The sequence below is a fragment of the Ascaphus truei genome, chromosome 1 (genome assembly GCF_040206685.1).
Source record: "Ascaphus truei isolate aAscTru1 chromosome 1, aAscTru1.hap1, whole genome shotgun sequence".
Taxonomy (NCBI): Eukaryota; Metazoa; Chordata; class Amphibia; order Anura; family Ascaphidae; genus Ascaphus; species Ascaphus truei.
Window position 1 is genome coordinate 382,978,200 of NC_134483.1, and position 144,179 is coordinate 383,122,378.

General features: G+C 41.3%; 1 protein-coding gene across 2 annotated transcripts; it reads left to right on the forward strand.

Moving 5' to 3' along the window:
- The first annotated feature begins 13,297 nt into the window (after positions 1–13,297).
- Positions 13,298–103,970, forward strand: HPGD (15-hydroxyprostaglandin dehydrogenase). Of its 2 annotated transcripts, XM_075611166.1 has the most exons (7): positions 13,306–13,988; positions 17,861–17,984; positions 18,436–18,542; positions 51,726–51,822; positions 91,508–91,584; positions 94,161–94,324; positions 102,565–103,970. In XM_075611166.1, the coding sequence occupies exons 1-7, from the start codon at positions 13,896–13,898 to the stop codon at positions 102,695–102,697; spliced, it is 795 nt and encodes a 264-aa protein (XP_075467281.1). In that variant the 5' UTR covers positions 13,306–13,895; the 3' UTR covers positions 102,698–103,970. The 2 variants fall into 2 exon arrangements, with proteins under 2 accessions (XP_075467290.1, XP_075467281.1); XM_075611175.1 differs by lacking the exons at positions 94,161–94,324; positions 102,565–103,970 and adding an exon at positions 70,138–70,235 and having other exon boundaries at positions 13,298–13,988.
- The last annotated feature ends 40,209 nt before the right edge of the window (positions 103,971–144,179 follow it).

Here is a 144,179-nt window from a genome sequence, read left to right on the forward strand (position 1 = left end):
AAATGTAGGGTTCAGTTGGAAAATCAATGTCTTACTTCATTTTTGTCACAGAGCAGCCATACAATTACATCCTGACAAAAACCCCATTAAAAGAACAATAGCATTATGCAAGAGCGGATTGGTATTACTACTACTTTCTAACACAGTAATATATAATTTAGTCATCTCTATGTCATAAACTCTTTCTTGCTCATTTTTCAGAATGTACAGCTGCAGCGGCCGTTAGTCAAACACTTCACGCGTTGTGTATATCGGAAAACCGATGTCAGGCCGCGGGATGTCTTCCAACCTTACCGCCTTAAGACGCGAGTGCAGAAAATGGCATTTTAGTGTTCTGGTTTTTAAACACCTTAAATTGACACAGTAGCACAGTACTGTACACATTACAATTCATTCATTTTATTGCACCCAAAGAAACAGAATCCATGAAATTCAACAAAGCATTCGCGATAAGCGCGGGTGTCTGAGGCGATTGGCCGCGTTCATGCTGCGTGGGGTACAGCAGAGCACACGAAATTGGTGCCGTGATTTGTTTGAATAACGTCCGCTGCAGCTGTACAAGGTATGTAAATAGAGTTGAATTACCCAAATAATGTGTAAATGATTTGCTCTGATTTTACATTAGGACTATTTCTTTGAAATGTCAGGGTATTTATCATAAATATTGTTTACACAGTAGTGGAAGTGTGATGATACTTAGGGGAAGGTAATACCACTATTCTTAGTTCCACAGACAAAAGGGGACTTTTTTTTAGAAGGTCTCTCCCCTTGCTATTTTTTATTACATAGATATTCCTGAAATCTTTCTAATATGCAGTCGAAAGAGGATTGCTCCAATGTGTAATAAATGTCAATTTGTTTTTAAAATCAGACATTACAGTTACTAGTAATAAGCAGCTTTGACCACTGTGTTTTTCATTACTCACAACACATTGATATTGCTTTTATTACATCGCAGTTTCACATCCCAAAAAGCAGATTATCACAAAGTACAGGATTTTTTAAAAATAAATATGTTATATTTGTGTTTTCCTTTTCTTACTGTATGTTCCTCAGGCTCTTGCATGTATTGGAAATTATGGTGTGCGGATAAATACAGTCTGCCCGGCATTTGCTGATACACCACTTCTTGAATCCATTGAAAAAGAAGAAAATCTGGGAGAATTTTATAAATATAAGGATAACATAAAAGACATGATGAAATCATATGGTGTGCTCCAGTAAGTACATATATCGATACTTAATTTTACAGTTCCTTTTCCTTCGTTTATTTTTTAAAATATTTGTATCAGTTTTTGCGACATACTCCTGTAAATTGGCAAACTCTTTTATTGCTACAAAAGCGGTGCTTGAGCAAAATATATCAGCGTAACTCTTTCCTCATTCAGTTGCTCTTCAAAAAAGTTCCTCATTGTACTGTAGATAATTAAATTATGTCGGGCTGTAACAGTACTGTGCTTACCCTACAATTGGTCTTTGAAAACAGTGTATAACAAAAACGTCTCTGCTGAATGAGGAATATAACAGACGATGAATGTGAGGAGTTGTAGTCAATGCATGTGTAACACAGTTTTCCCTCCTCTGGAGATCCACTCTTTTGTTACCGTGTGGTGCTGAGGCATACCTGTTGGCGCCAGATCATCTGAGCTGTCTGCGTTGTTGTGGAGACAAAGACAGGCTTTTGGATATCATCTTAGTTCTTTCTCGGTGCTTGTGCCTCCAGCAGTAGTGGGCTCCAAGGAGTTCAGAGGTCAGCCCCCATTATTGCACTCTTTCTCCCCCTGCCTAAGGACTGTTACTCAGACAGGGTCTATTCTGAACAGGGTCTTTATTGGGTGGCATACACTGCAGATCTTCTCACAGCGATGCAAGGTCTCAGTGGCTCCATGCCTCTGGATGGATCCCTCCATCTCTCAGAGCCACTGGGACTGGTCAGTCCCTCCACAGCTTCGGTCGGCATATTCGACAGTGCTCGAAACACCACAGAAGACTGTCTGCTACTGGCATGGGAGGATGGTAGGGACATATCCGCGGGGGAGAGACACCGGATCATTTCCGCATCAGCGGCAATCAAAATTATTCAACAGAGTTGCTGCAACTACTTCTTCCCACGTGAGTTTGTAATTACCACTCAGCCCACACCCTGTCTATCCTGGCCTTATGCTGTTCACGAGCATGAGAATGAGGTTCATTCATAAAGGCTGAAGAACAGCATGTGCTGTGCTAAAAATGGGCAATAACAAGTCCTGTGTAACTGGAAGGGAAGATTACCATGGTGAATTGACAGCATGGGTAACTGCAGCAGAAAAGGAGTCTTAAAGTATGGTCTCTGTGATTCATAGACTCTCCCAGCTAGGAGGTTTTTCCAGGTGTGGCTGAGGTCCCCTTGCACTAGTACTCTGGTGAGCAGAAACGGCATTTCTCCAGGCCTGACATTTCTACTAAAAAAAGATAATGACACATTTATTTCTTAGAGCTCTTTAATAATTACAACTGATATCCTAATGCCCTAAGACCCTTCCACATATTGCGAAAATCCAGGGTTGCAAATATATTGCGTGGTAAAGAGAAGTGAATTCAAGATAAAGTGGTTCCACAATGTGGAGAGGTTCAATGAATCAGATTTAGGGGCTTATTCTATAATGGCCGAAACCATCGGGCAATCTTCAGATAAAAATCCCCATTGACTTCAATAGGGGATTTCGGTCGAAAACAGCCCAATTGGCTGATTCGGCTGATATAGAATAATGCCCTTAGGCTTTTATTTCAATCGGGCTGTCCATATTATAGTGCTGAATTGGAGCTGTCGCAGTTTACTGAATACAGAGGCGGCACATTTTATTTGAGTGCGGCTAGCTCCGCAAGCCTGGGGATGCCCCGGCATGCTAGCCGCACTCCCTCGGCGTGCCGCGCGTCGACGCGCGGTCACGCGTCATCGGGTGCCTGCGCCCCCTGCACACGCGTCCAGGGCTCCCCGAGGGAGCCCTGGTGTCCCGCGATGTGGGGGACGGTGGCAGGGGGTTCCGGGGGACCCGGCGAGCGGAGGGAGAAAGCCCCGATCGGAGGGCGCTCCTCCACGGCTTCGGCGCGCGCCAGGCACATCCTGGCGCGCGCCTGGTTACTGCTGCGGCCGAAACCGGGCAAATGCTCAAATAAACTCGGCCGCAGCAGTATGCAAGTATCACATAGCGCAGCCCCACATGGTCTAGACCAGGGGTCCGCAAAGTTTCCTACATGCGCCCCCCTGTCTCCTCTCCCCTCCGGCTCGCGCCGCCCTCTCCCTGCACGGCTCCGGCGTCAAATGAAGTTGCGGGGTCACGTGACCCCGCAGCATAATTTGACGCCGGGTTGCCATGGAGATATGTCGCTGCAAGGGAAGGGAAGTAAAAAGTTACAGATTTCTCATGTGATCCAACAGCCGCGTCCCCCCACCCCCAGAAAATCTCGCGCCCCCAACTTTGCGCACCCCTTGTCTAGACTCTGAAAGAGGGATTTTGCAGTGTCCTGATGGCTGTGACCCCACAGAGGCATTATTTTTTTATTTTTTATTATTTCTTTACGTAATTTGAAATCTCCTCTTCTCTCTCTCCAGTTCGGAAAAATAACTATTTTGTCGTATGGATAGGAGTAAGTTTGTGTTTCAGAATCAGCAGTATGTATTCAATGTTTTGCCTCAGGGTTTTCACAGTTCACCTACTTTTTTTTACCAGGCCCTAGCTAAAGTTTGGTCAAAATGTTCAAGGTCATAGTACCTTTGTGGGCAGCACAGGACCCCAATCATCCCCTGACTGAAAGGAGGACCAGAGGTACAAGTTACTCTGTGCGGCAATAGAGATCTATCCAGTCCGGTGAGAGAGGAGTGTAGTGGATATTCAGGGGGGATATGTGTCCCATCTGAAAGTGTAACATCAAAAGTGTGGGGCAGAGTTAATTTTGAAGTTAATATCTCTGGATGTTTTATTTCTATATCTTTAATCATGGATGCATTCCGAATATCTGGATTAACATTTTGATGTATTTCTTCAAACTGGTATGTTTCATTTAACTGAATTTCTACCATCAAGAGAAATTAAGATTTAATTAACTATTGGGGTATGTTAATTTGAACTGAATTTCTACCATCAAGAGAAATTAAGATTTAATTAACTTTTGGGGTATGTTTCCTTGAACTGAATTTCTACCATCAAGAGAAATTAAGATTAAATTAACTATTGGGGTACGTTTCTTTGAGTTGATAGGCAGACCCCTACCTTAATTGTTATTCAATTGCATGTGATCAGAGTACTTAACACAGAGTATCTTGGCTGTGAAGCCATATGGCTGTGTTCCATCTTAAAGTGTAACATCATAAGTGTATGGCAGAGTTAATTTTGGAGTTGAAATTGGAGGTGAAGTTTGGAGGAAGATCGGGACTCTGCACAACAACTTTGCAACTGTGAGAACTTTACTTTCGATACGCTGTGATACTTTGTACTCTTTCTATCCACCAGTATCTGGGAAGTCTCTCCTCATGCATCTCACTATGCCCTCCCTATTGCTTTTTCTGTTTACTGTTTCCTCGCTCCTTTGTGAATGTCTCTGTTCTCTCCAACTTCCCCACTCCCCACTGCACCATTATGTATACACCTTTCTTCCATCAACTTCTTTAACCCTCAATAAAAAAAACACCCACACAAATCCACTATTCACACCCTTTATTTACTCCTTCCTGCTGCTGGGGATCTCCCCTAATCCTGAACCCAGACATACACACCTGATTTCACCCATGCCTCCCTGCCATCTCTTCCCCTGTAAATTGTGTTAACCCTCTCATTTTAATACTGACTAACCTTAAAACTCACCCCACAAATCATCCCAATAGCCTGCACTCATGGCTGTTCACCCACACTCAGTCACTTCTACCACCCATTGTGGCCAAGCACTGCCATCTACAGCACTTATTCCCTCACCTGCTGTCTCTATAAATTCCCCATCAAACCTCTAAGATTGTAAGCTCTTCGGGGCAGGGATTTCCTTTCCTATTGTATGATTTTGCTGCACTTATTGTATTATTATAATTCCCTGTACTGTATTCTTTGTGAAGCGCTGAGTACACTTTTGGCGCTATATAAATAAAGACATACAATACAATATACCAGGTGCAGTATGGATTTATAAGAGAATTGGCGTCATTTAATTCCTGGATACTGCAGACTCTGAACAAGAATGAGGCCAGGTAGGCGCCATCTTACCACATTATCCTTCACTGGACACCTCCACACTAACACTCCCTGTATGGACATATGGGTTTCATCGAGTCCCCATAAACAAATAAATATATATATATATTATATATATATATATATATATATCAATTTTGCTTATGAGAGACCTCATCAGTCTCAATATTAGTTTGTGTTTCAGAATTAGCAGTATGAATTCAAAGTTTTGACTCAGGGATTTAACAGTTTACCTACTTATTTTCACAAGGCCCTAGCTAAACTTTGTTCAACATTTTCAAGGCCAGAGTGTCTGTTACAGTATATGGATGACATGTTATTATAGACCAGTGATGGCGAACGCGTGGCACGCGTGCCGCTGCCGGCACGCCGAGCCGTCTCTGTGGGCACGCCTTTGGATTTCGCCGTCAGGGGGGAGGAAGCCGCTCAATGCACCCGGCAGAGCCTGGTCTCTATGGCAACCGCGCGGCACGATGACGCACCACGAGCGGCCGGTCGCGGAGCGCGAAGGGGGGGGGGCAGTGACGTAGAAGCTTGGAGGGAGGTGGAATGGAGGAGGAGCCGTTAGGACGCCCACGCGCCCCCGCCTCTCGATCCCACCGGGGGGTTCTTGAAGCCGAACGATATTTCAGCGCGGGAGGCTTGATGGTCTGAAAGCGCAGACGCGTAATGACGCAGAAGGGGGCGCGGCCTCCATTTAAAGAGACAGGCAGCGGGAGGGTGCAGGAGATGAGAGCGGCTGTTGAAGGCAGTCCTTTGGATTTCGCCGTCTATTCAAACCTACGCGTGCAGCGCGATGGTGAAGGCGGAGGAGGGCTCTTGAATTTACAGGCCACTGGCTTCCCGCTTGTTGAATTGCCTCCCCTGCGTGCCGGCCGGCATTCTACAAAGCCCTGCCCCGGCATACTCCTTCATAGTAGAATGCTAGGCTGCAGGGGATTGGGTGAGAATGCCGAGAGCCGGGGGCAGAGTATGAGCAGAGCACACCACACTACACTACCAGGGAGTAACGGTGCAGGAGATTGGTGGCCATTTGAGGAGGATGGGAGCAGCTCAGCAAGACGGCAGGGGATTGGACAGATGCCGGGTGGGAGGGGCCGCAGTGATCCATGGGATGGCAGTGATGTCACTGACCTGTGACAGTGACTGCCACGAGGAGCACAGGAGAAGGTGTGTCACAGTCTGGAGCTGCTCAGAGGCAGAGCTGCTGCTGCACGTGTGACACAGTCTGTACAATAAGTACTGTAAGTGTAAGTAGCAACATATATATTTATAATAATGCACAACATATTTCTGCTTTCCCCTGCTATTTATTTAGCACATTTTTATATTATATAAACAAGCCCCAAGGTCAGGTCAGGAATGACAATGAGGAATGTCCAATTAATGTCTTCATTTTTTATTTAATTTTAATTAATGTCAATAAATTATTTATATAATTTTCTGGGTGTGTGTCTCTGTCTGGGTGTGTGTCTCTGTGTGTGTGTCTCTGTGTGTGTGTGTCTCTCTCTCTCCCCCTCCCTGTCATCCTCTCCATACCTGTCACCTCTCCCTCTCTCTCCACCTCCCTGTCACCTCTCCCCCTCTCTGTCTCCCTCCCTCCCTGTCACCTCCCTCCCTCCCTGTCACCTCCCTCCCTGTGAGCGGCGGATCTGCACAAAATTCTGACCTTTTTCCTGGCTGGGATTGATGCCGGGGGTCTCCGGAGCTGATACCCATTAATACCAGCACCGGAGCCACCCAGCATGCATCCGAGGCAGGAAAAATGCATTTAAAGCCAACTTCATTAACTTAGCGGCGAACCGCTAAGGCAATGAAGGGGTTAAACAGCCGTGCCAGGTTTATTGTGGGTAGCGGGGGTGGGTGAAGGGGGTATTTGGCCCCTGTTGTTTGTTTAGGGCTTGCGGGGGGGTTGCAGGTGTACTTAACCCCTTCACGACCGTAGCAGTTAATACCGATATGGTCATGAAGGGGTTAAGGCCTCCCGCTACCCACCCGCAAGCCCTAAACAAACCACCGTTGGGGCTAATACCCCCTTCACCCACCCCCGCTACCCACAATAAAAAGAAAACACACACACCAGCCCCACACTAACTAAAGAAATATATATATATATATATATATATATAAATATATATATATATATATATATATATATATATATATATATATATGACCCCAACAACACCTATACCCCCCTAACATACAGTATAGTAATGGGCACAATGACTATTATCCACAAATGGATAATAGTGCAGTTGTCCATTTAAAATACATACAGAACAATAAAGACATTAAATACATATAGCACTCACCCATGTCCGGCTGCCACCATAGCGGTTATTAATTATATGTGGACGGACTCCCTTGTGGGTAGAGGGTGAGGGTGGTTAGGCCTCAGGGGGTGGGGGGTTAGTGGGGAGGGTATGTGGGTGATGGTGGGTTAACCCCTTAATGACTGTAGCGGTTAATAACCGCTATGGTGATTAAGGGGTTAGGGGACATTACATGGGATGTTTTTATTCCTGTGTCTGTTTTGCAGAAGCGGATGGGGCATTAGCAGGATGAAGATGAGGATGGCCTTCATCGTGGCAGCCGGACATGGGTGAGTGCTATATGTATTTAATGTCTTTATTGTTCTGTATGTATTTTAAATGGACAACTGCACTATTATCCATTTGTGGATAATAGTAATGTTGTCCATTACTGTATTGTATGTTGTGTATTGCTGCTATGTTTATTGGGGGCAATTGTCCACAATAAACATACTATTATGCGTTAACCCCTTCATTGCCTTAGCGGCTATCCGCTATGGTAATGAAGCAGCATTTATGTATTTTTAATAATATTGTGCGGAAGCAGGGGGTCCCCTTAACTGAACCGCATTGATTTGTGGCTCAGGGACCCCCTGCTTCCCGAGTTACAGGCCCCGGTTTGGGGCATGGGTTACAGTGTCGCCACCATCTTTATTGCGGGCACGTAGCGTATGGGACGCAATAAAGATGGCGGCGACACTGCCCACCCGATGACAGATTCCGGGGCCTGTAACTCGGGAAGCAGGGGGTCCCTGGTCCACAAAGCAATGCGGTTCAGCTCAGGGGACCCCCTGCTCACTGTACAGTATTATAAAAAAAATATTCATGCTGCTTCGCTACCATAGCACATAGCCGCAAAGGTAAGGAACGAGTCTTTATTGATATGTGTGTTTTATTCATAGTGTAGATGTGCAGAGGGTCTCCGGAGCTGAACCGTTTTGGTTTTAGGTCCGGGGACCCCCTGCTTCCCGAGATACAGGCCCCTTTATGGGGTGCCGGTATCCCTCTGCTTTGTTTACATTCCGCGGTCACGTGATCGGGACATTTAAATGCAGAGGGATACCGGCACCTCATAAAGGGGTCTGTATCTCGGGAAGCAGGGGGTCCCCGGACCTGAAACCAATGCGGTTCAGCTCCGGAGACCCCCTGCACATGTACACTATGAATAAAAATGGTTTTCAAAATAATTTTTAATGTGCTGATGTTTGCGCTGAGAGAGCAGCGGATCTCTCTCTGCTGCAAACACAACTCGGCAGGGGACGGCTTCTCGGCAGTTTCTCGCCAGGCAGCCGTCCCGCCACCGTTTACTCGCCATTTTAGCAAATGGTGGTGGCGCATTCATTCGCCAGGGATTCGCCCCTTACAGCATACAGCGAGTTTAACACGCCAAAAACATGGCGAATTGCTAAACTGGCTAATGCATTTTTTCGCCCCTTACTGCACGATGCCCTTAGGGGCCTATTCACTAAATTCGGTGCAATGGCGAGCGACTTTGCATTATTTTAACGGACACTAAAACATGTGTGTCAAAACGGTATTCACTAAGATAAAACACGATTTTTTTCAAGTGCGGTAAAAAATGCAAGATCGTACTACTTGATTTTTTATCTCTTATCGAGTCTTATCGATATGAATCTGTTTGTTTAAACTGCAGCTTGGAAGAGCTGCACGGAGCCTCTGCGTCTCCATGCACAGCTCTTACAGGCGATCGTGTAGTTTAAATAATTATTTAGAGAGACACCCACGAGGACTGATGCAGAGCACAGCTGTAAGAAGATGGGGCTAGACACCAGCAAAGACGAGATTAAAAGTAATCTTTATTCCATGGCACCAGCGTGGGGGACACACAAGCAGGAAACTCTGACACGTTTCGGGCAAGAGCCCTTTGTAATTTAAATAATAGTGCATGGGAGCAGGGGGTCTCCTGACCTGGACTGCATTGATTTCAGCTTCAGAGACCCACTGCTTCCCGAGATACAGGCCCCGTTATGTGGTGCCGGTATCCCCACCATTACTGCAGGAGATACCGGCACCCCATTCCAGGGACTGTATCCCAGGGTCCCTGAGGCTGAAATCAATGCGATTCAGGTCAGGAGACCCACTGCTCCCATACATTATTTAAAAAAAAAAAAAAATCATTCCGTGGTGGCTAGCCATAAAGGTAATGAAGCTGCTTTAATGTGAATTTTAATAATAGTGCACAGGAGCAGGGGGTCTCCTGAGCTTAACCGCATTAATTTCAGCCATGGGACCCCCTGCTTCCCGAGTTACGGGACCCGGTATGGGGTGTCGGTATCTCCTGTTCGTTGAAATCTCCCGGTCATGTGATGCGGAAGATGTAAACATTGCTGGGATACCGGCAGCCCATACTGGGGTCTGTAACTCGGGGAGCAAAGGGACATCATGGCTGAAATTAATGCGGTTCAGCTCAGGAGACCCCCTGCTCCCAAATACTATTTGTAAAAATCACATTAAAGCAGCTTCATTAACTTAGCGGCTAGCCGCTAGGCCACATTTTTTCCGGCTTCAACACTTGTGGGCCTCCACGGACTAGCCTTGGTTACTTTAGTGTGTACTGCCACACTCATTCAGACGGGTTTATCTCCCACATATCAATTCACTAGCGAGCATTGAGTGCATGCTATTGGGACCTTCCTGTCATTGCCCCCCTCCCCCCTGCCAGGATCCTCTGTTGTTCTTTATAGTTTTGTCTTCCCTAGTGCACCTGCTTGCATCACATATTACTATTTACTCTGGGTGGAGTGGGTATCCTTCGTGTTTGTCTTACCCTTGTTTATTCAGCACAGTTATTTTATTATACACTTAACACTTTTGTTTCCATGTTATTCTCAATCTTTTCATTTATTTCCAATATTATGGCTGTCAAACACGATTTGAAGCGTCATCACTATGCAGTGGACATCACAGTGTTTATGGTAACAGTTGCACACTTCTGGGGTTATGAAAGCTGTGCCCTATGAGTCACGATGCACGAGCATTGAAAACAAATAACGAATTCCATAGCAAAGTCCCAATCGCTCTCCGCAGCTCTGCTTTGTCACTTCTGGTCTTTATGGAAGCTTTCAACGTCACTTCGGATATCTGGTCACGTGTATCACAATTGTCCAACATGTTTGTCACAGCAGCCAAAGCTATTTTTTAATTGTTTCATTTTGGGGGGGGGGGGGGGTGTTGTATATATAGAGGTTTGTGTGTGGCCAGGTCCCTCCTGGGACCCTTGTCTCCTTATCTCCTGCTGCGGCTGCGATCGGCAGCGGAGACTGGGGAGGTGCACGGGTGCATCCGGTGGGTTCCAGGATTGTACGGGGGCACTGAGGGCTGGTAGAGGGGCGATCCGGTCACCGGAGCTCCTCGGCACAGGTGGTGACCATCTTGGGATTCCTCGCACATGCTCAGTACGGCTCACGCATGCGCATAGGGCTTCAGAGTTGAGGTGGCCATTACAGCAAGGGCTCCACATGGGGAACTACAACCCCCAGCAGCCACTGGGGCTGCAGGACCAGGTGGCTAAGCTTAGCCAATCACGCGGACAGATTCCCCTGCTTTCATTGATACAATTGGCGCGCCAGAGACCACGCCTGTCGGAGCTAGGACATGGTAGGGTGAGGGTGTATGTGCATGGTGTCTGTGGCCCCTGCACTAGGCCAGAGACCCCCGATACGCCTCAGCTAGGCCCCGATTCCCCTGTAAGATTGTGGATGGGACAGGCACCATGGATAGGGACTCTGCCCAATTAGCATCTTTAGTGTCAGGGACACAGCAGAATGCCGCGCAGCAGTTGCGGCCCGTTGTCTGGGACCAGATTGCCGCATATATACAATATCAAGGTGGAACCCTCCAGCTGGATACCACCCCTCCACTGTATCAGATGATTCCATCATCAGCTGTGGAACCGGGTGTTGAAGCACCCGGCAGGTATCACACCATATACAAGTGCACCAACTATAACACATTGTGGGCAGTGCTGTCACACACTTCCGTGTGGGTTGGCTACAGTGGACACCAGGTTGGGTAGGAGCCAGGGCACCTCAGTACGTTGAAGACACTCTCACCGGGTTGTGGACTAAGTGGTTGGGCACTGAGATACGGTGTGTGGGTATGGCCATGCGAAGCCTGAGTTATATGTGTTATCATGTTACCATTTGCATGTCAGTAAACCTGTTATTATATACGCTGTGTATACTTATGCATTGGGTCCTGTGATGTGGCTGTCCGGCGTTGTCAGGATCCCTCACAGGTTGAGGCGCTGTAACTGGACGATCCAGGTACACCCCAGGCTCCCAGCAGCAGAGGTTCAGGCCTCTTGTGTGCCGCAGGTAAAGCATCACATACACTCAGTCGTCACCACATCTCCCATAGGGTGGAGGAAACAACACTACATGTGTAATCATTGTTTCACTGACCCTGAGGAAGGCCACCTGGGCAGAAACTTTGGGTACTTACCATGGAAGCAAAAAATATCAAAGATTTGAATCCTGGATATCCCTTTGTTTCTCATCATTTTAACAATCACAGTAAAAAATGCATTTTTTTGTCAATTTTATATAGTGCACACATACTCTGATAAGTTTATTAACTGACAGAATACTTATATTTCTAACATTCACCTGCATTAATTTATATTGAATTGAATTTAGTTATATCTAACTACTGTACACTAGGTAAATTATAGTAGATGAACAGAATTAATTTACCAGAAATAATGTGTTCATAGTATATATATATATATATACGCTGTGTATAACACACACACACACACACACACACACACACACACACACACACACACACACACACACACACACACACACACACACACACACACACACACACACACACACACACACACACACACACACACACACACACACACACACACACACACACACACCTCATTATAATAATTGTTCGTTCTAGTATAGCGCTGCTAGTTTTACATAGCGCTTTTGAGACATTTTGCAGACACAGTCCCTACCCCATGTTTTTGATGCCTGAGGCACAGGGAGATAAAGTGACTTGCCCATGGTCACAAGAAGCCAACACCGGGAATTGAGCCAGGTTCCCCTGACTTCAAACTCAGTGCCAGTCAGTGTCTTTACTCACTGAGCCGCTCCTTCTCCACATTGTTGTTTGCTGAAAATTATTTCTTTACTATTTATGGATAATATCTTTAATGTCACTTTTGCAGTTTAGAACTTTTGTGGGTTAGTCATTAAATTGAAATAATGCCAATTGAGACAGTGTCGCACAGAAACTTAAATAGAATTGAATGGTAGTTTGTGTGATAGTGCCCTGATCAGCCCTATCACAGTTTACTGAAACTGAATAACTTCTATTTCTGTTCCACATTTCAGACTGATTCATAGCTCTGACGTTCACCAAAGTTATTGCTTGAATTACAGGTGTTCCGGGAGGCACTGTATCACTTGTAATGATTGGTGTAACCTGAAAGACTGCAATCTAGAATGAATGTACTGCCAATTAAAATTGTTACAATTACATACGTCAGAAAGGCAGAACTTTTTTTTCTATGCTAGAAAAGCAATGCCTTAAGGCAGGGGTAGGCAACCCGCGGCCTCCGAGCCACATGCGGCTCTTACTGCTCGTACTTGCGGCTCTCAGCAGGTTGCCGAACCCCAGCTGCTGCCTCTACCCCTTATTATCTCGGCGGCGGCTTCGGGGGGGGCTCAGCCGACATTGGTATGGCCACTTGTTGCCCAGCGTCTCCCCAGCTCTCTCCAGTATTGTCCCAATTTAGGGCTCTCATGCTGGTGCGCACCGGAAGTGCGTGTCACAACTTCAGGCTCACGCCGACGTCACAGAGCCCGGCGTGGGACAGTACAGTGTGAATCAGAAAGTGGGAGCCACAAGGAGACATTGACACTGGGAGAAATACATCGAGTAAGAAAGGGGAAGAGATCATCAAAAAGGACAAGAGTGGAAGGTGGAGAGGAAGAGATTGTAAGGAAATGCCTGTGCCGTGCCAACAATCCTAGTGCTGAATCAGTTTCAGAGGGCAGGTAAGGTGCTGACAGCAGCACCAGCAGGTTACCTACTGTATAACCAGCATTTGACATTGAGCCCGGTTCATCCCCGCCCACTCCTAGAGAGAGACTGACTGGGAGGAAAACAGACACAGATAACACACAGTGTTAAGACTCCCGACGGGGGAGAGGAAAACTGCACAGAAGAGCAAAGAGAGGAAAGAAGTCTGGTCACACACAGCTTTGGAGGTGACAGCAGGAGTCCGGGCGTGCAGTCTCCTGTAGTGTTGGACAGTGAGCTTGGAAAGTGTTTCTCAATTCAGCTGAGGGCATCAGTGGTCGCAGGATACCTTATCATGTATGCGAATGGGAAAGTGGCTTTAGTGACTGGGGGAGCGCAGGGCATCGGCAGAGCCATGGTGGAGGAACTGCTGCACAAGGGAGCCGCGGTAAGTTACACTGCGAGTTGTGGGGATATACCCAGTCTTTTCCAATACACCATTTGCAAAGCTGAGTTTCATTTGAACGGTGCTGCTAGCATAGTATTGCTGCTTAATCGTTTTACAGCACCCTGCATATTAAACAAGTCATTTTAGCAGTGAAGGAGGTTTAACTGTGATAGTTACAGTAATGCACATACTTGGGTCCAAGTACAAATTGGGGACATTTTAGAAAAGTTGCAGCAGACAAAGGTGCTGGGACTATCTCGTGAGTGGGAATTCTGCAGTGCACAATCTGACGAAATGGCAATAAATATGAGATGTGATGGGGTTAACCAGCCCCAAATACTGTTATTAAAGCAGTTTCATAAGGCAAAGAAACAGACCTTATTTTTAGTCTACTATTTTTCAGTACTTTATACAATTGGTCACTTTAGCTACGGACGTGACACAACATTATTCAAACTACTAGATAAATAGGTGTAAGACCTCAACAACCATTTGTAATTGTACAGTATTTGTTGCTATGATGTAATTGTGCATTCAGTTTTAGAGTTTACATTTTAAAAGCTACAAATTAGCAGGTCACTGATACTATAGTGCATGACATAGCTAATTAAGTGCTTTCAATGATTGCCGTTCCATAATATATGCAATAAACTTTTATAATGCAGTAAAGTGAAAGCACTCAGACGTGTGACCTTAGTTTATAATTATTTTTACATTAGTAACGATCCGAATGGTGTGATAGAGCTTTAGGTGATGATTGAAACTATAGGATCAAACAATCAGCCCTATGCTAGCACTGGGCAGTGAAGTTAGTGGTCCTACACATGTCATACAACACAGACCCACTAATAAGCGTCTGCAAACAATGGGACTAGAGTAAAGACAGAAAGTAGATGAAGTTTGTGGCTTAAATGTGCACACACTGGATTTTCAATACGCTTTAACCACTCTGCCATGTAACATCATCTCACAATGTTTCCAGTTTGCTTTAAAATTTCTAATATATTGTTAGTATGTTTTTTAAATGATGCAAGAGGCTATCACCTAAAATGCTCTAAATTAATAACATCTGGCACCCCATTTACAAGACAAAAAAAAACAGTTTCAATAGAAGTTAAAAAAAAAGAAGAAAAAAAACACACAATTTTACTCACTCCTTTATATCCACAACGGTCTCTCTCAACCAAAAGTCCCACACCACAATACAATTAATTGTGTCTCCCATTTAGTGCTGCTATTTACCTCCGGATCCGGACCTCCGGATCTGAAACCACACTGTTCTCTCTGATCCCCTAACCCTCATCTCCTTTTACTACATGCTCCCCCTTTTCATACCCGTGACATGCAGTAGGCTATTACAAGGGTTGACATGGTGTTTGTGCAGCTAGGAGGCTGTACAGAAGCAAACACGCCGAACTCTCCCCCTCCCCCGACCTCAGCAGCTCCTATGGATAGGGATAGTTCTAGCAGATCACTACAGGCACTACAGCTACCAAATCTCTGGATGGCTCATCCTGGACAGGTTTATATGAGCCAGGTGTATACTGGTGGTAGAGTTGGGGGGGGGGGAATCTTTGATACTTTATTTAAAAGAAAGCATCGTTTTGTTGATTTGTAACAATCGTGTATGCTATCTACAGCCTTTCCTGACCTGTCTGTGCTTTTGTACACACCTCTGAAAACTGGGATTGTCCTGGGTAAACCAGTATGTTTGGTAGCTTTATGTAGGCACTTAGTATGGTAGAGGGAAGGCACTCTAGTGTTTATAATTATGGGGTACTGCAGTATCTCTTGCACCCTCCCTCCCCCATCCCAATATGTTTTTAAGAAAAATAAAGCCTGTTTTCAATTTTACTTTTTCGTTCATTGATGCATTTGTGCCCCAGAATCACACCACTTTTGTATTGAGCTCAAGTAGTCCAATTGGACCACATACTGTATGCAGGTATTATTTGTTAAACATAATTTAATAGCATATTATTGTTAGTACCTTTGTTAATTTAGAGCTTGTGTGTTGATTGTATCATTCAATTATATAATTAAATGAAAAAGGCAAATCTACATTTTATTTTAACCCCATAATTAAGGAATAATGCAACTGCACATTACAAAACAGCGTACTCTGAAAGGGTAAAACTTTATCTGCCATGCATTACTCATCATCCTTCTAGAATTAAAGTTATTAGGTTGCTGGTGAGCATTGAGGCCACTTATTTTTCAGGCCCTCGTCAGTTAGAGTAATTCAACTGCAATGGTTATTACAGTATATCTGAAATGTAATCCTTAACCCAGTATTTTTCCACCGGGTTCCAAGAGACCCTTGGGTTTCATGGGCATTCCTAAAGGGTTCCCTGTAGTTTAAGTCATTTACAAATTATGCCAAATACAGAACAATTTACAATGCATCTGATCTCAAACATGCTATTAGAGAGGATTGTGGTTCCGCAGAATTTCACAATATAATTATAGGGTACCATAACCAATAGAAAATCCACAATATATGTTGCATTGAAAAGATGTGCGATCATGTTGGCTATCTCATTGTTACCTCTTAGCATCATACTGTGCTGACTACACCCTCTGAATAACTACTCCCCAAATTATTCACTGACAAGCATAGTAAAGTCAAAATGATACCATTTGGAACCGCTGACACTTATGGCCTTTAGGCTTTATTTAACTTTAATGTGATTGGCTTGTGGATACCAGGTTATATATCAATTGAATTGATTATGTGGGGAGGTTAAGTGCACGGCAAATCTAGTGGTAGTCAGTACTACTGTGCAATATCGCTGTCAGATTCATAAAATGTCAATATATAAAGCATGGCACACCTCAGATCAGTGTTTATGACATTAAATTCCATAGACAAATTCAGATCTGACATTCATTATGTTGAGGCGACTAAATAGTACTTTCCATCTTTAAATGTAAACATGTTTGCTTTCTGTTATCCTTGGTTTTTGCTGTTACCGAACCAAATTACTAGCAACAATTTCCCTCCTAGTTGTGCAACCTTTATCCAATATATAGACAGGCTATTTGCACACGAGATATAATAACAGGCTGTATTTGTAATAATGTGTTATCATAGATGTTAACAAGATAGCACTTTATTGAAACATTTGTGGGTTCGAAGTCCATCCCTCTACTCTCGTGAAGATGTGTAAGCACATTATTATTACGCTGCGATTCTCTTGAGGTAAAGGGAAGCAAGATAGCCACCTGGTTATATTCAGGTGTGATGTGGAAAAAAATGTACTCAATAGGCACCCCAAAGACGGGTATGAGGATTTGGGGGGGGGGTTGGAAGGAAGGCAGCAAAGCAGTTGGGAGGTATCGTAGCTATGGTGCTAGAGAAAAAAGGGAACCCGGAGAGGAGAGATGGAGTATGGGAAACAGATAAGAGAGCACACACAAAATGGATACAGAAGTGAACACAAACCCTGTCAAGTTGTATAACTGTGGGAAAACACCATTAGTGATTTTGGGATACAGTAGGTTATTTGTCTTGTTTTGATTTTATTGGAGGGTAAATTATTTTCTTGTTGACATTACGTTTCATACAGTAAAAGTTGTGGGGAGGTTGCAGACATGGTCCTAAAATCTTTCCAAAATTCAAAAAGAGCACTATAGTAAACAATAAAACAGTGTGCAGAAGCGAGTATTACATGCAATTGGTGCAAGCAATACTTTAAATCCTGAAATTTGCATTTGAATAGTTTACAATCCCATTCAGTGCCAACATTTAATGAGATGAATGCATAAGATACATATGACTGTATTTATATTGGTCCTGTGTACAACTGGCAAAATGACCATTGCTATATCTTCTTAACACTTTGTTTTCCCCTTTTTATGCTCTTGTTAAGTTGGCTCTGGTGGACTTAAATCGTATAGCAGGTGAACAGTGCAAAACCTCCCTGGATGAGCAATTTGGAAGTCACAGGACTTTGTTTATCCAATGTGATGTCACAGATCAAGGGCAGCTAAAAGGTACAAAGAGGGGAGTGGGGTTACACAACTGTATCCACTTTGTTTTGTTTAAAGCAACTACAAAACCAATGTAAAATAAAGTTCAATAAGGAATACATTGGCTATCCATTGCACGCATGTTTGATTTAACAGCAATAGTTTACAACATAATGATATCTACAGATACTGTGCAGTAGGTCAGGGGATCACTCTACAAAGAAGCTTAACAATCTGTTGCAAAACTGAATGATAAAGGGAGTGGAAGTATGTGTGGTAAAGTGGAAGGAGTTATGATTTTGAGGCATACAGTATGTATAAGGACAAAGTGGTGCATTTCGGGGGGAATCAGCAGAATATGTATCAAAGAAACATCCATTTTTCCCATTTGAATCAAAAGATTTTTGTCCTTGATATATATGGTGCATTTTTATTAATTATTACCCATTTTTTTTTAATTCTTTTTACATTTCAGATGCTTTTCGAAAAACCGTGGAACATTTTGGAAGATTGGATATATTGGTCAACAATGCTGGAGTGAATAATGAAAAAGACTGGGAACAAACTATTCTAGTTAATTTGGTAAGATTTATTTTGTTGTGTGTATAATGGTAGTTAAAAAAAAAAAAGAAAAAGTATTTTACAGATTGCATGCGTAAACAAGCTTTAACCTAAATATAAACATATATGCAATCACATAAATTAACCGAAACTAAAAGGCAGAGAGAGGCACAATGAAAAGATTATTAGGGGGGGGGGGGGGATGTTACAAATGCAAATTGTACATAGCACTCTATGAAACAGTCTTAACAAACATCAATTGTTTAAGTACTATAGTAAAAACGAGTCACTATTTTATTAAATAAAAATGAGCACAAACAGTGGAGAAAAGACTCATGTTTTGTGAGAAAATGTTTTATATCAGGCTTGAGAAAAAGTTCCTTTCCGGTCACATTGTATTGTTACATTGGGAGAAATGTATCATGTATTCCCAAACACTTGTTTATATTTCTCTTGAATAAAAATACATGTAATGTTGTTATTGTAAATAACAGTTCAAGGATGATATATCATATTGACGAACTATATGTGTATTGGATTGCCTACTGAAGATGTCAGAATTATTTATTTGAATTGGTCAATTTTGTCAACAGTTTTCCATAATTGTGATTTCATTTTTTGATTGTTATTCATTTAATGGGGATGTTAATGCTATCATTTTTGTTTTAACCATTACTCTGTGTGGATTGGATCTCTTTTGATCACTGCATAAAATTATTTTAGAGCTTGATTCACTAAAGAATGATTTTCTGGTTTACACAAAACAATGATGAAAGTGTAAGCCCTCAAAAGAGAGACACTGGTTACAAGCTGATAAAATAAGATATTTAGCAGTATGTGATGTTCTCCGACAAAATGTTATGTAAATGCAGTTATTACACAGTTAAGAAGTACTGTTATATTTGACAAAGCAATGCACTAAAGGCTCCTCTGTCACACAAGTGGTTAATGTAAACATTCACAGCCGACACATTTTTCATCAGATTTTGTATATACTGAAATATGCTGCATCTGTCTTTAGACATATTTAGGATTTGTCTGAAATGTTCTGCTGCACGTACCATAAAGTATTCAGTATTTTGTCAAGAATTTGTACTATGTACATGTAGCCTAGTCCCCTGGCTATCATATTTTCTGTGGCCATAATAGTATGTCCTGTTAGACTGACAATGTGGGGGTAAGCTCTCTCATGGAGGCCTAGCTTGCTGTTACAGCGTGGATACATTATTGCTGTATCCAGGGGCTGGCCTACCAACAACCAGAGAGTGTCATCCCTGTGGAGGATACTGGGTGGGTCACATGTCCATTATGTGATGCCTGTCAGTATCGGATGTGTCCTGTTATGGGGAAGGGTTACAAGCCCCTCCCCTGGGGTACATAAGCTGACACTCTCCCAGAAGTCAGGAGGCTCTCTTCCCTCCCAATGCGGAGTGGAAACACTTACCCTTTATCCCATCAGGGGGTAAAGAAGCTGAGAATGGGCCTGCAGGGCCTCAAGCCCTGTGGGTTGTACTTCAGGGACTGTGCCTGTTATAACTACAACTATGCTGCTAATGAAGACCCGGTTGAATCTATCTGTTGTGGCTACTTGACTGGGCCACTACCTGAGTTGCTAGTGTGGACCATCCTGGCTGCACCAGGATCCTCATCGGCTGGATGCACTACATTATAAGGAGCATCACTGAGAGCCTGTCCTAATGTCTCCCCATACCATCGCGGAGTTCTCGGGGCCTTCTGTTCTACCAAACCGGTATGCACCGCGCCAGAATTCACCGGTAGCTATATGATCTCACTTAGAGTGGGGGAAAAGGTGTTGCGTACACAAATTATAAATACAGCTAAACCCCGTTATAACGCGCCTCGTTATACCGCGATTCGGTTATAACGCGGTTTTCCCGTGGCTCCCGTTTTTTTTTAAAAAAAAAAAAAAAAAAAAAAAAAAATTTTTTTAAAAAAATTTTTTTACATTTTTTTTTTGCACACTGCACACACTCACTGCACACACACTGCTCATTGCTCACACTGCCACACTGCACACACACTGCACACTGCACACACACTGCTCATTGCTCACACTGACACACTGCACACACTCACTGCACACACACTGCTCATTGCTCACTGCCACACTGCACACACACTGCACACTGCACACACACTGCTCATTGCTCACACTGACACACTGCACACACACTGACCACACTCACGCACACTCACACACACTTACGCACACTCACGCACACTTACGCACACTTACAGACACTCACACACACTCACACACACACACACACACACACACACTTACACACACTTAGACACTCACACACACTCACACACACTTACACACACTTACACACACTTAGACACTCACAGACACACACTCACACACACTCACACACACTTACACACTCACAGACACTCACACACACTCACACACACTTAGACACTCACAGACACTCACAGACACTCACAGACACTCACAGACACTCACAGACACTCACACACACTCACACACACTTACACACACTTACACACACTTAGACACTCACAGACACACACTCACACACACTCACACACACTTACACACTCACAGACACTCACACACACTCACACACACTTAGACACTCACAGACACTCACAGACACTCACACACACTCACACACACTCACACACACTCACACACACTCACACACACTTACACACTCACAGACACTCACACACACTCACACACACTTACACACACTTACACACACACTCAGACACTTACCCACACTCACACACCCATATACACACACACACTTTCTCTCCCATATATACATACACACACACTCTCTCACTCTACACAGACGGGCCGCGACCAGCACCACCACCCGCTCCCCCCCCTCCTCCCGCGCAGGCAGCGGGAGCACCGGGGACAGCGGTGGGGAGAAGAAACCCCCCGCTACAACCTCCATGCAGGCAGCATGGTTCTGAGGTAAGCGGCGACCTGAGGGGACATCCCCACTCCCATCTCCTGCCCCGCGGCCTGTCCCGAGGTGACAGGGGGAAGCGGGGACAGGAGAGACATCCCCGCTCCCATCTCCTGCCCCGCGGCCTGTCCCGAGGTGACAGGGGGAAGCGGGGACAGGAGAGACATCCCCGCTCCCATCTCCTGCCCCGCGGCCTGTCCCGCGGTGACAGGGGGAAGCGGGGAGCGGAGGGACATCCCCGCTCCCATCTCCTGCCCCGCGGCCTGTCCCGAGGTGACAGGGGGAAGCGGGGACAGGAGGGACATCCCCGCTCCCATCTCCTGCCCCGCGGCCTGTCCCGAGGTGACAGGGGGAAGCGGGGACAGGAGAGACATCCCCGCTCCCATCTCCTGCCCCGCGGCCTGTCCCGCGGTGACAGGGGGAAGCGGGGACAGGAGGGACATCCCCGCTCCCATCTCCTGCCCCGCGGCCTGTCCCGAGGTGACAGGGGGAAGCGGGGACAGGAGGGACATCCCCGCTCCCATCTCCTGCCCCGCGGCCTGTCCCGAGGTGACAGGGGGAAGCGGGGACAGGAGAGACATCCCCGCTCCCATCTCCTGCCCCGCGGCCTGTCCCGCGGTGACAGGGGGAAGCGGGGAGCGGAGGGACATGCCCGCTCCCATCTCCTGTCCCGCGGGATGAATATGCGCTAAAGCGCGGCGGCCATTTTTTTTTCTCGCGACCCCGTTAGTAACGCGGTGGTCTCGGGGTGGACCCCGAGACCCGCGTTATAACGGGGTTTAGCTGTACATTTTAATTTGCCCATATACTATAGACTTTTATTAGTGTCCAAATACTGTAAATGTGCCCATCCCCAGCATTAAATGGATTACATTCCTGCTTAATCAGGATCCACCCATTTTCCAGCATGTTAAATCATATTTGTAGCAGGAAGTAATCCAATTTATATTTATTACTATCACCTAAAATGCTCTAAATTAATAACATTTCGTACCCCATTTACTTGAATTTAGGCAGTTGTGAAAAATGTGCTCATTAAATGATCAAAACTAAATTATTCATGTATTTAGCACACCACAATTGGAGGGGTTATACATGAAAGCATTTTTTAAATTAAATAATTAAAAAAGTGTACATAGCATCAAACATTCGACCCTGTGCATGTTTTTTGCTACGCCTTCAAAGGGAGGAGCAAAGAACTTGTCACTGTCGGTCAACTATGTTTTAGTAATTAACATTTGATTAGACCTTGTCCGTTACCTAATGTATAACTTTCACATATTCTGATGGTATGGCGGCAGAAAATTACAAAAATTCTCCACTGTGCACAGCAAAGATTGAAAGACCAGGTGGTATCTGTAAAGTCTTCTGCAGGATCCCAACAACTGCTTCGTTGGGGAAGTGTGGAAAACCTATCACTTTTTACCCCCCATAACTTAATTGGTTCTGAATTGCAACCACTACCAGCTTCAAAATGCGATATCTGTAACCAAGTTCAAACTGATGAGTCCAAAAGGATGAAACTGCTGGCTTTGACTGAGTGCTTATGCTCCACACAGAGCACTCGGTGCACTGTTGTGGTCACTGCAGCAGTGCACCCCCTTGCACAGCACTAATTCTTGTTTTTATTGTGTTTGTGTGTGTGTGTATGATTTGCATTATAGTTTTTGCACGGCTTGTCACCGTCTCTCATCAGAGAGAAAACGACCTGTGTGTTTGGGCTTTGGCCGAAAACCAAAGTCTTGGACTTCCTTGCTGGCCTTCTGGCTCAAGACAGAAAGAAGAGGACGTCCGGAATCCTGACAGATGATGGTGTTGCAGACCTGGAAAACCCTCCGGGCCCACCGGCTGAAGATCATTTGGGATAGTTAACGGAAACTTATTTGACTTTGGGAGTACGAGCACCCAAGCCACTGGTGATTTGAGCACAAAGCACACTCAGGCTCTCAGGGAGGGGAAAAAAATAAGCTGTCTTTGAGAGAGTCAACTTATTCTGTACCCTTTGTCCCAGGCTTAGCTTTACTTGCAGTGTAATATTGCAGACAAAAGCTCTTGGGAATCCATGTGAAACAGACTTTGAAGCTAACATTAGCACACCTCTTAGGTCATTTTCACGCCATTACCCAGAATCCTTGGCTGCTGCTTAACCACTGTATGACGTGACAATTGGGTGAATATAGCAGGTTTAAGAATCTGTTGAAAACATACACATGTAGCAGAGGTTATTTCACCCACTGGTTTGTTGTGGTGGGATAGTCTGCCAGTTTCTGCATTATCACTACCCACGAATCCTATGAAAAATGTAAGTGCAATAATCCTTGCTACATATGTAGATACTAATTGTGGTACTTTATACTGTATGGTGGATGGGTTTTTGTCACTTTTTGTACTCATCATAACCTGTGTTAAAAAGAGGGGAAAAAAAGAATTCCTGAAGAAATCAGACATTGCTGCGGGTGGATGTAGGAATATAGTACATATATCTAAAGCCAGAAAGTGTCTAATGGATTGTAACCCGCTGGTTTAAGAAAAATAAAAAAAATCCTGCACAGACAAGACTGCACTTTTGAAGCAATTATCATTCTATAATTGTTTTTGTACAAAAGCATAAGAGATTAAAGCATTCTTAATATTATTAAGAGATCTGGTTTTATTTGTTACAATTATCCAGCATTAAATTAACATTTATTTATTGAGCACTAAGTTAATTGTTTTTACTATCCAAAAAAATCTGCATAAAGAATACAGGATAGAAACTAAAGATTTGTATCCTATGGTTTCGCAGAATCCCTGGCTGCAGTGGAAGCATTGTATGCTGAGAGATTATGGGGGAAAGTAGGGGGTTGCATATCTGTTTGAGACATGTGAATGTGCTCACAAGGGGTATTTTTATTTGCTGTACATTGTACTGCAGAGATTTTTTTGTCACTTTTTGACCCACCATAACAATGTGTGTTTGACACCTATTCCAGCTTCACATTGCAAAGCTAGTATAACCAGCCTCACACTGATGAGACCCTTAGGGTGAGGTCCCAGTCAGCACTGTAGCACGTGCGCCCGGCGGGGGGGCGGCGCGTGCACAGCGGTCTGGGGGGAAGAGGGAGCGTTAGCGACGGGAGGGGGCATGGTGGTGGATTTGCAGGGGCGTGGCCATAACCTCACGCGGCTGGTTCGCCCTCATTGGCTGAACAGCCGTCGGGGGCGTGGCCACGCCTCCGTCGCAAACTCTGATCTTAAATTCCCCTGCATGCCTGAAAACATGTCGCGCACCGCTGGGGAAAGGTGCGCGACAAGGTAGGAACTGGGACCGGATTTACTGGGGGGGGCGGAGTTTGAACGCACTATAGAAGTTACTGGGGCTGCCCCCTAAGGTCAAAACAGCTGTCTGAGTAGGTATTACAGGCTATGCTCTTATTTAACCCTGGCTGTACTGAAAAGCTGTGTAATATGGCAGGCATGTGCTTATAGGGATCCATGTTAAAATGGATATTAAATAATAGGTGATATTGTGCTCCTTTATTTGTCATTTCCCAGAAGCCCTAGCTTCAGTGGAAGCACTATATGCTGAGAAATAATGGTGAAAAATAGGGCTGCAGACATGTCTGAGACATGTGAATGTGCTCACAAGTGATATTTTCATTTGATGTATCCTATGACAGAATTTTTTTTAAAAATTGCTAAAACTTGCTGATTAAAGTTAACCAAATTTGTCACTACCTCCCCTATACATTGTAAAAAAAAAAAAAAACGGTAACTAGGCAATTGTGATCTTTTCAGTTTAAATTCAGGAGGAGGACATAATGTATTGCATTCCTGTGATAGTTTTGCAAAGTGCTGTATTTAGCATTAAGTGAAGAAAAAATAAAAACACATAGCTGTTAGGTGCTAAGGCTATACTTACATTCCAAACAATACCCTGTATCCATTCCCGGAGCACATGACATGCACATGACATGCACATGACATGCACATGACATGTGGGTTATCATTATTTAACTTCTAGGCGCCAACATGTTTTTCAGTGGAGTACGATGGGGATAAAATACATTGATTTAAAGTAATGCATTACATATTTACAGTTTTTTACATACCAATACAATTTCTAATTAGGACTCTACTAATTTTACAATTTAAAGCACAATTGTGACTCAATAGGCATTCAGACTTCCAGAAATCCTGGGAAGATAGGAAACTAGGAGGAATAGGCAGCCGGCCTGTCTTTCATATACCGACTGGCTGACAGTTCTTCCCAATTTGTATTCCCATGTATCAGGAGCCTGTATCCGGTGGCCTATGTCACAAATAGACATGACCATATTTGGGCATGTTGTCCTATGTTTCTGGGTACTAAGTATAACAAACAGCTTGTTTGAAATTAATTTTAATTGCACTTCTGTGCCTATGTACTAAAGTCAAATGTCTCCATCTGTGCTAGCTGCATTTTCTTTTGTTTGGTGCACAGAAATAGACTGCGCTTTACATACACGTTTAAATTGTATGTCTTGACAAATTATATTTCTGTACACCACATAATCTTTAAGTGCAACAAAATTGTCCGCAATGTTCAATTTAGAATAAATAGTGAAAAGACTAGAATGAAGTTGCTATGCATCAATCCAAAAATATATTTGATGTTAATGTTTCATTTTATTGGTTATTATTTTCACAGTATGTCTATTCCAAATAATACTACACTCATAATTGATATTTACTAATACTATCCATAAACAAAATAGATCCATAATTCTGTCTTAATGTAAATCGGATCATTCAGACATTGAACATGAGCGATGCGGCAAAAAGAGTCTTCACGGATATGATGCTCTTTTATTGAAGGTTACTTCTTAGCACAGAATCCCTGACACACACAAATAAATTGAAAATAAAAATCTTAATACTCTACATAGTCCTCTTTGGTTACTAATCTTTATCACTTGCTAATGATTATATGCCAGTGTTTCTCAATTAGGGTGCCAAGACCATCTGCTAAGATGCCGAGGCCCCCAGGGGAAACACTCTGCCAGCTTCTCAGCTGACATGTCCTGCGCTATCTGGAAATTGAGAGATGGTGATCCGCCTCTACTCGCTCCTCTAAGCCTGGCACAGATTTGCCACTGTGAATGTGGAGTGTGGGATAGCATTTTCTCTATGTGAGAAAGGGGGGTGGTGGAGGTTTGGAGAAAAGGTGTGCTCTGTGACAAGGGGGAGAGTAGAGACGGGCTGGCCTGCTGGAAAGTTGACCCCCGAGCCAGTAAGGTTGCAGGAATTGGGGCTGGTGTAGAGGTGGGAGGTGTAGACCGAAACTCTCCAGGACCTCCCATGCAGGGCAGTCTGTATAACTGACATTCCGATTCTCAGAGGGCGCACTGCACCAGACCTCCCTGCTACTCTCTCATCCCCGGGTAAGGCAGCATGTATGTTTTGTGTGTGTCTTTGAATCCCGATGGGTTCTTCATTGAAATTGTTATTTACCTATAACTAAAGCAGCAAAACATGTAGTGCTGCAAAGTTTACCTTTTCATTTAATTACAGTACTGAAGCAGGGGTGTCTCCGGTGCTGAACTGCATGAATTTCAGCTTCAGGACCCCCTACTTCCAGAGATACTTACCTCCTGCATCACGCAGGCCAATAGGAAGATCTGATGTCATCCCTTTCAACTTCCTCCTTTTGGCCTGCATGACTGTCAAGAGAGACCAGGACTATCACACCAGAAATCAACTCACCAGACAGAAATACAAGTTTATAAAATTAATAATTTGACATTGGGCACTTTTGCTAAGGCCGCCATCTAGAAACACTCCTAAATCCTTCTCCATCCAGGATTACCCTAATAGGTCTGTTAACAGTGCTGAAATCATGTTCCTAATCTCTTTTAAAGTAATTGGATGCGCCCAATCTGACCCCATTAACTTGTCCACATGCACTTTTCTAAATTCCATCAGAAAGAACTAGTGTTAGTTCTTTCAATGACACAGTTATCTGGTTAGAGATAAAAGTACTCCAAGAACATTCTTAGTCATGATTATCTTCATCAGGCCTGAACTTAATATTTAAGATCAAAATTCCTCAGAAATAGGCACTGAAGTCTTTTGAAACATCTATTGTAAAAAAAAAAAAAAATTAATAGCAGTTTTAACCCAATGACGAATAATAATAATAATAATAATGTCTTTATATAGCACTATAAGCAGTCCTATACATATAATTTTTCAGGCACCATGGGGCCCAGCCCCAAATAGTTTACCACCTAATTTCAGTGCCTGGGGCACTAATAGATAAAGTGTTATGCTGAAAGTCACAAAGAGAGCTGACATTGGGTCTTGAACCAAGTTCATACCAATGAACTACCCTCTATGTTGTATTATTATTGTTTTATTAAAGACAGAGGGCAATCTTAAGGCAACAATCCCCCCCCCCCCCCAGAAGCCTATATGAGTTTAACTCATTTTATTATTGTGTTACCTAAACATTTCCTTCTAATTTGCTTAAAAAAAATAATCATGATTTTCTTAATTTCTAGCTTCTGAGGTTACAATGGTAACCTTAAAACTGCACTGGGCTCTGAGTTGAAATCCATTTGAAACCTCCCGGACTCTTAATTAAAAAAAAAATATGTACCCTTAACTTAGCATTCGATTTTAAAAATAAATCACAGCACTGGAAAAACCATGAAGAGATATATTAGAAAGTTTTAAAATGGCGATCCGCGTGGACTGCTGATTTACATCTGAAGCAAGGAACAGGTAATATAAACAGGTCATTTTCTGAAATGGATAAAACAAAAATACACATCTTCTGTGCAGAAAAGTTTAGAAACCCAATGTTGTGAGAGATCCAAATTTTTTTTTCTTCTTGCATTCCTCATCTCTTAAAACATATCACCGGAAATGTAGCAAACATTGAAAAGGTCAGGGAAGGGAATTTTCTTAAGCAAATATCTGGATTGATTAAACAATCTGGACAAAAACAAACAACCTGAAAAGCAAATAGCAAAGTCAAGAGTAAGTTGCTTAAAGGCTTGTAGAGCTTTATGTCAGACATCAGTGTGCAGCTTTAACATTGTTATTGTAGCCAGGTCCCCCTTCTGCTTGTGGGCCCCCCCTCTGGGTACTCACCGTGCGGCGGTCGGGAGTAGATGCGGCCGTTCGCGGGGAGGTGTGGGGGCATGGGCGCGCGTGACGCGCGCTCTTCAGGCTGCGGCCGGTTGCTAGAGACGCGTGCGGCCGGTTGCTAGGGCCGCGGTCGGGTTCCCTGTGCAGGGCGCCGCCATGACAGTTCTTCGCGCATGCGCCGACTGCCGATGCGACGGGAGGTCCTGGTTAGATCGCGCATGCGCAAGACAAGCGCGCGAACTGCCGCCAATGAGAGGAGGGCTCTGTAAGGGAACTTCAAGTCCCATGAGCCTCTAGAGCGGACAGGTGACGCCAGGGAGCCAATAGGGCTGCAGGAGCTCCCTGCTGGCAGGGAATAGATACATTTCGCGGGTTGCAGCACATTGTCAGTTGGTGACAGGAGCAGCTAGGGGAAGGAGGTAGGGTGCAGGAGTCAGTGACTCTCTGCACTAGGCCTGCAATTCCCCTAGGCCCCAGATAGCCCTGAGTCACCCTAGTGGAGTGTTGTAGGGATAGGCCCTAGGTTAGGGACTCTTCCCCATGAGCTATTTGTTAGAGTGCAACGAACATTGTGCGTCTTGCTGGGAGAGAGCTGGACTATTATCCGATAGAGATCGCTCCTGATGGATCGTCCTGCTGTGGATCACGGATTTCGTGCGGGAGTTCGCCTTGATCCTTTGTGAAGTCCGCTGCAGGTCCGAGCACTGGAGTGCTCAGCAGGTAACCCATAACCTCACGTGCACCAACAAGGCCTATCACCAGACATAGTGGCTGCGCAGTCACACACACACACTTGTATATGACTTGGGAGTGCGAGACATTGGGTTGGGTTACTGGACACGAGGTGGGATCATTCTGTGGAAGTGTTAGCGTTCGCCGTGGCGCATAAAGTGTTAGCGTCCGCCGTGGCGCATAAAGTGTTGGCGTCCGCCGTGGCGCAAGATAGTGTTAGCGTTGTGTGAGACGCAGTGGTTAGTGTCTTCTCTAGAGAGGGACACCTGTTATATTCATTGTGATTATATATGTGTTTCTTATGCTCCAAAGTAAAAGGTATTTGGTTATCTCACATACGTGTATATGGTTATTGTATTGTCCTGCGAGGAACCACTCCCCCTCTGGTGGGAGCCATCGCAGGTGGATGCGCTGCACTGAGTAAGTGGTTACTCATTAGTATAATATATTGCCCCAGGTTCCCCGTGGCGGAAGCTCAGCTCTCCTGTGAGCCAACAGGTAAAGCACCACCCGCAGGTAACACTGTATGTTCCCCGCACCCACCCTATAATCTGCGATTGGGTGGGGGGAAACCCGTTAAATTATTAAAAAATTGCTTTCCTAATCATAGAAAATAGAAATCAGATTTTTACAAATTGAATGTTCTGGGCTGTGACTTCACTGATGCATAGTCCAAACATACTGTACGTATACTTTCAACAGCTAATAAAAAAAAAACAAGACACTGAAAGGAAACACCATGGTCAATTGAGACTTTTAAAACTCAATTTAGTACTAGTGTTTTTTTTAATTTATTTTTTATTACAGCTGTTCTATTTCTTTCTGATGGGAAAAACTGAAGCAAAACGCATTGCTCATTGTTAAAGCAACAAAGCATGTAGCATTGCCTGATTTAAAAAAAACAAAGAAATTCCTAGTTTTCGGAATTGAAGCAGGGGGTCTCCGGAGCTGAACAGTGTTAATTTCAGCTCCGTGGACCCCCTCTAATACAAATACTTACCTGCATAGGAGGTGTTGGTATTTGTGGCGTTTAAATGTCAAGGTCACCTAGACTAATTGGAAGCCACAAGCGATGACATAATGGCTTCCGATTGGCCCGCGTGACATTTTGTTTAGCAAACAAGTTACCTGGCTGCAGAGATACTGGCAGCCCCTACGGAGATAAGTATCTCTTGAAGCAAGGGATCCGCAAGGGATCCCCGAACTGAAAGCTGAAATTACGCTGTTCAGCTCTGTAGACCCCTACTTCAAGTCTATAGACAGAGAGAAAAGATACAGTGCAAGATGTTTTTCTCCTTTAATGTTGGAGGAAAGGAGAATTCACCAGTATCAAAGGAAAGGGTTCTTTACAGTAAGGACAGTTAACATGTGAAATTCATTACCCATAGAAACTCTAAAGGAAGAAACAATAGATATAAAAAAAATGTTGGACATTTTTTTTTTTTTTTAGAATGGAAAGGGATACAGTCATAAACCAAATAAGTAAACATGGGAAAGATGTTGATCCAGGGAGAAATTTGGAGTTAGGAAGGAATTTATTTTTCACTGAGGTTTTTTGTTTGCCTTCTGGATCAAATACTGTAAGTACAAATATAGGCTCAGTATCTGTTGTCTAAATGTAGAATACTGTAGGTTAAACTTGATGGGCATATGTCTTTTTTTCAACCTCATCTATGTAACTATGGAATTTAAATTTTAGAGAATAGATGTAATTATTTGCAGAATATCTAATTATGTAGATCAAATATGTATAAACTCATTAAAAAGTGCTATAATGTTTCATTACATGAAATACAATTTATAATGTAATAAAGAACTAAACGTGCAATGAAAATGTGGAAATTAATTTTTTCCTTAAGTTATAGATTTATGATCAGAAATCTACTGTATATAAATGATATAAAAGTAATTTGCGGTTATTTAATTTTGGTTGTGCTAATTGTAAAAAGGAAAAACAGGAAAAAAGACAGATTCTCCAAAAATTACTCCATAACAGTAACACTGTTATACAAAAAAAAAAACAGAATAATCAAATGTTCATTAAATTCTAAGGGAGAAAGGGTTTCCAAGAGGAAATCCAGTGTCACTATCTTTGCATCAAAATGCAATCCCTTCGACCCAATCCAATGTGTCCTTGTTTTATTTCTAAAGAGTGTGTGCAACGTTTGTGCGTTTGTGGAGAGATATGACATGCATCCCTTTGAGTCTAGATACCATACTAATTGATGGTCCTGTGTGGTTGTGGTAGAGTGAATGTGTCAGTACTTCTTGAGCAGTATTAGTATGAGTAGTTGACTATTGTACTAAAGTATGTAACCCCTTTATTGCAGGTCTATCTGCATGCAATTGGGTTAACCATATTGTGGGGCCTATTCTAGTAGCTTCGATGAGTTTGCTGCTACCTGGCAAGGTTTGGCATGTTCGCGCCGAATGGTTTGTCATTTGTGTTATCACGGTATTCAGAAAGAATCTGAACCTCTCTCAAACCATGAGGTAGGAAAATGCCAAAACTGTACGGGGTAGCAGCAAAGTCATATCAGATTTTTTCTAAGTTTTTCCCCATACGATCTGGTCACAGTCTGAGCTGCACAGAGAGAGTTGCCTCCCCCTGCACAGCTTTTGCAGGCAACCGCAGTTTTTTGATGATGAGCTTCCGAATACACCATGAATCGGAGGGTGAAGACACCATGAATCGGAGGGTGAAGACATCTAAAGGTAAGAAAAACATTGAATGTATGTAATTTTTGTTTTTCATGTTTTTTATTGTATTTGTTAATTTAAAAATTTTTGCTTGCCAGTTGACTGCAAATGTATTTTTATCTGTGTTCCTTTAGAGTATTCATAAATACAGTGACAGGCAATGCCTGTTTTGACAAATTATTGTTTTTAATTAATTGTTATGTTTTGTATTGCTGTTTATTGTTTTGAGTTAATTGTTATGTATTTATAGGGCTTGTTTTTATTACATTTTTGGGTTGTTTAGGTGTTTGATTTATTTAATTGATGTGTTGTTTAGGTGATTGGTTTCTTTAATTCTTGTGTTAATAATGTATTTGTTTGTTTTTTTAGTTTGCCCATTGACTGCTATAGAGGCTTATCATGCCATATTATATGGGCATGATGTACCACTGTACAAACAAAAGAAAATATATACGGTGCCTCAAATTAAATTGAGGAAGTCCTGGTGTATTGTGGTAAATGTCACACAGGTGTATTAAACAACCATTAGTTGTTAGGTTGAAGACGAATGTCCCAGTTGCCCTAATCGAATTTCAATGTGGGTAAATTCCCAGTGCGTGAAATAAAAGAAAAATCCCATATGGCATAATATTGTTTGATATAAAGTTAGCACAAGATATGGAGTTAAAAGATAGCCTCAGAGGAAATAGGTGAAAATAAACAGGTGAGTGATAATAGGAAAGTACATTTATTATAAAAAAACACAAATGTCATAACAGTAATTAAATCATATTGATAACTTCCAACGGCAATCTGCTGCAATGGATGAATGCCCTACTTATTAGACGTACAGTAGGTGGGGTATGCACGGTGGATAATTAGAGAGTATCCCCTCTCATGTAGTAGAGCCGCCCGGTTGTCTCCGTGGTGTGCCACGTCTCAGCCAGCTGATGGCGTCTTGGTTGTAGATCTCACCAACGGAGCTTGAGGGTGTCTGTGTGCACGCTGTTGCTTCCCACAGACTCCTATGATATCCGCAAACCCTCCTCTCAAAATCTTGCAAGAGGTGAGAAAAAACGGTTCTCGTTTCAGGGAATCAGCTGGAGGCTGTCAGTACGTCCCAGCTTCAATGAGCTTCGTAGATAGGGATTCGCACTGACAAATTTAATAACCCTACATGTTTCGAGAGTGAAAACATTCTTCCTCAGGGGTGTGATGTGGCATTGGGCCTTAATCCATTATTATATAGTCCCTTTTATCAACATTTACCTGTAGCACCTGTGCACCTATCAGCACATTCACAATTAGATTTACATAAACACGTACATTTAGTAAAAAAAAAACCTCTGGGTATCTATAGTTAACTAAAAATAATAAACATATCAAGATATATGTATGCTTTTGTGCAATTACACAAACAATAAACAATTAGACAATTGCTTAGATATTATAAATTGTACATAGAGCAGGCACAGATTATACTCAGAGATTGATGAGTATCTCCCCTTCAATGTGGTATTTCATTTCTAAATTTGGTTGATAACAAACAGTACCAGAGAATGATCTGCACCTGTTCAAATGACACAACTATGGGCTTTATGCATGGCATTTTAGAATGCTAAGTCATATATTTCACATTCTAAATGTTTTACTGTTAGTAGTTCCTTACTTAGTTTTAATTTTTAATTAGACAAATATATCTTGTATACAATATTTATGCAAATTATGCGGAACCAACCAGTAATGAAATAGATGTATACACCTATTAATATCATGAAAATGGGTCTATGCAGCTTGAATTTTAGATTAATGAACAAATTAAACGAAATATTGTTATAGGAAATACAAGATGGATATATCATTGCAACTATATACAATAATCCTATAGTATAAAGTATAATATAAATCCATATTTGACTATATAATGGCCTATATAATGAATGGGGTTGCCTATGGTTAATGACTATGTATAAAGATGTTAGTCCCCCATGACCCATATATAATGGGGTTGCCATTCAATATTCCTTAGGGTCTGCAGCACGAGTGTAGTGTCCCTGAGATAAGATGGTAATTTAGTTACATATTGCTGAAGGTGATGATCTATGAACGGAGAGAGATGTGATGTCGGTGAGTGGATTCCCAAAATGATTGGGCAACCAGGAGACTTATTTAAATCCTTATGAATCTAAGGGATTATATAAAATATAGGTATTCTAGGATGTTTATTATAGAGAAATTTGTGTTCCTGTTTAGTCAGAACTTTGTTATCTGACTAAATCACTAAATTCTGACTCAATTATTTTATATAATCCCTAAGATTCATAAGGATTTAAATAAACCTCCTGGTTGCCCGATCATTTCGGGAATCCAGTCACCGACATCACATCTCTCTCAGTTCATAGATCATCACCCTCGGCAATATGTAACTAAATTACCATCTTATCTCAGGGACACTACCCACGTGCTGCAGACCCTAAGGGACATTGAATGGCAACCCCATTCATTATATTGGCCGTTATATAGTCAAATATGAATGCACTAGTACTATGTGTCGCTATAGGATTATTGTATATAGTTGCAATGATATATCCATCTTTATATTTCCTATAAAAATATTTTATTTAATTTGTATATTAATCTAAAATTCATGCTGAATAGATCCATTTTCATGATATTAATAGGTGTATACATCTATTCCATTACTTGTTGGTTCCGCATAATTTGCATAAATATTGTATACAAGATATATCTGTCTAATTAAAAATTAAAACTAAGTATGGCACTACTAACAGTAAAACATTTACAATGTGAAATATATGACTTGGTATTCTAAAATGCCATGCATGAAGTCCATAGTTGTGTCATTTGATCAGGTGCAGATCATTCTCTGGTACTGTTTGTTATCAACCAAATTTAGAAATGAAATACCTCATTGAAGGGGAGATACTCATCAATCTCTGAGTATAATCTGTGCCTGCTCTATGTACAATTTATAATATCTAAGCAATTGTCTAATTGTTTATTGTTTGTGTAATTGCACAAAAGCATACATATATCTTGATATTTTTATTTTTCTTATTTTTAGTTAACTATAGATGCTCAGAGATTTTTTTTACTAAATGTACGTGCTTATGTAAGTGTAATTGTAAATGTGCTGATAGGTGGACAGGTGCTACAGGTAAATGTTGATAAAAGGGACTATATAATAATGGATTAAGGCCCAATGCCACATCACACCCCTGAGGAAGAATGTTTTCACTCTCGAAACATGTAGGGTTATTCCATTTGTCAGTGCAAATCCCTATCTACGCAGCTCATTGAAGCTGGGGCGTACTGACAGCCTCCAGCTGATTCCCTGAAACAGGAACCGTTTTTTCTCACCCTTCGCGAGATTTGAGAGGGGGGTTTGCAGATATCATAGGAGGCAGTGAGAAGCAACAGCGCGCACACCCTCAAGCTCCGTTGGTGAGATCTACAACCAGGACGCCATCAGTTGGTCTGAGACGTGGCACACCACGGAGACAACAGGGCAGCTCTGTTACATGAGTGAGGATACTCTCTAATTATCCAATGCGCATAACCCACCTACGTCTAGTAAGTAGGGCATTCATCCATTGCAGCAGATTGCCATTGGAAGTTATCAATATGATTTAATTATTGTGGTCTCTTGTACTGTTATGACATTTGTGTTTTTTATACTTGATTTTTAATAAATGTACTTTCCTTTTTTCACTCACCTGTTTATTTTCACCTATTTCCTCTGAGGCTATCTTTTAGCTCCATATCTTGTGCTAACTTTATAGCAAACAATATTTAAGTAATAATCCCCGAAGAACAGGGCATTACTGGCCATTATAGGCTAAAGCAGTAAAATTCAGGACATTATTGAAAACCCTGCTCTCTGATTAGTTAAAATTCTGGGCATTATCCAATCAGTAATACCCGGAATTTTAGCAGCTTGCAAAGTGCAGTTTTCAATTTGTTTATCTCCAGCCAATCAGCTTTCAGAACAGCTGAGACAGGACAGGGGATTGGTTAGAATGAAGTAACAGCTCTGAGACAGGGCAGGGGATTGGTCAAAAAGTATCAGCCACGGTTTGACTCCTCCCCCTCCCGAGCTGACTGAAATTTTCTGAGCAGATTCTGTTGAATTGGGGGAGAGAGAGACTGCAAATAAGTACAGTATGTGGCTGTCTGCAGTTTGTGTGTGTGTGTGTGTTCTGTTGTGTTGTATATCTGTGTAGAGGTGCTGTGTGTGTGTGTGTGTGTGTGTATAAAGCTCCAGTGTGTGTGTGTCAGTGTCAGCAGCGGTGTTTATGGGTGTAGCATGTGTGTGTAGCAGCAGTTTGTGTATGTATGTGTGTAGAGGTGCTGTGTTGTGTATAGAGGTGCAGTGTTGTTTGTGTGTGTGTGGGGGGGGAGGGTGTAGGGGTGCTGTGTTGTGTGTAGAGGTGTGGGGGGTGGGGAGTGCAAAGTTTAGTAAGTGGCTGCATTTTTTATTGTGGCTGCAGTGTGTGTGTGTGTGTGTGTGTGTGTGTGTGTGTGTGTGTTGTGCTGTTGTATGTGTAGCAGCAGTTTGTGTGTGTGTGTGTGTGTGTGTGTGTGTGTGTGTATAGAGCTACTGTGTGTGTGTATAGAGCTACTGTGTGTGTGTATGTGTGTGTCAGTGTCAGCAGCAGTGTTTATAGGTGTAGGCGCCAAATATATTCTCTTGTTTGTATAGTTTTCATCTGACATAGGTAGTAAGTCTTATATCATTTGGTAGCCACCTTTCACTTAATCATTGTGAAAAATTGGGTTATTCACTAAGTTTAAATATATATGTGTTAGCGCTACTTTATCCCTTTATTGCATTCCCTATCCACTATTCACCTTCACTATCCACAATAAACCAGGCACTGGTAGTTAACCCCCTTCATTGCCTTAGTGGTTAGCCGTTAAGGTAATGAAGCTGCCTGAAAATGTATTGTTATTGCATCGGATGGAATGCATTTTTTTTCTAAGTCCTGCTCTCAGATCCCATCTCGCCACCCTAGGGCTGGTGAGATGAAATCTTTGATAAACCCACAATTCCAGAGCTAGATGAGTTTATCGAGGCTACTAGAACAGCGTGATTTTATCAAAATGGCGATATTTCGCTTTTTGGCAGTTCCTGTTCAGTGAGTTTGGCCAGGAGCCAGAAATCGGGAAAAAATGCCTTCCCCGTACGATTTGTCCAACTTATCGAGGCTTTCTGAATAGCAACCACGCAAAATTTTGCGAGAACTGCTCAAAATCCTCAAAGAGTTGGTTATCGAAGCCACCAGAATACGCCCCTGTATGTCACAGAATGATTCAGCACAAAACAAATGTATGTTTCACTGGTCTTTGTGCCAGTGGCTCTTAATTAATATTACCTTACTCTTAATTACATATTTCCAACACTAATAGTTTAAAATGAAATCAATATTTTTCTAACTAATTTATACTCCTGTGTAGAATTAAACATTTCCTTTATGTCAGCCATAACTGAAGGATTATCCTCTTCAGCAACAATTAAGTTACTCCCTTCAGGGAGTTACCTGTTCATTTCAAAAGGTTTGAATACTTCAGTGCTAAATGGGTTACATTCCTCAATTGTTAGACCTGGCAGTCACTGGGTTAATATCACTGTACAGAGCACTGCAATATGCAGTGCAATATGCAGTATTCTCTTAATGTGCTACATTTTAGCACATATACATGATTTTTTATTATTATTACACAATTCTTTGATTGCCTTGCAACCTTGTATAAATACACAATTGAATGATTTAGGACAATAATTGTATGGCTTATAAATACAGTACTGAGTGTTAACATTCAACTGCATTGTATTATAATCCTACATGTTCTGTACAGTATAGCCAGTCAAATCACTTTCTTAATCCCACCCATGACAGGGGACAAAGTAGCAACAAAGGGGTCAATCAATAAGCAGCTTAGTGACATTATTGTGCAATCGGCTACGGGTTTCCTTTGTAAAGAAAGGTTTAAGAATCTCATAGCAGTTCAAGTTTTTAATAGACCAAAAAACGGAGCAAAAAAAGCACAAAGAAATGTCATTCTGGTAAATGATATCTTTCCATGAGTGAAATGAATGTATTGGTTCTTAGAATTTAACCAGCGACCTTTAACATATTTAAGCTGCCATCCCAAAAAAAGACAGGAATCTTTCTGCTCTATCTATCTGTCAGCAAGTTTTGTAAATGTCTAAACCAAGGTATCAACAAGAGGTATGAAGCAAAAACATGTTCTGTTCAGACATGCAAGGAATTATTTCTGGGCAAATTTTAACAGAATCTAACAGACTTGAATAATTTCTAGTAAGTGTTTTCCCTCTTTTATATAAACAATTGGAGGGGGGGGGGCGGAATGCATCATATTTTTTCCATGTTAACATGAGTCTGCTTGATATTATGGAGATAATTCCCAGAAGCTCTCCTAGCTCAGCAAGTGATTGTATTTATATCATTTGTATAAGAGGTGCAAAACTGGAATTTATAAAGATGATTAGCAAAAGAGCCCAGGATCTGCACTCTTGTATAAACTAGAATTGTAATAGTAGATTTATTAATATTTAAACTTTATTAGGTATGCTTTAAAATAAAGTCAGAATGTTTAATAAAACACAAATTAATAAAGTGATAATAATATATACAGTGAATTACACACAGATAAAATGTGATTATACAGAGGGTAATAATTAAAGTGTAATACCTTTTATTGAATATAAAAGGTATTGCACTTCAATAATTACCCTCTGTATAATCACATTTTATCTGTGTGAAATTCACAGTATATATTATTATCACCTTATTCATTTGCGTTGTGTTATGGGGATTGAAGAGAACCTGAAGTACTGTATATTGGACAGCTACGTGAATTTTCTTTACTTTAAAATGGGTATTTATCAAAATATTACTCTAGTTTTGCCGGATTACAAAAATGACTACGGTTTCTGTGGCTTATTGACATTAGTATACGTGACGTATTCATTTTCTAAATATATGTGGTTATAATGCACAGATAGACCACAGAAGTGTAAGGCACTTGAGAGTTTAGCAATGTGAATAATAGAGGCTTCCTTAGTATGGGGAGATTATGTACAGTATGACTAATTCCTGATGTGTCTGTGGAAGGCGTGTGAAGAAAATAGCTTTGTTCACTTGTCTATACTATGCAACCTTGAATGGACAAGTTCACATCTGTAATAGATGTGCAAAACTGTCCCAACTGTATCTGCAACATTTTTTTGAGAGTTTATTTTTTGTGCCACTTTGCAAGAAATTTCGTTAAGCTTTAAAGGGTTAAAAAAGATCAACACATCAATCTTAGATACTGCAAGAATTTGCAACATTTCTCATGTGATAGAGACTAATTTACAGTACCTCCCATATACTCCTTTAAACAACTTTAAGTGTCTTCACACAATAAAATGTTTATGTACCATGCAGCAAGTACTCTCTCTGTGAAAATTTACTTTGTAGTCAAAATAGTAGCTTCTTAGGTATCATTAAACTCCTACAACAAGTTTAATCAATATAAAATAATATGAATTGTTAACAGCCGCTGACTAAACTGTAGAGACTTTGTTCATACAAATGTTTTTCATGCCCATTTTCCTCCATGTTGGTGTGGGGATTAAGTCTTTTTCCTAACTGATTGGAGGAGGCGTATCAGCTATATAAGGCATCCTCTCTCCTCTCTTGCCACTGTTATGTGTCCTATTGGCTGGGACAAGGATGTTTATGTCTACAGTGTTTTTCTTCTTTTTTTTTTTATGATCCTGTGGGATTATGAAATCTGTATTTGATGGGGAATGATACACAGGCCTTCACCCATACTCTGCTCCCCTCAGCCCCCTTCTTAGGCTAAGTCCCAGCTCGCACTGAGCGGGCGGTGCTTGCGACGGGGACTTACATAAATAGATATATGTAAGTCCCCGCTCACGCAGTGCGCGCGGCGCTCGTGCGCGTGCACACACGCTCAGCCGCTATCTGTGTTTAGGTAAACAAAAAAACTATACTTACCCGCGTGCTCAATTACCCGCAATGCTCCCCCTTCCCCCATGCGCGCGTACATGCAGGACACCTGGCGCTCATGCTTGGAGCGCTCTCCAAGCATGAGCGCGTTCAGCGCCAGCGGGGACTTAGCCTAGGCTGAGTTCAGGGTGGATGCTGCGGCCGCGAGCGTCCGTGCGCGCCTCCGCTGTGTGCTTCTGCAGCCTAGCGATCTGTGCCTTGGTTGCAGGAGTTGGATCGCGGCGTTTGGGGGGGCGTGGCGAATGTGTCACGGAGCTGGTTCGCTGAACCAGCTCACGTGACTTGACTGCAGCCCCAGAAATCATTTTGGGTTGTAGCAGCAAAAAGTAGCAGCGTCAACGCTGTACTTTGCCACCGGTGGAGTTTTCAGTTTGAAAACTCCCACCGAACAACCCGAAATTGCAAAGGACATGCCCGTGCATGCAAGCACGCACACGTCGCATAGCATCCACCCTGAACTCGGCCTTAGAAGTAGCTATATAATACGACCAGCCATATGCCAGGAATAACATCCTACCTCCATTTTCCATACCCCACCTCATTTCACTCTTTTCTGACCGATCTATAGTTGGTTCATTTTCTTGAACACTTTTATACAGGTGTAGCGTGAGATTTGTCCTACAGATAAAACAACATACAGGCATACCCCGCATTAACGTACGCAATGGGACCGGAGCATGTATGTAAAGCGAAAATGTACTTAAAGTGAAGCACTACCTTTCCCCCACTTATCGATGCATGTACTGTACTGCAATCGTCCTATACGTGCATAACTGATGTAAATAACGCATGTATAACAGGCTCTATAGTCTCCCCGCTTGCGCACAGCTTCGGTACAGGTAGGGAGCTGGTATTGCTGTTCAGGACGTGCTGACAGGCGCATGCGCGAGTTGCCGTTTGCCTATTGGGCGATATGTCCTTACTCGCGAGTGTACTTAAAGTGAGTGTCCTTAAACTGGGGTATGCCTGTAGTGCATTATTATGTAGAAAATCACATTTTTTTTTAAATGATTCATTGACTGTGTTTGTGTAGAATATCGAGGGAACAATGAAGTGTGCTACATCTGTTTATGGGGTAAGACTTACCAGTGGTAATCCGTAACAGTAACAGTGGTTTACCAGGTGGTGATGCAGCTGTTTTTGCTACCCTCCTATACGTTGCAAACTGACTGTAATATGCTGCATCATTGCATCTTTAGTTCCCTCAGGAGGACGCTACAACCCTTGGAAAGAACCTTTTGAGCAAGTGACCTTTATGATCTCTGCACATGTATGGATCAGGCAAACAGTGCTGTTCCGATTCCAAATGGAAGTCAGACAGCTGGTGGACTATCTGCATTGGTTGATTGAGGCCTTACTTTCTGAAAAAAACATTATAGGCCTCGGAGTGCCCTTGTATTTTTCTTCTACATTCTGTTTCCTTTGCTGGTTATGTTGTTTTCACCTCTGGTCACTATTGTGACTTCTTTACAACCTGCTTTCCCCTCTGGAAACAAATAATGACAAAAAAGCACAGATACATATAATACAAACAGTGATTTCCTGGCGCACTATCAGATATTAAACCTGACTGATGAAAGTAGTCCCATGAATCAATTGATGATAAGAATGAGATCCACGGTCCACAATGTCCCGTTCTTTTAGATTGGAGACTTGTCTGGAAATAGAAATGAAACAACCATTGCGCAGTACCCTATGGTCAGTGTTCCACACCCCCACCGTTGCTATCTACTTACTTAAAAATAGATAATAATGGGCCTCAAAAGGTTTCTTTATTCTCCTCACGGTTGGCTCCAACTGATTCCTGCTACTGGTAACACGATCCTTTTTTCGAGCATCAGCAACGCCATACACCGATTGGGAACAGAAATGGGCACCAATAGTGTGATACTATAAACATTTATTGTTTAAAATGACAGGCTTAAAAACATGCACTCACATGATATAACGCCCTATGCGTGTCCTACAACGTGCCGTCCGCTTAACATGCGAGGATGCCGAGGGATTGCAGAAGGAGGCTGGAGTCGGCATGAATCCCCGTTTCATGGCCGCGACTCGGAGCGCCTGGTCCCTCCTCCGCTGACGTTCTCTGCCAATCAACCTCTTCTCCTCACACAGGGTCTGCACGTCGCGGTACGTCCTGCAAGCTCCACCCTACGCGCGTTTCGTGACTCTGACGTCACTTCTTCAGGGGTAATCAAACCTGAATTTTTGGCTGAGCAACTCTCATCTACACCCAAGAACTATACTGCCATACTTAAACATATTAACTGTCTTGGTTACAATAAGAAACATCCTGCCAGGTTTTCTGGTAAACTGTGTCAGGTATGCATTAGAAAAGTAGCTTTTGAAAATGATCCTGCTCAAATGTCTGATTTTTTTTTGTTGATTGATTTAAATCCTCTGAATCATTTAAATCGTCAAGGGAGGAAGCTAATATCAGCCTCCTAAACATCCTAATCCCTCAATGGCACTATGGCAGTGCATGACGCTAGGGATTAAGCTTTTAAATAGTCAATGCCTATTTTTGAGCTTTGTTTTGACAGTACGTGCTTTTTGTTTTGTTTCTCTCTTTTTACTTTGTCTATATATACTCTTTCGTTTGAGGGAGCTTGGCTAAACGTAGCACTAGTTGATCAGTGTCCTGCCTCCAGTTTGGAGGGGAATAATCCCTATTGTTATGCACTGCCATTATGATATTGGGAGAAATTAAATTATCAGTAAGGAAATATGTCTACTTTATTAGAGAGAGTGAGTGAGAGACCGGGATCTTCGCCATAAACCAAGTAAGTGTTAATAATCATATTGAAGACTTCCATATTTAGCTCCTGTTCTGGAGCAAGCTTTAGCATTGTAAGCTGCCAATGGATTGGCATGGATTGCAGTAAAGAGCTGCTTTTTTATGTAAACCGTATTCTTGGTCAGGTTTTTCAATACTTTTACAAGGAAAGAGTTCTTGTTAGAGAGTAGAGAGTATTATTCCAACCCTTAAAAAGGTCAGACATTTTAAACAGAGCATCAGTGCAATAAAGGCCTTAAATTCAAAATAAGCACACCATGAAGAACCATTGCAACCACCATCAATAATATTAAGGGGCTTTTTTTATAGACCCGGAAGCAACCAATCTCAGAAAACTCCTAATTAAAGGGCCCGTTTGCTCTCCCATGTTACCATAAGTGGTATGATTTACAGGTGGGCCTTGATTGTTTTGTAAAAATGTTTTGAACCCATTTTATTATGAAGGGGAAAGGAAGTTGAGGATTGAAGCGTTGATAAAGATGAACCCTCTACTATAGATACAGCATGGAGTGAAAAGGAAAGTTTAACTGTGAAAGCCATGATTGAATTCTTGGAAGAAAATAATTTATTTGAATAAGGGTACTAAGAAAAATGTTGACTTTAAAGAAAAAATCTACCATCTATCCTGTTGTGTGTAAAAATTATGCTATTCGCCTATTTTAAAAAGTGATGTTGAAAAAGATCTTGAGTTTTTACCAAATTATTGTAATTAAGTAGTGATAAAGGAGCTAAAAGTGTTGTTATGGACATTATGATATTTTAAAAGATGCAGTTAATAATATATCACTCAACAAGGATCCTACATCTAAAGATGGATTACTAAAGATTAAGGTAGTGTTACGTACGGCACACCTGTGAGCACACGACCTGCATATAGGACAAAGGTTAATACACAGCTCACAAGCTTGACTACTTTTCACCTTGGCAACAGTCCCTCAAATTAACAATATCTCCCCTCAATCCATCCTAATAAACCATCTGTCATGAACAGCACACACGTGAGCGTGTGACTTAGATATGCAACCAGAGTTAATACACACAGCAGCCTTTCTCCTCCACAAGGTACTTTCAATTAGTTAATATTAATCCCTTACTAAATTGCAATAATATCTATACACTTTCACAACCCAAGATTTATGCAAAATATGTCATTAATATATCTGCCAGGGTCTCAGGTCCCTGTTTATTATAGAAAAACAACGCACTTAACACAAAAAAATCTGTTGTAGCCAGATGTGTCCCAAAATTTTAATACATTCTCCAGAGTATGCAACAGTTTATTCTGGCCCCCAAAGCATCACTTATTCAATGTTTTATTATATATAAAAAATACAGTGTTAGATTACAAAAAAAGGATGACAAGAACATACAATTACAGTAAATGCAGGACAGTTTCTTAAAATAAAAAAGAATAAAACAGAAATACCTATACATTATGTTACTATATGTCAGGATGTTCTCCCAGAGAGGTCACTGGCATAGTAAATATGAGAAATCACGTGTTGGGTCCAAAACACATCTGTGTTGAAATCTGATTTTCATTTTACAGTACCTTGCTAAGTCTTATGTACTACTTCCCCTCCCCCCACCCCCCCATTGAAACAACATAAACTCACCCCTGTCGTAAATCAGCTGCGAGATTAATGGTTTTATAACAGAGAAAAAACTTATACGAAACAACGTTTAAGTTTTCCTTAATATATAAATACACAATTAACTTCCCTTCTCTAATACCTAGTCACACGTGAGTCGCATCAATAGATTCAGGCATTCATGACAGACGCAACAGGACCAAGTATTGCCCCTAAATTTGAGCAAAAAATGGATATCCATCCCTTATTACCTGCTATACCTCATGTCTGGCCTCATTGCATGCGACTCTGTGCCACGATTACACACATGTAACTCTTAGTATGTACAGTAGATTACGTGACCTGATATTCTCATTTTTAATAAAGTCCACAAACGAAAGCATATGTCACCTCTCTCTGGAATGCGCCTGTAATTATTCACGAACATTTCATTTTCTTTGAGGCTTTCAGTCATCTCTGGTTATCGTTTATGACCTTCTAAACAACACATATGTTACTTTTAGTGGGCCAACTGTGATAGCTCCCTTCCCTCAATTATGTCCTCTTTGAAGACCAGCACAGACCCAGGAAAAGTCCTGATCTGTATTTTTAAACCCATGCTGTAGCTACCTTAACCCCATAAGCACCATATTTATTAAAATACATAATATCTCATGATATTATCATGACTGGTAGGTTTTAGATTTTGAAGTTTTGTATAAGAACCGAGAAAGTGCAATAATCCCAGACTGTCTCTATTTTGTTCGCTGCCTAAGATCTAAAAGTCCCTCAATATGCCAATGGGCATGCAGTTTTGGACTATGAAGAGAACAGAAACCTAGTTTCTAGCACTCTTATTACCGACTGGTAGATGAGTGAATTATTTAAAATAGTTTAATATCAAACAAGGAATGTAAAATATGTAAAATGTAAAATATAGGGTGTTAAAAAAATGCAACAAATAATATGCAGCTGTGATCCTATTGTGAGTGCTATATATGTGGGTGCGTGTGGTAGACTGGTAGTCAGTCGCCACTAATAATCAAATTATTACTGGTTGAATAAGCCCCTGTGGGGGTAAAAAAATGAGGTCATAATATATTATACCCTGACCCTGTGAATAACAGTAGGTAATGTGAACTGGGCTGATATCCTTGACCCTATTGAATTAAGGGTCTGGAGTGGATAGATGTCCAGTAATAGCCATAGGTTCAATAGCACCATGTGCCACTGTAGTCACCGGATCTCAACCACAATAAGGTAAGGGGACTAGGTATAAGATCATCTCGGGTGACTGCTATGGCAAGCAATAGGAATTAGTAAATAGTAACATTAGCAATTAGTAATTTAAAGACCAAATAAGGAGCCAACTATAATAATGTATCAGCCCTGTTTGTCCATTTTAACTTTTGCAGAGCAAAAGGGGGTATTTTTATTTATTAATATGGCCATTCCTCACTTCTTAAGAGCTGCAGATGTTTTAGTTATTTTTTGACTTGGCCTAGAAAATGGGAGAATAGGAGAGAGAGAGAAGGGGGGGGGAACTAAGTGAGTTAACCCCGATGGAAACCAACATATCATGGTCTTTTTGTCCTCCGGTGAAAAGGGGAGAATAGGAAAAAATTAAGACAAGTAATCGAGGGACATTTAGTGTAGCTGAGAAAGAGAACAAAGACAAACAGACAGGCATGTCAGAGACATAACATGCACAACATTAAGTATAAAACCTCTTCTTTTTTTTTCCTTTTTCTTCTCTACCCCCAGGGATTTATGTTAGAACTATGACACCCCCCTTTGGCCCTCTGCCAACTGGTGTGTAAGTCACTATCCCTGGGGGAATATTCAAAAGAAAATTTGAGCCTAAAGACTCTAATACCCATTAACCTGGAGGAATGTGAGGTATCCACTTTCAAGATTTGTTATCATTTCCAAATAACATAACTTGGGGCGTAGATAGAAAAGAGTTCCACTTCAAGTATACTGAATCACAAATGTAATTATGCATCGAAAAACATTAATGCGCTAAATCTGATTCAAGCACATATTTCTAGGGCAAAACTCAGTGTTACTGTGCATACATTAACATCCCTACTAACTTTGTGACTAACAGAAAATACTCCTGAGGAGTCTAGCTCTCAGATGACAGCTGATTATATCTCATGGACTAGGGAGCTGAAAAAGTTAATAGTATTGTAATATATATAATATATATATATATATATACATACAGTACATACATACATACATACATACATACACACATTTAAATATACACACACACACACACACACACATAACCCTAACCCAAGGGCTTAAGCAACAAAAGAATTAGCACATCGCAGGTAAGTGAGAAAAAGAGTATTATGAAAAACAAAATCTGGCGTTTGCATTTTTGGATCATTATACTGTACACTGCTTTCTTCACTTACCTGCAATGTGCTGCGTCTTTTGTTGACTCTGCCTTTGGGTTAGGGTTATGTATACATTTATGTGATTGCTATGTAGCATACACTTGATAGTACATGCTAATGATTAATATAGGTGTGCCTATTGTGTATGTATATGTGTATATATTGCTTTTTTGGTAGCTCTTTATAAAGGCTCCAGAGTGTAGCCAAAAAGTTGGACCAATAAAATACCTTTTTTTGCATATTTTTGGTGTGCCTATCCCTTTGTTATTTTTGTACAGTACCTTATAAGTACTTTGATAGAAGCACCCTCTCAGTTGTCTGGTGTATACTATGTGTGTGTGTGCCCCAATTATATATATCTATATATCGGTGGGCCGAACAGATCGCAAGAAGAAATTACTATAATTTGAACAAAGATTTCCAAACACAGCATATTAGCACAAACACCTCATAGTACCAACTGTCAAGCATGGTGGTGGAGGGGTGATGATTTGGGCTTGTTTTGCAGCCACAGGACCTGGGAATCTTGTCGTCATTGAGTTGATCATGAACTCCTCTGTATACCAAAGTATTCTAGAGTCAATTGTGAGGCCATCTGTCCGACAGCCAAAGCTTGGCTGAAATTGGGTCATGCAATAGGAAATGATCCCAAGCACACCAGCAAATCTACAACAGAATGGCTGAAAAAGAAAAGAATCAAGGTGTTGCAATGGCCCAGTCAAAGTCCAGACCTCAACCCGATTGAAATGCTGTGGCTGGACCTTAAGAGAGCTGGGCATAAACAAATGCCCACAAACCTCAAGAAACTAAAGCAACACTGTAAAGAAGAGCCGGCTAAAATTCCTCCACAACGATGTGAGAGACTGATAATGTCATACAGAAAATGATTACTTCAAGTTATTGCTGCTAATGGTGGTTCTACAAGCTATTGAATCATAAGGTATACTTAGTTTTTCACACATGGCTTCTCCATTTTGGCTTTATTTTATTGAATAAATCATGACACGGTGTAATATGTCATGTGTTGTTGTTCATCTGAGGTTATATTTACCAAATTTTAACACCTGCTAAGGAACAGATGATTGTTATTATGTCCTGATATGTAAAACCATAGAATTCAAAGAGGGTGTACTTTCTTTTCACACAACTGTGTGTGTGTGTGTGTATGTATTGTGACAAACGCCCCTCTTTTGTAGCGCTGACGTCTGTCTAGGGTTAATTATACAACAAACAGGATCATGCAAAGTATTATATTGCTTAACTCAGGCTTCTGCCTGCTTTATTTTCATCCAAGTAAGGGACTGCAGCTTTAACATGTGTAGGCAAGAGGCACTCAGACATTTTCATTCAGTGGTTCACTTATATCAGTGTCATAGCACTTCACACAGTGTCACTTTTAAGAAATAAAAACCAAATCATATAAAGAAATCCTATCCCTTTCAGGGAACTAACTACACATCAGAATCAGCCTCTAACTGCGAACTAACTGGGCCAACTAACCTGGTTCCCCAGCTTAAAACAATGCCCTCTCATTTAGGGTCACTAGATACAGCACAGTCTTTTAGCAACAGCAATAAACATTTGTTTTGTTTTGTCTTATCTGTTCGTGGTGGGAACACGGTCCCAAGTGTCCAGGCAAATCCTCTGGTACTGTGATACTTGGAGGGGCCGTCCACCCCGAACTGGATTCCGGGGAGCAGCGATACCCCCAGCCTCCAGGCTCTAAGGAGAGAGAGTGAAATGCAAAACCTCTCTGCTCTAAATACCTGTGCATGTGATTAGAAGAGCAGGTGAGGGAGAACTAGAGCCATTGTAATCTGTGGTCTGGATTTTCCATCCAGCTGCCTGAGTTAATGGGAAGCTGTGGAACGGATCATTTTTAACTATTCCTGCACTTTCTGACCTAAAATTGGGCAGAAAGCTGCCTAACATCTTTGGACTATGTCACAGTATATATATATATATAGTGACGGTGAAGGGGTTTACCAGGCTCACTGGTAAAGATTAAGCCCACTTGGTTACCACTGATCCGTGTGTTGAGGTCAGAGTATCAGCTCTTGGACCCAGTTGTAAGAAATGCATTACTGTGACTGTGTGCAGATTTTGCGACATTAAAGATTTTTGTGTGTATTGCCTTTCTTGGGGTGCTGGGACCTGGAGATTTGTAGGCTGTAAGGTTCAGGGTGGGTTTGCTGGAGAAAGTTTTCACTGAATGTGTCTACTGTATGTATCGGGGTTCCGGAGTTAGGGGCTAGAGACTCGACAAGGCTTTTTAATGCTGTACCAGTTCACCTTTCTGTTTATATCCATGAATATTTATTTATTTATTATTTTGGACTACTTCATATTATATCTAAACTTTACGGAGTTATACTGCGTGTCACGGAAACTATGTAACACAGTATTAATGGCTGAATACTAACAGCTGTTCTTGTATGGGTTAATCTTCACTCCCAATGCTGGTATATACCAGTATATATAGTGCATCGGTGTTGTCCTTTGAAATACGCTATAAGCCTATACTGTATACATGTACAGGAATTATTATGACCTTGTCCAAACGTTAACAGGTTTCATAAATATATGCAACATATCCATTTGGGTTTTGCTGCAAAAGGTTATAAAGGTTTAGTTAAAACTTAAGAATAAAACATGATGTAACCTAAAAACAATTCGCAATTATCACGTGGTATTCCTAAGTACATGTGTATGTATACACAATATATAACCACCTGGACGACAAAATGATTAACTCTTACTAGATCTATACTCACCTAACAGAGAACTAAATCCGTCAGTGAGCTGCCTGTCTCCCCTTTAGAAAACAGCATACGGGAGTTAACAAGCAGCTACACAGGCCATTGAAGACGGCACACTATGCGCATGCTCAGTCGAATATACGCTACATGTATAGTAGGAAGCATTAGTTTATGACTCCTACTTGATGCACGATCTATTTGGCTAGCAGTGGATATATTTTACATTACTAGTTATAACCCCACAGATAACATTATCTACTCACAGTTTATTACATCTACGAGTGAGATATCTGGCAGTGGGTGTACGGTTTCCCTTCTAATAACAGCAAAAATAAGGGGGTCATTAATTAGCTCAATAATCCGCTGCTTGTGGAACATGTGCGCATGCGCAGTCCATTATATTCACTGTAAGAAGTATCACTTATGACTTTCTACTCTTCATACGAATTTATGATTCACAGGGGACATTCTCTACACTATTATATATATCACAGAGCCATTTCACTTCATGTGACTACATTATAGTTTGAGTTTATAACTATCTACTCCTATACGTGATCACTTGGCCACATACAGGATTCATCCTTATATGGTCATTTCCTTTGGTGGTAATACCACCTATGGATATATACATACATCCAGATAGAGGATTCAGTATCTAGCACAAGTGATTATCATTACCTACTTATGATATATACACTTGCAGTTACTGCCCTGTGATAATCAATGATATTTACCATTAAGTATATGTGGATTTAAACACTGAGGGTACTGATATATAGGTATTTTTCCTGTCTCAAGGGATTTATATCTATTTTTAGTGTTAGGATTGTAATAAAATTTATTTTAACTGTAATACATTTAGTCATTGTCTGACCTTGTTATTTTATTAGAAAGGTCTGCAGTGCACCTATCATAGGGATCCTTTTGTGCACTTTGTCTATGAAGTGCACCCACTCAGTTAATATGTACTGATAACCTGTAAATGAACTGTGGGATTTCCAAGTCATGGATTCCGAGAGACCAGATGGCTAGCAAGCTTGGTGCCTATGAGTCTGTTTGGAGTCCGGACTTGAAAGCTTCAGGGATGCCAAAGTGTTAGAACAGGAGGGGTACTGCAGTTCTGCTTGAGTACCCGCATCCTGGGCTCACAGAGCTATCCAGCCACCATTTGCCAGAGCCCATACTCTGTGGAGCCTGGACAGCGGGTGGGCTCGGTATGCAAAGAGGTAGAAGTGCCAGGTTGATGCATGTCCCTTTGCAGAATGAGAAAAGGTGCCCACCTGGCTTTACAATACCAGCAAATCGGTGATTGGCTGGCCGGAGAATTTCCACTCTCTGATAGGCTGTAGAGGTTTGTGAATGGGACACTGAAACCCATAAGGAACTTTTCAGCCAATCAGGAGAGCAGATTCCAAGCTCCAAACCAACAGCGGCAAATTCATAGATGCTCTGTACTGAATAGACGTGAGCCGGCGTCAATGATTTTTTCTAAGTCCGCCTTTTTGAGAATGTATGTCATTGCATGCCGAAATCAGTTTCAGGATTTTGTAAGTACCTCCCGGTCATTGGAAAGGGCTCCTACAGAGGTCATTTTTGTGAATTTCGTTTAAAGGACAAGTTTATTCATTAGCCCCGTTCCCAGTAAGTGTGTTAACCGTGTAAATTGTGTTACATTGTGTGTATGTCTTTTCCTGAACTAAATTACAATTTAATTTACCTCCTTGTTTTGTTCAATCATATGATCCCGGTGTAAAAAGGTGTTGATAAACCTGGTCTCCGGTGACATATATATAATAAGCCCCTGAGTCTCATATGATAACATATCATTTGAGGACAAGATTTCTTGATGTCTTGAAGGACATGGGTATAAAAAGGTAAAAATGTACAGTCCTTTAATTGTTTCCTAATTCCCTATTTGTTTACATTGATTTTAAGAAATACTGTTGTAACTAACAATTTTAATTGATTTCACTTTGCATTGACCGTCCCACTTCTTATTCATTAAACTCACTAAAAATGGGCCACAAACACATTTTTTTAACTGTTGCAATCTATGACTGAGAAAAAGCAAAGATCATGATTAGTATTTTATTTTCTATTTCAGAATTCTGTTATAAGAGGAACTTATATTGGTTTAGAACATATGAACAAAAATAATGGGGGTCAAGGAGGAGTTATAATCAACATATCATCTCTGGCAGGTAAGATATTGTGCTAGCATGAAGCTATAAAGAGGTAATAACATCACCGTCACAGTACTCACAGTACCTACCGTTGTGTTTTGCGATAGTGGTACAACATTGAAAGCTAATTTTCCGAAAAGTTTTATAATGATTGAACATCAGGGGCTCCGTCCGGTAAGCATCTTGTTAACTATGCTGGTAACACTACAAATGAATGTAAAAAAATAAGAACAAATAATTGATAATTATTTCTTATTTTTGCAGTGTTTTAGCACAGGCAATAAAATACATTATTGACACATACTCCTAGGATATGTCAAAAGGACAATGCTTCAGTTAGCTCACAGTTGAAGAACTGTGGTTAGAATGACACTAGTCACGAGATTATACGCAGAGCTAAAAAAAAAGGTTAACTTGAGGACATTTGGTATGTAAGTGGAAGTATATTGTTAATACAGTACGTCCTTGAATTTGAGATATTGTATTCAGTCTCTACAACACACAATCTGTATTAGTTATTAACGACTGCTTTCACTTTTTTTTTTTAAACAGTCTATTTTATTGTAATGTTGGCTGACTCCATAACCTCATAGGATGTTAGCTACATTGTAAAAAAATATTTAAAAAAATGATTGCCTTTGGCAGTATTTTTCAGCTTGTCAATTTAAGGTAATTATTTCTAGGGAACATCAGATTTTGTCCATTAAAGCAGCAAAACATACAAAATCTGATATGTTTTTTTTTTTTTAAATAAAATAAGTCTGTTCTGTAGTGTTAGATAATACTTACTGTATTTTTTTTCTAATTTTTATTATTCAACTCTGCCATTTTTAATGAGTTTTAAAGGATGCTTTGTTTTCTGTAGCAGAGTTTAGTGCACCTCCACATCAGTGCAAGATCTCTGCAACAGTTTCCTGTTTGTGATCATTTGTTGCCTATATCCCCAGCAGTTTGAAATGTAAACTGTAAAAATAGATCATGTTACCTTGGTAATGTAAGAATACATGGTAGCTGCTGAGTTAGGCTAGGTCCCCGCTGCCTGCTGCAGCGTGCGCTATGGCATGCACTGCAGGGACAAGAACCGCCCCTGAATGGGGCCGAGCCCGCTACCTACCTTGGCCGCCACGCTGCGCGGCCAGATTTTTCTGAAGATAGGAAAAGTGTTCGGGACTTGCGACGGAGCGCTGGCCATGCCGCCCGGCGGTTAAGCCAATGAGGGCGAATCTGGTGGGTGACATCATGGCGCACCCCCGTCACGTCCCCCGTCTTTTCCCAACCAGCTCTGAACAGACCGGGGAACAGAGCTGGACGCGCCGCCAGCCTGGCAGGCATGCGTGTAGCGCTGACACCGGGGTCGTAGCCTTACAATGACTGAAGTAGCCATTATGTTAGTCACACAATCAGGAATCAGACAGATTTATAACAGGAACATAATGCCTATCCCTATAACAACACAGGGTGGGGCCCGGCATACAATAGGCGTGTTAGTAACCATTTAGGAGGGGGTTACACTAATTATCCCCTTTAATTTACCTGATAAAACCAGGGTTTCCCTTATTTTTGCATAAACCCTGACTCTTAATTACTCATTGTTTGTCTAATTAATACATGGAATTGGTGAATATAAACCATACTGTATATTTAAGAAAAGACCAGTTATGGATCAAGTAGGTTATCATGGAACAACTATGGAATTTTTGTAATGATCATTGGGGTTCACAAACTTTTTTTTTTTTACCCCTGTAAATACATTAGTCTTATCTGGGGACCCTCCAGTTCAACAACTATTTGCAATTACTGTAAATGTTCCCTTTCTCAGGAGATTTGGGTGATTTAGAAGGCATATAGCTTCCATCTTTCCTTTCCGATGAAGAAATCGGTGGAATGAATGACCGTAAACTACTCAAACCATTAACAATTGGCATTGTAGCAATGTACTGCATGGTACTGTACAAGTCTAGCATAATCATTTCTTATAACTAGTACATGTATTAACGTTCATAGCAGAATGTCAATCAATAAATACTTTCATGTTATTTAAATCAAGAATGACTCCCATTCTTATCTTTTAATTACAAGCATTGAAGGCATTATACAAGTGTTCTGGTTCACAGTTTCCAATGTTTGTAGTTGATTGCTTCTGTTTCAGGCAAATAATGATAAACCGGATTCAGTTTGTATTGAAAATTCACCCGTGTATTTTGAATATCCAGACTGTGTTCATTTCATTGCTATAAATAATTCATATTTTCATGAACACAAATTAATTTTACTTTAACAAAACAGACAAGCTTGCCTGTTTTCAATCCAGATCTATAACCATTATTTTTCCAAACTGAGTTTTAATTAATGATGCTACTGAGAAAGATTTTGGAAAGTCTTATTTTTTATTGATTAATCTGGCACATTAAATTTGATACATTTGGCAGGCTTTTTGCCCATAAGAAGAAAAGCTGGAGATTGATCGATTGTGCATGTATCATTTTTGTGCTGTTGCTGAAGCACATTCATCTTGCAGCACTTAAATAAAGCCTGCAACTGTTCTTTTTACATAGGCACAGTTCCATAATTAAGCAATGCCGTTTTATTGGCTCTTCACATGCTATATTGGATCCTGTTTTCTCTAGTAATTTGTGGTAAATGTAATTTTGATATCATTTTGAATAGATTGGTGGATTTATCAGAGGTTTGTTCTCAAGAATTTATCAATAAGATGATTGTTTTATTTAATTATGATTTAAAATGTTGCACTGTTGAATGGAGTTTGAAGGGTTTTTTTTAATTAAGCTTTTAAATGTGATGACTCTAGATTCTACTTATTATTAATTTGCTTGAACAACCTCAGTGATATTTATATTTGAGAGCTAAAAATAAGTGATATGCCTACTGTAGCTTTAAAAACCACCTGAGGATATAGGTGTGTATATATACCTTTACATATAGATATAGGTGTGAAACACCCTCTCTGAATTCTATGGTTTTACATATCAGGACATAGTAACAATATCTGTTCCTTAGCAGGTCTTAAAATTAGGTAAATACAACCTCAGATGAACAACAACACATGACATATTACACCGTGTCATTATTTATTTAACAAAAATAAAGCCAAAATGGAGAAGCCATGTGTAAAAAACTAAGTATACCTTATGATTCAATAGCTTGTAGAACCACCTTTAGCAGCAATAACTTGAAGTAATCGTTTTCTGTATGACTTTATCAGTCTCTCACATCGTTGTGGAGGAATTTTAGCCGGCTCTTCTTTACAATGTTGCTTTAGTTTCTTGAGGTTTGTGGGCATTTGTTTATGCCCAGCTCTCTTAAGGTCCAGCCACAGCATTTCAATCGGGTTGAGGTCTGGACTTTGACTGGGCCATTGCAACACCTTGATTCTTTTCTTTTTCAGCCATTCTGTTGTAGATTTGCTGGTGTGCTTGGGATCATTGTCCTGTTGCATGACCCAATTTCGGCCAAGCTTTAGCTCTCTGACAGATGGCCTCACATTTGACTCTAGAATACTTTGGTATACAGAGGAGTTCATGGTCGACTCAATGACGGCAAAGTTCCCAGGTCCTGTAGCTGCAAAACAAGCCCAAATCCTCACCCCTCACCACCGTGCTTGACAGTTGGTATGAGGTGTTTGTGCTGATATGCTGTGTTTGGTTTTTGCCAAACGTGGCACTGTGCATTATGGCCAAACATCTCCACTTTGGTCTCGTCTGTCCAAAGGACATTGTTCCAGAAGTCTTGTGGTTTGTTCAGATGCTACTTTGCAAACCTAAGCCATGCTGCCATGTTCTTTTTAGAGAGAAGAGCCTTTCTTCTGGCAACCCTTCCAAACAAACCATACTTGTTCAGTCTTTTTCTAATTGTACTGTCATGGACTTTAACATTTAACATGCTAACTGAGGGCTGTAGAGTCTGAGATGTAACTCTTGGTTTTTTTTTTGCAATTTGACTGAGCATTGCACGGTCTGGATAATCCAAGGATGGGAAGGGGGAAAAAAAAAAAGGGAGGGGTAGGGGATGCTCCCGCATCAGCAGGTAAGTGAGTGATAAGTAGTATGTCAGGCAAAATGCCGGTGCAAGAGAGGAAAAATATATATAACTGAAAAAAAGAGAAAAAGATCCTCCTTGAATGCACTCGGATTGGCCAGTGATTGATGATAATGAGTGTATTTAAAAACCTTTTAATCACAAGAGAAGGTTTAAAATAGGATTGTATAGAGGGGCATGGTGTATATAATCCAGGGCCAGCCCCTAGTAGGCAAACCAAACAAAGTCGTCCTCACTTGAGAGGAGATATAAGTATGACAACACCTTAATGTGGAACTGTGTCGCTCAGACAATCCCCATTACTATAATACCAGAATCGACGGCCCATAAGCTGTATGGAAATCCTTTTATCAATAATTCAATGAACCTAAAATGGTATAGGTCATTGAAGCTAAGTCTGGAAGGGTGATTATCTTACACCGAATGGACAGATGGTATATATCTGGATGATGTCCCTAGTCCACTTAAGCGGTGTGTACAACAAATAAACAAAACATGGTGAAAACAATAACAACGCAACAAAGATGATCATCATAAAAATGGAAACTCAACCACCATATGCATGTAGTAGTGGGATGCGTAGCTGAATAGTGTGTAGGCTCTGTAAAGGGCAAGCACAAAGTGTGCTATCGGAAACGCCCTGAGGCACGGTTCGAAGACCGTATCCAGTTATAGCCTCATGTATGTAATGCACGGTCTGGCCTTGGGGTGAATTTGCTGGGACGTCCACTTCTGGGAAGATTGGCAACTGTCTTGAATGTTTTCCACTTTTGAATAATCTTTCTCACTGTAGAATGTTGGACTTTAAATTGTTTGGAAATGGCCTTATAACCCTTCCCAGATTGATGGGCAGCAATAATTGCTTCTCTAAGATCATTGCTGATGTCTTTCCTCCTTGGCATTGTGTTAACACACACCTGAATGCTCCAGATCAGCAAACCGCTATAACTTCGGCTTTTATAGAGGTGGGCACACTTGCTGATGATCAATTAATCAAGAGCATTTGATTAGCAGCCTCTGTCTGCTACTTAGCATCTTAATTCCTATGGAAGCAGTAAGGGTGTACTTAGTTTTTCACACATAGCTTCTCCATTTTGGCTTTATTTTTGTTAAATCATGGCACGGTGTAATATGTCATGTGTTGTTGTTCATCTGAGGTTGTATTTACCTAATTTTAAGACCTGCTAAGGAACAGATGATTGTTATTATGTCCTGATATGCAAAACCATAGAATTCAAGAGGGTGTACTTTCTTTGTACCTTTAATGAGACAAGGCTGACAGTTATTAGGTCTTTAATTTGGTGATTATTGTTATTCTGTTTTGTGCTATTCAGCACTTATGCACCTCGATGGTGACAGGACATATTCCAATTGGTATCATTGTTGATTAGTACCTTTAATGAGACAAGGCTGACAGGTAATGTTTTTTTCAATTTGGTGGTTATTGTAATTGTGTTTTGTGCTAATCAACACTTATGCATCTGGGGTGGGGGTATATCAGTTTGGGCATTTCATTCCATCACTGCACTACCCTGAGGAAGGTCCCGTTTGTGGGTCCGAAACGTTGGTGATTTGTGTCTTTTCTACAATATATATTCTACAAATCTTAAACTGAATGCTGTCGGCTGATTCCCGTGCGAACGGTATTGTATGTTTATCTACTTATTATGGGACATGCACCTACCCTATTGTGCTTCATTGGAGTCCTGGCTATTCATCTTTTTATATATATATATAAATATATATATATACACCCCCCATACGGGTACTGTATTAAAAAAAATGCCCTCCCCCAAATACATATTAAGAAAAAAAACAACCACCTCCTCTCCCAAATATATATGTAGCCCCCCTGCTATTTTCCCTAGCCTGGCACATACTGTACGTTTTGGTAATAGTAGGTAGTGCTAGATTTAGGCACCTGTTAGGTATACAAGTTAGGGCATCTGCTGGCAGTGTTAGGGTTAGCCAGCTTGCACATTGCCCTGCATTTGAGTAGTCTCATGCACCAGTTACAATGTTGCAACTTCAGGCTAATTTGTTGAGGTATGAGTCACCATTAGGAAAGTTCTAGTAAGGTATGTGACCAGTGGGGTGACTGGTTAGCAACATCCAGTTTTGTCCAGAGACCAGGGGTGGAAAGGTTCACACCCCCTGGGTATATATGTTGGGGACCCTCCCCTTTATCATTAGGTTCTAGTGAGCCTTATGAAAAATCAACACTAGATGGTGCTCTCTATGCTCTCTACAGTGCTAAGTGCAAAATCAATATATATATATATATATATATATATATATATATATATATATATTATTGTGGCAGGATGGTCGTGGTAAGTGAGGAGACAACACGACTTTTCTGGTGAAATAGTGCTGGTGGATTTATTTGTCCAAAAAGGGTAACTAAAACAATGGGTACACTGTCCCTTTAAATTGAAACGTAAACAAAAGCCTAACCCCGGTCGGGGCACTGACTAAACAAAAGTGCAGGCTAACTACCTGGCTGGCTAGCTAACCTAGTCCAGCCCAACAAGGTTCAGCAATAGCAGTTGGCTCCTTACCTGGGAGCTTTATTCTCCCCCCCTTGGGACAGGATCAATCTGAGCAGCTTGTGTCTGTCTGTCAACACTCCTCTGTCTTCTCTCTGCACCTCAGAGAGAGAGACTGCTGCCCCAGAGGCATTTCCTCTTCCTGTTTTAAAGCAGGTGAACTAGCTGAATTTGAATCACCTGTGGACTGCTTAACAAGCTGGGTTAACCCCTCGTCTACTGGAAAGCATGCATACTGCCATCTCCTACTAACATATACTGAGTCAATGACCCTGTCACAATATATATATATATATATATATATATATATATATATATAATAAATAGTGAATCAAGTGTGTGTATTCAGTGACTAACACGACACAATAAAGTGAAAATAAGTGCAATCAAATGAGTGCAATAAATATATAATAAAGTGAAAACAAGGCTAGAAATATGACTCAAACTCTTTGAAAGGACTGTTTCACGGTCCGATGAGAGAATTCGCTGAAAAAACCAGGGTAGCGATGATGAACCTTATGAAAAAAAAAGAAAAAATTACATAGTGCAATATTGTATGTACAATAAAGTGAAAAATAGGAAGCTTCCGATTGCAAACTCACAATGAAGTATATAATAAAGAGCAGAGAATCCAACCGTGGCAAAGATGGTTCCAGGCCGGTGCAGTAGGAGGACATCAGATCTCAAAAGAGAGAAACAAACACCATAGTGTAGATGGTAACAAGATACATTTTTACCATAAAGTAAAAATGGAGGCTTACAATGTTGAAGAAATAACACAGCAGGGTAAGTATAGTACAGATGGGGTGATGCACCGAGTCGCGACCTCAGAGTTCAACTTCACCGACACCGCTGTGAGTCTCTTTCGCATCCACGCTAGAGCCGATGCCTCACTTCCGGTCTTCTGCCCCACCGGAACTGAAGTCAAGGGGTATTCCAATGATGCCTCTCCCTCTGGATCTGTTCTATGAGTCACGCTCAACGCGTTTCACCGTTCTGAATGACGGCTTCGTCAGCAGACCACAGCACCACTAACACCTATCTACCAGGAAATCTCCCATGGTGGATAGGGGTGTTACATTTGGAGGCTCTGCTGAGATCCAGACTTGGGATGCTTGGAATACAACTATAATTGCTGAGATTTGTACTTGGGGTGCTGTTATAGTAACTGCCATTGAATTGGACTATTGGAAATGTACATTAAGTTTTGCAAACCCCATTTGACATTTGGAGCTGCAGTAAATTGGGTTATTTGAATTGACTTTAATTGTTACAAGCAGTACGTTGAGTGGCCAGTGTGAAAAAATTGTGCTGTGAAAGTGCCATTACCTTTTGGAGCTGTGATAAAACGAGAGACTGTGAAGATGGCACCCCTATGGAACTGGCCAGAGGACAAGGAACCTGCCATTCCTGATTCTTCCAGTAAAGAGGTGGTTGCTGTGCTGGATTCGGAGGAGTGAAGCAGGAGCAACAGCTGCAGAGTTACCGGACGGTGCTTCTACTATTTCTGTTCCAGAGATCAACTAATGTTTGGTGGTGAGGAAAGTGGATGCTCCCCTTTCTGTTTTGCCCCTGGTCAAAGCTGTTGAAGAGGCCCGCGCACCTGGGGCTTTTTGAAGTTGCGCTGGTGTCGGCGGTCAGATGGGACCTATCGCAAGTGAGTATGAGAGCGGGACAGTTACCTTTTGCTACTGCTGCTGGGACTGGGTGCCGGGACTCTTTGGTTACTCTGGTGCTGGAGGTAGCCGCACCCATGGAAAATCAGGACAGTCTGAAGGGATATGGGCCAGATGAAACAAATGTGTCTCCCAATGTGTCTCAGAAATGAATGCTTAAAAATGTCTGCTAATTCTATGCCTGAGGCTAGTGAGACAGGGATAGCATTTAACTGTTAGGATCCCCAGTTTCAGGTTTATGTTCCACTTTTTCAACCGAACTAGGTTTATTGTAAGGCAGGGCGCTAGAGTAGAACATTGGTGGGAGAAAGGTAAATTTACACCTGACCACGTGACAGCCATCAGGTGGCAGAGGTACAAGGAGTGTGGGGAAGATAGCGTTGCTACGCGGGGAATCACAGCAGTGTTGCGTTAGACAGCCACAATGACTGTAAGCCTGCAGAAGTGATTGTGCCCAAAACTGCATCCCCTGTGTTAGGTTGGATGTGTGAACAATTAAATCCCCTACTGCCATCGTTACCCATAGAATCAGTAATTACAAAATGCATTGATAAGGATGTACCTATTAATGTTGTGCTTAAAACTGGGATGAAGCAAATAGGCGAGGTTGCATTAGAGCCAGAGGCTGAGGTACTGTGCAACAGGGTTAAAGATTTTAAAGGAAACAATGATTCTTTCCCAGGACTGGAGGAAGAAATGCATAAGGGTAATTGTATAGATGAGGAGCAACTGTGCTGGGTGCTGCCAGGGCAGGCCTATGCTCATAACCTACAGTAGCTAAATCTAGCAGAGCTGACAGAGTTCTACTGCAGATATGTTTCAGGGGTTTGATTTCCTGCAGTTGCCAGAAAATTTAATGCTGGAAGACACTGTATATGTGGAGTTGCAAAGTGCTCTTTGTAGAGAGGTGACATAATTATCTGTGATCAGTAAAATTGTCCCTGATATCAAAAGGTGGGAACCAGGAAAACTCACCATAGAGAGACAAAAATTAGAGATCATTAATGATTGTCTTTTCTATTGTACCTTAACTGTAGTATGGGCTGTTTCAGATGCTCCTGTTGCTAAGAAGGAGTGTTACTGTGGGACAGTTAGTTAAAAAGCTAAATACTGCTCAATATTACCGAATAAGTAGTAATGTATGTTACTATTGCTTATGTGTCAGCAGATTTAGCTGTGTGAAGTAGCTGCATGGTAAAAAGTTTACAGCTGCACTACCTGAAATCACTATGTATATTTTTGCAAATGCTTGTGTCATTTGCTGTATTGTGATTTATGTTTTAAGGTATCATTGGGAGTAATGATGATGTACATTCATTATTTAGTAAAATAAAATCTGTATATATATATTAGAGTCAAATGCTTGTGACATTTGAAGTATGTTATTACTATGGTTTCCTTATTAGTAGGTTACCTTTAATAGCAAGGGTCATTCGGATGAATGGATCCTAAATTGTACAATATATAGTCCACACAAATGCTCGTGACATTCGTTAATGTTGATGGTGAGAATTTTCACCAGGGGGAGAGTTTAGCCCCCCTGCTATTTTCTCTAGCCTGGCACATAAGTCCTGGTAACAGCAGGCAGTGCTAGATTTAGGCCCCTGTTAGGCAGTGTTATGGTTTACCAGCTTGCACATGGCCCTGCATGTGAGTAGTCTCATGCAACAGTTACAATGTTACAAGTTCAGGCACATATTAGTCTGGTGAGGCATGAGTCACTGTTAGGAAAGTTTTAGCAAGGCATGTGACCAATGAGGGGGGTGACTGGTTAGCAACATCCAGTTTTGCCCAGAGACTGGGGGTCGAACGTTTCACACCTCCTAGTTATACATATTGGGGCCCTCTCCTTTATCATTAGGTTCCAGGGAGCTCCTGAGTCCAGGTGCCTGACTCCTGGTGAGTCCTGTCCTGCCCAGAGACGGGATAATACCCCTGGGCTGGGATATTTCAGATTGAAGTCCAAAATAGCTGCTACTCAGAGGAGAGTTGGGATATAGTAACCTCTGGCATTTGGTTCCTGCCAAAGCTCTTTGCCCTAGGAAGAGGGGGAGGATTGATTACCCCTGGCCTGGCTCTGAGGAACTGTGCATCGGCCCAAGTGAGTGGGTGGGTGAGGTGAGACAAAAGGACACTATCTGTATGTACTATGGTGCTGTGCTGATTCTACGAAGGCTCTAATAAACCCCAGTTGCAATGTTCCTGGAATTCTGGACCTGTTATTCTACTATTGTTCCTGCAAGGGGTGAATCCCTGCCTCTGGCAGTGCCCTTGTAGGTGGAGGTGCTGCACCAACCACAAATAGCATCCTGTACCCCAAGCTTCCTACTACATCTGCAGAGACTCAGCCTCCTGGGAACCAACAGGTGAGCACCACAGCACCACTAACACCTATCTAACAGCAAATCTGCCATAGGGTGGGATAGGGGTGTTACACATATAAAAAAAAACACCCCCAAACATATAAAAAAAAACACCCCCCAAATACATATAAAGAAATAAAATCCCACCTCCCAAATACATATAAACCCCCTGTACCGAGTGCTCGCCACAAACAGGATGGGACTGTGAGCTGAGGTGGGGATTTGTAAATACCGACCAGAAGCAAAGAGGCCATGTCTGCTGTACAGGTTCATTGTCGTGTAGCCGGGTCAGGGTTAGGAGAAGTAGGGTAGTAGGTATACTTGCCGTGGTCAAGGGTAGGAGACAGGAGCTAGTAGAGGACACTTAGTCGAGGTCGAGGTTAGAGAAGGTGGAGTAGTAGTTATCCAAGCTGAGGTCAAGGGTAGGAGACTGGAGAGTAGTTGGTAAAGGTCCATGGTAGAGGTTCAGGTGAACTGCAAGGCAAAACAAATCACAGCAAGGCAGGACAAGGTACAACAGAGTGCTTGTGACCAGCACAACGTCACAAGTAACAAACTGTTATGCTCAGCCAATTTGTAGAGGCAAACGTTGAGCATATAAAGGATGAACAGCTAATATCTAACCAACTGCATCGCAGAAGCTGATACTACAATCAGAGCCCTGATTCGTTGCTGGGTGGAGTTGCATAACAGGCACTGATGAGGCCTCAGCTGTAGGAAGGTCCGAATCAAACCCTGGGGCAGAGCCTTCACCCAATGCTGACTTCACAGGAGTGGAGCCTGCACCTGATCCTCACACCCGCCCGCTCCCAAATATATATAAAAAATCATCCCCCAAATAGATATAAAATGCAGATTTACCTTGGGGATGGTCTCAGGCCTATGGCAAGGCCTGGCTGCCTGTCCTCTTGTTGCTACCGGGCCCTGCTCTCCCCAACTGCGACACACAAAAAGGGAGCCCCCGCACAGCTAAGGTAATGAAGTGAGGTGCTCTCTAGGTAAGGAACAATAGCTAAACTAAGAGAAAAAGGAAACCTAGTGAAGGAGCACTCTATCACAGGAGGAGTAATGTAACTGTGTTAAAATCATTCTTTAATGTCATCAACAAATATAAAATATAGGGGTTTAAAATGATACAGCATTAAACGTAACTGTAATCAAAGTAACAAAGCTGTAAAAGCTCTGTTGATACTACATATGGGAGATTAGTGACAGGTTGTCAAAATCTCATACTGTAGATAACAGCCTAATGGGAATTAGGGTAAGGGAGCTGATATTGATCACTGCTGTATTTTAACTGCCTTTATGGCCAAGGTATATATCCAGACAGCTGTAGGGTCAATGCCTGAAATAGCCTACTGATACCTAGATTGATGGTGAGTGCAGGTGTGCCTCTAAAAATTGTAGAGTGGAAGACCGACAAAATACACCTAGCAGAAAAAATTCCCCTTGTAGGGGCAAATAGCCGCTTTTCCATCCATAGGGATTACACAGTATGAACTGCTGCAGAGGGTAAATGTAAAAGGCAATTAAAACATATAGAAATCACAAGGGATCCGTAAGGATCACATGTGAAGGGGGCAAGGGGTGTCTTACAGAAGATAGTGTTCCTGTATCAGGAAAGCATTAATTGTCAGCTGTATATAGCAACCGCACAGTAGCCCGGTATAAATGAGCAGTTGTGTTGTGGGGTAAAGGGGATCTAAATCCTATCACCCAACCGATAAAACAGGAGCACAGCAGCCTAATGTACATGAAATGCTGTGCTGTGAGGTTAACAATATGTATTAACCAGTCACCCACCCTGTCACCGTAGTACTGTAACCCGATGTGGAGGGGTTACTGTGCTGTGTGATTGAAGTGGTTTATACCCGATCACCCGACCGATCACAGCTGACTGTTAGGTGCAAGTCCACGGCAAGCAAACACTGCCGTGAGTAACTGAACGGCTTGCTGCAGAGACCGCCCGGGACTACAACACAGAGCATAGACACAGTATGCAAGTGTAGCAAATGAGTAACTATGTATCATGTGTTCTATTCCAGCGCAGGTAAAGTTAACAAGGTAATTAACCACGACACTAGCTCTTGCATGCACTGTCCCCTACATCAGCATTGATCATCTTATATCAATGCTGATGTAACTCATGAGTTATGAGCCATGAAGAAGCGTTCTTACGCGAAATGCGCACGTTGGCCATACTCCCCCACACACGCGGGATGCTATCATTGTTACCGCAACATACACTGATACTGATCTCAAGTTGCGGAGTCCCAGCGTTCATATAGTATTTACTATCACTACGATCCTGCGTGCAGCTATAGAACACTGCAGGCTCTCTTTCGTAATTAAGGGACTTGTTTCTCATTGCTGTGTTAGATTTAGGCATGTCCTCGAGCACATCAGCATTGATATAAGAAGCAGGTGACCCCACTGTGTTAGTCCTGATGGGCAATTCCCCCTGCTCTGCACTTTGCTTTGAACACTCCACCGTTCACCAGCACATGTGCTGGGGCAGGTTGGAGATAAAGCTGGCTGCATCTGTACTGTTTTTTGCATAATAATCTCTTAACGCTTGAAATGATTCCAACTTTAATTTTCAATCGCACAATAATCTTGTTTTTCACTTGTTTTATATTGTTTGTTTAGTAAATATTCCAAAGGTCATTCCAATTCCATGGTACTACAGTTACCATTCAACATCGTCTTTGTTTTCTGTTCATACTGCTTGCAAATGTTCTGTTGCTTGCCAAGTAGAAAGGCCATAACCAAGGTACTGTGAGCACTGCATGATAAAGTAATAGATACCATTTGTGGTGTTTTTCAGACGTTGAATACCCTGTCAGCAAAACCAAATGAAATATGGCTATCACAAGATAACATTGATCATGCGTGTGTATTGTTTACTTTGATCTATTTTATGCTGTTTATGGTTAAATATAATACAAATAAACAGTTAACTGCTAGAGGTCACCTCTACAGGTCTTTTGTTCCACTGCTACTATACAGTACAGTACATAGTTCTCATTGATATCAGTTCACATTACATGGAAATAATCTACTTTCAATATATCATAGAGAGACTTTGTAAGAGAGCTTTCTTTTGCTGTGCCTTTGTTTACAATTTTAATTTTTGTCTGATGAGCAACTTTGTACACCTCCTTACACGAGGAAACCCTGTTCTGTGCTTCACTGAGTTGTAAAATAGAATGTACATTATAGGGGAAATAATTCTTGCTCTAAAAATGGGCCTGGATGTGGTGTAAAACTGTCAGGAAGATACGCTGATCGACATCCAGATAGAGCTGGGTACATATAAATACATTCACAATAATTGTGTGTGATTAATATACAGGAGAGAGAGAGAGAGAGAGACTGAGAGAGAGAGACTGAGAGAGAGAGACTGAGAGAGAGAGAGACTGAGAGAGAGAGACTGAGAGAGAGAGAGACTGAGAGAGACTGAGAGAGACTGAGAGAGAGACTGTAGATAAGGTAGGGTGTTAAAAGTGTTTGAAGCCAGGGAACGGTGACAAAGAAAGGTGGGGAGGGAGAGGGATGCTGGGGGAGAGAGAGAAAGTGTGGATTTTAACGATTTTAAAGACACTGATAATGAATGGCACAAAACCGTGCAACAACAAACGCTGCAAAGTCTGCAAACATATTTGCCAAGATCCCACAGCCAGTCACAACCATAGAACATTCAATGTTAAAGGATCATACAGCTGCACATCCAGGAATATAGTGTATATGATTCAGTGCAACAAATGTGACCAAGGATGCTACATTGGGGAGACCAGCCAAAAACTACAAGGAAGAATGAATATGCACAGACACTCTATACTCCATCACGAAGAAGGAAGATCCTGCTCACCTGTGGGACATCACTTCTCACAACCAGATCATTCCATTAATGATTTAAAAATCAAAATCCTCAATGGAATGTTTAAACGCACCCAAGAACGGAAAACATTTGAACTCAGAATGATAAGACTCTTTGACACCAAAACCAAAGGACTTAATGCGGACATGGGTTTTCTCACACCCTATCAAAATTGTTTGTAATTATCCTGCTTGCGTCCATTCTTATCCACACTTTCTCTGCCCCCCCAGCATCCCTCCCCACCTTTCCTTGTCTCTGTCCCCTGGCTTCAAACACTTTTAACACCCTACCTTATCTACAGTCCATATCTATTGTTTTTTTATTTTTATTTTTCTCTATACTGTTTTAGCCATTGAATCCTTTGTATATCAATATTGCTGACCTGAAGAAGAGAGGATAACTCTCGAAAGCTTGTCCTATGACATAAATTGTTAGTCCAATAAAAAAGGTATCACCTAATACTGAAGAACTCATTTATTCTGCACTATCGCAACTGGACTAACACGGCTATTTTCTGCTTTATATATATATATATATATATATATATATATATATATATATATATATATATATATATATATATATATATATACAGTGTTCGACAAACCTATACATTTGCATGCCCCGGGCGAGTAAATTTAACATCGTGGCGTGCTCCTATTGGCCCAAGCAGCACACGTGTGGTACTAGGTGGCGAGTAGATTTTTTTATTCGGCAAGTAGATTTTTTGGTGATTTGTCGACCACTGTATATATATATAATGTAGCCCAGGTCCCCCTCTGGGTTCTCCGTTGCCTTTCCTTACCCTCAGGCTGTCGGAGGGACTGTGTTGGGTGTGGGCACTGCCGGAGTCGGCAGCGGCCCCGGCGGTTGGATGGGAATGTGGGGGCAGGATGCGGGGGGCACTCCGGTGTTCCGGAGGCTCTGCGGCGCACGCGGCTAGTGGGGGCCACCATCGTGGATTGCGCACGCATGCGCAGAATGGCTAGCATGTGCAGCGGTCATTACAAGGTTCACATATGTGCAGTAGGAGTTGCGGTGGCTGTTACCGACTCGCGCATGGGCAACACGTTAGGCGCACACGGAGGCAATAGGGAAAGGATCCACAAGGGAGTACAAACCCCACAATGCACAGGGCAGTTGGACAGGTGCAGGGAACCAGCCAATAGGGCTGGAGTATTCCCCTGCAGGGATAAGATACATTTGGCGTGCTCAGGCCAGATAGGCAGTCGGAGCTGGGACGCAGGTAGGGGTGGTTGTAGGTGCAGGGTGTCTGTGGCCCCTGCACTAGGCCAGGTATCCCTCTAGGCCCCAGCTAGGCCCCGACTCACCTGGGAAGCTTGTGGCTGCTACAGGGACAGGCCCTTAGGTAGGGACCCTGCCCCATTACCTGTTTGATAAGGTCAGGGACGCAGCTGCGAGGCTGCGTATTCCTGATAATTGTGGTCTGGGATCAGACTCCTACAAGATACAGAGACTGTCTTCACGGTGGGACCATCCAGCGGGATACCACCACACGGCAAGGCGGACTCATCGCGGGATCAGCGGATCCACTCTGTCTTCATGTCGGCGCGCCCGGGTGTGGACACACCCGGCATGTACCTCACCACAACACGTGCACCAACCAACAACTCAAATTAGTGAGCAGTGCTGTCTCACACATTGGGGTTGGGTTTGGGACTCTTGGGACATGGTGTGGGCTACACGGTGGTGGGTTACGCCCGTGCGAGGCTTGGTGGGTAGTTGTACCTATTAGTGGCCATTGGAACCGTTAAGGGTTATATGTTGCCAGTAAAGGTATTGTTTTATACAAAGTGTGTGATTACGGTTATTGGGTCCTGTGAGGGGCTCCTCCCACTACGTTGTAATCCCTCTCAGGAGGAGGTGCTGCACCGAGACGTTAATTGTATCACCCCAGGCTCCCCTTGGCGGAGGCTTGGAAACGCCATGAGTCAGCAGGTATAGGCAGCATATTTAGCATATTTCCAGCGTACACCCTAAAGCTCAGGGGGAAGGGGGTTACAAGTTATATATATATATTTATATATATATATATATATATATTTATATATATATATGTATATATATATGTGTGTGTTTTAAGATTACCTTCAGATCGTTCATCTTATGGCCAGAGTCAGAGAAATGTTCGCCGACCGGACTGTCTCTTGTTCCTCGTGTGATGCTGTGACGATGCAGGTTTATTCTCTTGTTTAGCCCCTGTCCCGTCTCACCTATGTAGTAGCAGCCCCCTGGGCATTTCATGCGCATGTTAAGGTACATGACATTGCTGGAGGAACAGGTGAACCTTCCTTTGATTTTGTATCCATATTCCTGTGTGGTATTTTTATTGTGCCCGCTGTGTGGAGCATTGCGCAGGTTTTGCATCTTGCGTCCTGGCATGGTCTTGTCCCGCATTCAGTTGTATTGTTGAATATGTTACTCCTCACCATCAGTTCCTTGAGATTATGAGGTTGTCTGATAATAAGGATTTTTCAGGGAAGACCTGTTGCTGTCTTGTATCTTCCTGGAGATTGGGTTGTAGTTCCCTGGCGATCCTGCGATCTTCTATGCGTGGGTTATATGTGACCACCAAAGATACCCTGTCTCTTGTCTCTTTCTTTCTGTTTCAAGGAAATATATTTTTGGTATTCTGGTGGCTTTGTGGATTTGCTGGTCTACAATTCTGTGGTTGTATCCACGGTTTATGAAATCCGATCTCGAGGCTGTAATCCTCTGGCCCCTGTGTGCTGTGTCAGAGCATATCCGGTTGTATCGTATGGCTTGACTGTAGATGGTTGCATGCTTAGTGTGTGTGGGGTGGAAGCTGTTGTCCCTCAAATAGCTGGCTCTGTCTGTAGGTTTGCGGTATATAGAGAGAGGTCTGTAGTTGGTTGTTCTTTATAGTAATGGTGGTGTCTAGGAAATGTACTTCGTCCAGAGTTTGGGTGAGTTAGAGGTCCTGTTCACCAGAGGTCCAAATCAGGAGGATGTCATAGATGTAGTGAAGGTATATAAGTGGTTTCAAGTGACAGGTGGAAAGAAAGTCACTTTCCAGTTTTGCGCAGAACAGATTGGCATACTGTGGCATCATCCGAGTGCCCTTTGCAGTCCCGGTTGCCTGGAGGTATGTGGCATTTCCAAATGTGAAGTAGTTATGGGTCAGAATAAATTTGATGCATTTACTCACTGTCTCTGTGAGTGGCTCCTGAGGTCCCAGAAAGTATCTGCAGTCTGAAATCCCATCTTTGTGGGGGATGATTGTGTAAAGTGATTCTACATCCATGGTTGCTTGTAGTGTCCCTGTTGGGAGGGGGCCAATGTTATTAAGTTTGCTTAGCAGGTCGGTGGTGTCCTGGATATAGCTGGGTGTGTTCCTGACATGTGGTTTTTAGAATGCCTTCCACCCAGTCAGAAATATTCTCAGTCGGTGTGCCAGATCCAGAGATAATACGGTGCCCATGGTTACCCACTTTGTGAATTTTACGAAGCATGTAGAACTTGCCAGGTACTGGGTTAGCTGGTAACAGGTCCAAAATTTGTTCTCTTGTATGAATCAGGAGTGTTTTAATGATCCTATTGAATTCTCTCATGTATTTTTTTGTTGGATCCTCCTGCAGTTTGGTGTAAGTCTTGGCATGAGAGAGTTGCCTGTGCACTTCCTGCAAGTAGTCTGTGGTGTTTATTATGACCACTGCTCCTCCCTTGTCCGCAGGTTTGATTGTTATGGTGTGGTTGGCCTTTAGAGAGTCTATGGCTCTCCTCTGTATCGGTGTCAGATTTTTTGTTTGTTTCCTTTCTTTGTCCAGGATGGTGGATGGTGGATGATGGTTTCTTTGTCCTGTCGGTGAACATTTCTCTGACTCTGACTATAAGATGAACGATCTGAAGGTGGCCATATTCAAAGGTAATCTTAGAACACCGAAAGAGAGACGATTGCATGAATACAACTGTATGCAACTGTTTGGGACACTTAGCGGTGGCCTAAACCAAGACCACAGCTTCATGAGTCACTACTCTGAAACAAGAGAACTCTCTTCCAATGAGTACTAAAGGCCATGTCTATACATACTGCGCTATATGAATGCACACACAGCTGCAGCGGCCGTTATTTGAACACTTCACACATTGTATACCTTGGAATACCCATGTAATGGCGCAGGATTTCTTCCAACCGTACTGCCTTAAGATGTGAGTGCAGGCGAGTGCAGAAAATGGCATTTTAGTGTTCTGGTTATTAAACACCTGAAATTGACAAATTAGCACAGTACTGTACACATTACAATTCATTCATTTCATTGCATTTAATTGCACACAATCCATGACATTCAAACAAAGCAACTGCGATAAACACGTGTGCATGGGGAGATTGGCCAAGTTAATGCCACGTGAAGTACAGCAGCGCACACGAAAACGGCTCTGTGATTTGTTCGAATAACGGCCGCTGCATCTGTACATATGTGCAATGTAATTCTATTCATATATACCAATAGTGACCACATAGTATCCACACACATTTATAGTAATGCAACACCCTCTTATATTTCTATACCTACCAACACCATTGGTATACACTCCCACACACACCTTTTGTAAAGCACTGTATACACTGTGGGCGCTTTATACATTTATATTTACACACATACACACATTGTATTGTATGTCTTTATTTATATAGCGCCATTAATGTACATAGCGCTTCACAGTAGTAATACATGTGGTAATCAAATAAATAACAGATAATATAAATAACAGATCATGGGAATAAGTGCTTTAGACATAAAAGTAACATTAAGGAAGAGGATTCCCTGCCCCAAGGAGCTTACAGTCTAATTGGTAGGTAGGGAGAACGTACAGAGACAGTAGGAGGGAGTTCAGGTAAGTGCGTCTGCAGGGGGCCAAGCTTTATGTATCATGTGTTCAGAATATCCACAGTGCTATTCATATGCTTCTTTAAGCAAGTGTGTCTTAAGGTGGGTCTTAAAGGTGGATAGAGAGGGTGCTAGTCGGGTACTGAGGGGAAGGGCATTTCAGAGGTGTGGGGCAGTCAGTGAAAAAGGTTTAAAACGGGAGAGGGCTTTAGATACAAAGGGGGTAGAAAGAAGACATCCTTGAGAAGAACGCAAGAGTCGGTATGGTGCATAACGAGAAATTAGGACTGAGATGTAAGGAGGGGCAGAAGAGTGTAAAGCTTTAAAAGTGAGGAGAAGAATGGAGTGTGAGATGCGGGATTTGAACGGAAACCAGGAGAGGGATTTCATGAGGGGAGAGATGCTGAGACAGATCTAGGAAAGAGTAGAGTGATTCTGGCAGCAGCGTTTAGGATAGATTGTAGGGGAGACAGGTGAGAGGCAGGAAGGCCGGACAGCAGGAGGTTACAGTAATTAAGACGGGAGAGAATGAGGGCCTGAGTCGGAGTTTTAGCAGTCGAGCAACAGAGGAAGGGGCGTATCTTTGTTATATTGCGGAGGAAAAAGCGACAGCTTTTAGATATGTTTTGAATGTGAAGGGCGAACGTGAGCGAGGAGTCGGGCAGCGTGCTTGGGCTACTGGGTGAATGATCATAGTTCCAACAGTAATGTGGAAGGAGGTAGTAGGGCCAGGTTTGGAAGGAAGTATTAGGAGCTCTGTTTTAGCCATGTTGAGTTTAAGGCGGCGGAGGGCCATCCAGGATGATATAGCAGAGAGACATTCAGAGACTTTGGTTTGTACAGCAGGTGTAAGGTCGGGTGTTGAAAAGTACATTTGTGTGTCGTCAGCATAGAGGTGATATTTAAACCCAAAAGATGTTATTAGGTCACTGTAAGAGGACATGTGCAGAGGTATGCAATGGAGACTGTTTTAAGGTGAAATTAAATACGGCTTTTATTGCGCCTGTTTCTTTAACAGAAGAAAACATCCAAACGTTTGCAAATAAGGGGTCAAACAAAGCTTCTGTTCCACTTGGGAGTATTTCTAGTTAAACCTATGCAGTCCACTACTCCCTTTAGATTAGCATGTCTCCCAGCCCCAAACATATATCTTGATATGTGCAGATATAAAAAAAAGTCTTAGAAAGGAAAGTCTTATCTGTCTCTTGTAGGGGAAGACTTCTTTGTTCTCTAGGTTTAGAAGTACTTTCCCCTGTGTCTTGCTGGCAGCGTGCAGTCTCTTCTGGCAGGCTCAATACGTCTGTCTCCTTGTTCAGCTCACAGGTGTGCTAAGGAGTCTCACTTCCTATCTCAGAGGCAGACTTTTTCTAACACCTCTAATCAGCCAGGTGCTGGTCAATTAACCAGCACACTGCTGGATTAGAGGCAAGTTTTCTGAACAGGGTAGGTCCCCTGTTACAGTCACCTAGAGAGAGGGTGTACAGAGAAAAGAGAAGAGGTCCCAGGACAGAGCCCTGGGGTACCCCCACAGAGAGATCAATAGAGGAGGAGGAGGTGTTAGCAGAAGAGACACTGAAAGTATGATGGGAGAGGTAGGATGAGATCCAGGATAGAGCTTTGTTCTGAATACAAAGAGTATGGAGAATGTGAAGGAGAAGAGGGTGGTCCACAGTGTTAAATGCTGCAGAGAGGTCGAGTAATATGAGCAGAGTGTAATGACCTCTGTCTTTGGCAGCATGGAGGTCGTCAGTTATTTTAGTGAGGGCTGTTTCCGTGGAGTGAGCAGTGCGGAAGCCAAATTGTAGAGGGTCTAGGAGAGAATAGGTGTTGAAAAAATGGAGCAAGCGAGAGAATACAAGACGTTCAAGGAGTTTAAAGGCAAAAGGCAGGAGGGAGACAGGTCGATAGTTAGAAAGACAGGTAGGGTCAAGCTTGCTGTTTTTGAGTAATGGTATAACTGTTGCATGTTTGAAGGAGGATGGAAAGGTTCCAGAGCAGAGGGAGGAGTTAAAAATGTGTGTGAGCATAGGGATTATAGTAGGAGCAAGAGGTTTTAGGAGATGGGAGGGAATGGGGTCAAGAGAGCAAGTGGTAGAGGGAGAAGAGGCGATCAACAGCGACACATCCTCCTCTGAGACAGTGGAAAAAGAGTCAAGGAAGGCAGGAGGAGAGTTAGGAAGAGGTGTAGGATGGGAGGAAGAAACAGACACATACACACACAAACTTACATCACAAACATTCAGGGACCATTAACACCTAAAGTCATAAATCGCATACTGCACAAGGGGGAGGGATAGGTCTCATCCACAGATAACATTCCAAGCTGTTTTAAAGTAAAACATTTCTTGCTTTATCCATTGTAACATCGCCCGAGGAAGAGATCGGTGTATCTTGAAAGCATGCACAAATAAAAGCATTTCATTAGCCACAGAACGGTATAGAGTATTTGTTTTTTATTTTATATACATACATACATACATACATACATACATACATACATACATACATACATATATATATGTATATATATCCATACCACACACACAATATAATTATTCTTTGAACTCTGCTTTGGGTGACGTTACGCACACGTTTGTGTGTGTGTGTGTGTGTGTGTGTGTGTGTGTGTGTGTGTGTGTGTGTGTGTGTGTGTGTGTGTGTGTGTGTGTGTGTGTGTGTGTGTGAATATATATATATATAGATATATATATATATCACAACAAAAGAAAAAATTGGCGCCAACCTGAAACACTATATATATACCCTCTAAAAGATATATGTATAACCTATACTATGCACAGTGGAACAGATAAAAAAATATAAAGCTAATCCAATAAAACAATATAAAACATACAAAATAAAGCAACAAAAAGAAAATGTCCAGAAAAATATATATTAAAAAATACAAATCCTAAAAAATACTCCAATTGCTATCCAAAAGAGTCTCTGCAGCCCGAGTGAAGGGAACACCACTTCCTTGAAGATATCTATAAAAACACAGAAAAAACAGGCGCACTCATAGCGTAAAATAGTATAACAATAAAGTTTATGGAATGAAAGATTTAAAAATACACGCTCACAAACATAGCTGAATATAAAGCATTTTTGAGTAAAACTCAGCCCGTCAGACGCAGGAACCCAGTATGGAGGACTTCGATGTGATGTCCGTGGTATGTCCTACTGCAGTAGCCCCTCTGTGTCCTTGCAGGGACCGAAGAGCACGAGGGACGCCGTCTTCCCCTTACTCCGGCGTCACACTGTAAATTCTCTGATCCAAATCTCGCGAGAATTCGGTGACGTCAGTGAGTTTCAACCGGAGAGAATTCACAATGGAAAACGGGCTGGACGGCTGGGCGGCTGAGATAAATGCTATCAGCACAGCAAAAATATGCTGTAGCACATGAGTGAATGTAATAGAGATCAAAACTGGACAGTAACCTCCACGTAGAGAGTGCAGTGGAGGTTACTGTCAAAGTTTTTAACTCTATTACATTCACTCATGTGCTACAGCATATTTTTGCGTCACCGAATTCTCGCGAGATTTGGATCAGAGAATTTACTGTGTGACGCCGGAGTAAGGGGAAGACGGCGTCCCTCATGCTCTTCGGTCCCTGCAAGGACACAGAGGGGCTACTGCAGTAGGACATACCACGGACATCACATCGAAGTCCTCCATACCGGGTTCCTGCGTCTGACGGGCTGAGTTTTACTCAAAAATGCTTTATATTCAGCTATGTTTGTGAGTGTGTATTTTTAAATCCTTCATTCCATAAACTTTATTGTTATACTATTTTACGCTATGAGTGCGCCTGTTTTTTCTGTGTTTTTATATATATATATATATATATATATATATATATATATATATAGTCAAATAGAACAGTTGGCACTCCTTAGGTGCTGATAGGCTGTAGGTGCTTGCCCCATATGGATAATATAGACATACGTTACCGTTCCAAGGTCTGGTAAAGCAAGAGACCGCACTCAATTGTAGAAAACTTCAAAAAGTGTATTGGTGAAAATAGTGGTACATCAAGAAACTCAACGTTTCGGTCCTCCAAATGGGACCTTCCTTAGGTCCCCCAGACCTTGGAACGGTAACGTATGTATATATATATATATATATATATATATATATATATATATATATATATATATATAACAGAGATTAGTAGCGTCAAAAGATATATGAAAAATAATGATTAATTCATAAAATAATATTAAAATAATACAAATAGAAAGAATAAAGCAATACTAAATATAAATGAATAGTTGATACTAATCCACTCCTTAATAAATGTCCTGTCCAATATTGACGCTTGAATGGGTGTAAGGCAGCTTTCAGAGGGAGAACCAGTTCCAAAAAAATCTTAAACAAAAAAGGAGAAAGCGCGCAACCCATAGCGTAAAAAGCGTATATATTTTAATAAAAAAGTTGAGGAGAGGGAAACAAGCTCACTCACAAACGAATAAGTAAAACAGGCATGTGTATATATATATATATATATATATATATACATATATATATATATATATATATATATTATATATATATATTATATATATATATATATCTATATATATATAAAACACCTTTTGCCCCCCCCCCCCCCCCTATCGCAGATGGGGACCATATATAATCATACACGTGTGTTACCGGGTGTGGTGCGTTACCTGATAGGCTCACAGAAGGCCTGAACCTCCGCCACTGGGAGCCTGGGGTTACCTGATTATTCGAATACAGCGCCTCCACCTGTATGGGTTCCCACCGGAGTGGGATGGTCCTCTTACAGGAACACAGTACTAGTAATACACGCACACAATATATGTTAGCAACCGTTTTACTATAACTACTAATAACTTCGGTATCCTGTACCATACAGCATAATGCATGTAACCATATACATAGCAGTGCACCGGGTGCACACATCAACTTAGGTAGTCCCTCCTCCAAAGTACCTGGGTGCTGGGCACCAATTCCCTGATGTCCCTTATGTCCAACCCCACCCAATGTGTTGGAGATAGCACTATCCCTTGACGTGTTGGTGCACTACTTATAGATACCTGCCTGGGGCTCCAGCCCACAGGGCCGCAAGATAACTGGATTGGATCCGCCTGATCCGACGAGACGTCCTCCTACGCGTGGGGTGAATTCCGGCGTGGATAATATCACCACGGCGCCGCACCGTCTGTACCTTGACGGGGATCCGTCTGCAGCCGGCAGGCCGCAGTCTCCGAGAAGATAGTCTCTATATAACTGAGGGGTCTGAGCCCAGACCCAGGAATCAGGCTGCGCGACACTGAGTGTCTCCTTAACTAAACCCAAACAGCTAAAGGGGCAGAACTACTCACATAGGGCCTGTCCCTGAAGCAACCACAAACTGGGGCAATGGTATCAGTTATCTGGGGCCTCTGGGGGTAACTGGCCTAGTGCAAGGGGCTACTGCTCCCATGCACCCACATTTACCCAGCTCCCTGCTCCAACTGACTCATTGCCAGCCCACGAAATTTATCTATCTGCTTCTCCCGGGACTTCGGGCCTCTCATTGGCCACACGGGGACACCTGGTGTAGTTGGCCCTAAGCCTCGTGGGAATTGTAGTCCCGTGGAGGCTGCTACTATATTGGGACCGCGTGCGTGATCCCACTGCGCATGCGCGACTTGCTAATGGCCGTCGCAACTCCCGCACTTCATCTGCGCATGTGCGACCACTGCGCATGCGCGAGCATACACAATGGCGGCCCCCACTAGCCGGGTGCGCCGCAGAGCCTCCCAAGACTCGGAGCACTCCTTGCTGCGGCTCCCACCCTTGCAACCAGCCGGCGGGTCCGTCGCTGGCTCCGGCGGCGACCGTGCTGCCAGCAAGGAGGGGGGCCTCGGAAAGCCCAAGGGGACCGGGGCTATATATATATCGCCACCACGGGATCAGTACGGCCTCCACAGCAAAGATGTAACAAACGCTGTCAGCTGCTAGTCCAATGCTTCAGACCTCGTGGATGGTAGTGATACCGATGAATGCGGAATTCCCTGGTATTTAGTCCCTCCAGACCAGATCGGCTCTCATCTGAACCAGCACTGGGGCTCGGTGCAGCAGGGATGGAAACTTGCCACTCCTTCCGTCCCTTAGTGATGACATAGTGTCGGCGCTGCTGTCCTGACCTGTTTCGTCAGACACACTGACGTTTTCAAAGGATAATCAGACCTTAACCTAGACAGATATATATACCAAAAAAGCGGGTTGCTTAGCAACTATTAACCTATCAAAGAGCTATCCTAAGTACAATAAATTGCAGAACCACCTGAATGGATTTGCATGGATATGCTGTTTTGAACTATTGAGAAAAGAAAACAAGCATTAGTTGCAATAAATAATTATTATAAAGATCTATATATAAAGATATATAAATGTAAATGGTTTTAACATGATGAATTGTTATAAAAATACATAATGATAGAATTATGCTAAATGCAATAGATTAATCTACTTATATAATTAGTGCGAACAATGACCAATCCGCAATAATAACAGGAGAATCATCAGCATATGTATATTAATAACGGGGGCTATGAATGTATAAACGCACCTCACATATATAACAGATATTATTACACAATAAATATTGTACTGTACACATACACTAGATTGTCCTGTATTTTACCATATAGGTCACCGTTCTACACTGAACCGATAGGAGAAGAGAGAAACAGGACTGAGGATTTAGAGTCCAGAAACTGGGCAATATTCCCTAAACAAGTTGGAAATAAAGAACACAATTTACCCAATAGTACTTGTGTCTATAGACTCATTGACTCCACCAGGCGCTAGCGTCACGAGCTGGTAGATCCAATATGTCTCGCGCCTCCACAACATTTTGAACCGATCACCCCCCCAATGGCTGAGGAGATATATATTCCAAACTCATAATTCTTAATGAGTTTGGATCCTTTTTGTGAACCATATCAAAATGTCTGTAAATACAGTACCATGACTGCTAACACCATTAATAATGTTCTTTCGGTGCTCTAAAAATCGAGCACTTAAAGGACGCATGTTTGGCCCACATATTGTTTGCTGCAACCACACGTCAGCATGTAGATGACATACATGCTTAAACATGTAATTGACCTTAAGACACTGTGTGTGTTACCCCTGACAAAAGAGACAAACTGATTAGATATTGACAGATAACCACAGGTGATGCAGCGTGACCTGCCACACCTGTGGTTTCCAACAGGTCTCAAATTGGACGAAGCAGATGGATGGCTGTTCTTAATTTTAGTTGGTGCCAGAATATGTTTTATATTTCTGGCTTTCCGAAATATTATTGACGCCTTATTTGGTAAATTTGGCCCCAAATGGGTTTCACATTTTAAAATATCCCAATGCTTATTTAGGATCCTGCCAATAGTACTTGAAGATTGATTAAAAACCTGTTACAAACCTCAAGGACATAGATGTTTCTGGGATCTGACTCTTTAAATGCTTGGTGGTACTTTTTCTCTTAAGTCTAGATTGTACTAGAAGTGAGGATCTATCCAAAGCAGAAACTTTATCAAGAGACTGTTTGATAAGTTTTAGTCAAATCCCTTTTCCTTGAATTTTGACTCAAGCAACTTAGATTGGGATATGAAGTCGCCGTCCTTTGTGCAATTTCTCTTCATTTGATGAAATTGGCCCAGTGGGATGTTAAGCCAACGTGTAGCATGATTACTATCCGCATGAACGTAGTTGTTAACACTTACAGTCTTGAAGTGTGTTTTTGTTAGAATGTTTAGATCATCATCCACACCAGTATCAGATCCAGGAATACCACAGATTTAGCATGAATGTCGAAAGTGAACTTCAGCCCTAGATCATTTTCATCAAATGATTTTAAAATATTCCTAAAGTTATCATCTTCACCATCCCAAACTAATATCAAATCATCTATGAAACGGCCATAGTATACGAGACCCGCCCCAAGCACAGTACTCTGCCACACGGCTAACTCCTCCCAATAGCCCATGTACAGGTTAGCATAACTCGGGGCGAATCTCGTACCCATGGCCGTTCCACAGATCTGCAAATAATAAATGTCTTCAAACAAAAAATAATTATGTGTTAATATAAAATTAATACTTTCCAATAAAAAATGTTTTTTGATTTGGAGTGATGGTGGTATCCTGGTTCAGCCAGAAGCTCACTGCATCAATCCCCCTGGAGTGCACTATGGACGTGTATAGAGATAAGTCGCACGTGGCCCACAAATAAGTGGGTTTCCATTCTATCTCGGAAATGGCATCAATGACGTGCAGCGTGTCCCTAATATGGGACCTCAATGAGGTCACAATTGGTTGAAGATAATAATCAACATATTGGGACAAGCTCACCATCATTTAGTCCACCCCCGAGATAATAGGCCTACCAGGGGGATCAATGAGAGATTTGTGATGCTTCGGCAGATGGTAAAACACAGGTATACGCGGATGATTATTGTATAAAAACTTAAATTCTGATCTAGTAAGTATGCCATCTGTGTGTGCTCTATCCAACAATTCTCTAAGTTCGATCTGATATCTGGGCGTGGGATCAGTAGGCAGAACAGTGTAGGAGGCAATGTCACCCAGGAGTCTCGACGCCTCCCGTAGGTATGCGTCTTTGCCCTGGATGACGATGCCCCCCCCCTTGTCTGCCTGTCTAATAATGATACTCTCATTGTTTTTGAGAGCATCAAAAAGCAACTCGTTCCGGCTTAGAGAGATTATGTCTCATTCTATAGGGTCCTGAACAGAGACACTCAAAGTCCTGCAGGACCAATTTGTAAAAAGAATCGACATAGCCTCCCTTCGACTGATAAGGAAAGAAGAGAGATTGCGGTCTGAACGGCGGGTGCATAATATATGTGGTGATATATATATATATATATATATACATGCCTGTTTTACTTATTCGTTTGTGAGTGAGCTTGTTTCCCTCTCCTCAACTTTTTTATTAAAATATACGCTTTTTACGCTATGGGTTGCGCCCTTTCTCCTTTTTTGTTTTTATATATATAAAAAGGGAGTGCTTCACTTTAAGTACATTTTCACTTTACATACATGCTTCGGTCCCATTGCGTACGCTAATGCGGGGTATGCCTGTACACACACATATATATATATATATATATATATATATGTGTGTGTACAGGCATACCCCGCATTAGCGTACGCAATGGGACCGAAGCATGTATGTAAAGTGAAAATGTACTTAAAGTGAAGCACTCCCTTTTTCCCACTTATCGATGCATGTACTGTACTGCAATCGTCACATAAGTGCATAACTGATGTAAATAACACATTTGTAACAGGCTCTATAGTCTCCCCACTTGTGCACAGCTTCGGTACAGGTAGGGAGCTGGTATTGCTGTTCAGGACGTAACGACAGGCGCATGCGTGAGATGCAGTTTGCCTGTTGGGCGATATGTCCTTACTCGCGAGTGTACTTAAAGTGAGTGTCCTTAAACCGGGGTATGCCTGTATATATATATAAAAGATCACTTGTGAGTACATTCACATGACTTAGGCAGGTCTGCAACCCTGCCTTTCACCATTTCCACTGCAGCAAGGGCTTCTGGGAAATTACATGCAAATGAGCATACAATGTGTCACCTTTTGTCTGAAAAACCATTGTTACATGGAGCCCATGTAAGCTAATGCTCGCTGTTAACACAGCTTTAAAGCACAGCATGGGAATTCAATGCAAAGCCAGAGAAACCATTCACAGACATGTTTCAACCTTAATGGGTATCATCAGTGTGAAGTTGGTTATACTGCTGGCTTTGCATTTACTTCATTTTAAGACCTGCTAAGGAACAGATGATTGTTATTATGTCCTGATATGTAAAACCATAGAATTCAAAGAGGGTGTACTTTCTTTTTCACACCACTGTATCTATAAATTTTCATCAAAAGATGCAACCAAATGACTCTAAATGTAAACACGTCACTAGTATATTTTAGTCCAAATTGATAGGAGCGTAGGATCTGTTCTTTTGTTTTTTATATATATATTTTTTGAAAACATTGTATGTGCACTGTCCCTATGGGCAATCTGATTGGTCCGTCGGTCTGTCACTTAGCCTCTGGCCAATCAGATTGCTCCGTCAGCCCCCCGCCCCCCCATGGCTCTCATTGGCCGGTGGGGTCTAACAGTCTAACCCACTCTTACACACACACACCACCCTCACACGTGCGCCACTCCAAGACGGCCTACCACACGATGTGCACCAGCCGCCACCACCTCCCACCCAGGTAAGTAACTAAATCGCCGCCTCACACCCCTGTGCCTACATCCTCCCCTCCCAGCTCACATCCCTGCCGCCGGCCCGCCTCAAACCCCTGCGCCTCCTTTCCCAGCCCTTCCGCCGCCGCCTCAAACCCATGTGCCTCCGGCTGCCACACCCCTGTGCCTCACACCCCTGTGCCTCACACCCCTGTGCCTCACACCCCTGTGCCTCACACCCCTGTGCCTCCTGCTGCCTCAAACCCCTGCGCCTCACCTCCCAGCGCACACCTCTGTGCCTCAAAACCCTGCGACTCCCCTTCCAGCTCACAGCCCTGCCGCTGGGCCACCTCAAACCCCTGCGCCTCCGCCCTCCCCTCCCTTCCCGCATTGCCTCCAAGCTCACACCCCCGGCCGGTAGAGTCAGCGGGGGAGCGGCCAGGACCAAGCGGGGGAGCGGACAGCCGGGAGGGGGAGCGGCTACAACAATTTCACACACGCTGCCTCCCGCCTCAGATCCACGTGGGACCGGGCGAACGGGTGAGGGAGCGGCTGACGCATGCACGCGCTCCCGTCTGCAGATGGCCACAACAGACGGAAGGTTTCGGGGGGGGGGGGGGACGGCAGAGACAGTGGGGGAAGGGGGAGCAAGCAGCCACCTGATACATTGTCACTTACCTCTCCCCCCCATCACCTCCCCTCCCCCCCTTCACCTCCCCTTCACCTCCCCTCCCCCCCTTCACCTCCCCTCCCCCCTTCACCTCCCCTCCCCCCCTTCACCTCCCCTCCCCCCCTTCACCTCCCCTCCCCCCTTCACCTCCTCTCCCCCCCTTCACCTCCCTTCACCCCCCCTCCCCCTTCACCTCCCCTCACCCCCCCCTTCACCTCCCCTCATCCCCCCCTTCACCTCCCCTCATCCCCCCCTTCACCTCCCCTTCACCTCCCCTCATCCCCCCTTCACCTCCCCTCACCTCCTCCCCTCATATCCCCCTTCACCTCCCCTCACCTCCCCTCACCCTCCACTCCCCCCCTCTTCACCTCCCCTCACCCTCCCCTCACCCCCCCTTCACCTCCCCTCACCACCACCCCACTTCACCTCCCCTCACCACCACCTCCCCTCACCACCACCACCCTTCACCTCCCCTCACCACCCCCCCTTCATCTCCCCTCACCACCACCCCCCTTCACCTCCCCTCACCACCACCCCACTTCACCTCCCCTCACCACCACCTCCCCTCACCACCACCCCCCTTCACCTCCCTCTCACCACCACCTCCCCTCACCACCACCCCCCTTCACCACCTCCCCTCACCACCACCCCCCTTCACCTCCCCTCACCACCACCCACCTTCACCTCCCCTCACCACCACCCTGCTTCACCACCACCCCCCTTCACCACCACCGCCCCTCACCACCACCTCCCCTCACCACCACCCCCTTCACCTCCCCTCACCACCTCCCCTCACAAACCCCTTCAACTCCCCTCACCACCACCCCCCTTCACCTCACCACCCCCTTTAACTCCCCTCACCACCTCCTCCCCTCACCACCCCCTTCACCTCCTCCCTTCACCTCCCCTCAACCCCCCTTACCCCCCTTCACCTCCCCTCCCCCCTTCACCTCCCCTCGTCCCCCTCACCCCCCTTCACCTCCCCTCACCCCCCCTTCACCTCCCCTCACCCCCCCTTCACCTCCCCTCACCCCCCCTGACCCCTCCTTCACCTCCCCTCATCCCCCCCTTCACCTCCCCTCATCCCCCCCTTCACCTCCCCTCATCCCCCCCTTAACCTCCCCTCATCCCTTCACCTCCCCTCACCCCCCTCACCCCCCTTCACCTCCCCTCCACCTCCCCTCATCCCCCCCTTCACCTCCCCTCATCCCCCCCTTCACCTCCCCTCCTTCACCTCCTCCCCCTTCACCTCCCTCCCCCCCTTCACCTCCCCTCCCCCCTTCATCTCCCCTCCCCCTGCCCGCAGCTATCTTCCAGTTCTCCTACGTTGTTCCTCTGGTCCCGCGAGACAACGATCGTGACGTCACTCGGTTGGTATTTTTACCGGAGCGCCGGGGAGTAATGTCCACAATATATAATATGGTATCTGGAGGTAAAATACTGAGTTCTGGGGATAGGGAGAGCTATAGATATATTCTTAAGCCTCCACCCTACGCGTTTCGTCCTGGTGCTAGGATTTCATCTGGGGAATCTATATATACACACACACAAAATATACAACACTACAGAATATCGTGGCAAACGTAGGTTTCTTAATTTTCATTTTCTCCCCTAGAAATAATATCAAGTCTAGTGAGAAATAATCAGACAGATATTTCAAGTACAGTTTGCCTCAGGAAATGTTTTGTTACTTAATATTAAGATGAAATACAGTATTGACTTCTCTACTGTATGTTGAGAGTCTTAACAAAGAAAATTTTAGCTTTCCATCAACCATGCTTGTCCCCCCAGGTTTAAAACAAAATTAGAAGCACTCGCAGAACTCACATTCATTTTCTGTTCACCCGAAAGTATTGTTATTATATTTCTACAGAATAATATCTAGCGATTTTTTACATGTTCAGTTTTTGATGCTATGAGGTCAGCATGTATGAAATGAGCAGTTACCTCTGCCCTCTCCCTCCATTTTTTTTTTGCCCATATAGGAAGCAAGGGGCCTTGCATTAAGAGGCCTCCGTAGCTGACTTGCATTAATTCCAGCTCTGGAAACCCCCTACAAACAGTTGTGATTACCAGAGAAGGTACATCATGGAGGTTTAAAACCACTGCATCGTGTGGGCCAAAAGGAAGCCACAATAGTACATATACACACATCTGAATGTGCTTATGTGTGTAAGTATGTATGTACTGTATACATATATACATAAATTAATACTTCACCCAAACTAGAGTTCGGTTAAAGACACAGCACTGCAGAGCAAATGAACAGTACAAAAAAAAAAGTTATATTGTAGGCCAAAGAGAAACATACATATTGTGATACCCACACCACATTGCAGTCTCTTTTGTCCCAATTTAAGGTCGAAAAAACTGTATGGGTTTTATTTACAGGAATTAAATCATACAACAGGCCCACCGTCCCTGTAAGGCTGCGGCCACACTGGCGTTGACCACGCTCATGCTTGGAAAGCGGTGACGTCACCAGCTCCCCAAGCATGTGCACTGAGTGTCCTAGCTATTTCGCAAGCACACGCGGTGGGGCGTTGCAGGCAAGCTGAGCGCGGTTCAAAGTCACTTTTTCTTTATGTAAGCGCCAAGTGTTAGTGCGTGTGGGCGCACGTGTGCAAATAAAATAAATAAAATATAATAAAATACTTATTCCTGTTAGAGAAAATAACTAACTTTTTTCCAGCCCTTTCTAAAGACCGCTGGCCAACTATACTGGTTCCCAGCTAAAACATGCCCTGGCATATGCAACAATGTATACAGGCTATGCACACAATAATAAGGGATTTGCTTATCTTAGTCCTTTTGGAGCAGACGTCCCTTCTTCAGCACAGCCTTGTCCTTCCTTCCTAGGGGAACTCAGCCCCACATTGAGGCCCAGAGAAACTTCTCTGTAGGTCCTCCGCAGCTGGGGAGCACTTTCTATCTCCCTTTGGCTCTCTGTGTCACTCTCTACAGCAGTGTCTCTCTCACATAGTCACTTCCTGACTATTAAAAACTCCATGAGCAATCACGAGTTCAGTCTTCCTAATTAGGCATCAGCTGAACTAGCTACTTCTATGGAGGATTAACTCTATGATAGGGGAAAAGGTTCCTTACTGCACTGTTTCAGAACCTAGAGGACAGTGATGGTATCACAATATATACACACACATATCTGAATGTGTTTTATATGTACCCAAAATCTTTTTGACAGTATAGCTATATAGCTACCTAACTTTTTATTAACTCTTTATTCTCAACTCTTCCATTGTTATTCTCAACACCTTTTTTTTGCAATAAATAACACCAGATCAATAAGGTACATTACAATGTATAAATTACTGGCTTTTCTCCATATGAGCACTCTAAATATTTGAAGGTAATCAAGTTCCTGATCCTGACTGGCTCTTGTGACACTTTGAGAGAGACTGAAATCAATGAACTGATTTATTGCTCCTACAGATGCAGCCAGATCTTTTGTCAAGTATTCGGACAGGAAACCGGGGTTGAAAACTGATTGACAACTGCCTGCTCACAGATTCCCCATGGCCAGACTAATGGCCCATCTGGATTAAAACAGCAGGGTTCTCTCCTTCTGAGTGGGACTCCTGCTGTGTTAATCCTACCGGGTCGTATCAGTATGGAAGAGCTGCGCAGTGAGAGCAGACAGAAGCGACCCCTCTCTCTGTGCGCCTCTAACAGGCGATCGCACAACTTTTATTTTATTTTAATTACATAGGATTGAAGCAGGGGGTCTCTAGAGCTGAACTACATTAATTTCAGCCGGTATATAGTGTGCTGGATCTTCCTACTGCATATATATATATATATCTATATATATATATATCAAAAAATAAATCGATGATACTGTTCTGTGGCTAACGAAATGCTTTTATTTGTGCGAGCTTTCGAGATACACTGATCTCTTCTTCCGCCGATGTTACAATGAATGAAGCAAGCAAAAGGTATACTTAAAAACAGTGTCTCTGTTTTTAAGTATACCTTTTGCTTGCTTTATTCATTGTAACATCGCCGGAAGAAGAGATCAGTGTATCTCGAAAGCTCGCACAAATAAAAGCATTTCGTTAGCCACAGAACGGTATCATCTATTTATTTTTGGATTATTGAAGCTCGGCTAACACAGTACTGATACCTCTACATGTATGTATGTATGTATATATATATATATATATATATATATATATATATATATATATATATATATATATAAACAAAGAGAAGCGCAGGCACCATAGTGTTATACTGTATAAAAAATAGAGTCCATTTAATAAGACACACGGTCCCAAGGAATCGCACTTACAAGATTTAAAAAACAACAAGCATGTAAGAAAATAATCTCTAAGGGGTTCGTCAGCTGGATGGGAGGGATCCAGTGTAAATACTCTGCCTGAGTAGGTTGCAGCTGTTGGAGCTCCTGACACACACCGCTGTGCTGTATAGATCAGCCTGATAATACACATGCAGTATAAATCCTTCAGTCAATGGAGGTTCCGGCTGCTAGCCGCGTGTGCAGCAAGAATAACAGGGCTCCACACAGGCAGAAGGCACCTCCTTTCTCCGTCGCGCGCTGACGTCACCACCTCGTCCCAACTAGTTTTGTCACTACCACGTGACTTCTTCGGGTTTTATATATATGTTTTAAGTTTATGGTGGGTGAAAAAGGCAACAACAAACCTCCACCGTATTGCATATAGCAAATAAAAAGATCACTTGTGAGCACATTCACACACATATATATATATATATATATATATATATATATATATATCAGGAAGAGCCAGCACACTTGAGGTTAACAATAAAGTATATTTATTCTTATCCTATGTTGATCACTGCAATAAAAATACTTTATTGTTAACCCAAAGTGTGCTGGATCTTCCTTCTGCATTGCTGTACACACTCGCCTGTCTATGACACCTTGGATGACTCTACGTTAAGGAGTGCCTTTCCACACAGACTTTTCACTCTCTCCCTCGCTCTCTCATCAAATCAGCTTTATTGACATGATAGAAAAACATTTCAGTATTGCCAAAGCATGACTAACAGGGGGTAGGGTATAATGTTTACACAGTACATGAGTAAAAGTTACACACAGAGATGTATGGTTTAGTGGGCGTCTCTCAGCCGGTGACAGGTGCTGATTCAATGTGCCTCCAGTTCTGCTGTGGTTTCGTCTTCTCCTAGAAGGATTGTTATTTTTTGTTCTATATTATTAAAGTTGTGGATAAGAGCTGTGAGTTTCTCCAAGTGGGCACTCATTCTGTACTGGCACAAGGTCTGTCTCTGCTTTGAGTTATTTACCTTTAGTAGGTAGGGTACCAGGGTGTAGTCCCTCTGTAGCCTGTGGTAGGTCTCCAGCTTCTTTGAGTGTCTGTCAGTGCTCTCTTCTGTACAGTGAGCAGTAGAGGAAAGTGGCTCAGCCACTTGTACTGTTTAATGTACTCCTGTGTACTTTGAGAAGGTCTCTCTCGGTCTCTCTCTCGGTCTCTCTCTCAAAGAGCGGATTTGGAAAGGATGTCGCAACTTTTATTACATTTAAAAAGGGACCAATCCACAGACCAGGAGGCAGAGATCCAAATCCGCAAAATGATTTCACCAATTTCTAGAAATGATGGCATTTATTATACTTTTTTTTTATGTTATCCCAATCAAGGTCTTAATTGTGAGATAAAACAGTTGCTTTATCTTTTGGAATATTAAATAATATCTATGGGGATCTAAAACATGGATGACTCAATATTGAAATAGTTTACGTAACCCCTTAACTCCCATATAGATGTTTGACATTAAAGGGGCTAGAACTCATTGCAGTTCTGGAATTCTTACAAGGTTATTGCCATGTTTATGATGAGCTTGGTTCTTTCTGTGGTTTTAAGAGTTAGACCGGCCCACAAAAAAACTATTCAACATAACTTAAATTATTGAAAAAAAATATAAAGGTTTAAGAAATGTTCGCCTTAAATAACCTTAAATATCAGTGCGTCGAATGTCCGTGTTGTTTGTAGCTTGTGTAAAGCTTCACACTTCAAAACCTTAGTGCATTACTGCAGGTATGGGGTTATCTCTTATCAGTTGAAACCAACACTTCCTACAAAAGGGCCCCCAATGCAAACTCAAAAAACTAAATAGCCTTTCCTTCCTCACAAATGTTATATCTTGGGAAATAACCGTACATCTTATCTTCATCCAATGCTATACAGTATTTCTCAAAAGTATTAGAAAATCTTGCAGTAGGGAAAATACTATTCTAATAGAATATCCCATTTACAATCACAGGGCTTTTCAGTGCATTTCAAGTCAAAACTGCAGGAAATTTGATAATTCTAGCAATTTGATCATTATTACAATAAAATACAATCCTGAATTCTTCTTCCATTTACTAAAAGCAGGGGAAAAAAATGTGTTTCGGTTCTGGTTTTGCCCAAACTCAATTTGTTTGATTTTGATGTTGGTTTTGTATTTTTTTTACTAACTTATGGGGAAAAAAACCCATAAAATAAGCAGTAAAATGCTCAAACAGCACAATAAAGCACGGACAAGGCTTAAAAGAAACATACAAGCATAAAAACAATTATGACATTAAAGTAATTTAAATAAAAAACGTTAAATAATAAAATTATAAAAAGATATAGCGAGAAGCACCTTCACTTTTCAACTCCACTGTAGAGGAAGGCATTTGGCTTGGAGTTTTGGTTCTAAGTAATTTGGGGATTATGGGTTCTAAAAAAACCAAGCAGCACTGGGGAAAAAATAAATTAAAAAAAAAATGTTTAATATATGCAGTCTCTGATTACCTTTATTAAAAATGAATTACCTACGCTGACGATCGATTAGTTCTCCCGTGATAAGCGACCCTGCGTCCCAGGGTTCACTAAACCCTGCGTCCCAGGGTTCACTAAATGGCTGCCTTTCAGTTTCAATCAATCCTTCAGTCAGTGTAATTTGGCAGCGACAATGTATTCTTAAATTACTAAAAGTAACATTTTACAGCTACAGTTTACAGCTCAAACTGCTGGGAACATCAGAACCAAATTATCACAAACAGGAAAGTGTTACAAACATCTTGCACTGCTTGGGAGGTGATCTAAAACATGCTGTAGAGATCAAAGCATACTCAGTATATTAAAACTCATTAAAAATTACATTGAGCTAAAAAATAATAAAAACCTGCAATGTATTGTCTAATACAGCGGTGTGCAAACTTTGTTTGTCTGTGCCCCCTGCCCAAATTTGCTGCCCCCGATCGTGTCTCCCCGCCCCCCACCTTACCTTTTCTCCGGCTTTTACTTACATCACAACGTCATGTGACGTCGCCTTGCCATGGCAACGAAATGTCATTTGACGCCATGTTGCCATGGCGATGTGTAAACAGAAGCCCCCAGAGTTAAGGTAAGGGACTTACAGAGGCCTCGCGTGCTTACCCGGCATTTAATTTAAATGTTGTGTGGAAGAGCGAGGGGCCTCTGAAGAGCCGCGCACACTGCAGAAAATTTTGCGCCCCCCCCCCCGTTTGTGCACCACTGAGCTAATACTACAAACAGATTTTTTTTTTAAATCACACATGCATGGATTGCCTCTTTAAGGCCAGGTCCCCAGTGGCCGCTGCTGTGCGCTGCGCCGTGCATGCCACACACCACAGCACAGCCCTCTATGGGGCAGACCCCAGTCGCCGTGTGTGTAGGCGTGCAAAGCGCGATGACATGTCCGCTGGCAGGGAAGACAAGAATTTTGCCTTTACTTGGCACAACGCGATCATGTGGTGTGCGCACAGCCAATGGCAGGGTAGATAGTGTGGACCAATAGGAGTGCAGGTATTGTAGACCATCATGCTTGCGCCCTCCCCCATCATGGCCGCGCCTCCCCACCCCCGCGCATCCCATCGCTTCACAATAGACCGCAGCTTTCACCCATGCACGGCCACCAGGCATGCATGCAGCAGTGAGCACTGGGGTCGTAGCCTAAAATAGCATAAGGTTAAAAAAATCCTATTTAATAAAAAAAAAAATAATACTGTGCATTTTTTTTAAATTCGTAATGTCATTTTTTTTTTTTTTAAATCTTCTAATCATTCTTTGGTTGCAACAGCAAATATTTAGAAAGTCACATCCACTTCCTCTTTTGAAACATTCTTTCACACAACCCTTTTTGAGCTCTACCCTTTGGCAACAAAGTATCCCATACAGAACCCCAATAAGCTCATATTGAACCCCCAAAATAACCACTATATATATATTATATATATATATATATATATATATATATATATATATGCGTATAGGTGTCAAAGAGGAGTGCTACTGAGCATGGCACTATATATTTAAAACCAGAGACAGAACATGAAACACAGACAGAGCTCAGTGCTACATCCATTAACACAGATACACGGTACAGTGCCTATATATATATATAAAAGCACTCACCACAGGAAAATGTCACCCCCACACTCATGGGAACCAGCATACTGTTTGATTGTGACAAATCTAATACAGAGTGCTTTTCCTGGTAATGTACAGGTTAATAAGAGCTTCAATCAGACTTAGAACTATGCAACTAATTTTGACAGATTTATTATAAATCATTCTTCCTGGTAATGTACAGGTTATTAAGAATTTATTTTAGTGTTAGGACCCTTGAGATGTGGTCTGCCTTGAAGGGGCTCAAGGGCTTACAACACTTTGGCCAAAGGGTTAAACTAAAAGACCATTTTATTCAAAATATATCTTTTTATATATATATATATATATATATATATTTTTTTTTTTTAAAGATATATTTTGAATAAAATATATATATATATGTATATATGTATATATAACTGTACCGTGTATCTGTGTTAATGGATGTAGCACTGAGTTCTGTCTGTGTTTCATGTTCTGTCTCTGGTTTTAAACAAAGTATCCCAAACAGATCTTTTGCTATGTTCCAAAAAGCAGGCTGTCTATTGCTCTGGAAGTTGTAACAATAATGTTTTACACTTAGTAACATAATATTACATATCAGCTGCAGCATTTTACAGACTGCAGTCATTTTGTTAGGCACACAATCAGGATTTATAACAGGAACACCAAACGATTGCTAGCTTAAATAAGAATGTAGAATTATATATCATCACATGCTTTACATACAAAAATAAGGTGAAAAGGGGGAGAATGTTCTATTGCTGCTTTATGGGATTTGGTTTTGTATTTCAGGTACATTTTGATTCACAAACGAAGTTTTATCTCGTCTCTAGCCATGAGTGTAATCAAAATTTTGGTCTAAGCTACTGTATAAGTAACTTCATCTTAAACATACAGGATGTTAAATTCCAAACATTTCAATGTGCATAAAAATGTTGCCTCACTGCTATGTTATTAATTTAAATTGTCTTTATTATCATTACAAAGGACTTACACCTGCTGCCTACCAGCCTGTATACTGTGCGTCAAAGCATGGAGTAATTGGATTCACAAGATCAATAGCTGTGAGTACACCTATGAATATCAATTGTAACAATGTAATATACCGGTTATTAAATTACTGTCACTGCTGGACAGCTAGATTACAATGCAATTGCATTGGTATGAATATTGAATAATGTTTGCATGCAACTATTCATCAACCCATAGGAAAATAAACAAAAGATGCGTTTACACTGTATGTTTATTGTTATGCATTATGATTTTGAAATAGTTCTCACACTCTTGATAAATACAGGACTTTGGGCCTTATTCAGTAAGATCTGATCTGGCCATTCAAGCCATTGGCAGTTTTTGCCCAGTCATGGCTTGATTAGCCACTTCAGTACAACAAATGCAAGTCTGTTGCCACATTAATTAGACAATTTAGGGTTCCGTTGGAAAATCAATGTCTTACATTTCTGTAATAGAGCAGCCATGCAATTACATCCCGACAAAAATAAACCCCATTAAGAGAACAATAGCATTATGCAAGAACAGATTGGTATTACTACTACTTTCTAACACAGTCATATATAATTTAGTCATCTCTATGTCATAAACTCTTTCATGCTAATTTTTCAGAATGTACAAGGTATGTAAATAGATTTGAATTACCCAAATAATGTGTAAAGGATTTGCTCTGGCGGGGGGACAGGCAGTGGGCAGGCAGCCTCCGGAAGGACCCCCTTCCTCCTGCAGCTGCCCCCGGTAAGATGGCGGCGCACAGCGGACAGGCAGGGGTTGGTATTCAGTCAGGAGAGGGGGGGGGGGAGTTAGTCAGGAGAGGGGGGGGTAGTTAGTCAGGAGAGGGGGGGGGAGTTAGTCAGGAGAGAGGGAGGGGAGGGAGTCAGGAGAGAGAGGGGGGGAGGGAGTCAGGAGAGAAGGGGGGGAAGCCTGAACAGCTGTGACGAGGGGGGGAAGGGAGTTGAGAGGGAGGATGGGGGAGGCAGAAAATTACATCACGGGCAACGCCGGGTATATCAGCTAGTTTATCATAAATATTGTTTACACAGTAGTGGAAATGTGATGATACTTAGGGAAAGGTAATACCACTATTCTTAGTTCCACAGACAAAAGGGAACTTTTTTTTAGAAGGTCTCTCCCCTTGCTATTTTTTATCACATAGATATTCCTGAAATCTTTCTAATATACAGTCGAAAGAGGTTTGCTCGAATCTTACTATATATTTCTGAAAGCATTGTATGTTTCTCTATCTGCACTGTCCCTAGCAGCAATCTCATTGGTCCCTTGGCCCGCCCGCCCCCGCACACCTCTCATTGGCCTGAGGCGGTGTGACGGGCCAAAGGTCCAAACACACACACACACAAACACACACACACCTCAACTTCACACCCCACCCTCCCTCTCCCGGTGCCCGAAATAATTCGGCACGGTGGGTCCCTTACCCGGAGTCCCGTTGTCCGGTTGGGCCTGCGCGGTTGATGGGGGAGAGTGTGATCACTAGGAGCCGTTGGTGCGGCTGCTGTGGTGGCCGCTTGATCCCCTCCCGCTCGATGCAGGTGGTCGGTGGTTGTTTGGCGCCAGGGTAAGTGTGCTCGGGTGGGAGCGCGTGTCTCCTGCGTGGTGGGTGGGGGCTCCGGCCGTAATGGGGGGGCGGGTGCGCAGGTTCCCCCCGCGCGGTGCAGCCTCCAGCACAGCAGGAGGGCTGTGGTGGTGTGTTTGGGGTGGGTGGCGCCGGGGGAGCCTCTGACTAACGGCCTACCCACAGGCCCTTCGTGCCGGGGACTGAGGTGAGGGGGGGGGGGGACAAGCACAGGGACAGAATAACGCTAAGCCCACACCACTCACCGCTCACAGCCACCCCACATGCACACAGCCACTCTGCTGTTCTCCTCACCCCGCGGGATGGGACGCCGACCGCCGCCGACCAGGGTGAGGTGGGTGAATGGTCACGCGCGCCGGAGACTCAGGTGAGGGAGGGGGGACAAGCGTCGGGAAGATTTGCGGAGCGCCGCCTTCTCCTCACCCGCGGGACCGGGGGGGGAGAGGGGGGGGAAACAAGCGCAGGGGGGGACAACCACCGGGGACAGGGGAGGGAGAGAGTGATGTGGGGTGCAGGGGGGGGAGAGTGATGTGGGGTACAGGGGGGGGAGAGTGATGTAGGGTGCAGGGGGGGAGAGTGATGTGGGGTGCAGGGGGGGAGGGGAGAGTGCTGTCTGGTGCAGGGGGGAAAGACTGATGTAAAGTGTCCCGGGGGGGGAACGGAGCTTAACGGGGGGGGAACGGAGCTTAACGGGGGGAACCGAGCTGGGAAGGGGGGGGGGCAAATAAAGCTAGGAACGGGGGAGGGGAGCGGAGACAGAGGGGGAGCGGGAAAATGTACTCCCGGGCAACGCCGGGTATATCAGCTAGTGTGTAATAAATGTTGATTTGTTTTTAAAATCAGACATTACAGTTACTAGTAATAAGCAGCTTTGACCACTGTGTTTTTCATTACTCACAACACATTGATATTGCTTATATTACATCGCAGTTTCACATCCCAAAAAGCAGATTATCACAAAGTATGCAGGATTGTTTTTTTTTTAAATATGATATATTTATTTGTGTTTTCCTTTTCTTACTGTATGTTCCTCAGGCTCTTGCATCTATTGGAAATTATGGTGTGCGGATAAATACAGTCTGCCCGGCATTTGTTGATACACCACTTCTTGAATCCATTGAAAAGGAAGAAAATATGGGAGAATTTTATAAATATAAGGATAACATAAAAGATATGATGAAATCATATGGTGTGCTCCAGTAAGTACATATATCGATACTTAATTTTACAGTTCCTTTCCCTTCGTTTATTTTTTTAAATATTTGTATCAGTTTTTGCGACATACTCCTTCAATTTGGCAAACTCTTTTATCACTACAAAAGCAGTGCTTCAGCAAAATATATAAGCGTAACTCTTTCCTCATTCAATTGCTCTTCAAAAAAGTTCCTCATTGTACTGTAGATAATTAAATTATGTCGGGCTGTAACAGCACTATGCTTACCCTACAATTGGCCTTTGATATTGTATTATGGAAACGGAAATGTCTGTGCTGAATGAGGACTGATAACAGCTGATGAATGTGAAGTGTTGTAGTCAATGCATGTTTGAAGGAACATTATAACTCAAGTAATAATCCTTGAAGAATAGGGCATTACTGGCGACTAATACCCTAACTGGAGGAGTTCATCCAGGAGATTATTGGCCAGTAATGCCCTGTTCTCGAGCGATTATTACTATCCTAGGCTAAAAGATTTTTCTTCTCATTTTTCATAAATATTAACAAGACACTTTATTTATAGTCCTATTTCTATTTTATTAACATAATATTCTACATTTTCTTTAACTTTGTTTTCTTTCTTGAACTCTCTTACATTTTGTTTTGAACGTTTATTGTACTAATTGTTGATTAAAATAAAATTGTACACACTATACAGCCTTTCTACCCAACATGTGCACACAGTACAGCCCGCTCCCCTCTCTCCACAAACAGCACTGCATGAGTCTCTCTTAGGCCGTGCCCATTGTAAGAGCTACGGTGTGAGCGATGTTGCTCGCGCCAAAAACAAAAGGCAGGAAAGCAATGTGCATGGCCATAGAGCACGCCTGCATGAGAGCGCCGAGGCGGCCGATGCGTGGCGAGACAAATTTTTTTGATTTTGCAGCGCGACGGCCAGGTCACGTGCGCGGTTTAACCCATGAGGGCGAACCATTCAAGTGACGTCACAGGCATGCTTCCAGCACATCTTCTGCACACCCTCGCCATGTCCTCCATCGCGGAACCCTGCAGGCAACGTATGGCTTGCGCGCCTATACTATATCCGAGGCCTTATGCAGAGCTCTCTCACCGGCAGGGAGGGGGGGGGGAGTCTCATGCTCTGTCTGAAAGCTGTTGAACTCTAGAGTTGCAGCTCTGAAAGCTGATTGGCTAGAATTCAAAACTTGGCCAGATGCACAAATGCTAGTCCTTACTGACTTAATGCTCAATTTTGACCCATCGGAGGGCAGGGATTTCATTAATGGCTGGACTTTCCACAAATTTGGCCTACATTGGCTAGTAAAAAACATTTGGAATGGAATAAAGATTTAGTAAATTGCTTTACATGAGCATTAAGAATTGTTTAATGTGATAATAAAGGGCAGGATAAATGTTAATATATAGGTATTTTACAAATGTGTATGCTTGAAGGCATCTGAAACACTTAACAAGGATGTTGTGTTTTTCCTGAGCGTAAAAATTATTTTTAGTAATTATGTTATAAAAAATGTAAATCATCATATTCTTTATGTTCCATATATGTATACTGGGCAGGTGCACACACAAATTAACTTTCAGATTTTTTTATATTGAACTGAAAAATGTAAATGTTATACCTAATAGATTCATTCATACACACTCTGCCCCTCTCTCTGTCATTCTCTCCCCCCTCTCTCTCTCTCTCTCATTCTCCTCCTATTTCTCTGCCCCCTCTCTCTCCGCCCCTATCTCTCTGACCCTTCTCTCCCCGCCCCCTCTCTCTCCACCCCTCATCCTCCCTCCCCCTCTCCCCGCTCTTTTTCCCACTCCCTGTAATTTTCTCCCACTCTGTCTGTGTCATTATCTCCCCCCCACTTCTCTCCCCCTGTCATTTTCTCCCCATCTCTCTGTTATGCTCTCCGCACTCCCTCTATCATTCTCTCCCTCCTCTCTCCCTGTCATTCTCTCCCTCCCCCCTCCCCCTCCCTGTCATTCTCTCTCTCCCCTCTCCGTCATTCTCTTCTCTCCCCCCCCTCTCTGTCATTCTCTCTCCCCCTGACACACACACAAAGCAGAACAAATACACACAGACCATCCACAGAAAACACACACACACAGGGCCGCAGACAGATTTCTCAGGGCCCAGTATTAAAGTTACAACCAGGCCCACCCCCCATGTCAATGGCATTGTGAGCCCCCCTATTTAACATCTCACGAGCCCCCTCTATTTCCCCCCTCTTCCCATGTATTTCTCTCCCCTCCGTCTCACTCCCTCTGTTCCTCACTCCTCCCCACTCACCTCTCACTCTTCTCCCCCTTCATCAATTGAGAGAGGGGTGAGACAGGGAGAGGTGTGAGAGAGGGAGAGCGGTGCACACTCGGCTATACGGTGCGATTAAAAAGAATATACTTTTCCAGTGGGGGAGGGGGGCCCGAGTCTATTTTTTGTCTGGTGAGCATATATATATATATATATATATATATATATATATATATATACACACACACACACAGTGGTTGACAAATCACCAAAAAATCTACTCGCCACACAAAAAAATCTACTCGCCACCTAGTACCAAACGTGTGCTGCTTGGGCCAATATTTACTCGCCCGGGGGTTGTATAGGTTTGTCGAACACTGTATATGTATATATATATATATATATATATATATATATATATATATATATATATATATATATATATATAAAAAGAATGACCTAGGCGCAAATCAACAGGGAAAGAGAGAAAAAAGAACATCATAGGGCAGTATATCTATACAATTATATATATATATATATATATATATATATATATATATATATATATATATATATATATATATACTCGCCAGACCAAAAAAGGGACTATATATATATATATATCATAATATATATTATCTTTAACTGTGCATGCAATGTCTTGTACATAATGTATACCCTGTTCACTTATGTAACTCTATTTGTAACCATGTACTATTTGTCATTTTAACTCTGTGCCCAGGACATACTTGAAAACGATAGGTAACTCTCAATGTATTACTTCCTGGTAAAACATTTTTATAAATAAATAAAAAACATATAATGACATACTACTGTTATCTGAGACAATCCTAAAAATTTAGTTTCTGCGTTTTATATATATATATATATATATATATATATATATATATATATATATATATATATATATATTCTGGTACAATTATTACAAAAGTCTCATGCTTTTTGTTTTGCATAGTTTAATAGTTTGATTTGGTTCGGTACATTGTGTATTGTTTTTAGCATTTATATCTGTAAATGATACACCAAGCAATGAAGCATAAGCAATGTGACTGTGTCAAAGTAACTTGGTGTCAACATGAGAAGTCAAAGTTGACCTTACCTTGTTCTACAAGTTGCAGTGTTAATGAAAGCAGGACAAAGATATGTTTGACATTGTAGCATACTGTGCAGTCAGTGTAAAATATACTTAACATACAGTTTGGTGGTTTTACAAATACATGTCTACATATAATCTCTGCAAAACGATGTAAGAGTTTTGAAAGGCTCTCATCATAGATATTCGCCTGCTAAATGTTAGGGAAATTTGGTCAGTTAAAAAATTTGCTAAGGAACTGTTAAAGGATTCAGAAGTTATTCTCTTTTTAGGTTCAAATACTGTATATCAACGAATACTGAAGAAAGTATAATACAACTGTTCATAATAGTTTCCATAAAACCGTAAATACCATATTCCATTCGATTTTTCGCTTATTCTATAAACTCCAAACGAGCACCACGATCAGCCGAAAATTCCCATTCAACTTAATGGGAGTTTTCACCAATCGCACTGTGATCAGCCACTTTGAGATGATAGAATGAGGCCCTTTTTTATCTTTTGTGCCAATGTTTCAAGGCGCTGTAAAATAATACGCAACATTCAACACCATAATGAACATAAAACAAGCCTTGAGCGGTTGCACTAGACATACTGTATTTTCAGGGAAAACACTAATTTAATTAAGAGATAAAAATGCAATAGTACAGTACATGAATTCTGCCTCCACATCTTTGTGGTTGTTAGCGTTTTCTATAGTAATTTCTGTACTAGGGATTTGGAGCGTTTATCTACAAATTATAATAACACTTGCTATTTTCTTTTGATAGCTCGGTGTTCTATCAATCATCGTTTATTATATGCTTGGCAAACTCCCTGCGAGAGTATTGAATACTTTTTTTTTAAATTGTTTGGTTTGTAAAACAATTTATGTTTCCTCCCTTGGGACTCCTTTACAGTATATTTGATTAATATTGGATAGATATGGCATTATGCTAGTGACCTTTTTAAAATATATATATTTTAAGTTTTGATGCACGTATGTTTTTATGTTGTTTATTCTGGAATACTTTTTTTCTGTGCCTTTACAAAATGAATTGTTTTTTATAAGTCATTTTAAATGGCTTTATATAAGCTGTTTTTTATTATGAACAATATTTAAGTAATAATCCCTGAAGAACATTACTGGCCAATAATGCCCTGGCTGGAAGAGTTGAAGGCCCGAGGCGAAGCCGAGGGACTTTAACCCAGCCAGGGCAATTATTGGCCAGTAATGCCTTGTTCTTCGGGGATTATTACTATTATAGGCTAAATGTAGACTTTTTTCATAAATAATAGACACTTTTGTATCGTTCTATAGATTTTTTTATTAAAATAAAATGGTAAATACATGAATCCACATCTATATACTCTTACACTGCAGATATCTATATCCACACACTGCCGCCCCCTCTGTGTACACACACACAACACAGCACCTCTACACACACACACAGCAGCTCAACACACAACACAGCTGATCTACACACACAAACTGCTGCTACACACACACACACACACAACACACAACACAGCACCTTTATACACACACACACACACACATGCTGGAGCTCTACACACACAACACAGTACCTCTACACTCAACACAGCACCTCTACACACACACACACACACACAACAGAGCAGCTCTACACACACACACACACACCACAGCAGCTCTACACACACACATACACACAGCAGCTCTACACACACACACACACACACACACAGCAGCTCTACACACACACACACACAACACAGCAGCTCCACACACACACACACACATCAGCTCTGCACACACACACACACACACATAAGCTCTACACACACACAACACAGCAGCTCCACACACACGCACACACAGCAGATCTACACACACACAACACAGCAGCTTGACACACACACAACACAGCAGCTCTACACACACACAACACAGCAGCTCTACACACAACACAACAGCTCACACACACACAAACTCTGCTGCTACACACACATACAACAGAAGATCACAACACACACACACACAGCTGCTGCTATACCCATAAACACTGCTACTGACACACACACAACACAGCAGCTCTACACACACACAACCACCACAGCAGCTCTAAACACATACACACACCACAGCTGCTCTACACACACACACACGCGCACAACACAGCAGCTCTACACACACACACACACACACACGCGCACAACACAGCAGCTCTACACACACACACACACACACAACACAGCAGCTCTACACACACACACACACAACACAGCAGCTCTACACACACACACACACACACACACAGCAGCTGTACACACACAAACTCTGCTGCTACACACACATGCTACACCCATAAACACTGCTACTGACACACACACACTTGAGCTCTATACACGCACACACCAGCTCTACACACACAACACAGCTGCTCTACACACACAACACATACACAAACTGCTGCTACACACATACAACTGCACAACACACACACACTGCTGTTGCTATACCCATAAACACTGTTACTGACACACACACACACACACACACACACACACACACACACACACTGCATCCACAATAAAAAAAATGCAGCTACTTACTAAACTTTGCAGACTCTCTCCCCCCCAATTCAACTGAATCTGCTCAGAAAATTTCAGTCAGCTCGGGAGGGGGAGGAGTCAACCCGTGGCTGATACTTCCTGACCAATCCCCTGTCTCAGAGCTGTTACTTCATTCTGACCAATCCTCTGCCCTGTCTCAAATGTTGTTAAAGCTGATTGGCTGGAAATAAACAGATTGAAAATTACACTTTGCAAGCTGCTAAAATTCTGGGCCTTACTGATTGGTTAAAATTCCGGGCATTATCCAATCAGAGAGCAGGGTTTTCAATAATGCCGGGAATTTTACAGCTTTAGCCTATAATTTTAGTTAATGCTTCTACTATTACTAATACTAGTTATATGTCAGGGTCAGGGCTACAAAAAATTGTAAATAAATGTGAGCTGAAAATAGAAAGGGGAGACTATAAAATTGTACACTGCTCAATTATTTAAACTCCTATTGACTGGAACAGAAATTAATACTAGATTGGGTGCACTAACCCCGTATCGGCACTTGATGAATCAGCCCCCATTTGTTAAAATGATTATCAGCTAACATTACTTGGTTTTGTATAGAAACATTCCAAGTACTATCAGTACACATAGGAATGATTAAGAAATAACTCCTGTTAACATATTACTGCTGTTAGCCACATTAATTCCGTTACCATATTCTAGTAACTTTAACTGGAGCTATTGCATAGTAAATTACAGCTGTTTGTGAGTAGTTTTACTGGCTTTGCATCTTAACCCAGGCTGTGCTGAAAAGCTGTGTAATGGAGCAACTATAAGCTTATAAGGGATTTGAGGCAAACGGTGACACTCTGTGCTCATTTGCATGCCATTTCCCAGAATCCCTTGCTGCAGTGGAAGCACTGTATGCTAGGTGATAATGGTGAAAGGCAGGGTTGCAGACCTGTCTAAGACATGTGAATCTATCTATCTATCCTATCTATTTATTTATATATATATATATTTTTATATATATATATAATCTAGCTATATTGTGCCGTGCATTTTCAAACTTTCTTTCCAGTGGTTTTCACTACCGTGGTGGTGGTGGGGTAGTAGCCTTGGAACACCCCAAGCGAATATCACATATCTTTCTTATCATAATAAACATATATATATTGACATTAATGAAAAGAACAGTATACTTCACATTTTCAGGGGGGGGGTTTACACAAAATTCCATATTGGTTTTTACATCTCTATGGAGAATGTAATCCAGTTTACATAACTTTCTATAAACAAGCCCATGATATGATTACATTTTCTTTAAGTGATTAAATGTCATAAAACCAAACAAATTAAGAGGGAACCCTATGTATTAAAACAAATAAATATGTATTTACGTAATTAAGACAATTTGCATTCTTTTGATTGCACTGTGAAACTGTATAAATTATGCTTTGTAACCCATAGGCACCTTACAAGTCACCTTCCTGTGCATTATATCTAAAAATAAATGTTTCTCTTATTAGTAGTGTAAATACATACTGCTGCGGCACAGTTTATTCGAGCATTTGCCCGTTCTGTGCCGCAGCAGTAGCCTGGCGCGCGCCCGAGTGTGACGGGCGCGCGCCGAAGCAGCGGAAGAGCGCCCTCCGATCGGGGCGCTCTCCCTACCGCTGCTGGGTCCGCCGGGTCCCCCGGAACCCCCTGCCGCTGTCCCGCGATTGCGGGACACCAGGGCTCCCTCGGGGAGCCCCTGGACACGCGTGCAGGGGGCGCACGCTCCCGATGACGCGTGACCGCGCGTCTATGACGCGCGGCACGCCGAGGGGCGGCCACTAGCAAGCCGGGAGATTTCCCGGCTTGCGGTACCGACCACACTTCAATAAAGTGTGTCGGTAGTGTATTTAAAAGTGTTGTTTACCACCTGCTGAGTGGGGTCTAATCCAATTATTGTAGGAGGTAATACATGCACCCAAATGACCCCTCTTTTATTAAGTATGTAGAAATGGAAAAAAGTAAAATTATAAATACATTTTGGAAGCCATGTTATGGTGTTCGTTAATCTTGCTGTTTTATGATTCCAATAAGATAAGGGAGATGATGTTGCATTTTTTTTTAATTCCTAACATAAGTTGTAGGTATTGGGTATTCCATGATGTTTATTTTTGTTCATGTTGCAACTATTTAAGTCTAAATTTTCAAAGCAATTACACATTTTTAAATTAGTAGGGCAATCTTAATGCCTATTTTATAAACATGTATTCTAACAAGTAAGGCTTATCCTTTTTCTTTTTTCCATGAAATATAATTAAACATTATTACTAACAATATACATTTTTTTTCTATTTAGCCCATCACTAATTGCCAAAGGAATGATAAACCTGATAGAAGATGATGCCTTAAATGGAGCCGTAATGAAAATTACAACATCTCAGGGAATCCACTTTGAAGAATTTGAAACACATCAAATGACAAAAATATAATTCCATATATTAAATGACTGTAAAATATTGTGTAACTGTCTCAAAGGTTTAATCCCTCAAAAAATAATTGTTTAGGTAAACGCAGAGAATCAACGTACTCTTAAAACTCCAGCAGCCTGTTTTTGTCTTTTAATTTTTCACATAAAATAATTATTACATATCAATATGTAACAAATTAATTATTTATATTTTATGAAATAGAAGTATTATATATATTCCAGAAAACAGATGCAAAGAAATCTCTGCAGTCATCGTATACAATCTTGTCCAAATGAGCATCAACCAAATAAGTGTTTTAATATTGAGTGAATTGTTCCCTTTTGCAAAATAGAGATATGAGCATTATTGTATAGTATAGAAAATCTTGTACAGTTCTGTCAATTAGTTTGCTTAAAGCTTGTAAAATGTACTGTTCTGTATGTAAGTGTGTGTTCTTGATGTATATAATGAATCATTTGATCTTTCCTTTCTATTCAAATGGGCTACATTTGGCTTACTGTAGTTGCTGTGAAATTAGAACACAAATAATCAAGATTATGCTATGGTAAGGAAACATCTGCAGAGTCTAATAATTTTAACTACACAAGGCAGCTTGAAAAATTCCAAAACTCACATAAATAATATAATGTAAAAAAAAAAAAAGGCCATCAAAGTTATTGTCAGCGATAGGTGAGAAACATTTGCTGATTTGACTGTTCTAGGTGTTGAGGATTCTGAGAGAGAACATTTATTTCTAAACAGAAAAATCAATACAGATGCAGCGGCCGTTATCCGAACATTTCACTGAGTCGTTTTCGCGAACTCTGCTGTATTCCACGCGACATTCACTCGTTATTCTTCTGTGAACGCTACCATGAATGCTGCCAGTCACACCAATCCCAATCCAGCAATGTGCCAGCGCCGCCGGCACTAGTAAAAACACTAGTAAACACGCGTCTTAATGCAGGAAAGTTTGAATAAATGATGCGGCACGACCTGGGTATGCCCAGGAATAAAAATCGTTAAATGTTCGGATAGTGGCCGCTGCATCTGTACATGTCCAGCTCAATAGCACTCAAACTGACGTGAATGTTTGTGAAATAAAGTTAAAATAATAAACATTTCAAAAGATTATCTAAACCGATAACACTGTAATTACCCAGCATGGCTGTAACATTTGTTTACAATGTTGTTCCTTCTTTTTCTGTTAGTGTGAATAAAGTATTTAAATCGATTTATAGAGCAAATAATACATTTATCATTACTGCTAATAAAGTTTGTTGTGGAATAAAAAGCTTTACGTTGTGATTTCCACTTGAAGGAGATGTACGAGGAGTCTCTCTATATAGACTGAAATACTTCGTTTAGTAAAAATGGAATTTGACTTCCGGAACATGCTGTAGAATGGGAGCAATTGCCTAAAACACAACTCTTTTATTCTGATTGGCCCATGTACAATATGGGTGAAACAGAATATCTTGACTTCAATTAAAATATTCTTTTGTTCCCTAGAGTTAATCAGTATTCGTAACCTAATAATGTTTTGCCATTATTACCGTGTGATTTCATATAAATCAGGAAATTCTTCATTGGCTATAACAGGAGTAATCCATTGGCGAGAGCCAAAGCATCCTTACTGACTTAGTAATAGTTGCTCTTGATGTTTCCGTTCAGCATCTGTTAAGTCTTAGGATGTATTTTCATACAAGGTGATAAAACTTTGAAGAGACTTGTTTCAGTCCGCTCACCTAATATATAGGAATGTTGTTGTGTGACTATCGTAACACAAAATGGATACGGCGCCTATATGCACATATTATTGCAAGTAAGATGAATGAACAATGATAAATAAATGTTTATACAACCATACAATGATGTTGAACACAAAATCCTTGGGTCATCCAATGAAGATGGTGGTTCAAAGGCATGAAAGACAAAAAGAAAAACATACATAGTGCAATACTATTACAAATAACACTTAAGTTAATAAGTGGGCATGAGTGAAATCAACATGTATTAAGCATAAACCTAAAACTCAAATGACGACAAAATACAGCAAAAACAACTATAGAAGCTTCAGAGAATGCAAAATACGTGATGAATACTAAATAAAAAAAAACACATTTACTAAAACTGGTTAAATAACAGCTAGTAATAGCAATATAGAGCAATAAATGCCCATAAATCTCTCAGCTGCTTTAGATGCAATTCCCACTTACTAAATGGAAAAAGGTTGTAGGCAGTGGATAGGATTAGAGAGCATGCCCTCTCGTTAGTGGCACATCTGCTGCAGGGCAACTTCTGTGGTCTGCGGATCCCCACTGGTTGTCCCGTCTGGTATTAATACTGGTTCGGTTGGACTCCTTGCATTGACTGGTGCAGGAGTCGGCAATCAGACCGACGGTCACCTCTCACAAGTTCGGGCAGGTGGCGGCAAGCACCAGGGTCTATCCGTCCTCTGTGGTAGATTCAAAGACAGTCCTCGCGTCTCTCCTATCACAACCTGGGGCAGGTGTCGGCAAACGCCAAAATCTGTTCACCCGATCTGTCATACGTGTATGTTTACACAATTCGGTCCGGTATCCTGAGCCTCTGATTGGCTCTCAAACTACTATCTGTTTCTATTGGCGAACAGATAGCTGCGCCTCCATTTCTATGGAGCTTAAATACCTCATGGATCATTTTAATAGACTCCTCCCCACTGAAGAAGCGAGGCCAGCTCACGAAACGCACATAGAGAAGTAGGACGTCACGGGAGTTGCAACATCAAGCCTGCAGATTACAGCTCGTATACTGGTGTTATTTCTGCTCAGTCTCTCCTGGTCCTCCGTGACTGTCTAATTCATTCTGTAGTAGACACAGCATTCTGTTTTAAATTAGCTAGCACACCTTTACCTTAAGGCAATTGCTTACACCTCCACTGCATTGCAACATTCCAGAGATACTGTAATCAATAGCAACATATGTATTGCCTATACAAAGCCTATCAACAATGACAAAAAACAGCTAGGTGAGCTTGTGGAACTGACATTTATACCGGATAACTACTGTATCTGTCGTGATATTATGCATACTGGTTACATTCAGTTATACACTCCCATAAGGTAATTATAAAAGCTAGCATAATCTTGTCCCTGTATATATCGGGAATACAGCATGTATATACCACACTTTATATATGATGTCTGAGTAGCCATCCTGGGTATAATTAAATTGGACATACATATAAATGTATACTTTGACAAGTCCGGTTTATTATAACTATCCCAGTCTCCAATACTACTCAAACTCCTCTACTGGGATTTTATTTTGAAATACATTATTTCACTGTACATATATATCACTGTGTCACTCAATTAATTATTGATGTAATAAAATGTTATTATTTTACTTTTAACGTAAACTGATCCAATCGTCTATAAGATAGCCATAGCAGTATAATTATCTGCAGGATTAAAACTTTCCACTAAATATTTCCCATTAAACTATAGAGTGCATATATATGGTGGATCTTTCTGATCCCTCTTGGATCAACTTCGTTTATATTAAGTTGTGATAAAAGTCTGAACCACTCATAGTAATTCTGCTGACTGCCACCACCAACGTTGTCTTAAAGGGCTACAATTCTTACTACAATTGTCACTGGGGGCCACCTCTCAGAAAAGAGATGGTGGAACTCTTGTACTGTACTTTCTGCCCAATAATATGCCTTTTCAGTGTTCAAGGTCTCTGTTGTTTTCTGAATTTTCAGTTTGATTATAAACTCTTTCAAGGTGTGGATCTTCTTCCCTCAATATTTACTTTAATGTATTAAGTTATCCCTATTTGAATTCTTCCCTGTATTGTGTCTTGTGTAATATTTCTGTAAATTGCAGTATACATGCGTAGCACTTTAGAAATACAATACAAATGCAAAAAAGTATGAATAAACTCTGACGCGTTTCGGGCACAAAAAGCCCTTTGTCAAAGACAACTCTTACATCATTTTTGGGGGTACCGTATCCCCGTTTTTCCCTACATGCTGTGCTCCACATTTCTTCTCTGAGGATCCTACTTCTGATAATCAAATGAACAGTGACTATATGTACCAATCACTCTGCTACAGACAAAAGTGCCAGCATATATATATGGCGCCAAAAGTTCAATGGATAATCCTGTACTTCTCAGGGGATCAGCACACTTGAAGCAGCAAGGCATAAGCTCGCAATGCAACATAGAGTCCTCTTGGTGCTGATGATATCTTAGCAGAGATGTTATTCCTGCTGCGCCGCGACTCTCGTGCAGACCCTCCCTTCAGGGGTGACCAGGAACAGTGACGGAGGCCCGCTCGTGGGGCACACAGCTGTACTCCACGTGAGGCCGCTCTCCTCACTTCCTCCTCCGGTTCCACAGGCTGTCTCTGCGCACCCGCGCGCGAGTGTGCCCGTGCCCTTAAAGGGACAGTATGTGCGTCCTGTAAGCCAAGGGCTGACAGCTGCAATGAGGCTCCAAACCGAACCAAGTGTCCCAAAATAGTCCAGTACCAAACACAAAGTGACTGTGTCATCTGCCCTACGCGTTTCGTAGACGTTACTCTACTTCCTCAGGGGATACCTGAGCTTATTGCCATGCTGCTTGCGAGCTTATGCCTTGCTGCTTCAAGTGTGCGGATCCCCTGAGGAGTACAGGATTATCCATTGAACTTTTGGCGCCAGGTTTTTTTTCTTTGTTTCCAAGTATTTTCTGTTAGTATTGACAGTATTACTAGGCAGCCATTATATTTTGTATTTTTAACTTGTCACATTGGTGTTTTAATCTTTAGCGCTTGTTCACATTTTTTCTTTTTCTGCATATATATATATACTGTATACATATATCATTTCTTTTTAAATGGTGTAATGTCCATAGCATCATTAAAACCCTTTGGGTGCTTAGTTTTGCATTTGAATATCCAATACTGTTCCCTATGTAGTAGGTGCAGATCCCTATCTCCCCAGGTCCATCTCTGGTAGTCCTGGTGTAGTTCAATGGGGCACCCCTATCCTGTTTTGATCCTCTATGATAAGCTTTATCAACAACATCCTTCTTATAATTCTTTTTTTCAAATGTATATTTTATCATTGTTGCCTGTTCCTCATATTGAGAAACCTCCGTACAGTTTCTCCTCAACCTGAGGAACTGGCTGTAGGAAATGTTGTTGATTCATTTTTGATCTTGATTTCTCATAGGATCTAAGTAAGCATTTACACGAACTTCCTTAAAGTGGGTTTTTGTGCAGATCTCATTATTCAGGATATATGTTTCTAAATCCCCAAAAATGCCCTCACTCCCTAGTGACTCCATGGTGAAATTCAAATTGAAATTCTTAACATTCAATCCGACACCAATTCGGTCAAAGACTCCATGTCTCCATCCCAAATGATGATGATGTTGTCGATGTATCTTATCCACAGTGCCAACTGCGGAGGGGACACAGTGGCGGCATACAGCATTTCTCTCTCCCAATACCCCATATACAGGTTGGCAAATGATGGAGAAAATCTAGTGCCCATCGCAGTGCCACATACTTGGCAAAAAAATCCAGACTCACATAAAAATTATTATACTGGAGTATAAATAATATACTAGTTAAAATAAACTCACATTGTCTGCTTGGTAAAAAGTTAATTGAATTCAAAAAATGTTGCACAGCTTTGACTCCTCCAATATGTGGAATACATGTATAAAGAAAAGCCACATCCAGTGTGGCCAACCTCTATGTATCCATCCACTGAATGTCAGACAATACCTGAATAATATGTGTTGTGTCTTTGAGGAAGGATGGTAACCCATAAACCATAGGTTGTAAATAACTATCGATATATGCTGATAAATTATTGAATACATTTTATTTTCTAGCGTCTTAGACATTTAAAACTGGCCTCATGTATTGATTAGCCCTTTTTTGACAGTTCTTAGTTCAGATCCAACATCAGAGGTGATTTTATTGTATTTATGAACACGCATTCTTATGTTTATAGTTTTTTTTAGTGCATTTGTATAAACTATGTTTATGTTTCTCTTTTGCATGTGAGGGCAGCAGATATGCCATCACCTGAGCTTTATAAATCTTTTTTATCATGAGTGACTATTTCCATATACAGTATGATCTACATTTATATTTTAGAATTATGAATATTAAATGAGGACAACACGAAATTATGCATGATTTATGCTTATTTTATTATAATTTTTTATATACATTCATTAATGAGTAGTTTATTTGATGTTCACTCATGAGCACATATATGATTGCACTGTGTTGTACTCCCTGGAGGTGCTATGCCTGCGAAATGCTCAAAGAACTAGATTGGTCATCACTCGAGTCTAGGCGCAAAGTTCACCTTTCCTGTCTTGCCTTCAAATTCTTTATGAGCAAGCTACCTGAACAAGCTCCTCACCCCTACCACATGCAGCACCTATCACCTGAGATCAGACTCCAAAAGACTGTTCATGGTCCCAAGGCTCAAAAAAGTATCCGGCCGCTCCTCCTCTTACCGTGCACCCAAAAACTGGAACAACCTACCAGAGACTCTTACATCCACCACCAGTTTAAGTTCTTTCAAATCTAAGGCTGTCACACGTTTTAATCTGGTCTGTAACTGTTTCATACGCCCATAATATATATTATCTTTAACTGTGTACGCAATGTCTTGAATATAATGTATACTCTGCTCATTTATGTAACTGTATTTGTAAACATGTATTATTTGTCTTAACTCTGTGCCCAGGACATGCTTGAAAACGAGAGGTAACTCTCAATGCATTACTTCCTGGTAAAATATTTTATAAATAAAATAAATGTTCTCAGGATAATTGGTGTGATTTGCCATTTGTGGAAAGATTGGTCTCAGCTTTGTATTTTGATTATTGTATCTATGTGAGGGGTATATATATGAGTACCCCAGTGCCATTGACGTCACTCCCTGATGTAGCAATCCTGTGCGAAACACATTGAGGTTGTCACTATGTAGATCTCACGTCATCACGCATACAGTGGATGGATTCTCCCGGTCACCGTTGAGCAGCTTATGTGCATAGCGGAGGTTCCCCCATCTTGACGTTCGCATGCACGGCCACGTGCAGGTCGTCTAAGCGGTGGATCAGCTGTTGAGCCTCTAGTTCAGGCCTGCACAACTCCAGTCCTCGAGGGCCGCAAACAGGCCAGGTTTTCAGGATATCCCTACTTCAGCACAGCTGGTTCAATTAATCAGTATGACTGAGCCACTAATTGAGCCAGCTGTCCTGAAGTAGGGATATACGAACCAAGGGGAAGTAGGGATATCCTGAAAATCTGGCCTGTTTGCAGCCCTGGAGGACTGGAGTTGTGTGAGCTGGTGTCCGGGGACCTAGTGCACTGGGTCCCATCTGTATATCATCTTTGGACTTTCCAGCTCTCATCTGGGATTGCGAGTAGCTCATTTTAACTTTACTTCATGTGAGTTGTGATATATATTTGTGTATGTTTTTTTAATACACCTTCTGCCATTCACTCTGGTCAGCTGTGCCTTTTTTTCATTTGTTGAAGATCTATATGGATCACCTGGAGGGTGATCGAAGCACCCTCTTTGGTATTAGCAGCAAGAAAGTGGATGGATATTTACTATCTTTCAAGTTGCTCCCCTCATTTGGATAGTCTGCGTGATTGGGACTTTTTCTGTACACAGTTGTTTTATATATCAAACAAATCTCAATAGCACTGAAGAAATATGTCATGGAACCATATAGTATATAGTTACATAGTTACATAGTAGATGAGGTTGAAAAAAGACTTCCGTCCATCAAGTTCAACCTATGCTAAATTTAGACAACAGATACTTTATCCTATATCTATACTTATTGATCAAGAGGAAGGCAAACAAAAAACCCCATTAAGGGGAAAAATTAATTCCTTCCTGACTCCAAGAATTGGCAATCGGATTAATCCCTGGATCAACATCCTTCCCATGTATACTTATTTGGTATATCCCTGTATACCTTTCCCATCTAAAAAGATGTCCAACCTTTTTTTGAACAAATCTATTGTATCTGCCATCACAGTCTCCATGGGTAATGAATTCCACATTTTAACTGCCCTTACTGTAAAGAACCCTTTCCTTTGTTGCTGGTGAAATTTCCTTTCCTCCAACCTTAAGGGATGGCCCGAGTCCTTTGTACTGCCCGTGGGATGAATAGTTCTTTTGAAAGCTCCTTGTATTGTCCCTGAATATATTTGTATATAGTTATCATATCCCCTCTTAGACGCCTCTTTTCTAATGTAAATAAATCTAATTTAGCTAGCCTCTCCTCATAAGTTAGAATGTCCACCCCCTTTATTAATGTGGTGGCTCTTCTCTGCACGCTCTCTAGTTCCATAATGTCTTTTCTTAGGATTGGTGCCCAAAATTGTACTCCATATTCAAGGTGTGGTCTTACTAATGCTTTGTAAAGGGGCATAATTATGTTTACTTCCCTTCCATCCATTGCCCGTTTGATGCAAGATACGCTCTTGTTTGCCTTTGCAGCTACTGCATGACATTGGGCACTATTGCTAAGCCTGCTGTCTACAAGCACTCCTAAATCCTCCATATCCTCTATTCTAGGTTACAGCAAACCCTGGAACCCACAAGAGGGTGGCCCAACAGCCACCTACCCAGACTCGGAGTCTGATGTATAGAGCCCCTGCTTTCAGGTACCTCTTTGGGACCATAGGTTAGTAAGAGACCTAGCCTCCTAGCCCAGCAGATAGGAACTGGGAAGTGTGAGTTAGCCCTTACAAAGGGATAGGCCTGTTTTGTTTATTTTGCATGCTGACAAAAGGCTGTACTGTTTAAAGCCGTGGGCTAAATAAAAGCCAATGTTATTTTTCCTCACATATATCTCCCTGGTTATACCTCAGCACGTCTCCTACAGTGCCCTAAACAAAGTAAAATTAGAATACATGTAAACTACAATACATCATTCAGTTTGTATTACAGAACTGTGGTAATAAATGTTCTCCACAGATTCAATGCTAGTTCGTAAGCACTGAAAATACTATAAGGTCCTTGTGTAAAAATACAGATTCCGACACAGGTTTCTTGCAGTTCACATATATTTATTCTTGAGACAATTTAGAATCCCAATCTTCAGTTAGTAGAAGAAGGATGATAGGTTATAAATTGAGAGCAGTCTTTTGTTAGCTGTTTCTCTTCTGCTCCAAGGTTTGTAATCCTCAAACAGGAGTGATAAAGCTTTTTCCCAACAACAAATTAACCTTTTCATTTTAATCTTTTCATAGCTTGTTAGTATGAAGAGAAAGCTGCTAGAACAAAGCACAACGCATATATTCATTTTCAAAGGTCATTTATCTGCGTTCTGCGCACTGGACCCAAACTTATTTCCCACTTGTACCAAGCAAAGTTGTTTATTTTTCATTCTGTAAAACTTTGTGTCAGCAGTTTCACAGAAAATGCAAAATCAACCCTTTAATGTAAACTTCAGTGAAGCTGAATTTTTAACTCCCAAATCTATATAAAGAGAGCAAGAAGTTACTCTCAGCTCAACTGTAATTAGCTGAGAACCTTAGGTGCTGTCTGTACTGGAAGAAAGCCAGAAAGTTGAAGAGACCCCAGAGACTGCTTGCCTGCAGTTCACTGTGAGAGCTGCTTTCAAAGTACCACCAGATCCTGTAGAAGCTACTGTATGTAGCAGTGTGACCACAGCAACATGGTCTGACTGAACTGTAGGTGCTTATCTTTCTAGTATAGTAAGATAGATTAGGGCTGGTTATTGCTACAGTATGTCCACCTGTCGGTTCTTCCTGCATACATTAAACAGAATTAGTGCCAACCCATAGGAAAGGGAATATTCAATAAAAGTTGTTTAAAGCCATTGTGGAACTGTCAGTAAATTATTACAGACACATACTGTACAGTACCTTATTTTTTTCTATACTAAGATATTTTAAAAAGTATTATTATACTGACATTTGAAGACTGGCGATATTCAATGTGTTTAAATTGCACTTAATTATTGGTTATGATTTTTCCACAGAATTGCTAATTTTCCATTTATGGAATATTGATGAGTGAATTGTTTTTTAACTTATTGGGTAGTATACACCAATATTTAACACTGCCCATTAACTGAAATAAGACAAAAAAATATACCTGTGACGCCCTCCTCAATATATGTAGTAACACCTTCCCTTTACAGGTAGTCTAGGCCAGGGGTGCTCAAACTGGGGGTGCGTGAAATGTTCTGGGGGGGGGGGGGGGCACGGAGCTAACATTTAAATAAAATGCCGGGGGACCGCACAAGGCCTCTGCAACTGCCTCTTACCTACTTTCCAGCGGCTTATGTGCGTCTTGGACTTCAGAAATAAACAGTAAAAGAAAAAAGGAAATTCCAGTTCATTCTGTGCAACCCATAGAATAGTTTTAAATTCCACTCTATTTGTGCTGAGAAAGAGGCAAAAAATCTAAGCAAAAATAACACTGAAAATGTCACATTTGAAGGCAACATTTATTTCTACATAAAAAATCTTCATCCCAAAAACCTGTCCCTATCTATAAAGATATCTGTCAAACTACCTACTCTTTCAGTGACCACTCTCCAGGATCCAGTGCCTTTCAACTGAGGAAATCTGCTTCCAGATTGATCATCCCTCTGTTTGAGGAAATCTGAAAGGGCCTCATATCCCACCTTGCCTGTTTGATTACTTGGATTGCTGAGAAACATGTGCCTAATAATTTAATTCATCGTAGAGTTGATGTCTGAATGATGATCTTATTAAAGATTCTTCTTGAAGCACTTTCCTTATTTTTTTAGGAAGCAATGTTGCAATTCACTAATTAACTTACTTAGGCTGGCGGCACGTGCAGCCGTGTGCGCGCCTCTCACCAGCACCTTACCTCCTCCCTAGCTGTCCCCAGTGACGCCTCACATCCTGGCTCACTGCACACTGTGATGCATCACCCTGCAGGGGCTACAACAGGATTGTGATCCTGTGCGGCAACGCGTCACGTGGTGCACCAGGGAGCCAATCAACGGGACCCTAGCCTCTGCCTCAGCATCCTTTCCCCTTTCTTTTAATTAAGTGCTGCCCCTCCGTCTTGTATCTGGCAGCTGGAGGGTGGGGGTGTATTGATTTTCAGCCCATATTCGGGGCTGGTAGGCTCACAAGGGCAGCTCGTTTGTGTGTGTTTTTGTATTTACCTACAGCAATCTCGCACATTACCCCACCCCCTGTCAAGGTCGCGCCCACCCAGCCCGTTTTGGCCATGCCCCCCACGTCTAAACAAACTCCCTACAGACCGCAGACCACAGTGAAGTGCTGTGCCCCCGCCGCCAGGACGCAAGGCAGGTGCCCCTGCGCGCGCAGTGGGACCTTAGCCTTAGACTTGTCCTGCTAGGTCATTTATTGAATTTCAGAAAGTAACCTCTTTTTAAAATGGTGAGGACACAGGCATCAGTTATTGATTAAGCCAAGACCACTCCAAACTGACGAAATCTTACTCCCACTTGAGACAGCCAGACTTCACCCATCTCATGCAAACTTGTTTGATTCTCTGTACAGGTTACCTCACCTTGTTAATCCTTGAAAAAGCCTATTCTGATCTCCTACCCAGGATGCTTGCATTTTGTAGGACCTACCAGTAGAGTTCAAATCTGCTGTAAAAATTTTGTTTAAGCATTGTCAATCAAATTCATTTTGCCTAACTTTAATGCTGTTTAAAGGTGTGTTTGGGGTGGTATCTAAGCAACTTACGTCTCTCTGTCTCTCGCGAACTCCAGTGGCAAAATCCTTTCGCGCACATTTTTGGTAAAAAAAAATTGTTTAAACAACCATTTTGCTGAGAAATAGAAAAGTTAATGCAAACATTTGTGGGTAAAGCTTTGACACTGTCACTCACCTCTACTTACCATCTATTTGGATTTCTACCCACCAAAACATTACATCATCCTCTATTGTGGTAAGAAAATGCTCCTCATCCACATGCTTTCTCAGTGAGCATATCCAACCTCTTTCCAAAGAACTGATGAACTTGGACAATGTGCATAGGTTGCTTTTCAATGATACCTCTGCTAGACACTGTTTCAGCCATATTGCCCTTGTAGCTACAACTAAAAGGTTCCAGAATCTTGCTAAAAGTCTCTCGATTGAAGTCCAATGAAGATTTTGAAATTAAATCTGGTCCAAACTTCAATTCTGCTAACCCACCTACTATTGAGGATCTTTTAATGCCTTTCTTCAAGGTCTCTACTACATTCACTGTACAGACCATCATAGCTCTTGATATGTAAGTAATAGCTAGCGTAGGTCTGCATACCACCCCAGTCATTACCAAAGAGTTATTTAATGTGACTTGCTTTATTAGTGGAGATGGGCAAATTTTGTTCCTCCTTGGATCGGCCAGTTCCATTGATTCGTGGACCACTTTCCAAAAGAGCAATACCCACTTTTTTTCCAGAGACATTGAACAATCTGTTTACGGACACATTTTTAACAATATGCAAATGGATGCTTAGAGGTTTATTCTGTAAGCTTGGTAAGTGCTTATCCGTGCCTTCTGCATGGAAAGCCCCATTCAAGTAAATGGGGCTTTCCATGGAGATTGCTCAGCACAGCGTTTACGGAGCTTTCAGAATAAGCCCTTAAGAGTGAGAGCACTTTTTAATTTTATTAGCAGTCACCAGTTGTATATATACCCCCTCAAATGACTTTCCAAATAATTTAATGAGACATGCCTGTGCTGAAAAAGAAGCACACCTGAGGTGTAATGGCTATAGAAAGTATATTTAAATGAGTCCTATCCCACACTTTCTTAAAGGATTTCTATACCAAGTGTATATATATATATATATATATATATATATATATATACACAATTAGGGACTGCGCCTGGGTGTAGTATGACAGCAAAAAATTGAGAAAATACAAAATGCTAAATAAAAACCTATAAAGCAATAATACTCTCTTACTGTAAAATCAAAGACACTAAATGAAATGTGCATAAATAATTACACAAAGGTGTGCTGCGGACCCACTCAAATACAAACTATATAATTAGTCCTTTGAAGTCCAAATAAGTCCAATATAAGAGAAACAAAAGTCACTATCAGGATAAGGGTAGCTTCTTTAAAGGGCACAACGACCTCCCTCTCCACCTGCATAGAAAAAATAAGAAAAAAGCGCCCAATCCTAGTGCATTACTGTGCAAAAAGGTATTTAATTCCCAAAAAAGGCTCATAAAATGAACTCACAAACATAAGAGATAAAAAAGCATGTTATGAGATAATACTCATGCTCCAAAGGATCAGGAAACGCCGCAGCTCTGCTACACTGCTCCGTGACTCCACTGCATCGGATATGGCCCTCGTGAATCACCGCCCGCAGGAACTCACGACATAAGGCTCTCCACAGATTTCCTTCCCCGGGAACACACCTCCAGATGATTTTGGGTTCCCACCGGGGACACTGGATGTGGCGGAACAAGCGGATGACGTCACACGGTAAGTAAGGATGCCGAGCAGGTCTTGGAACGACGCTAGGAGATCCACAGCACACCTAGCCCTACGCATTTCATCAGCTAAACTGATTTCCTCAGGGGATGGACTCTGGGTGTACTAACCACATATATATATACACCCACGAGTCCAATTAGCTATATTAAAGGTTATTAGAAGGACATGTGCAAACAATTAACACAATAAAATAGTCTAAAACCACATATATCTATAAACATCAAAAGCTATGTATAAAAAGCACAAAAATCACAATTATACTTAAATAAAACATATAATGTGTATACAATACATGACATTATTGACTATCATAAGTTATTCGGTCTTCAAAATTGCAGACCATTATGTATGTATGAATACCTGAAATCAACTGAGTAAACAGTGAAAACCATTAGATGATATTAAAAAATATTAGCTTGAGGAGAACGGACTTGATATTATATAAAAAAAAAAAAAATTAAATAAAAATGATAATAATAATAATAAATAAATTTATACATGTCTTACTATCAAAGTTAGTAATAAATGAGTAATAGACATGTTATAATTAGAAAGAAAATAAACCTGAAAAAAGAAACAAAATGGGTAAATAAAGATAAAACAATAAATAATAAATAAATTAGACCAATGTATTCTAATAAATAAATTAAAGGGGAATCACCCTTGGCCTCTATTGTTGATAATAATAAAAAGAAACCACATGCATATATGTATATACATTTATCCAATATAAATATTAGAATGCACCCAAAGAGAAACAACGAGGAAAAAAACGGAATATATACAGCGACTAGATATCTACCGAAATGCTACAAAGAAAGATAGGTGCGCAGACCGGACACGTATCCAAGGCCACTAGTGCCTCCAACTCGACTAGACTGTATAATACAGCCAATCACACCCCACCTCTCACAAAGGAAAATATATATAGGCAGTGATGTAAATTACCTAAATGAATATATAATTAATATAAGTGTAATCCACCAAATAACTGTGATAAATCATTGATCATAATATTACTTATATGTGAAGAATATTAATAAAATATTAATAAACTACAAGAAACCATTTATCTTATTTTGGATGAAATAAACTCCCCAATATGGATGAACACGAAGGGAACATGTCTAGCATGTTCAACCCAAACCTCCGTGTCCATGATTTCTGAAGTCAAGCATAGCCTCAACTAGTTACTGCTTTGCAAAATTTTGTGAGAAATGTTCTTAAACAGGACTATAGCAAAATGTTTGTGTAATTTAGAAATTCATATAATTTACTACAGATATCTAAACCAGAAGAGAGTTCCCATTAAATAACAGGAAGCCTCTAAATTGTGGTTCTAAAGGAATATGCAATGTATAAGAACCACAATAAAGAAAAAAAGATCCCATACAAAAAGCACTCAGACATTTCTGTATGAATGTGAAAAAGATAAAGCATTTATTACATTAATTAAATCAAAACCTTTAAACAACCAAATGGACACACATACTGTACATAAAATCAGACATCACACTGACTTAAAAGAGCCTACCTACTGAACTCCTATATAAATGACCCTTTGCATGCTTCATTCATTGTAACATCGCCGGAAGAAGAGATCAGTGTATCTCGAAAGCTCGCACAAATAAAAGCATTTCGTTAGCCACAGAACGGTATCATCTATTTATTTTTTGATTATTGAAGCTCGGCTAACACGGTACTGATACCTCTACATGAATATATATATATATATATATATATATATATATATATATATATATATATTACTCCTTACCTATGCCCCTGGTAGATTTGTATCCTATATTGCAGCAGCAACGTTACAGATCTTGAGTTTCCTCGGCAAAACGTATATACAGTAGTCTAGCTTAACCAATATAGTAACACGTTATTGCAAAGTACTGTAGCTTACAGTACCAAGTGGATTACCCATGGCTATATGATGACTTGAGGTATTAAAGAGTAATATAGGGTTTTAAATAACTCTTGTCAAGCATCATCAGCCACACCAGGTTTCTCAGAATAACACCCATAAATCAATTTTAATTTAGGTTAGACTAACACCCATCATTTAATTAGTTGGCATTCTCCTTCGAGAAAGTCTATGAGTTCTCTGTAAATCCTGGTGTTAGAATGGTAAATGATGAGAGAATGGGGGACCACAAGGTTTATTTATTTTTTAACTTGAGAGATGCCTCTCTGATGAACTTTTAACATAATGGTTATTAGAATGTTATGTTATTAAAGGTCTGACGGGATGTAATACCAAGTATTGTTCTAATTTAACATACATCATATCAAATCCCTGTGGTAACATTAATAGTTAGTGGATACTCGCTCTTATGATAACTCCTCATTTGCATGTAATTATCATTAATGTCTGTTATAGTTAACGGGACAAAACATGGCTTAATATTATGTTATTCTTCTTTGAAGATACAATTCTAGTCTTGACATAATGTTAAGTCAGGTAAATGCTTCGTTAAGTTACTTAATTAAGCTGTGTGGATCTGGGCCATATGGGGATATAAGTAGTTCTCCTACTTCATAGGCCAGCACCTTAATTATGTAGAAACATATCATCTATATGTAAGAGTTAGTGTATTGCAATAATAACTGTATTTGGCTTTTTGTTTTTAGATGTATATTATTCTTTATTGTTTAGAATTCATACAGATTAATTATTAAAAAAAAGTAATCATGTATACTGGTTACGTATGTAACCATTCAATTCTAAATCAAATTCTAACTCAAGCTAACAAAATGTGGCACATAATATAATAATAACAAAATAAATATTAACATGGTAACAAAATAGTAACACTGTCAACTATCTATCAACTTCTATACAAGTGGGGGCATCAACTAAAGATCATATTTAGACACCAGAAAAAGGCACAATCCATTAGAACAAAAGTATACTAATCATAGTGACTTGATTGAAAGGATAATACCCACCCTTCTCTGCAACATATGTAATACTACCCACCATTCACTGCAACATATGTAATAATACCCACCCTTCTCTGCAACATATAATAATAATAATAGCATGTTCTTGTATAGCGCTGCTAGTTGTACGCAGCGCTTTACAGAGACATTTTGCAGGCACAGGTCCCTGCCCCGTGGAGCTTACAATCTATGTTTTTTGGTGTCTGAGGTGACACCGGGAATTGAACCAGGCTCCCCTGCTTCACACTCTCAGTGCCAGTCAGTGTCCTTACTCACTGAGCCGCTCCCTTCTCTGCAACATATTTAATAATACCCAACCTTCTCTGCAACATATGTAATAATACCCATTTTTCTCTGCAACATATGTAATAATACCCACCTTCTCTGCAACATATGCAATACCACCCACCCTTCTCTGCAACATACATAGTAATACCCACCCTTCTCTGCGACATATGTAATAATACCCACCCTTCTCTGCAACATATGTAATAATACCCATTTTCTCTGCAACATATGTAATAATACCCACCTTCTCTGCAACATATCTAATAATACCCACCCTTCTCTGCAACATATGTAAGAAACGGTCACTTACATTTGACACATTTTGCACCATAAAATAGAGCAAAAATTATTTTCTCTGCTCTAAAATTGTCTTTGTACATAGCCTCCTATTAATTACCTGTATCTTGTGTTAAGTGGTTTGGTGTTGTAGGTGACAACAACACTTCAATTCACTGAGCAATAAGGTTAAAACTTTCCAGGCATCTTAGAGCTGTGAACATTTTTAATGAAATAACTTTACATAAGTAAACATGAACTGTGTGACCTAGTGGTATTGTGTGCCTGCCAGACCAGACTCTCCCTAATAATACACAACAGCTAAACACTCCCTGATAAGATAAAATAGACTCACATACAGGTTTAAAAAAATAGTCAACCTTATCCAAGTGTAAATGAGCAAATGGTGGAAAGTTTACAGCAATAACAAATATACAGCAACACCAAGCTCAACAACTGTTATTTGTGTTTATTGATTATTATATATAGTCCCTGAATGCCCATACTTCAGAGACCATAATTAATTCTGGAGTGGGCTGTTCTTGGCTGGGGTGCACTGTACCAGTCAAGGACATTTGGTTGTGGCAAAATGGCTCACCCTTCCACCGGGACATGTCGCCGCTAAGCCCTTACCATAGAAACCCCTACCCTAAGCACTTACCCTAAACCCCCCCTATCCAAAGCCCTTACCCTAAACCCCCCTACCCTAATCACTAAAATATCTTAAATTAACCCCCTACCCCAACCAGTAAACCTTACCTTAGATGCGGTGGGCAGAGGGGGTTCCAGTGGCTGATTGACTGTGGTGTAGGGTCCCTCTGCTGTCAAATGATGGCGGTCATTTGTATGTGGCAAAACGGTGTCCCATTCTGCACTCTATTGTCTCCAGTGTAATGCACTACTGTCTGGGCTGTTTGGGTTTACTGTATTCTGGAGTCAATACACTGCTGCTTAAAAAACAGACCAACAGCAACAAGCCAGTGGATCATTATAATCAATAAGTATGATTGAAGTGTAGCCACAAAAAAGAAAAATGGTCTAACAGGACATCCCTAAAACTACACCGCTGTCCTGAAACTTCTCCCAAAGCTTAACCTAACTTTCTAGGGCTTCTCTTTTCTGCCTCTTTGCCATCTGCCTAAAATAATTCAGTTAGACTACCTTTTATACCAGGCTCCTGAGTCTGACTAGCACCACTGTCTAATATTCCTTGCTTTCAGGGTTGTGAACATATCTGGCTAGCTTGAGATCCTGGGTAGTATTTCTGGCCTCTTTCAGGGTTCCTGGGGCACTTTTTCTTCCCTTCAGTCCAGTCGTATGTATATCTTTATTTATATAGCACCCACAGCTGTACTCAGCTCTTTGCAAGAGAGACAATACAGTACAGGGAATTATAATACAGCATTTGCAACAAATAAGATCAGACAATAGGAAAGGAAATCCAGAGAAAATATAAGCAGCTAGAGAAAAAAGGTGGTGCAGTGCAAAAGCCGGTATAGATAGCTGGACCAATAGCCATAAAAAACACTTTTATTGTAATAAAAAAATTCACATCGTTCCAGCAGTCTTCTCTGACGCGTTTCGTACTGCAAACAAAGTAATATTACGGTACGAAACACGTCAGAGATGACTGCTGGAATGATGTGAAATTTTCTATTACAATAAACTTTTTTTTTAATTAAGGCTATTGATCCAGCTATCTATACCGGCTTTTGCACTGCACTGCCTTTTCTCTCTATTTGTGTATTTTCAAACTACAGTGGGCAGTGGAATAGCACAGTCCACAATTTTTTGATGTTTCCACCAATTTTTGTGTGCTTTGAAAAGAAATGTCGGGGAGTATATGCATTTCCCCAGTGGGAGAAAACCGTGGCAAGAGATGAAATATGGTTTCTATGGAATAGCAGGCTTTCCAATGGGATGACTGAAGTTGACTGCCTGTAACATTAGCACCACCAGTGAGACACGAATATTGTAATAATAATATTAATAATTTTATTTCATATAGAACTTTTCTCCCCTTGGGGCTCAAAGCATTTCACAATTGCAGTATAGTGCGCAGTATGCAGCACATCAGATTTTTATGGATATTGTCCCTGCCCAAATGAGCTTACAATTTATGATTTTGGTGCCTGAGTCACAGGGAGATGAAGTGACTTGCCCAAGGTCACAAGGACCTGACAGCAGGATTTGAACAAGTGTCGTTCTTTACAGAGTCAGTGTCTTTAATCACTGAGCCACTCCTCCCAATAGGAATGCTTTTCCTTTACTTAATGTTTAGGTGGTATGTGAAGTTAAGTTTCACATTTGGTTGCCAGCTATCCTGGCTTGTGTCGCAACACCCATATCCTGTGTCACTCATTACTTTTCCTGTACCTCATATGGGTCCTTGGCGTCACAGCCCTGAAAATATACAGGGGAAGTCATAACGAAGCCAAAGATTTAAGACTGTTAAGGAATGTTTGTATTATCCTTAAAGGATTGCAAAATGGGATTGGAATACGGCACTTATTTGTTCAATGCTTCTTCCCTCCTATTAAATAAACAGCAATCCATCATCATATGGCATGTAATTACTTTATTTCTGAAGTCAAGCATAGCCTCAACTAGTTACTGCTTTGCAAAATTTTGTGAGAAATGTTCTTAAACAGGACTATAGCAAAATGTTTGTGTAATTTAGAAATTCATATCATTTACTACAGTACTTCTAAAGATTCTTACTCCCCCATTATCATACGCTCATAATATACATTTTCTTTAACTGTGCATGCAATGTCTTGTATATAATGTATACCCTGTTCATTTATGTAACTGTACTTGTAACCATGTACAGTACTATTAGTTTTACTCTGTGCCCAGGACATACTTGAAAACGAGAGGTAACTCTCAATGTATTACTTCCTGTTAAAATATTTTATAAATAAATAAATAAATTAAATATTAATATCCTCAGCAGTGTGACAGAGTCAATAGAATGTCCATTAACAAGTATGTGATTTGGCAGTTTAATTAATTATGTTTTTAGTCTGCGAAGTTAAAAGATATACAGATGTGCCAACTCGTGGCGCACTATAGTGGGGCATACACAATTTGCCAGCGTGGAAAGTGGGCATTGTTTTGAATCAGTCATGTGTGAGAAAAGGACAGGGGTATTACACCATTTCACCTTTCGGAATGTACCAATTAATGCAATAACGCTGGTTGCAACTGTATACTTCAGATACTAACTGCAATGCCTTAGTAAAATTGATAAGTGGCTCAGTGAGTAAAGGCACTGACTCTGGAAACAATGTCACTAAGTTGGAAGTAGGGGAGCCTTGGGCAAGTCACTAACTTTCTGGGCCTCAGACACCCAAACAACATAGCTTGTAAGCTCATCGGGTAGGGACAGTGTCTAAAAATCCTATGTACTATATTGTATACAGTGTCCAATATTGTAGTTCTGAAGCGCTTTGAGTTCCATTGGGAGAAACACGCTATATGAAATAAAGTTATTATTATTATTATAATATCAGAATGGGATTTCATTAAAAAAATTATATAATATAACCATGTTAGTTTGTTTGTATGTTTGATTCCAAATGACAGTAGAGCAAATGTTGTGAGCCAATGATCTATGCTTTTTCGTATCATTCAGCTACAGCATAATCATGGACAAAATAGATGAACAAAATGTGATTTAGCAGCACAGCATTATGGCCCATATTTATTAAGTGGTGCTATGCCATAAGATACCTTTTGGATCTGAAAGGTATCTTATAGCCCATTCAAGTGACATCCATACATTTTAGACGTGTGTCTAAATAATTTTTTTGGGTTGTGCATGCGGGAAACTAATGTGATCTTTATCTCAGATGATTAATATTTCACAATTCATATGTGAAGTCATCTTACAAAAGTTAGGGACATAAAAGTATAGCGTCGTATCAAGTTTTGATAACATGCTGTAGTATATTTTTCTAACTCTTTTAATATAAAAACAATATTTTCATATGTATGTCTAAATTATATACAGTATAAAGAACTGAGAATTAATGAGATGTATGTTCCTTCTCAATCAGAAATGATGGTATTCTTGTAGGCAAAAAAGAACATGCAACTCCCTATTTGTGATATGATGATGAACACGGGCAAAGACCATTACAGGTATTGTTTGATGAGTATAATATATTAAAATGTCTTAATTAAAATATAATGGCGTTGCCACAGTCCGTTAGTCTCGTGTGTCCGTGCTCTTGGGGGAGGGGGGGGGGAGAGGGTCACTGTCTCGAATACATGAAATCTGGGTCACACAGCGAGAAAATAAAGGTGTGTATAAAGGTGTGTATATATATATATATATATATATATATATATATATATATATATATATATATATATATATATAGACATGTAGTAACCAGGGGGATCCTGATGACAAAAGACAGCACACCGCAGTAATAATCCAAAAAGTGTGTATTGTGAACACAGGGCCGCCACTTTTTGGATTATTACTGCGGTGTGTTGTCTTTTGTCATCAGGATCCCCCTGGTTACTACATGTCTATATGCTTCATATGGAACAAGCATCTGCCTTCTAACAAACGTGAGTGCAAATCTTCATACCAATGACTATATATATATATATATATATATATATATATATATATATATATATATATATATATAGTGTCTGGCTTCTGTTCAGGTCAGCTTGGGAAGATAAATGGGACTACTGATGCACACCAATCTCCAAAGACACATCTGTCGCTTTCCCACAGTAACACTTGACACTCACCACATCTAGTAGCAGATTTCTACAGAGTTGAATCAAAGAATGGAAGATACTCAAAAAGTCTTGCCATGGAAGTTTGCTTCAGTGCGCTCCCTGTCCTGTGGAACAGAGAAAATGAAGAGAACAAATGGCAGTGCACAGCTAGCAAATAACCAGGGCTCGAAAGCTGAAACGGCTAATACATACTCTTTAAAATGCTTTTTAAACACATTTTTGCTGGGGTTGTATATATCCCAATTGTTTACAGATACATTATATACTTTGTATCAAGTTATACTTATGTATCTTTTTTAACACTGTGTTTTGAATTGTGGTTTGCCATATGCAACCCTGTGGGCTGTAAGAGGTTAATTCAGCTTCCTTCTGAGTGCCCATGCACCAGCTTCAGCGCCGGAGCAGCTGATTAATGATTTGAGTCATGCTTGGGTTTTATATCTGCCCCTGTGTCTCTGATGGAGTACATAATTATACCAGACCCCAGGATGACATGTACAACCCACAAATAGTATTTATAGATCTGTTAACACACGTGACTTATTCTTTGATAAAGGGCTGTTGTAGCATGAAATGTGTTAGGCCGCGGGCATGGTCAGTGCTCAGGCTGACCTGCGCTGATGCTCGGCAGTGAGCCCCTGCAGCTGCAATGAGAGCAGCTTTAACAGGGGCTCGCACACACTTCCGCAGGTGAGCGGAAGCGTAGCCGCCAATCCAATATTAGTTTTGGCGCTCATGGAAGAGCAGGGCCGGTAACGTGAGTGGTTCGCCCAATGACACACCCCCGGACAGCGTGTGAACTAAGGCCAGGGAAAGCACTTGTTTTCCCTCAGCCTCAGCGCGCCTCCGCACGGCTGGAGTCACCATGGACTCAGCCTTACAGGAACTTGTCCTCCGCATTTTGTATTGTGTTCATTAAATTATTTTTATTAGCTTTTTTAGCTTTCCAGCTTTGTTCTTTTTGCTAGCTTTGCACCAGTATTTAATCTCTTTATGTTCATTGTTTATTTTTGGTTGCCATTGGGCAGCGATTTGTTTATCCTGGTTGCGTTTTTTTTTTTTTTTTCATTTTTTTTTGTGCCATCAGGCAGGGATTATTTTGCATGGTTTATGTTTTTATTTTTATTGACCATCAGGTTGGATTGTTTCTTGGTTTTATTTTTATGGTTGGGCACCAGCCCTTTATTGGATTAATCTGCAGGTGCCCATGAGGATGAGCAGGACAGTCTTCATCCCAGTACGGGTAAATAATACTGTTATTTTTTTAGGGTTTACATTGATTGCCAATGGGGCTAACTAGACCCCCATTGAGGGCCTATGTAGCCACAATGACAATCAATGGATTTAATGGGTTAGTTTTTTGTTTGTTATTATTTATTGGAATATATATTTCCTTGAAATAATTTTGTTATGCTTTCCAATGGGCAAAAGTCCTAATAGCCACATTTGGCTAATTGAACTATTGCCATTACGTCGTATTGGACGTCGTATTGGGGATTTTTGTCTTTTGTTGTATACATTTGGTCACAAACCCACTAGCACTCCTTTTGAAACAAATATATATGGTGTGGTGGATGTTGGGTTCAGTGTTTGCAGGGATTGTGTTTAACCCCTTTGGTGCAGTGCCCATATGGGGCGATGAGTCTGTGAAAACATGAAGTGGGTTGTTAGTAAATGATGAGTATTGAAATAAATATAATATATTAAAAAGGTTACGAACCAGATAAAATTGTTTTATATATATATATATATATATATATATATATATATATATATATATACATGTAGAGGTATCAGTACCGTGTTAGCCGAGCTTCAATAATCAAAAAATAAATATATGATACCGTTCTGTGGCTAACGAAATGCTTTTATTTGTGCGAGCTTTCGAGATACACTGATCTCTTCTTCCGGCGATGTTACAATGAATGAAGCAAGGATAACTTAAAAACAGTGTTTCTTGGAATGTTATCTGTGCTTGTCCTTCCCCCGGTGTGGATGTGTTTTATGGCTAGAGGTGTCAAAGGGTAACTGAAAGCAAGTGAAGAAAGAGTGTGTATGTGTATCAGTGTGAATAAAAATGAATGGAGAGCCCACAGTATAAACAGTGCTCTACACAAGGTGTGTGTGGAGTGAGAGGGATATAAATGGTGTGGGTGGGTGTGGAAATGTGAGAGTTTGTAGCACAACTAAAAGTGTGTGTGGATACTATGTGGTCCCTATTGGTGTATAGGGATGGAAAAATAAGGAGTATTAGTATGTGTGAGAGACAGCTGTGTGTGCATACATATAGCACAGTATGTACAGACATGGCCTTTAGCGCTCATGGGAAGAGAGTTCGCTAGTGTCAGTAATGACTCATAAAATTTCGATCTCTGTTTAGGCCACTGCTAAGTGTCCCGAACAGTTGCATAAATTTGTATTCATGCAACCGTCTCTCTTTCGGGGTTTTAAGATTACCTTTGAGTATGGCAACCCTCAGATCGTTCATCTTATGGCCAGAGTCAGAGAAATGTTCGCCAACAGGACTGTCTCTTGTTCCGCGTGTGATGCTGTGGCGATGCAGGTTCATTCTCTTGTTTAGCCCCTGTCCTGTCTCACCTATGTAGTAGCAGCCCCCTGGGCATTTCATGCACATGATGAGGTACACGACATTGCTGGAGGAACAGGTGAACCCTCCTCTGATTTTGTATTCCCGATTCTTGTGTGGTATTTGTATTGTGTCCGCTGTGTAGAGCATTGCGCAGGTTTTGCATCTTGGGTCCTGGCATGGTTTTGTCCCGCATTCAGTTGTACTGCTGAATACTTTACTCCTCACCATAATATTCTTGAGATTATGGGGTTGTCTGTATGATAATAAGGGTGCTTCAGGGAAGACCTGTTGCAGTCTTGTATCTTCCTGGAGGATGGGTTGTAGTTTCCTGGCGATCTTGCGTAGGGCTCCTAGGTGTGGGTTATATGTGACCACCAAAGGAACCCTGTAGCTTGTCTCCTTCTGTTTGTATTCAAGGAGATCACTTCTTGGTATTCTGGTGGCTTTGTGAATTTGCTGGTCTACAATTCTGTGGTTATATCCACGGTTTATAAAGTCTGATCTCAAGGCTTTAATCCGCTGGTCTCTGTCTGCTGTGTCGGAGCATATCCGGTTGTATCGTATGGCTTGACTGTAGATGGTTGCATGTTTGGTGTGTGTCGGGTGGAAGCTGTTGTCCCTCAAATAGCTGGCTCTGTCTGTAGGTTTGCGGTATACAGAAGTCTGTAGTTGGTTGTTCTTTATAGTAATGGTGGTGTCTAGAAAATGTACTTCATCCGGGGAATGGGTGAGTTTGAGGTTGATGGTCGGGTATATATCATATATATATCATACACATAGATGAATACCGCATCAAACAACCAAAAACTAAATGCACTATCTAAACCTAAACAGAAAATATCTGAAAATAGCAGAAAAAAGAACTGCTAGGCGGTAATAGAGGAATGAAAATAATGCAGAAAATAATAATAATAGTCTATTAAATCAAAATATGAAGGAAAACAAAAAAACAGCTGACTGGAAATCTGCCTAACTAAACCCAAAATATTAACATGAGACAGTAAAAAATATATATTTGATACAACCCCAGGAAAACTAAGCTATCATGAGAAACAAAACATATGATGAACAAAACCTCAAAAAATGAAACCACTATGGGGACAAGGTACCCATAGTGATCCAGAACCGGCCGGTTGTATAATGGAGATGATAAACAATAAACCTGTAGAAGACCAAAAAAGAAAATGACCTCTAAAGGAAATAAATACACAGAGAGTGGTTGGATGTACCAAGCATACTATGCTAGTGTATGGGGCACTATAATGGAAAGACCTAAGGGCATAAAACTAAAATATAGCACATTACAGCATACATAGAAGGTACTTCAGTGACCCAAACACAAAAACTCAATGAAAACATGTACAGGAGAGAGACCCATATACTGCAAAATCCCTTAAAAATAAGAACCAAAAATGTATTAAGAAAAATGGGAGGGAAGTGCCAAAAATAGGGAAGAAGGTTAACATCTGAAGCTACAAAAACATAGAAAACCCCAGGCAGTCATTTAAACCATGGGGTAGCATAGAGCCCAAAGTGACAATCCACCTGCATTCTCTCTGTAGGAGCGCTCTTTCAATATCTCCACCACGTATCCCCAAAGAGACACGTTCTATGGCGAATGCAGATAATACTGAGTTGTCAGCCTTGTGTTCACTTAAAATATGTTTGGCAACTGATGTAATCTTTTTAGATGATTCTAGATCTCTAGATGCTGATTTGATATTCCGACAATGTTCTAATATTCTGAAACGAACTTCTCGTGTAGTCATACCTACATATATTTTATTACAGGGGCATATGAGGCAGTAAATTACCTCCTTTGAACGGCAGTTCAAAAATTGCTTAATCTTAATCTTGAAAAAGTAGAGGTCTGCCTTACAAATTTGCTGGCAGAACAGCCACTACATTTAAAAAATCCTTTCTTGTCAAAAGTTGACAAGAAGGTAGGGTTGGTATGTGCAATGTAGTGGCTGTGAACCAACCTGTCTCTAAGGTTGGGAGACCGTCTGCTAGTTAAATCTACTTTAGGCCCTAGACTGTCTTTAAGGTCGGGGTCCATCATGAGAATCGGCCAATGCTGTTGTAAAATGCTACGCAACTGGTTCCACTGCTGGTTAAATGTACCAATAAACCTAAAAAAAATTTAAAACATTTATTTCCTTAGTCTTGGGTTTCAATAAGGAGGCCCTACTCATACTTTTACTATGTTCATAGCCTTGTTTAATTATTGATTGGCTGTACCCTCTAGATTAAAACCTATGTTTCATCTCTGTTGCTCTTACTTCATATGTAGTAGGATTCGAACAGTTACATTTAAGGCGAATGAATTCGCCAATCGGCACTCCCGAAATTTGATGTCTTGGATGGGAGCTGGAAGCATGTAAAATTGCATTAGTGGAAGTTTCCTTCCTAAAAATGTCAGTACTCAATTGTTCATCAGCATCAATGTTGATGCACAAATCTAGGAAATCAATAGAGCTAGAGCTGTGTTTTGAAGTTAACTTAATATTCAGGCTGTTGTGGTTGAGCACATCGACAAACAAACCAAAATCCTCCGCACTGCCCTGCCAGAGGATTAGGATGTCATCGATGTATCTCAACCACAACAGAACCTGATCCGTCATCACGCTATTGGCCTCAATGAAAACAACCTCCCGCTCCCACCAACCTAAAAAGAGGTTGGCATATGAGGGGGCACAAGCTGCCCCCATAGCGGTTCCCCTAAGCTGAAGATAAAACTTATTCTTAAACAAAAAATAGTTGTGTGTAAGAATAAAGGACATTAACTCCATCAAAAAATCCACTAAAGAGCGTGATAAATTGGTCATGGAAAGAAACATATGTGACATATTTTTAAGGGATTTAAAGGTCGGTGTTTAGGTTTATGACTGTTTTTTATGATTTATTTATTTATTTACATTTGTTCACAGTAACCCTTACCTTTCTCTCCATTCATTCCATCTATTATGAATCAATAATAATTTATTTTCCCTTTTGTTTTAATATTCCTAATTTGATCTGAGAATAGTTTGGTTTTATTTAGTACATTGACGCTCTCTTCTTTTCCACTATTTTAGATCTCAGCTAATATTCAATATAGCCTGAGGATCTCCTTACAGTGGAGACACTTTACACTTGGAGTATGTGTTTTTTCTCTTACATTGGACTCAGGCTGACACCCTTAAGTATGCATTGATGCTACAATTATAATGATGGACATTTACGCCTATACGGTCTCTGTTTCAAGGATGTGAAGCTTGCTGCTGTGCATGTCAAATGAGCACTGATATTCTGTCTGTCATCATAGCATGGTAATATGTAGTGGTAATACTATTTTCTCAGATGTCTGATATGGAAGTTCATTATGCGCATGTGCGGGAATTATACCCGCTACGGTGCGAAGATGACATCATTCCGCTACAGAAGTTTCCCTGTGATTTGCTTATTATTTGCCCGGCAGCACTACTGTTCATCCGGATATCTGATCTGGAGGTCTGCTGTGCGCATGCGCGGGGATTGGACTCCCGTTGCTACGTGAATATGACGTCACCACGTTGACTCAATCATGGAGAATATGCTCTGCTATGAAAGCAGCATCTACCTGGTCACAGCGCCATCTATCTGGGACCTGTTATGCTTATTTGTGAGGCGCAGGCACGGCAGCTAAAGCTTTCAATGTGATTGGATATGGGACGTTTTTGGCGCGAATACGTCATTAGGCAGTGCCTTTTTAAACCGGATATGCTCCACGGCCCCGTTACCACCCTAGAAGAAGCCTTAGTGGGTGAAACGCGTTGGTGGTATTTCCATGCTGCTTGCCCTGACTGCTGGCCCTTCATCTGGACGCTTTAATTTGTTGGGACAACCCTTTGATGTAGCTGTAGTTTTGTGATTGTGGTCACGTTCATCCAGGATCTCCTTGTCATCCTTGCTATACAGGGGTTGAGTATATTACTTTCATATACTACTGTTTTCTTGCAGTTATCATACTGTTTTGCAGTATATGGGTCTCTCTCCTGTACATGTTTTCATTGAGTTTTTGTGTTTGGGTCACTGAAGTACCTTCTATGTATGCTGTAATGTGCTATATTTATAGTTTTATGCCCTTAGGTCTTTCCATTATAGTGCCCCATACACTAGCATAGTATGCTTGGTACATACAACCACTCTCTGTGTATTTATTTCCTTTAGAGGTCATTTTCGTTTTTGTTCTTCTACAGGTTTATTGTTCATCATCTCCATTATACAACCGGCCGGTTCTGGCTCACTATGGGTACCTTGTCCCCATAGTGGTTTCATTTTTTGAAGTTTTGTTCATCATATGTTTTGTTTCTCATGATAGCTTAGTTTTCCTGGGGTTGTTTCAAATATATATTTTTTACTGTCTCATGTTAATATATTGGGTTTAGTTAGGCAGGTTTCCAGTCAGCTGTTTTTTTTGTTTTCCTTCATATTTTGATTTAAAAAACTATTATTATTATTTTCTGCATTATTTGTCTGAGTGCTTTTGATGAGGTTTCTTTTTCTTCTTCTGAGTTTACATATATATATATATGTAAATATATGTATGTATGTATATATATATATATATGTATATATATATTTATAATGTGAACCAAGTTTGAATACATTTGCACATTCCAAAACACATGGCACTTTAAAAAGTAGTAAAATTGCATTCCTGAGCAATTTGAACGTTAGCAAACATTTCACAAAACAGCGAAAGGGAGCAAAAATGTTTTCAATGTTCTCAAGCAAATGTGAAGACATTCACAATACTGCAATATCGAGAAAGCAGTACAGTATATTTTAAAAATCAAACAAAAGCAAACTGCGTCCAGACTTTTCCACAACTTGACGTGCAAAATTACTCAGATTAGGTTTGCCACATTTTTTTAAAAGTTGTAAAATTCATGAAAAATTTAACTCTAACTTTTTTGATCAAATAGTTCTGAAAATGTTCCTGTGGATCAGGAAAGGGTAAGGGGGGAGGAAGGGCTTGAGATTGAGTGGTGGTATTGGGGGGGGGAGGGGGGAAAAGCTGAGGATAAGGAGGCAGGAAGAAGGGCTGTGGGTCGGGAAGGGTTAGTGGAGGGGGAGAGAGCTAAAAATGTGAGGGGGTAGGCGTTGTAGGGAGAAAGAAGTGCTGGGGATTAGGAGGGGGAGGAAGAACTGGTGATCGGAGGGTAGGCGGAAGAGCTGGAGATCAGGGGGAGGGGTGGTTGAGGTTGCTGCGGTTGAGCTGGGAGGATGTTATTTCCAAGCCTGAAGTGAAAATGAGGTTCTGACTAATTTTTGCCTCAGGTTCGGGCACTAGGGACCGAGCCACAGTTTGGATTATTCCAAATTATGACATTTTAGAGAGGCTCAGATCAGCCCCCCCTCTCCCCCCCCTCATCAATCCATCTCTTGTCAAAGTACAGTATGTCTTATTTTAAGTTTTGAGTAAATTAGTGACTGTGGTATGCTTCCCTAGAATCTTATATTATTGCACATTTTGAAAAGGTAGCTAATTATTATTAAAACAATAAAATATAGAAAAATAGGGCATCTGATTTATTAATCACAGGGCTTCTATTGAAGTACAAATGTTTTTATGTGAGACCGAATGTGGAACCTTTGAATGAAATATACTTTACAATTTCTTTTATGTTTCAGTTGGGCAGCTCATAAATATCAAACACTAAAGAGCACAATGAGTATTACATTGCCACATAGTTCATTTTAATTATACCTTTTTTTGGCTAAGTAGCACCACTTGTCTTGAAAGTAGCAGTGACACACACTTGTTTAAAAAAAAAATCAAAATGCAAACTGCTTGTCTTTGAATTATATATCCTGATCACATGCTTCATTGTGCAATTCTGTACTGGTTATACAACAGACTTTAGGATAATATTTGCATATTTGTATAATTACTGCTAAAGATGTATTAAACGTTTGTAGGAAGTGACATACCAGGCAAAATGTCCACTTTTTTTAGTGGCAAAACAATTTGGCGTCTCAATCAGACTTTGCAAGTGATTCGCCAAATATTAACTCAATGTGCATTGCTATTTATTGAATATGCAAATTCCTATCCAGATCCATGGGGGGAGGGGTAGCTCTTTCATCACCATCATCACTGAAATAACACTTTTCAGGGTTCTGTGTAGGAGTTAGCACATTGGCAAATCGATTTCGAACTCTGACTGAACTGCGATTTGTTGATGAAACGACATTTTATAGTCACATCGTGTTGGTTCATTATATGACTCTAGTGTTGTCGTACTGGAGTGGGGCACTTGTACCTTATTCCAAATAGTGCCTTCTCATTATAGGCTAGATTGGCCCTGTGAAGCATTTTCTTTTGTTGTTGCACAGCTATGTTGCAGATGGGACATATCTCTGATTTATTGCATCATTTCAATTGTTTATCTCATTATATTTCAATACATAATACTGGATTTACTTCAAAATCAATCGTTTTCTGTGTTCTTTGAGTGCTGGGAACCCACACATTTCTCCTTCTACTAAACTTCATTGTTACAATACTGCATTAACTGCAATCACTGACATTTGATAGACTTTGTTTTACTTTATAGCGGTGAGTACAATTTGTACTTTTGCAGGTGAGTACCTTTATACTATCTCTGAATAAACAACTCTACAGTACTTCCCTATGGGATCCACTGTCCTTTTATATTTTTGTTTTCTATAGATTTCTGCATTAAGCTAGTGGGTCGAGAATGAGCTGCAGAGGACCCTGGAAATTATGTTGCCGATGTGGTCTCTTTCGTCGGATTGATCACTAGGGAACTACTGTATATCTGAGGTATTATTTTTATACAATAGTATTTTTACAAGTACTACTGTACATGGATTACTGTTCATATGATCATCATTTTCAGCCCTTGTTGATTCACTGCTGGATTAAGGCCTCCTCAGTGATCTTTCAGGTACTGTGGTGTCAAACCTCTCTTCATGTTGTTCCAACTACATTTCTGATTAACAGGGGCTAGGGTATAATGATTACACAGTGCATGAATAACAGGGGGTACGGTATAATGATTACACAGTGCATGAATAACAGGGGCTAGGGTATAATGATTACACAGTACATGAATAACAGGGGCTAGGGTATAATGATTACACAGTACATGAATAACAGGGGCTAGGGTACAATGATTACACCGTACATGAATAACAGGGGCTAGGGTATAATGATTACACCGTACATGAATAACAGGGGCTAGGGTATAATTATTACACAGTGCATGAATAACAGGGGGTACGGTATAATGATTACACCATACATGAATAACAGGGGCTAGGGTATAATGATTACACCGTACATGAATAACAGGGGCTAGGGTATAATGATTACACCGTACATGAATAACAGGGGCTAGGGTATAATGATTACACCGTACATGAATAACAGGGGCTAGGGTATAATGATTACACAGTGCATGAATAACAGGGGGTACGGTATAATGATTACACAGTACATGAATAACAGGGGCTAGGGTACAATGATTACACAGTACATGAATAACAGGGGCTAGGGTATAATTATTACACAGTGCATGAATAACAGGGGCTAGGGTATAATGATTATACCGTACATGAATAACAGGGGCTAGGGTATAATGATTACACGGTACATGAATAACAGGGGGTACGTTATAATGATTACACAGTACATGAATAACAGGGGCTAGGGTATAATGATTACACCGTACATGAATAACAGGGGCTAGGATATAAATATTACACAGTGCATGAATAATAGGGGGTATGGTATAATGATTACACAGTACATGAATAACAGGGGCTAGGATATAATGAATACACAGTGCATGAAAACAGGGGGATGGGTATAATGATCTAATAGGGTATCACTCTGTCTTGCTCTCTGTGTGTATGTCTCGCTCTCTCTCTGTGTGTATGTCTCTCTCCGTGTGTCTCACTCTCTCTCTCTCTCTGTCTCGCTCTCTCTCTTTGTCTCTCTCTATCTCTCTATGTATGTGTCTCTCTCTGTGTGTGTCTCTCTCTGTGTGTGTGTGTGTCTCTCTCTCTCTGTGTGTGTGTCTCTGTCTCTCTCTCGGTGTCTCGCTCTCTCTCGGTGTCTCGCGCTCTCTCTGTGTCTCGCTCTCTCTCTGTGTCTCGCTCTCTCTCTGTGTCTCGCTCTCTCTCTGTGTCTCGCTCTCTCTCTGTGTCTCGCTCTCTCTCTGTGTCTCGCTCTCTCTCTCTCTCTGTGTGTCTCTCTCTCTCTCTGTGTCTCTCTCTCTGTCAAAGGCCTCGTCCCCAGTGATCGTGACCTCGTGCCCGACGGCGTGAACAAAGAGACGACCCTGTATGGGGCAGGCCACAGTCCGCGCGTGCATGCTCAAACCTAAGAAATTGTAATAACAACTGTAATGTCCTGCTGCAAATAAACCTGCTTCAAGCATAACTAACACAACTCAGCAGATTCACTCTAAGGCCTCGTTTATAGTAGATACGTCAGTGCACAGTGACCACGTGACATCATACGCGTGATGCGCGAAATATACATTGACAATTGCGATTTCTCGTGCGACGGACGGGAAGGCGTGAACATGTCGTCACTTCCTTTAAGACCAAAAAATACAGAAAGAAGCATGGAGTTTAATGAGAACTTGCAATTGATGTTGTTGATGGACAATCCCTCTTAGAATGTAAATTTTCGGTGGTAGACAAACAAATGTCCATTTAATTATTAGTTTACGAGAATCACGTGGTGAATTTGCGACTTTGTACCAAGAATTGCGGAAGCATGATAGAAATATTTTGGAATATATGAGAATGAGTAAATCTACATTTGATTATATTTTAGAACGGATTAAGGACAAGATAAGACCTGTACAGACTAATTTTTGTTGTATAATTAGTCCGGAAGAGAGGCTCATGGTCACCTTAAGGTTAGTTGTTTTACTATTATTGTGACAAAACTTTTTGTTATAACTGTCTTTATATAATATCTTAGTGCTGTAATGCAGTGCATTTTGTCTTTGTATTAGCCACAGAACCTGACATACGCTATACCCTATACCCTTTACACCCAACACTCTATACTCTACAGATGCAGCGGTCGTTATCCGAACACTTCACGCATTGTATACCTCCGAATACCCATGTCATGGCGCGGGATTTCTTCCAACGTACCACCTTAAGACGCGAGTGTAGGCGAGTGCAGAAAATGGCATTTTAGTGTTCTGGTTTTTAAACACCTGAAATTGACACAGTAGCACAGCAGCAGAGTACTGTACACATTACAATTCATTCATTTCATTGCACACAAAGAAACAGAATCCATGAAATTCAAACAAAGCAACCGTGATAAACACGGTGCCTGGGGTGATTGGCCATGTTAATGCCAGACATTATTTGAGTGAGCTATTACTGGATACAACGAGGTTACCCAGTCTCTACTATAATTCAATTTGCATGGAATAGAAACAACGCAGATCACGCATATTATATGCTGCTACACATAGCTATGTTAAGAGTCGGGCTACTATTGAATCTGAACTGATTTAAAGGATTTACCATAATCCACAGGAGAGTGTTCATCAGAGAGGCGATATCTCTCTAGGGGTTTCTCTACTAGTACACCTGTTTCTTTTATGTACTGTATGTGTATAGGTGCTTTTATACCCCGCTTTATTTTATATAGTTTATTAAAGTATTTATTTTTAGGAAACACAAGGAAAAAGGGAAAACCAAAAATAAAAAATGTGAATAAAACCTCAAAAATGGAAATAAAACCACTGGAACTCCCGAACAGCTATCCTCAGGATCAACCACCTTCCTTGATACTTCTAAAAAAAAACAAAAAGGGACAGCGTGGGCTCCATAGTGTAAATGGTATAAGGTTTTATTAAACGTGCTAAAATCAGGTCACTTACAACAATGCTCTAGGACTTGCGAAATGGACAGAAGTAACAGCCTCCTGTCTTTTGTCTGCCGGTATGGGGCTCGGTTCTCGTGGTTAGAAGTAACACGATCAGCCGCGTCTCACAGCTGGGTTCCATCCTATTGTGTGCGTCCACAATGGTCCCCCGGCAAAGCGGCAATCAAACTTTCATTCCTCCAGTGAGCAGACAGGTAAAGCAGCACGCGTATATATAATAAAAAAATAAATAGATGATACCATTCTGTGGCTAACGAAATGCTTTTATTTGTGCGAGCTTTCGAGATACACTGATCTCTTCTTCCGGCGATGTTAGAATGAATGAAGCAAACAAAAGGTATACTTAAAAACAGTGTCTCTTGGAATGTTATCTGTGCTAGTCCTTCCCCCCGGTGTGGATGTGTTTTATGGCTAAAGGTGTCAAAAGGTTCCTGAAAGCAAGTGATGTAAGAGTGTGTGTGTGTATCTGTGTGAATATAAATGAATGGAGAGCCCACAGTATATACAGTGCTTTACAAAAGGTGTGTGTGGAGTGGGAGTGGATATAAATGGTGTGGGTAGGTGTGGAAATGTGAGAGATTGTTGCACAACTAAAAGTGTGTGTGGATACTATGTGGTCCCTATAGGTGTATAGGGATGGAAAAACAAGGCGTATTAGTATGTGTAAGAGACAGCTGTGTGTGCATACATATAGCAAAGTTATTTGTGCGAGCTTTCGAGATACACTGATCTCTTCTTCCGGCGATGTTACAATGAATGAAGCAAGCAAAAGGTATACTTAAAAACAGTGTCTCTTGGAATGTTATCTGTGCTAGTCCTTCCCCCGGTGTGGATGTGTTTTATGGCTAGAGGTGTCAAAAGTGTCTATATATATATATATATATATATATATATATATATATATATATATATATATGAGAAAAAGAAAGAGAGGCACACTCTCCTAGTGAAATATTGCTAGAACAGTTAAAAAAAAAATATAAAATCAACAATGGTTAAACTCACAAACAGATAGTAAATTGCATTTATGAGTGCAATACTCAGTCCCCATCTCGGCTGCGTGGACCCTACGGTCTCCCTCGTATCGGATCTGCGGTATGGTGCTGCTCCCGAGAGCCGAAACTGAAAGTAGCACGGGTACACTCAAAACTCAGTCCTCCAGCAATGTACTGTATGTCTCTGCCTAGGAATTCAACCCTCTCTTCCATTTGAGTCTGTAGTGGGGATCCAGACCGTCTTTGGTGGAGCTTTGATCCATGGTAGTGTGCTGCTTCAGCCTTAGTTGGAGCCTACCACATTTTGTTGCATCTATGCAACTTCATCAGAGGCTAAGGCCGTCTTGGATCTGCCCATACGTTTATCTAAGAAAGGTCCAGCTGATGTACTGTATATCCGTTACAAATTTGCTTTATGGCCACTTGTACTGATCTTATTAATTAGGCTTCAATATCAGATTAAATAAGGTAATATCCATGACAGCCTTAATGATAATGCACAACATGAATATATAAAACATTGTTGTTACAAATATGAATGAACAATGTATCTCAATTAATTTTTATAATACCACTAAATATGATTAAGTAAGATAAAAAAAAAATGAGGATCCATATAATAAAAAAATGACTCTTAAAATCATAAACGACAAGTTTGAATTAACAAATTCCTAGAATGAATAACTGTACAGAAGGAATCTAGTTGAATATATATATATACTGTACACACACACACACACACACTTTTTAGAGAAGATACATGTGTTAGAGTATGAAATAAACATTGAAAAAATCCAATAACAATATAGCCGTTAACAAAAGTATATGTTTGCGTCTTTACAGATTTCTTTCAACCAGAGCCCCATTTCGAGGATTGGCATTTTCATTTAAGATGAGTTGCACAACTGTTGCACAGATAGTTTATCAGACCTGGGACGCTATATACAATGATTTTCATGCTGATCATATGCCATTTCCTACTGAAGAAAGGTTGAGTACTGTTGAAAGAGAGTTTTACAGCAAATGGAATTTTCTTAATTGTGCGGGCTGTATAGATGGAAAGCATATTCGTATAAAGCTCCCTAAGATGTCTGGAACCCTTTATTACAATTACAAACATTACAATTCTACTGTATTGCAAGCTGTTGCAACATTTTAATTTATAGCTATAGACATAGGCTCTTATGGTAAGCAAAACGATTGTGGGGTATTTAGAGCATCATCGTTTTATCAGCTAATCGACGACAAACAATTACTGCTGCCTTTACCTAAAATCTTGCCATTGAGTACAACAGGCCAAGAGTTGCCACATGTACTTTTAGCGCTTGAGGCTTACCTGTTGTTCATATACATTATGAAGCCGTACAGTCGTCAACGTTTAACCAAAGAAGAGGTTATTTTTAATTACAGACTGTCAAGAACAAGACGCTGTGTGGAGTGTGCCTTTGGTATGCTAAATGGGGTATACTACTGAGAGCTTTAGAAACATCGGTACCAAATGCCAAGAGAATTGTGAAATGTGTGACTGTACTGCATAATATTGTTATCGATTTGGCAGGCACTCCTGATGTGCTAACATCTGATCGTGTGCCATGCCTTTATTCCAGCTGGCAAAACGTATGGCAAATAATCCAACAACACCGTTTGCTAAAAGAACTCATGATTAATTTAAAACATATTTTAATGCTGAAGGGGCAGTGCATTGGCAAGATACTGTGTAATAATTAAGAACCAAATGAAAATTTTTGTTCTGTGACTGAAAAACCGATGCATAACATGTGATGTTACTCAAAATTAAATACAAATTTAATATTTTTATATTCTTGTCATGTATTTATATATTTATGTCAGTATGTGATAGTAGGTGATAATTATGTACTGCAACTGTTTCTCGGGCAATATTTGTAATCAGAAAATGGATTTGTTATGGTATGAAACATACACAAGGTATGAAACGGTATCAAAACTTTTAATCATTATAAAGGCCAAAAGGGTAAACAACATGTCACATACTTTTTTAAACAGGGATAACCATATAACTAACATAACAAATGTGCTCTTAAATAAATACATAACAAAAGTGCTCTTACAGTAAATAACTATTCTTTTTTTTTCATGAATGGCCTTTATAACAAGTGCTGTCATTTCTTGACGTAGCAATAATTTCTCCAAAGGATCCAATTGTTGGATATGAGGCAGCAGACTGTGAAAGAAATCTACATCTACATCTCTGTTCCCATGCAGTGAGTAATGACACTGACTGGCAGGAAAACCTGATTCAATTCCCAGTGTCAGCTGCTTGTGACCTTGGGCAAGTCACTTTATCTTGTCTTACCAAAACATAGATTGTAAGTTCCACGAGGCAGGGACCTGTGCCTGCAAAATGTCTCTGTAAAGCACTATGTAAATCTAGCAGGGCTATACAAGAACATGCTATTATTATTATGAAGATTAATTTCCGCTCCTCTATAAAAAGTAATTGTTTCTTTACATCTGTTGCGACCTTAAACATTTTTTTTGGGGGGGGTGGGGGGCTCTGCATTTGTCACAGTCTCACACAAAGATTCATCATTCACATTGACAACAACGGGCCTATCATCTGTTACTTCTTCCAGATTACACATTGTACTTTTGAACTTTTAAAAACTCCATCATAAAATAAGGCCACGACGATGTCAATTCTTGACTGCTGGGACCTGAGTCGCCAGAACATGGTGGCTAAATATTTTTTAACTCCCTACGGTGTGAATCACGTAGATTATTCCATTTCCTTTTGGCAACTTCACCTACTAATGAAAATGAAAACACAGGTTTACATCAGGTAAATCAATATGTATATAATTAATTTTGTGACATTTGTACTTTTTCTAATGGGTAGCACATTTATTTGTCCCTGAAGAAGCTCCTTTGCCGGAGGGAAACGTGCGTTGGACGCGCAATGTTGTCAGTCTCCTACTTGGAGCTGTTTTTAATGTAGTGTTTGCAGTACCCTGGGTGTAACTGTGAAGACCATATGAGTTAACTATTTAATAATTCAATTCATGGTCAGTGTGCCTGCTATCCTTGCACTTTATGTGAGGCGTCTTCACATCGCATCGCTGTGTATTCAAGCCAGCACTGCTGTGTTTGGAAGTTCTATGGTACAGCTACTATACCATCACATGCCAGCATTATTATTTAGACTAATCTCTATGTAAATGTGCAGGGGAGCTATATTTAGCAGCAATAGGATATTCAATCCTGTGGCCACCTACCTGAATATATTTATATTCAACTCTACATTTGGTCTCATCGTTGCCCCAGTGGGGTTAATACCCTACTCATAGCATTCCCTGTCTTCTACATCCCACCATATTTATTGGTATTGGGATAGTATGAATAACCAATGACACGGTTGCTTGATAGCTATGATTTAATACATTTTTAATCCACATCACACGTTACTTTGGTAATATATGTTTTAAGGATTTATTAAAAGCTAATTTTTACACCTGGGTGGTGTGCATTTAAGTGAATTCTTTTAGGGGGTACATCCATTTTGTGTTTCCCCTTCCCTTTTTTCTGATTCACTTTCAGTTCACAGTTTGCACCCACCTTTTGATTACCTCACTTATGTACTTAAACACTTTATTCAATTAGTATGGTCCTGTGATCACTCCCTACTCTTTGTTGTCTCTTCAAATCAATATGTATATAATTAATTTTGTGACAACATTTGTACTTTTTCTAATGGGTAGCACATTTATTAACCTATATCAAGAGCTGCAAGCAATTACACACTTTTTAATTTTGTTTATAATATTAAAACATATTTTTATAAATGTTTATATATTACTAGGTTGTATAGTGAACCGTGGTGTTCACAAATCCGGCGCTCAGAAGTTAATCAGGAAGCTGGACAAAATCATGTAATGTGCCATGAAATGGGAGAGACCGGAACACGGGCTGACCTCCAGGTATGGAAAATGTGAGGTGGCAAGTATTACTAAGCAACTGGCTTATATGTAAGCTCTAGTGTTGTTGATGAAAGAAACTCACGATTAACAAGAGGGCCCAGCGGTCTCCCCGAAGGCTCAGCAATTTCATCCGGTCTCCTTTGTCAAAGCGCTTCGGCGTGAAACACGTTAGAGGATCCGCCAGAGCTCCACTTTCATGCTGTAATAAAGATTCTTCAAGTCACACTTCTCAGCCTCTGCATGGTTCCATGGTGGTGCACTGATCTTTTCTCCTGCGGGAGTAGCACTACAGTTTATATATTACTAAGCCAATGTACTAAATTGATATGCTCATTATTCCACAAATTTCTCTCCACATGTCATGGTATGCTTTACATTGCTGATTCCACAATGCTTGTTTTTCAAAAACCAAGCCAATTAGTTGTTCAATAGCTGATTTATGCATTGTGCAATTTTCAGGGTGTATACTCAAGAAATACACAATTCATCTAGTAGTTTATGTTACAACGTCTGGCAGTAGACTGCATATTTTGGAGCACTGTGATTGGTTATAATTTCGTGGACTGTGATTGGTTATGGTGTTATGTGCTGTGATTGGTTTACAAAAGTCACGTGATGCACCGTTGCACTGAGAAAAAATTTCAGATGTCTGTTCTGTGGTCTGTCACTCCATAGCTCTTGGGCGCACATACGGTCACGCAAACTATGTGCGCTTTCATTGGCTCTCAGTCCTTGGTTCTGGTGGCACGCGGCGGTGCGCTCTACGAGTATAAACACGGCCTAAGAGGCAGCGTCATGCTTCCACGACTACTGCGTGATCTCATGTAGTTGCCAGGACTACAGCACACTATTTAAACCCTGGAAACAAACATTTGGTCCCCTTTAAAAAATCTCCCTTAGGGAGTGAAATGTACACTGGAGCACATGATTTACAAAGTTTGTAGACATTTCATATATTGAATCTAATGACAGCTTGAACTCTTGAACTAAAGAGAGTTAGTTAGAATGATCTAAGACACTTTAAAGTACAAGGGAGATTCTAGACACTGCTGTAAGAATAAATGAATAAGAAACCTATTGAGGTAAGCTCTAGAGATATAGCAGTCATAATCACTACCCTCTCTCTCCTACCAACTACCTGATTTTAAATTGAGTTTTGATAAATGTATATGACTGAAACTGTAAATATTTTAGATATTGCTTATACTTTAATGTAATTAATCTCTTTTTGAGGCACTCTACATTAATATGTTTTTGTTCAGACACATACTCCACCCGGTCCATGTATACTGACCACCCCACTTTTCAGCCCTTCACTAAATAGGCTACCCTTTCCTCCACGTTATGAAAGGTGCTCCTACTGTGTTCTATAACATAAGCCCTAACAGTCTCTATCAGCCACCTCTCCCGATTCTCGTCAATCTTCCTCATCAACGGTTCCGGTACATAAGGATACTCGAACCTTATGTCGAATGTCGATACTTTTGTACTACTTGCCGCTCATCTCAGCTGATTTTAGTTAACCTGAGGCCTTCAGCCCGGCCTGGCTGAACCCAGAACAACGGTTCCTGAACTGGGGGTTCGTAATCATCTAAGGCTACTCCCTTGGGCTGCACTATGCCCAACCTTATCTCTTGCTTTCTGCATCTCATGGCCTCTCGGGTCTCCTCAGGGCTGAACTTTCCTACCGCCAACCAATGATCTATTAAGTCCTCTGTTTCTAACAGAAAACGGGTGCGGTCCATGTACGGAACATACTCTTGAAACTGAGGGGCCCACCTGGGAAGTTGGAGCTGGCTTTGCTGAGGTAGACCCAGCACCGGAGGTGGCAGTGGGAAATCCAGACGTGTTTGACATTACGTATTTCAAACAATCCAGGAGGAGCAAAATATAGGGAAATAAAAAACAGAAAACAGTGCAAATTTAAGTGCAGACGTTGAGACTATGATGAAAATATAATGACAATATCTTGGCTCTGTCGGTCTATCTACTCACAAGATGTAAGTGGTAAGTATGCAGTTGGCAGATTGGGCTGCCACCCCAGGTAGTAGCTGTTTATTGTGGATATCCCTCCAGGCTTATCTCGTCAGGGTAACCATGGTGTGCATATGGGAGGAAACAAAGCTACATAGCGCGATCTGTCTTTCCAAAAACTTTATAAAATGAATATAAGCATATAAAATGTGCACTTACAATGTGCCAGAATTAAAAATGCATTTATCACAATCACAGTGATTCTAGGGGGTTTTGTCCGATC

Excerpts from the sequence above, each read along its gene's own strand:
- HPGD (XM_075611166.1), top strand. The coding sequence starts at position 13,896 with ATGTATGCGAATGGGAAAGTGGCTTTAGTGACTGGGGGAGCGCAGGGC. Across the intron at positions 51,823-91,507 it reads CAACATATCATCTCTGGCAG|GACTTACACCTGCTGCCTAC; the intron begins GTAAGATATTGT and ends ATCATTACAAAG. Across the intron at positions 91,585-94,160 it reads GATTCACAAGATCAATAGCT|GCTCTTGCATCTATTGGAAA; the intron begins GTGAGTACACCT and ends TATGTTCCTCAG.